Below are 144,179 nucleotides of genomic sequence, written 5' to 3' on the forward strand. Positions count from 1 at the left end.
TGCTGGGAAACACAGGGATGGGAAACACCCCTTGACCAGGGTTATGGTGAAAGGCACACCCCTGGGCAGGGCTGGAATACCCAAAGCAAATGCGGGGGTTGGGGCACACAACAACTATAGCACAGAGAACCCGACTGAAGAAAAAGAATCATGGAATAATAGGGTTGGAAGGGGCCTACAAGGCCATCGAGTCCAACCCCCTGCTCAATGCAGGAATCCAAGTCAGAGCATCCCTGACAGATGGCTGTCCAGCCTTGTCTTAAATGCCTCCAGTCCAGTGTGGGAGAGCCCACCACCTCCCTAGGCAATTGGTTCCATTGTTGTATTGCTCTAACAATCAGGAAGTTTCTCCTGATGTTCAGCCAGAATCTGGCTTCCTGTAACATGAGCCCATGAACTTGAGCATACTCTGGGAGAGAGCGGAGGACAGGAAGTCCTGGCGTGCTATGGTCCATGGGGTCACAAAGAGTTGGACACGACTTAACGACTGAACAACAACAACATGAGCCCATTATTCCGTGTCCTGCACTCTGGGATGATCGAGAAGAGATCCTGGCCTTCCTCTCTGTGACAACCTTTGAAGTTCTTGAAGAGCGCTATCATCTCTCCCCTCAATCTTCTCAAGGCGAAACATGCCCAGTTCTTTCAGTCTCTCCTCATAGGGCTTTGTTTCCAGTCCCCTGATCATCTTTGTTGCCCTCCTCTGAACCCTCTCCAGTTTGTCTGCATCCTTCTTCAAGTGTGGTGCCCAGAACTGGACACAGTACTCCAGATGAGGCCTAACCAGTGCTGAGTAGAGGGGAACTAGTACTTCCCGGGATTTGGAAGCTATGGTTCTATTAATGCAGCCCAAAAGAGCTTTTGCCTTTTTTTTGCAGCCACATCACACTGTTGGCTCATATTCAGGTTGTGATCGACAACAATTCCAAGATCCTTCTCGCTTGTAGTGTTGTTGAGCCACGTATCCCCCAACTTGTAACTATGCATTTGGTTTCTTTTTCCTAGGTGCAGAACTTGGCATTTATCCCTATTAAATGCCATTCTCTTGTTTTCTGCCCAGCGCTCCAGTCTATCCAGATCACTCTGAATTTTGTTTCTCTCTTCCAAAGTATTAGCAATCCTGCCCAATTTTGTGTCATCTTCAAATTTGATCAGCATTCCCTGCACCTCCTTCTCCAAGTCATTAATAAAAATGTTGAAGAGCACTGGGCCCAGGACTGAGCCCTGCGGTACCCCACTCGTTACCTCTCCCCAGTTTGAGAAGGTCCCATTGATAAGCACTCTTTGAGTCCGATTCTGTAGCCAACTGTGGATCCACATGATCGTTGTTTCATCTAGCCCACTTCGAGCTAGTTTGCTCATCGGGATATCATGGGGCACTTTGTCGAAAGCTTTGCTGAAGTCGAGGTATATGATGCCTACAGCATTCCCACAGTCCACAAGGGAGGTTACTTGATCAAAAAATGAGATCAGATTCTTCTGGCAGGATTTGTTCTTGACAAATCCATGTTGGCTTCAAGTAATCACTGCATTGTTTTCAAGGTGCTTACAGATGGATTGCTTTATCATCTGCTCCAGAATTTTCCCAGGCATTGATGTCAGACTGACTGGTCTGTAGTTCCCAGGTTCCTCCTTTTTGCCCTTTTTGAAGATAGGGACCACATTAGCCCTCCTCCAGTCATCTGGCACTTCACCCGTCCTCCATGATTTCTCAAAGAGAATAGACAGAGGCTCTGAGAGTTCTTCTGCCAGTTCCTTTATTACTCTAGGATGCAATTCATCTGGCCCTGGAGATTTGAACTCATTCAAAGTAACTAGGCATTCCTTGACCATATGCCTATTGATCTCAAGCTGCAATCCTGCCCCTTCAGCCTGTACTTCGCCTTTGCCAGGGGGTCATAGACCCTCTTGGGAGAAGACTGAACCAAAGTAGGAATTGAGCACCTCTGCCTTTTCTTTGTCATCTGTTATCATTTTGCCATCCTTATTTAATAGGTGAACCACCATTTCTTTCCTCTGTCTTTTACTATGCACGTAGCTGAAGAAAGACTTTTTCTTGCTTTTTGCATCCCTCGCTAACCTCAGCTCGTTCTCAGCTTTAGCCTTCCTGACGTCATCCCTGCAATTCTGTGCTACCTGCCTGTACTCTTCCTTTGTTACTTGGCCTTCTTTCCACTTCCTATATGTGTCCTTTTTTGTTTTCAGGTCATCTCGAAACTTTTTGTGAAGCCACATTGGCTTCTTCTGTTGTCTTCCACCTTTTCTTCTTGGAATTGTTTGTAATTGTGCCTTGAGGATTTCCTTTTTTATAAACTCCCACCCATCTTTCTCATTAGCGTAGCTTGCCATGGGACCTTACTGATCATTGTTCTGAGTTTATTAAAATCAGCTTTCCTAAAATTCAGGGTTTGACCCATTTGACCACACCCAGCTTTTGCTTCCCTTAGAACCAAGAACTCAAGCATAACATTTCACAAGCTTTTCCCCAGAGTACCTGTAACTACTACTTTATCCACTAAGTCATCTCTGTTGGTTAGGATCAAGTCAAGGATAGCCGATCCTCTAGTTCCTCCCTCTACTTTCGGTAGGAGGAAGTTACCCATCACACAAGTCAGGAATTTCCTGGAGGGGCCACATTTTGCAGAATTTGTCTCCCAACAAATATCGGGGAAATTGATGTCCCCCATTACTACTATATCATGCTTCCTTGAAACATTGGCAATTTGCTTTTCAAAAGTTTCATCCTCGTCTTCTCCTTGATTGGGTGGCTGGTAGTAGACTCCGACCACCAGGTTCCTTTTATTCTTTGCTCCATTTATTTTAACACAGATGCTCTCGATGGGGCTACCAAGCTCATCCTCCTGTATTTCTGTGCAGAGATATGTATTTTTCACATGCAGTGCAACCCCACCTCCCTTTCTGTTCCTCCTGTTCTTTATGAACAAGTTATATCCTTCAATTGCTGTATTCCAGTCATGAGAGTCATCCCACCAAGTCTCAGTTACACCTATCAAGTCATAATTTCCCTCCTGTATTAAGAGTTCAAGTTCGTTCTGTTTGTTTCCCATACTCTGGGCATTAGTATATAGACATCGAGGACCATGTGCTTCATAGTCTGGCTTTCTTCCTAGATGTGTCTGAAGCCTATTATTGGGCGCTATTAGAGCTGTTCTCTCCGTTGCGGTGCATGAGCCATCGTCCATTGTTACCCCCAACTTTACATCTCCCTTCCCCATAGGATTCAGTTTAAAGCCCTCCTGATGAAGTTCTTCATGCTATGGCCAAACACATTCTTCCCGCCTTTGTGAGGTGCAACCCGTCCCTTGCCAACAGCCCATCTTCCAGGAAGTATAGCCCGTGAATACAAATCCCAGAATACAAATCTCTCACATCGGCAGCACCTTCGTAGTCAGTCATTCACCTGGAGTATTTTTCTTTCCCTTTCTATCCCTCTTCTAACTACCGGAAGGATGGATGAGAAAACTATTGGGCCCCAAAGTTCTTGAGTTTCCGTCCCAAAGCTTCCAAGTCTGACGTGATTTCTTCGTAGCTCCACTTGGCAGTATCATTTGTTCCCACATGTATGAGAAGAAAGGGATACTTGTCAGTGGGCTTTATGAGTGCAAGAATCTGACTGAAAGTAGTCTCAGGAAATCCGCAAAAAGCTCCAGGGTGGCTGCAGGATGGCCACATCACGTGCCCTGAATGACCTCCAAATAGAGCCAGCTCTCAGGAAATAGACCGTGGAGACACCCCCCAAGATTCCTAATATACCTGGATGTAAAGATACCTGATGGCAGCCACCATAAATGACTTATCGGTGTGACTTGCATTCAGTATTAAAATGCATCCCAGGGACTATTTCCTTCTAAACAGCTTAGTCTCTTCTTATCTATTACACTATAGTTCTCAAGGGATGGAGGGGTTTGTAGTCCTAAACATTTGGAGAGCACCAGGTTGGGGAAGGCTGGCATAAGGAGGGCAAGTTCTCATTTACACAGTCCCCTATAAATATACCAGCATTTCCAAATGGGAATGCATCTTTTGATCTGTATGAGAATACACCAATTACTACTGCAGGATGAGAGTAACTATGCCCCATGGGAAGGGGTTAGCCACCTCAGGGATATTCTAGGCTGACTGTTTGTTGTTTTAAATGGAAGTCTCTGTCTTGTTTATTTCTGGAGAATGTAATGAAAAGCATGGAAGCTGTGGTCTACACAGTTCTCACTAAGAATTAAACCTGCTCCTGTTTTCTGACGAGTAAAAAGGCGCTAGGATAACTAACAAGCTATAAGCACTTAGTTTGATTTTTAATTGCATTTTATTTTATTAATATTTAATACAATTAAATAACTTTAGACAGACTAGACTACCTATTTAAGTTCTGGCTGTCCTACATGATTTCTCTGTCTCACACACACACATACACACTGTGCACCGCTATTTCCCTCAGCACAAGCTCTCTGGCTGTGGGCCTGGCTGGATGGCGCTGCATCCTGCCACAGAAGTAGCTGGAGAAAGTGTTTCCACAAATAGATGATATTGCTCCTGGTGCCGTTTGGGTCCAGGCCAGTTTACACTGCAGGCAAACTTGTGACCGACAATCCATTCTGACTGAGATCTAACGAGAAAAGCCGGTAGTGCATCACAGCCGCTGTGGAGGGCACTCGTCAGCCGGCTGGAATCTAATAACTCAGGCTGAAGAAAGGCGAGATTTCAATTACACTGAAAATTAGACTATAACTAGCAGATCAGAACACATGAACAGAACAAATGCGAGAACAATTTATTTTACTTGCTGTAGCTCTCAATCACATGGTAAAGGGTACAGGCTCCAACTGTTGGCCAAGCTAGACATGAGATGGGAGATCTCCCGTAGTTTTAAAGCGTTAACAGCAACCATGGGGGTGGGTGAGATTCGGATTGGGACAGTGGCACTGGGGGAAGGGGGGGCTCTCCCTGCTCCCCTGCCATTATTTCAGTTAAAATCCCCCCCCCCCAGCACCTGCTGCTATTTGCTTCATAGGCCAAAACATGTCGGTACCCCCCATGACACCCGAATTCCCCACCCCACCCCCGTGGGTCCTATTATCCCTTTACAAAGGTTGTCAGTTCTATTCATGGATTTCTCACATCACGTCTAGTTCGGCTTATTGTTCAATAAGTTCTAGCAACTTGTAAATGAGTATTTTTGCAGCATACGAAGTCTGTTGTATGGAGATGGTAAGCAAGCCAGTCTGGTTGTGTTGCTTCTACAGATTTATTTTACATTCATGCAAATCACTTCGTAGCCTTGCACTCTGAACCCCTTTTGTGTGACTCTGTGTGTGTGTGTGTGTGTGTGTGTGCGCGCGCATGTGTGTGGCTTTCAACAAGAGATTACTGGTTTTCCCTCATTGTTCTTTCAATCCATGGAATAAAGTTAGAAACTCGAACATAAACACCAGGCTTCATGGGCTGGGCACAGCCAAGGCCCCAAGAGGTGACTCCATGGAGGATATATTGTCCTTGTTCTGCGCAAACCAGAGGACCTCCACTGTCACCCTACAAAAGAGAAAGAAGGGAAATGAACAAAATAATATAATAGATATGAACATAACCATATAAGAAAGATAAACTTACATATGATTCCTAAAGACGTCTCACTAGATGAATTTTATTGTCTGACAATCTGTACAAGCTATTATCAGACACAGGTCTTGGTGAGGGCCATATTGGACGTAATGTTAAATGCATCTTTGCATTTACCATTCAGGTTTTTTAAAATGCAAAAGGAATCATGGGGGGAGGCAGGGCAGGATGATAATTAAAGGGATCAGAGCAGGCATGGAGGGGGGGATTTAACACTTTCCTCCCCTGCTGCAGTCCTGAGGAAAACTCCTTCTCCAAACGTAGTATTTGTATTGGAGGAAATCCCCCATTGGTGCCAGTAACACCCATACATCAGTTACTTCATGTAGAAAGCCAAACATGCCTTCATTAATCTCTCTTACCTGACAACTGTCAGAGCTACCATCAATATTACCAGCACAGAGTTCGCCAGTTCTGACTCTTCCATTCAGAAATTCAGGCCGATTACACACTTTATTTTCAATTACAGGGAAGCCAGTCTCTTTAAGAAGGCCATCTCCACCAGTTCCTTTGCAAGCAAGGGGGAAAAAATGTAAATGGAATGAACAGCACCCAAACGATATAAACTTCATGATCCGGGAAGGAGGGTGGGAGCAGATTCCCTTCCTGGTGTTCTCCTTGTTTTATCCTTTATATAAAGTTACTTACTGCCACAGAACTCTTTGTAAAGACGTTTTATATCTCCATGCCATGAGATGAGATGAATGGTATTCTAGCTTGCTCTAGTGACTTGAGATGTAATGGTAAATAAGTGCTATGTATGATGCTGAGCAGTGCAATTCTTGTAATGGTGCAACAGCAAACTCATCCTGTGCCGAGCCTTGCAGCTTTTTGAATGAAGCCACATTCAGCCACTTATGTGGTCCCATAAATGCACTGCTGGCTTGGCATCTGTCACCAAGAGGAACAGAGGTAAACTGGGGGTCCCACTTTGTGGCTTTGCACATAGTCCAAGGTTACATTGCTAAAGCAAAGATCTCAGCCTGGTCTGTCGCTGAATGAGAAACTTTATGGGGGCAGGGGGAGTTCTGAGCTGCCCAAAGAGTGGGATATAAGCATGAGCATTGACAGCAACTATTCCTCCTGTTGATTTCTTGAGTCCAGCACTGGCTCCATTGGGGGATAACTTGTACTCCTTTAATGAGGAAATCTGAGGACCCTACACCAGCGCTTCTGCTCTGAGGCGCAGACACCCACACTGCAGTACACAGCCCCACGGTGCAGATGGATGCAAGACAGATGCACAGTATAGCGCAGATTGCCAGAACTGGTGCACCCATCACACGCATCTACCTAATCGAGTGGTAGCCTACGTGTGAAGTTGCATGGTCATTTTCTTTTGCTGGACAAGGCAAGTTTATGTGTTGGCAATCCATGTAAGATGAGATCCTTAGAAAGGTCACGCACACACAGGAGTTCTAGCTGACCCCAGAGTCTGGCAAATGTCAAAAATTAAGCTTGTCAAACTTGCGATGGGCTATGCAACCTCCAATACATACTGAAATCTTCTTACGTCCTTGTTGCACTAACTGGACATCTGCCTCAACCTTGACTGATGGAAACAAATTGTTCATGTGAATCCATCCTTCAGTGAAGTTTGCCCAGAATCCTGAGCAAAACACCTTAAAACCTTGTTACAGTAGCACTGTGTACCTCACCTTCCACAGCTATAAGAGAAGGCACATCCCATTAAAATAAAGGAGACAGCTACGTCCACAATCAGGGGATCCTTTAGCACAGATATTTTTCTCATTATGAGTAGCATCATGTCAAGAAAAAAATATTACTGAACTACTTTGCATTCTTAAATGCACAGAATTAACTCACCTTGTGTTTCACCCCATCCAGTGACATAGCATTCTGCTCCACCTGCTACCATGGAACTGACGGGAGGCAAGCATGCTGGAATTACTTCATTGGTGATCAGTACAGGGCTGAAAGAAACATTTCCAAGAAGTTTGACTTCGAGCCAATCTACATTGGCGTTGCCCCCTGGTATTGTAACATCTGGCTCATGCACATGGCACATGACATTGTCCGGTCGCTATTTCTCCCTCAATATTCTGTTGTTTCCCCAACTACTTTTAGGACAGTTTTTCTGGTGCTTGCAGTTTCTATGTGCTACGAAGACATGCATGTTCCAACCTAGCAGTTTTATAACTCTTACCCTTAGGAGTGTATTTTAAGCTTTTCCCCAATTTAACCCCCTGCTCATGGCTTTCTCCTCCTCCCCCCACCCTCCTCCTTTACGTCCCTGCTCTTTTATTACACTGATTTTTAACAGGGTTTGTGGGCAGAAATAAACAAAACACACAAAAACATTTGGAGTGAGAGGCCAGCAACAGAAAGAGCAGGACGAGGGGCCATTTTGCTGGACAGCACTAGGTGAGAGCAAATGAGAAAGGAAGAGAACATGGCGGGGTGGGTGGGAGTTTCTCACCAGATGACATGCCAGAGGCATGAACAGAGGATGAGAAGGAGGCTGAGGTAGCTTGAACGCGGACCAAAGAGGAAGAAGACAGCGAGGAAGTGGTATTAGTCCACCCTCCTGGCAACTGCTCAGGCAAGGAAGAGGACAGCAGTGGCAGTGGCAAGATGACCTCTGAATTTTCTCCCCCCACCCACGTCCTTCTTCTCCTCCATGATTTTTGGATGTGGCTACTCTTGACTGTGGACGTATGGAGGAGCTGAGTTGTGAATTACCATGCTATTTATTTTTAAACCTCCATGGCTGTTCACTATCGAAGGTGAGCATGCAGTTAGCGGAGTTTAAAAGGCAACAACAACAGGAAACTGAAACTGCCTTTTCCCCTGCAATGGCAGCAGTATGCTAAGGCTTGTGTCATGTTGTTACTCATGTTACAATTTCTTTCCAACTTTTCCTTGAACTTCCCAACTTCTCCTATCATGCTATAAACATGGTGGCCACTGCACTGTATGTCCCCCCCCCCCCCAGCAACAATGGCAATTTGAAAAAATACCAGCATGGTGGTGCCTCATGCCGAATCTACACATAGCAATTATACTGTTATCATACCGTTATCATAACTATTGGTACACATGACACCAATGGGCACCAATAGTTATGATAACAGTATGATAATGGTATAACTGCTATGTGTAGATTCAGCCTCAGACACAAAACGGTCTCTAGTGGAGATCCTCCCTTTCGCTTTTTCTTCATTTTAGTTGCTCTGGTTGTTCACTGCCGGCCCATAAAACTTCAGGCATCATTGTTTTTAAGTGAGGCATTCCTAGAAGTCTAATGTTCCCTAATGCATCTATCTTTATGAAATGCTTGACTACTCTGAGATAAGCAAAAGCGCTGACAGCTGGAAGCAATAAAGTGATGTCCAGTTTAAATGTATTCTCCTTAATCCTTACTTGTGTCTCTTGCAGCCTGATCTTGAGCATATTTTCTTCGAACTAAGTCCTATTTCTGAGAAAACAGTATAATAAGATCAGGCTGTTGTGGCGAAGCCAGACGTAATGTTTATAGAGAAATGGGGCTGGTTTAGAAGTACCTGTACTGTTCAAAGTAAACATAACTTTTCCTCTACCAGCTCAAGCTCTGAAAAAATGGCTGTGCAAGTCATAGGTGACTCTAGTTGTGGAGGCACCTGTGACTTCAACACACCTCCCTCCCTCCCTCAAGTAATTTTGCAACCATTTCTTTAAGATAAGGTGAAGGATGAACAAAGTCCAGACGTGCACTAGCACTTTATCCTGGAACTTCAGTGTCTGGCTCACTCGCGTGGCACTTGATGCACTCCCCAACCAGTTGCCCTGATGCACTTTCTCCCTCATTATTTTGTTTTCCCATGAACTACTTTTATGACAATTGGGGGCGGGGGGTGATTACAGTTTCTGTGCATTGCCAGGTCATGTGTGTTCCAATCTAGCAATATTATAACTGCAACTGGTGGGAGTGGCTTTCAAGCTGTAGCACCTGTTTAACAACATTTTCCTCCTCCTCTTCCCCTGCTGTCTCCTTGAATGAGTTTTGATTGGATTTGCAGGCAGGAAATCCATGTTGTTGTTTTTGAAGGCTATTTTTCACTGTGCAGTTACGGAGTTGTGCAGCTCTGAATAACCACACAATTTAGTTTTAAGCCTGCATTTCGACACAGCTGCAAAGGTGAGCATGCAGTTACTTGCCTTTTTTTAAAAAAAGCAATCTGAAATCTCAGCATGGCCTCCTACAACTGCAGCACTAAACTGTGGCTTGTGGCATGTTGTTGTGCTATAAACATGAATGATAAAACACACATGACCCCCCAAATTTCTCCCGCTTGTCCCAGAATTACAACACCATGCACTGGTGTGTGACACATAATTGCATTATAAACAGAGTGGATACTGCACTGTATTCAGTAGCGTGTGCCCACAAAGCAGCAATTGCATTAAAAAATATACCAGCACAGCAGTGCCTGACAAATGAAAGGGGCTCCAGTGTAGATCCTACTAAAGACAACATAGAACATTTTAGGAACTTATCTAATGCTTTTAGACAGTCAGTCCAAGACAGGATCGTATCATGGGTAAAGAACTCTGTAATTATTGTTTAAATGTTAAGCACACAACTATCATTTCTGTTCTTCCTCCCCACCCCTGCCACACATTTCCCCCCCTTCTGCAGCTTTAAAACTGTTTCCACATTCCTGATATCTTAGAGCAACTCCACGACACCCCAGAAAACCTGTTTTCCAACACTGTAAAGAAAAAGAAAAAAGAACACTCTGAGCACGTGCAATTTTGCATTTTAAATTCACTTAAAACTTGTCACTATCATGACTACTGGGATGAAATGGAGCATGTTTCTGCTGCCCTGATGCTAAACATATGTACTTGGTAATAACCAGCATTTTGTTGTGAGAAAGGATTATATCTATTTAAAGTAACAATGATAGAATGAGCATCTGTAACCATGTACATGCCTGCCCAGCTGCCACCTGACTATAAGATGTTTTTTAAAATAAGAAAGGATGCTGTGGTGAGCCCAGCAAGCTCACACACTGGCACAAGGCCTGTTTGCCCCTGCTGCCATCACCTGCTGCTCTCTGGGTGGTCATTTGAGCCCCCCTCCCAGGCTGCAGTGCCCTGGACTTTGTCCCCAAAGTCTGGCCCTTGCTGCACCACCATAGGAAGCTGTTCCAATAAGGTAACTTCTCCTTGCAGCTATGATGATTTCAACTACACTAACACAATACCTTTGTAAAAAGAAGCGCGGCACTGTGATCAAACTTTGTGATCAAAGCCATAACCGCTTTGGGAGCCAGTTCACACAAACATTGCGCCACCATGGAAGAGAGCAAAACCAAGCTCCAGTTTTCAAAAGCTAACACATCACAATAACATATGAGCTGAGTGGTAAAGGCACTGCTGAAGATGAAAACTATGAAGCCAAGGATACCTGCTCAGTCTCAGCAAGGCGATGTCTGCCCCATTTGGTTCTTTGAACATTCGCTCAACGTTTCGGTGTTGTGCGGATTGCTCTAAGGCCATCTCTGTGTGTAACCCAACTGCCACTCTGTAAGCAGAAGGCCTTGATGACCTGCAAGAGGAAGATTTACTGTGAGAGAACCTCTCCAGATAACCAGGACTCAGATCTCTCCACGGTGGGTGACCAGGGCAGACTCCTCTAGAAAGGTCTATTAGAGACTAGGACCCAAATGGAGGCTTTTGTCGTGCCATCGCCCTGCCTCACTCATGGAATTTTACAGGGTTGTCTTCCACTTGTAACCCTCCCATCCCATGTTTTTCCACCACTTCTTCCATCTTTTTTCTTCCTACAGAAAACCCATTAGGGAAGAAAAGGCAGGACTGCTGCACAGTGCCTTCCAGTTGGTAGGTCTAGGGGTTCTCCGTCTGTAAGCACCCAAGGGGCTTGAGCCACACACGTGAATCCGCCATTTTGAACCTAACCCGCTGTGGCCAAGATGGCAGCAACTATTTGGGAGCATAGGAGCAGCTGCAAAAGAGGAATGTTCAGAGGAAGTTGTGCCTACTGTTAGAAAGGCTTACCGTTCTAAGCAGTGAGTTGCTGTCACAACCCACTGTGGATTTATCAGTGTGCCTCCGCAGAAGTGCATATTGAAACTGAAAGAGAGGGGGAAAGCAGTATATTAGTTTCATGACACAACACAGAAGTCTTTCTGCCTGGTGAACATGTATTCTCTATCCCACTGCAATCTTATTAATATGATTGCAACGAATGCTGTTCAGGCAGTTGCCTTTGAAACCGTTTAAATGCTGAAGCAGTTTTAGAGAGAGCCTGAAGCTTTTCATTACAAGCCATGAAGGTTGATGTCATAATAAGAGTGTGTGTCTTTAAGGTTCCACAAAACTCTCTGTTGTTTGGTTACAACAGACTAACACAGCTGCCCCTCTGGAAATATTTACTTTCCCCCAGGCACAAATACATGCTATATCTCACACAGACTTCCCCCACCTGGTCCCGGGCCGATCTACATTGCGCCCATCATCGCAACAAATTTGGTGTCCTGTTGGTTTAAATGCTCTTGCATTAAAATGTGATTATCCACACTCAGCCATTTCCCTCATTGTGGTGCTTCATCGAATGTGCGAGCTCGGTTCACACTCGAGCGCTGTGCTGTTTTCCTGCTCTTAAAGATGGCGGCTCTCATTGGAGGATCAGAAACTCTTCCTGCTTCTGCTGATTCCACGCCCACCGCGCGGCAGTGGCGCAGGAGAGGATTGTAATTTTCCACATGTTTTCCTGGCCTTGGGGAAAATGATCAGCTTGTCCCTTGCCACTGCTGCCACTGCAGCAGGTGGGCATGGAGGGAAGAAGGAGGTACCTATCCTCTTCTCCACCCCCACCTGCTGGAGGCCAGGGCAAGCGACTGGGGGGTGTCTGCCAATGCTCTTTTACCCATGCCAGCCCTCGACAGCTGGCATGAGGAAGAGGGGCAGTGGCGGCGGCACCCAGCGCTCGCGTTTGGGGGGGGCTGCTGGCATCTTGGAAAATTCGAAGCTTCATGTTGGCCCCGTCAGTAGTTGGATGGGCGACCGCCTGGGAATCAGGCTTCCTGCATTGAGCAGGGGGTTGTTCTATCCCTTCAAATGAGACTAAGTTTTATCCCCTTCTATCCGCCACTTCGGCTGTTTTTTTAAAAATTAAGGCATTATTTTCGAAGAATCGCGGCTTCTCCGCAATGTTTTTTTTTCTAATTCAGGCATGATCTTTAAAGATTCAAAGATTCAAAGACGTGAAGCTTCACATCTTCGAAACTTTGAATCTTCAAAGATCATGCCTGAATTAGAAAAAAAAAATAGATCGTGAAGCTTCATATCTTTGAATCTTCAAAGACCCTGCCTGAATTAGAAAAAAAAAACATTGTGGAGAAGCCATGATTCTTCAAAGATAATGCCTTAATTAAAAAACAAACAAACAGCCAAATTGGCGGATAGAAGGGGATAAAACTTAGTCTCATTTGAAAGGATAGAACAACCCCCTGCTCAGTGCAGGAAGCCTGATTCCCAGGTGGTTGCCCATCCAACTACTGACCGGGACCGACCCTGCTTAGCTTCCAAGATCAGACAAGCACGCGCACATCCAGCCCTTTGCTTGTTGCTGAGGAAACATTGAGTTCTGAGGAAGCTATGCGATCAGTAGCCAGAAGTCGACACGGGGCCATTGAGAGCTGTGATTGGACAGGAGGGAAATACAAACACCGCCATATATGGACAGGCAGGGGGGGGGGACTATGATCAGATATGGTAGCAAAGGCGGAAAATCAGAGCACATTAAGGGGAAATACTGGGATATCAGATTACTGAAAGCGGTAGCATGGAAGTGGGAAATTCCGGTTCCAATTCGAGGTGGGTACTGTGCAGTGTGAAAGACGGGTGGTGAAACCTCATTGGAAGCAAAAAAACCCATAAGTGTAGATCAGCCCACCTTCCAGATTCAACTCCCATCATTGACCACACTGGCTGGGAATGATGAGAGTTGCAGTCCAGCACATCTGGATGGCACCAGCTTGGGAAGGCTGATTTATTACACTCCCCCCCCACACACACACATACACACAACACTTGAGAGATACCTTGTTACCTAAAGGAATGTAGCTTTTAATACCTTGTTCGGAGACTGATCTGCCAGGGCCAAGAATGGGGATTTGAAACACACCCGCCAACAATCCTTCCAAAACACCGGTTTTGTTTATGCTTGGCTTTTCCACACTCATATTCAGGAGCAGCTGAAGAATGAATGGAAGAGAGACCGAAGTGTGAGGTATAATGGAATGTGGCAGGAATTATAAAGGATTATAAATATCTCAAGAACAGGAGTAATTGAAATCTTTTAAACTCTGAAAATCATTCTTCTCCTCAAATTCTCTGTTGAGCACTCCCAAGCTCCATTTCCTACACCAGCCCCATAAAAGCTAGTTGCATGTGCACATGTGTGTAGCCTCTGTCACCTCTGTCTGACTTTGGAAGAGTCTGGCTTGACTGGAGGCAATTCACTTGAACAACTCTGGAGCAGTGGTGTAGGGATGCAACACTGCCACTTTTTTATTAGCAGGGATGATGACATCACTCAGCATTCCCTGTCTGTCCTGCTCTGGAATGTTACTCAGTCTGTGGTAGAGCAGTGCTGGGTGTTCAGCCAGCCGGAGGTCAGAAGAGAACATGAGAATGGTCAAGGGAAGCCAGGTCGCTGCCATGGAGTTTGGAATGTGAAGGTGTTGCAGAAATCAGAGTCAGAGAGACCACGGAGTGAAGGAAAAAGAGATTCTTCTTTATTTAACGTGTGGGCTTAAGGCTGGAATCATTTTCAAAGAGCCAGAAGCCCCGATTTACATTAGCACATTGTTTTTATAGATATTGTGACACATAGGAAACGGCTCCTCCTCTCCCTCCCATATGGGGTTGCAGTCCTCAACATTTTTTCTCCTAGCACCATTGTTTATAATACAAGAACTGGGTTATATAGGGTAGCTATGATAAGGAGAGAACAGAAGAGAACAGCAGAGAACAAGATATACAATTGTATGACCTTTGACAAGATAAGGAATTCCTGTGTCTCATCAGCTTACAACAATATATTCAAGGGAGAAAGAGCTCAGCAAAAACATGAAGCATGAGACTGCATGAGGCTACTTAGTCTGACCCCCGATATGGCTGCTACAAAGGTGAGGATGTGTCAATAGCATGTTGCCAAATAATGGCAAGATTAGAAGTCGGAAAGACAACAGTGCCAGAAGGTCAACAGGGAGCAGGCAATAAATAGCGGCGTGAGCAGTTCAGATCGTAAATCAGGAGTCAGTCATGAGCAAGAAGTCAGGGAATCTGGCAAACAAAGACCAGAGCAAGATACAGGTTTTGCCTCCAGCAAGGATGAAGAGTTACTGGAAGGCTTTTTAAACTTGGAGGCTTTTGACCCAACATAGCCGACATCTGCAACCTATCAAGGCCATTCAGATGCCCTCCTCCTGAGGAGACCTTGATTGTAACTGGGAGCCGTGTCTGAATGGAGGAAGCTATGCTAGCCTCTTCAGACAGCATCTCTCCTGTAGGCTAGGCAGATGTTTCTCCTCCTGCTCTCTGAGTCCGAGCTCTCTTGTGAAACCTGAGATGGTCCTGCCTGTTCACCGGTAGTAGCTGCAATCCTCACAGTAGCTAGAGGGAAATGAATTTTCCCAACAACAATATATTGTTCCCTGTTGTAATGCAAACTATTTTGGGGTGCTTTGGTCTTGAATGGGCAATTAAGACCCATTAGTTTTACAAAGGACCTGAATTGGCTCTGAAGGCAGAAGTAGACATGATAAGGAAGACAGAATTGCCACCAAAACTGGCAATCTCATTGATTGAACTTGATGTCAAGTTCTTCATCCTCTTCCCATACTGCGTAGCCATAGAAGGGCACGATGTGAAGTCATCACAGCATATTCCCATAATGTAGAGTAGAGAAGAGGAAATGTATGATATCCTGATATCCTGTGGCGTGTTTCCATAGCTACACATTATGGGGAGAGGAGAGGAAAATCAAAATGAAGCTGGCGTTTTCAGTATGAATCCTGTTTGTCATCATTCCTGGTTCCAGCCTTATGCTTGAAATTGAAACTTTAAACCACTGAAAGTGAAATATAACAAAACTCATAAGTCGGGATGATGGGAACCACCAACCCAGGGACTGCATGCAGCCTCTAGCACCTCTGGATCTATCCCATGGCCTCCCCTCTCCAGTCCTGCCCCACCTGGCAATTAGTCTTAGGAAAAAAGCTCCCATTTGCAGAAATAGGACTTCTTTTCGCTAAGCAATGGGGGAGGGGCAATTTTGGTGGGGAGGAAAGGGGAGCCATAAGTTGCGTGATTTGTGCAAACTCAGCTGTAATTTGCACAGAATGCTCAGAAATTTGTGCAAATTGCAGAACCTTCCCCCAAATGAGCAAAATTCCTGGAAAATCCACAAATTGGCCGGACTCTCTGCAGAACAAGTCAGTCACCACAACAGGAACCAAAACAAAGTCCGGGGATTTCTGCAACATCCCTAGGCCCATTACCAGCTCTCATCCTGTCCACAATAGTTTTGGTCCCACCCACCACTTACTCTGGCTCCGCCCACCCCTGGTATGCGACTCCTGAGAGATTTCCCCCAAGGGAATGTTGCCCCCAAACTAAAAATGGGTCCCCACTTCTATGATACATTTTTACAAGCATACTTACGGCACTGTGGGATGTCACAGTATTCCCAGGCTGTATTTGAGTCTGTGGTATAGCACCAGGGGCCATTAATATCACCATCAGGATTTCTGCAATACTACAGAAAAACAGAAATAAAAACAATATTAATAACAGAACTAAACAATCCACCACTGATGATGATGATTTTCAAAATGCAGCCAAAAGTGAAATCTGTGTTCTATACAACTTGCGAGAACATCATTTTGCAAACTATATAGAAGTGTGGCATCAGCTGTCCAGCACTGACCCCCTGGTGCAGACAATAATGTCGGCTTCCTAGGAGGCATGGTTTGCACATCGGGAGTGTGATCCAAGAAGGCATGCTCTCCCCTCCCTCCCTCCCTCCCTCCCTCCCTCCCTCCCAAATCCCCCCTTCTCTTGGGGATTCCCCTTAGCCACAGTTCAGTGTTGCATATACACCAGCACTAACCATTGTTAACTCTTAACTTGTCCCCCTTTTAACCAGGTAGTGCAAACTCTCTGCAATACCTGGTTTCGAACTTTTTTTAATGTGTGTGTTTTCTAATACACATTTAGAGCAATAAATGCAACTTTATCAACATTTAACAAAGAAGGGGGATATAAAATGGGAGGGACTGGGGGAAAGGAAAGGATGAAAGGGAAGAAAAAATATAGGAAGTTCAAGGTGGTGGGGACACCATTGTAGGGTTTGTAATATCCTACTTGAGAGCGGCTGTAACCCTTCTCTGATATTGTCTGTTTCTCTGCATTCCTTAGCAAACTCTACCCGATTCCTATGTACCATACTACTTACATTTCTTTCCAGTCCTGAACGTGGGTGAGTCTGTGGTGTGAAGGAATCGTGCCTATGAGGTGTCTGCAAACGCCACTCTTGGCAAGTCTTGCCACTTACTGTTACAGTAATCTTTCCACGATAGCCCTCACCATTTCCCAGCCTACAGTCTTTAAAGGGAGAGCAAAGATGGGTGAGGTGTTATACACAGGGTAGATCCACGCTACAGAACTAATCCAGCAGTCATTCCCTTTGCCGAGGAACGCCTGGGCATTGTCGTTGCGCGTGTGCGTATCTGTGTGTTGCAGAGGGGCCAGGGCTGGCTCTGTTGGAGGTAAAGGGCCTAACACATGCATCCCCAGCTGCTGATGCAAAGATGCAAAACTTGCACATAGCATCTAGTTGTGCAAATGTGTCTCCATCTAGGTAGAGATGGAAACGCCTGGTGCCCCTGGCTGGTCTTGGGAGAATCTTCCGACTGGTAGGCAAAAGCCATCTTCCTAAAAACAGGAAGTTCCCAGCTGGGCCTCTCTATGCACATATATGAAAATATATATCTTTCCCAATGCTGAGAAACAGTGTTGTTTAAAAGAAAATATTAAATTCAAAGAGCTTCATATGATGTCACAGGTAATTATAACTACCATTTCCCCATGGCCTTTTTTGAGGGGAGGAGTTTCATTGTAATGGGTTTTTTAAACATGATTTTTAGGCTGGCTTTAAGGGTAGATCCCTTATAGGGATGTGTCAGGAAAAATAAGCCTGTTCTGACTTCTAAGTAAGATTACAACCTTAGAAAGCTTTACAGTGCAAACTGTAACCCTATATACAACCATTCAAAAGTAATTATAGTTCAATTAGACTTACTCCTAGGCAGGACATCATTAGCTGTAGGCTCACCTGAGCATGGGCCCTTTTTTTAGTTTGTATGATAAATACATGACATTTGGAGACCTGGGAGCCCCCATGGACCTGATTGAAACTGCCCAGTTTCAGGCAGTTAGGTCCAGTGGCTTTTGTGCTAGTCACAGGTACAATTTGCCATTTTCAAGAAAATGTGTCCAAGCAATAATTTTTTGTGCTTCCAAAGTGTATAGAATTTGGTGACCTCGCAACCCTTATGGAGCTGACTGATGAGCCTGCCAAAGTTCAGACAGTTAGGTTCAGAGGCTTTTGTGCTAGCCATGCGTAAAGTTTCCTTTTCTCAAATACTAAAACAAAAAGTAAAAACTGTCAAGCCGCACAGGGGATTAGAGATCCCAATCAGTTTAACATGACCATTAGGAGGTCACTATCTGTACTCTCTGCTGTAGGTTTGTTTTTGGTTTTTTTGAGGTGCAAAAAACCTCTCTCCCCCTACTTTTCTTTTCTGCTCTTCCATGCCCACTGTTGGGAGCTTGCCTGCAATGAAATTTTGAAGAGGGAGAAGGAAGGGAAGAAAGAGCTCCATGTGGAATACTGGTATTTCACACAGCATCTGATTTTACTGCCCCAAACTGGAACCTTTGGATTCTGCAGAAGTTTAGTAGCTTTGGTACAGCAAAGGATCCAATCAGCCTTCACAAACTTCTTTTCCCCCTCCACTTTAATTTCTCCTAAATAGCTGTAGGACTCAAATTATTCCAAAAGGAGGGTTAGGACTATGTGGCATCATGATCAAGGAACTGCTGGGAGTTTTAAATAGGTTCTACAGTTTTAAAAAATCTAGAAAAAGCCATCAGCCACCTCACTGCATAAAGTTCATTTAAGTATGTGCAATTCTTACAAACCCTCCACAGCCTCCTAAGTTCTTCTGAAGTAGTACCGCTCTGAAAGGAGCCACCTGGCTTAGGAAATTCTCTGTATGCTCCACCCCCTGCATTTCCAATCACCTTTGTCCTTTTCCTTGTCTCTCCCCTATCCTGTTCTCTCTCTCTCATTCTCTCATTTATTCCACCCAGAGCATACCTTGGGGAATTCTTAAAGAGAATTCTCTTTGGTGGGCGAGAGAAGTTCTGAACTGTATTTGACTTTATACAACCAGACAAGAGGGTTGGTTTTTCTCCTCCTCACTCAAGCCTTTGAGAAAAGTGGGTTCACATGGTCGCAGGGAAACAAATCTGGGGCTGTTTTGTCTGCCAGTTGCCATTATCCAGCAACAGGAAGGGCTGCAGCTCAGTGGCAGAGCACCTGCTTGGCATGCGGAAGGTCCCAGGCTCAATCTCCAGCATCTCCAGGTAGGGCGAGGGAAGAATCCTGCCTGGAACCCTGGAGAGCCGCTGCTGCCAGTCGGTGTCAACAATACTGCGCTAGATGGGCCCAGGGTCTGACTCAGTACAAGGCAGCTTCCTATGTTCCTATGAACAGAAAGCTTTAATTAAAAAATAGGAGTTTGGGGTTTGTTTTTTAAGTGGAGGGGAGATATATATAGCTAATTTATGCAATCCTATGTATGCCTACTGAGAAGTCCCATTATGTTTAATGAGGCTTACCCTCAGGAAAGTGTGCATAGGATTCCAGCACAAATTTCTTTTGCAGGGAGGTTTGCACCTTGATGTTCTGCATGTTTACTCAGAAATAAGTCCTGAGTTGTGAGCATGGTACCGCAGGCTTAATACAGTGCCTACCCAATTCTGTCCAATGAATTGACTACCCTTTCAGCTCAGTCCTATGCATATTTTGTCATTTGTGGGTCTGGGGTTTTTTTTTTTGCATGAACTCTAGCTTCAGTGGTGAGGAAAAGGCACTTAGTACATGCTGAGAGTTTCTCCATAACTTAGCCCTAGTTTTGAAAACAGACTCATTGGCTGAATCCTGGTGAAATCTTGGCACAAATGAAGTTATGGGGAGGAAGATACAATGAGGGCTTGTGCATAACAAGGAGGAAGTAGACAGGAGTTGCACAAAACAAGACATCTATTTTTATTAGGGGTGTATGGATTCCCCACCGTCCGTTCCGGTGGGGAATCCGCGGGGGGGGGGGGAGGCGATCTGCTCCTCTCCCCCGGAATCCTCGTGGAGAGGCTCCACTCTGTGAGGATGCCACAGAGCCAAGGGCCGCCCCATTCCTCCGTCCACCTGCCCCGGATACCCCCCGGCTCCAGAACTTACGTAAATACTTTTGTAATTCCTGCTGAAAAATCCTTTCTGTGCATCCTCGGTCTCCATAAAAGTAAAGCCCTTGGCGGGGATTCCCCGCGTAACTTCCAGTCACCTGACCTCACCTCACCTGACCTCACCGGAGCTGTCCTGACCTCACCTCACCTGACCTCACCACTTCTGACCTGACCTCACCTGACCTCACCTGACCTCCACAGACAATAAACAGAAAAGATGGAGGATTTCCGTGGATGACTCAGCCCAGTGAAAGAAAGCCTCCGGAAAATGCCTCGTAAAAAGGGTAAAGCCGTTTGCGGTCTTTCTTCCTCCGTTTCTGATTTACATTTTTATTTTTGTAATTATTTTTGAAAAAAAAAACTGGGTCCGCATGAGCTCCAGTCTCAGTCGACCTGGCCACCCTGTTCCGAGGAGGATTCCGTGGACCGGATTTGTCAGAATTCAAGCCCATTTAAAATCCGGGCAGAATTCTCTGACATCCCTAATTTTTATGAAGAGTTGCTGGAGGATGAGGAGGGATCGTTGCATGGAGGGGAATAGAATTGGTAGGGGGAGAATGTAAGTGCTCAATGGTGAAAGAAAAGCATTCTGTGTATGCTCAGAGGCAGTCTATGTTTAAGAATATAAGAAGAGCTGTGCTGCATCAGACCAAGGTCCATCTAGTCCAGCATTCTGTTCACAGTGGCCAACCAGATGCCTATAGGAAACCCACAAGAAGGACATGAGTGCAATAGCACCTTCCTACCCATGTTCCCCTGCTGCTAGCAATGGTGAAATGTAAATATATTGTAGTTATTCTAAATTTGGATGCATGTATATCCTTCAGAAACTTTGCAGGTTTCTTGCCTGGGGGACACCTCTAATGACCTGTGCATTTTCATACAAGTTGACCCAAAAACTATTAGTGAAGGGCTGAAGGGAAGGGAAAGCAAATCACTCTCTCCTCCAAATTGGAGAACTCCCTTTCCACATGAACTGCTGCACCTATCCTTCTGAAGCTTTGCTGGTTTCTCACTTAGGGACAACTCTAGGCTCTAATTTTCAGAACAGTGGTCCACAAAGAAAATAGGGAGATAAGTAAGAATGTCCTCTTTTGGAGACCTCAAAATGTCAAGGCCACCCTTGCACAAAATCCCTTGTGGCTAGCATTCTGAAATGTGGCAGACATGATCTCCTTTGGTGGGGCAATGAATCCTGAAATTTTTATCTAATTCTTCCAGGTAATAAAAATGTTATTGGCAGTTCCCTTTAAAAGAAAAACAAAATCTAAACTCTGCACCTATTTTTTCTGACATTGGGCAGGTGTAATCCCCTTCTAGGGGGGTTGTTGTTGTTGTTCAGTCGTTCAGTCATGTCCGTCTCTTCATGACCCCATGGACCATAGCACGCCAGGCCTTCCTGTCCTGCACTCTCTCCCGGAGCGTGCTCAAGTCCATATTCATTGCATCAGTGATGCTATCTAGCCATCTCATCCTCTGCCGTCCCCTTCTCCTTTTGCCTTCAGTCTTTCATCAGGGTCTTTTCCAGAGAGTTTTCTCTTCGCATTAGGTGGCCAAAATATTTGAGCTTCAGCTTCAGTATCTGTCCTTCCAATGAGCACTCAGGGTTGATTTCCTTTAGGATGGACTGATTTGACCTCCTTGCAGTCCAGGGGACTCGTAAGAGTCTTCTCCAGCACCACGCAGTTCGAAAGCATCAATTCTTCGGCGCTCAGCCTTCCTTATAGTCCAGCTCTCACAGCCATACATTACTACTGGGAAATCTGGGGGGGGGGGGTACTATGCCTTAAATTATCATCCAATTCTGACCAAGAGAAAAAAGTTACAGTTTTTTTCTGATTCCCCATGGTAGTCAACAGGAAGCATAAAGACTCATTTTTCCAAACCTTGACTCAGGTTTGGTGCTGAGCTGAAGTCGTCCGACTACAAATTCGCCCAAGCAGAAGTGGGAAGTTTTCCAAAACACTGAACTGGGGTCTGAGTTGAAGTGGGGTGGGGGGTCAGTGCATACTTCTTATGTATGTATGTATGTATGTAATCTATACACACATGCAACCACACCACATGTATGCATACACACACACACACACACACACACACACCCTATATCTATATTAGAGGTACACTTAGACTCATGTGTGTGTGTGTGTGTGTGTGTATATATATATGCACTTTTATGTTATGGGCCTCTGCCCATTTTGGGGGGCAGAGGCCCATAACACAAGATCTTTTAAGAACCTAGCTAGGAACACCCCTGCTCCTAGGTTAGTGTGTACAGGATTGTGGCTTAAAGCTGCAGTCGTATATACACTCACCTGGAACTAAGTGTCATTGCACGGGGCTTACTTCTCAGTAGACATGTATAGGACTGCACTGACAGTTTGTTAGAAAGTAATAAGACTTGCACCGAAAAATTAAGGATAGACAAGTAGAAAGATTGGACAAAGAGTAGGAAGGAAGTCTGGAGTCAAGAAATAAAGTGGGAGATCATCTGTGTTGAAGTGACAATTAAGGACCCAAAGATGGTGTTTGGGCACAAGTGCCAGAATGCTCAACCCTTCGCAGCCAGCTGACTTGCAGCTCCTAAAAAACAAGCCAAACTCAGCACAGAAAAAAAATGTAATTTTCCAATTCTGAGGTTAGAGTGCTCTATTATTTGCTTCTCTGACCTTATAGAAATCAATATACAATAAATATGGTATAGAATGTAATAGAGAAAAGGATTCCCTTAGCTGCAGCATGCTGTTCAAAAACTTCAAACCTAGGGGCACATGTAGGACATTCAGGACAAATAAAAGGATGTACTTCTTCACACAGCGCATAATTAAACTATGGAATTCACTTCCACAAGATGTAGTGATGGCCACCAATTTGGATGGCTTTAAAAGGGGATTGGACACATTCATGGAGGAGAAGACTACCAAGGCTACTAGTCCTGATGGCTCTATTCCACCTCCTGTATCAGAGGCAGTATGCTTATGTACACCAGTTGATGCGGAACATGGGTGGGAAGCTGCTTTTGCACTCATGTCCTGCTTGTGGGTTTCCCATGGGCAGCTGGTTAGGCAATGTGTGAACAGAATGCTCGACTAGATAGACCCTTGGTCTGATCCACCATGGCTCTTCTTATGTTCTTATTTATCTGTTACATTCTACAGTAATTAAATATATTTATTCATTTGCTTCTGCATTGAATACTATAGCACTTCTGCACAAGTGTTACTTTTTGCTGGCTACCTGTTCTGGGGGGAGACGTCATACCAAGGTTTGGTGCCAATGTGGGCTGAGGTTGTTGTTGTTGCACTGTATTGGCACACTTTCGCAGATCGCAGTACTCCCATCTTGTACTGGGATCAGTAGTGTAACACCAGGGGCCATTATCATCATTATCCGGGTTTCTGCAGTAGTTTCTCCTCAGGTCCCTGTAAATGTAGATACAGAATGTCATGTTATATAGTCTTGGAGATTTCCCATGTTTTGAGGCTATTTGTGGGGAATTTGTTTGCTTGGGTTTTTAAAATGTTTTTCAACCTGCTGAATCCAAAGCTGTTTGTACCTAAGAAATACACTTAAGCTTTGACCCTTCGGTGGCAACCTAGATGGCTGATGCCAACTCCTGGTCAGCATAAGCCTGCCCTTGCAGCCACATTGTTTAACCAATTTTGATGAAATGTTGAGGGCAATCTAATATTAGGCCTAATGTTGTATCCCAAACATTTTTTAGAAGCCCAAGTTGCAAAATTAAAGAATGATGGCCAACTTAAATTCATTTGAGACAACAATGAGAGATCTATAAAAAATATGTTTTAATTCCCCATGTTCACCGTAGAGCATTAAATGATGCATAATTGTTGTATAAACTAGCCTTCTATAACACTGATGCTGAGAAAATGGAAATTTAAAAAACACTACATGTTAATTTAAACAAATACATGTATCCTTTTCTCCTCAGAACAGCCACAAAATGCTTGGAACTTCAGAAATAGCATCTGATATTAACATAGAACAAAGTATTAATGCTCTATGACCTCCACTTTTTTATTTGCTTTTTGTAACTGCTCTTACAATTAGCATGTTAACTATTTCTGTTGAAAATCTAGTACAGGCAAAATAAGAGGATTCCATGATGAGTTTTCAGGAACAAAAGTCTAATACTGGTGTTTTTTCCCCTGAAGTTTTGATAGACTCTAAATGGGCAAACCTTCATGGATCACTACCATATTGTGGCAACGAGGCTTGCGTAACTCAGTGAAGCCATAAGCTATGCCATGCAGGGCCACCCAAGACAGACACGTCATGGCAGAGAGTTCTGACAAAATGTGGTCCACTGGAGAAGGAAATGGCAACCCACTCCAGTATTCCTGCCAAGAAAACCCCATGGAACATATCACAAGGCTAAAAGATATGACGCCGGAAGATGAGCCCCTCAGGTCAGAAGGTGTCCAATATACTACTGGGGAAGAGCAGAGGGTATTTCGAAGTAGCGCCAGAAAGAGTGAAGCGGCTGGGCCAAAGCCGAAAGGACACTCAGCTGTGGATGTGTCTGGTGGTGAAAAGAAAATCTGATGCTGTAAAGAACAATATTGTTTAGGAACCTGGAATGTAAGATCAATGAATCAAGGTAAGCTAGAGGTGGTCAAACATGAGATGGCAAGGTTGAACATCGACATCTTGGGAATCAGTGAACTAAAATGGACAGGCATGGGCTAATTTAATTCAGGTGACCATTATATCTACAACTGTGGGCAAGAATCCCTTAGAAGAAATGGAGTAGCACTCATAGTCAACAAAAGGGTGGGAAAAGCAGTACTGGGGTACAATCTCAAAAACGACAGAATGATCTCAGTACGAATCCAAGGCAAACCATTCAACATCACAGTAATTCAAGTCTATGCCCCAACCACTGAGGCCGAAGAAGCTGAGGTTGATCGGTTCTATGAAGTCCTACAACACCTTCTAGAACTAATACCAAAAAAAATGTCCTTTTCATCATAGGGGATTGGAATGCCAAAGTAGGAAGTCAAGAAATAACTGGGATAACAGGCAAGCATGGCCTTGGTGTACAAAATGAAGCAGGACAAAGGCTAATAGAGTTTTGCCAAGAGAAGACGCTGATCATAGCAAACACTCTTTTCCAACAGCACAAGAGGCGACTCTACACATGGACATCACCAGATGGTCAATATCGAAATCAGATTGATTATGTCCTTCGCAGCCAAAAATGGAGAAGCTCTATACAGTCAGTAAAAACAAGACCTGGAGCTGACTGTGGCTCAGATCATGAGCTGCTTCTTGCCAAATTTCGGCTGAAATTGAAGAAGGTAGGGAAAACCACTAAACCATTCAGGTATGACCTAAATCATATCCCTTATGAATATACAGTGGAGGTGAGGAATAGATTTAAGGGATTAGACCTGATAGAGTGCCTGAGGAACTATGGACGGAGGTCCGTAACATTGTTCAGGAGGCAGCAACTCAATCCATCCCAAAGAAAAAGAAATGCAAGAAAGCAAAGTGGCTGTCTGATGAGGCTTTGCAAATAGCTGAGGAAAGAAGGGAAGCGAAAAGCAAGGGAGAAAGGGGAAGATATATCCAACTGAATGCAGAGTTCCAGAGAATAGCAAGGAGAGACAAGAAGGCCTTCTTAAATGAACAATGCAAAGAAATCAAGGAAAACAATAGAATGGGAAAGACTAGAGATCTTTTCAAGGAAATTGGAGATATCAAGGGAACGTTTTGTACAAAGACGGGCATGATAAAGGACAAAGAAGGCAGGGACCTAACAGAAGCAGATGAGATTAAGAAGAGGTGGAAAGAATATACAGAAAAACTATACAGGAAAGATCTGAATGTCCCTGATAGCCATGATAGAGCAGTCACTGAACTTGAGCCGGACATCCTAGAGAGTGAAGTCAAGTGGGCCTTAGGAAGCATTAGTAACAAAAAAGCTAGCGGAGATGACAGTCTTCCAGCTGAGCTATTTAAAATCCTAAAAGATGATGCTGTTAAAGTGCTGCACTCAATATGCCAACACATTTGGAACACTCAACAGTGGCCACAAGACTGGAAAAGGTCAGTTTACATTCCAGTTCCAAAGAAGGGCAATGCCAAAGAGTGCTCAAACCACCGTACAATTGTGCTCATTTCACATGCCAGCAAGATTATGCTCAAAATCCTACAAGCTAGGCTTCAGCAGCATGTGAACCGAGAACTACCAGAAGTACAAGTGGGGTTTCGAAGAGGCAGAGGAACTAGAGATCAAATCGTCAACATTCGCTGGATCATGGAGAAAGCAAGAGAATTCCAGAAAAATGTCTATTACTGCTTCATTGACTATGCTAAAGCCTTTGATTGTGTGGATCACAACAAACTGTGGCAAATTCTGAAAGAGATGGGAGTACCAGACCACCTTACCTGTCTCCTGAGAAACCTGTATGAGGGTCAAGAAGCAACAGTAAGAACCAGTCATGGAACAACCAATTGGTTCAAAATTGGGAAAGGAGTATGACAAGGCTGCATATTGTCGCCCTGCTTATTTAACTTATATGCAGAATACATCATGAGAAATGCCGGGTTGGAGGAATCACAGGTCGGGATTAAGATTGCCGGGAGAATTATCAACAACCTCAGATACGCAGACGAGACCACCCTAATGGCAGAAAGCGAAGAGGATCTAAAGAGCCTCTTGTTGAGGGTGAAAGAGGAGAGTGCAAAAGCTGGTTTGAAACTCAACATTAAAAAAACAAAGGTCATGGCATCTGGCCCCATCACTTCCTGGCATATAGAAGGAGAAGAAATGGAAGCGGTGACAGATTTTATTTTCTTGGGCTCCAACATCACCGCAGATGGTGACTGTAGCCATGAAATTAAAAGACGCTTGCTCCTTGGGAGGAAAGCTATGGCAAACCTAGACAGCATAGTAAGAAGCAGAGACATCACCTTGCCGACAAAGGTCCGTATAATCAAAGCTATGGTTTTCCCAGTAGCAACATATGGCTGTGAGAGCTGGACTATAAGGAAGGCCGAGCGCCGAAAAATTGATGCCTTCGAACTGTGGTGCTGGAGAAGACTCTTACGAGTCCCCTGGACTGCAAGGAGGTCAAATCAGTCCATCCTAAAGGAAATCTACCCTGACTGCTCATTGGAGGACAGATACTGAAGCTGAAGCTCAAATATTTTGGCCACCTAATGCGAAGAGAAAACTCCCTGGAAAAGACCCTGATGCTGGGAAAGACTGAAGGCAAAAGGAGAAGGGGATGGCAGAGGATGAGATGGCTAGATAGCATCACCGATGCAATGAATATGAACCTGAGCACACTCCAGGAGACAGCGGAGGACAGGAAGGCCTGGCGTGCTATGGCCCATGGGGTCACGAAGAGTCAGACACGACTTAACGACTGAACAACAAATGGGCAAAAGGGAAAAAAACTAGAATGGGTGCATAAAAAAATGGATGCATACAGGTGAAAACTGCAATTTAAGGAAACATCTTTCAGCTGCGATATTTTAGCCATTTCCTAGCTGAACATTATTTTCATGAAGTTGAGAGGAATAGTCTTGATTTTATTTGACTAGAATGTTCTGGCATCACCATCTGCTTAAGCAGCTGCGGAAGATAACGCAAGGATTCTGCATCAGCATCAGCTGGAGCTTGAATGACAGTGAATTCTCCCTCACGAAGGAGTGTAGCCCTTGCGTTCAGAAATCGTGCTGCCTTCAGAAGCCAGGCTGTCTACCCTCTTGATTTTCAACTGTACGGCTGTTGAGAATAACATCTCACATCATGGCATTCAGTATTGTTTCATGTGCGTAATGGCCTTGGCTGGAGGACCACTTTCATTGCCAGAGACAATGAGAACTCTTAAAGCTCCTGTTTTCAGCGTCCTTTGCTTTATCAGCATTAACTGCCACCACACTAGGGACAGCATTCCTTTATTAAGAGTTGCCTGCAAAAGCAGATCTTTTTGTAATAATTCAACAATGGTGTTGCATCATTTGTCGCCCTGTTTCCTAGCACCAGTCGCTCTGTTGTGGTGTTCACTGCTTCCACACCATATCTTTGCTATATTCACCATTGAAAGTATTAATTTCAGAAGAAACTGGATGTGAGAGCACCAATAATGAACGCTCAACAAGACCTAGTCACTGAGAATTTTGTTTTTGTGCCTTAGAATTACCAGCTCCATTTGATATCCTTTGTCCAGGTTTGGCTATCTCTTATGCCTCAAAAGAAAGTGAAAAATGCCAATGAGCCTCTCGGCAAGCCTTCCCCAGCTCGGTGTTCCCCAGACGTTTTGGACTGCATCAGCCCCAGTCAGCATGGCCAATGGTCCGGAACGCTGGGAGTTGTCGTCTGAAACATCTGGGGGACACCAGGTTGGGGAAGGCTGCTCTAGGCCACCCTGAGGTCACGACTAGATGTAATGGTGGATACGTGGATGACACTGAAAACAGCAGCTCCCTGGCCCATCTTGTTCTCTCCCTTTCCCAGGTACTGTTTAGTAATAAAACCCATGACGCACTGTCATCTACACTGCAGGTTTCCCCACCCCCACTGGAGAACAGCCAAAAGGTGGGAACCTCACCAAGAAAATCTCATTTAACCTGAAACCATTCTAAGTTATTTATTAGTCCCATCAAAAATGACTGTACACTTTTTCTGATCGAGTTTGAGGAAAACGTACGCATTTGGGAATGCAGATGGGGTTTTAGTGTGACGATGGGGCATCATAGAGCTCCATGCTTGGCATTTCTTTCCTGAGATGGTCAGTGATACGGTACCCCGGTAATCTTTGCCAATGCCCTGATAACAGTCTTCAGCCAATGTAGTTTGCACAGGAATAACAGGAGCTGCAGCTATATCAGAACAAAACAATGACAACAACAACACCACACAGTTGCATAAATAAGCAATGTATTCTGTCTTTCCAAATGTAGTATGACCAGTCTTGGGCTTTCTTCACATGGAGCTTTTATCCTGTGATTGAGATTGCTCCTTCATGGAAGTTTGCAGGCTCCGTGACCTTCCAGGGCATCTCCTGCACTAAATGCCCTTTGTTCCGTTTTTAAATAGATTGCAGATTATGAGCTATCAAATTACCCTATTGTGTTCCGCTTGAGTTCCCTCCATGAAAAGAGGAAAAGCAGCAAGAAGATGAGCAAGATCAATTAAAGATAATGGAAGACTCTGATATGGGGAGAAAGAGGGGGAAAGGGGAGGGGGGAAAGGAAGCAAGTGAAAAAGGGAGTCATTGTGATCTTGCATTTAAAACTGAAGCAGAAAGCCTCATTTTAAATGCAGGATTTTAGGCTGGTGTAGAGAGCCCTTGGTAAGGCCCCAATTCTGTAGAATTATGTAACTGTAGCACTGCAACTACTGAGAAATGTTCAGGAACAAGGTAAAGTGAGAAGAGATGGTGTAGACATATCTTAAGAGCATCTGGACCTTTCCTCAATGACTGATAGCCTTACATTGCTGATTGTAGATGGATGGCTTTCTGCAGCAATATATTACTCAGACTGACAGCCCAATCCTAATTTATTTCCTGTTCATTTGCTTTACAGTAGAGCTCAAAGCAGATACCCTAAGCTCGTTTACTCAGAAGAAAGTTCCTCTCAATTCAGTGGGATCCTTTCCTGGTAAGTATGCCTTGAATTGCAGTCTTAGGAACAGAACATATTTTATTTTATTTACATTTCTAACTCAGTACAAATGAAAGATACAACAGATAAAATCAATATAGTAAAATATGCACTGAAAACACAGTACATTTCAAGTCTTTGGGAAGGCTCTGAAGACCCACCTGTTTTTATTGGTTTTCTCATAATCTGTGGGCTGCAGGTTTTATTGGTGTAATTTGTTTTTATAGTATTTTATTGTATATTTCTTGCTTATTTGCATATTTTTGTGTTTTTTATCCTGCACACTGCCTTGAGAGCATTTTACCCTTAAAGATGTTCTAAAAATAAATTTAAATAAATAAAAAGCAAAGTAAATAAATACATGAACAGGTTGAATTCACTCCACACCTGCTTAGCCCCACTTGTAAGAATTGCGCCCAGGGATCATAACCAGATCTGTCACTTTTTACTTTTTTTTTTTGCAAGGCAAACCTTGTTCCCTGTTTGGTTTTGAAACTCAGAATGGTTTGTTCTGTCTACATCTATCATAGATGCACAAATGCAACTTTTCTTACCAGTAGCTATTGCTGTGTCATCATCACAGCTAGGAATATTGCAGTATTCCCATCGCTTATTGGTATTGGTGGTGTAGCACCAAGGACTGGACTCTCCATCAGGATTTCTACAATAATTTTCTTCTAAACTTCTGAAACAGAATGTCCATAGAAACTGATTTTGGTTTTAAAGAGAACCAGAGAGATGGACATCTTAATGTAATGTTATATTCGTCTTAAAGATTGAGATAAAAGAATGAAACCTGGTCCCAATCTACACGGACCAACCTGGTCCCAATATACATGGACAGCCCCATACCCCACGCTCAGAAGAGGAACACGGAGCGCCCAAAATGGGGCATTCTGGGGGGCATTCCAGGGCGGGGAAGGCGGAAATGCCAGTACAACGCATCCTATCTGTTGTCTGGCAGCCTCCTCCCCCGCTCCACCTTCCTGCATCTAGACAGCTGAAATCAGCTGTCTAGCCACAAATGCAGGGCAGGAGACACACAGAGGGAACAATCCTCTCCATGCTTCTCCTGCCCTGCATTGGATTGGCGGTCACCTATCACCACAGGATTGTGCCCTTAGTGTGTCTTTTTTCCTTAAACGCCGCTCCCAAGCAGTTCTGCTGCAGTGTGCCCCATCCCCACAGATTAAATCCTGGGCATGTCTCTGTGACCTGGTTGTGATGTGGTCAAGGGGCGGGGCCACCCCCCCCCATTCCCTCTTTTTCCCCATTTGCAGTAAGGCACTTTTGGACACAGGCTTCCTTTCCCACTTCCCACTACTTTGTGCTGTTTCATCCTTCAACTATATTGCAGTAGTGCTGTTTTCCCATTCACAATATGAAGCCTAGCACAATAGCTGCTTTACCCATTCACAGTATACAGCCCGTTTTTCCCATTCATAATGGCACGGTAGCACTGTTTCAACCATTCAGAATAGCACAGTAGCCACTTTACCCACTCACAGTATGCAGCTTCTTTTTTCCCATTCATAACAGCGCAGTATTTATTTATTTATTTATTTATTTATTGCATTTATACCCCGCCTTTCTCCCTCTCACAAGGAACTCAAGGCGGCTTACATTATCCTCCTCCTCACCGTTGTATCCTCACAACAACAACCCTGTGAGGTAGGTTGGGCTGAGAGTCTGTGACTGGCCCAAAGTCACCCAGTGAGCTTCCATGGCCAAGTGGGGACTAGAACCCGGATCTCCCGGCTCCCAGTCCGTCACTCTCACCACTACACTACACTGGCTCTACACTGGCACTACACTACTGGCAGTAGAGTTGCTTCAGTCATTCACAATAGCATGGTAGCTGCTTTACCCATTCAAATTATGTAGCCTGTTTGTCCCATTCACAATGTCGCAGTATCTTTTAATCTTTCACAATATCCCAAAGGTGGATGACGGGAGAGGTGTGGGGTAAGGTACATGGGTTTAGTTCCACTAAACTTCCCTGAACATGGGAGCATGGACAGGAGTGGGGAACAAGCCCCTTTCATTCGCTGAGCAGCACTGACGCATTGATGACAGTCAGTTCTACTCAATGGACTCAGCCCACCCAACCCCAAAGCATCGTGGTTTTAAGTGCTGCGTGACACATGAAAGTAGATTCTTTGGTAGCGTATACTCCACTTTTCTTGCTTTGCGTGCCCCTGATGGACCAAAAGCTATTTCATGAAAATCCAGATATAACATGAAAATGCTTCTCATACCATTTCCATGTAGATCATCCCCCAGATATAACATATGTGGCAAGTACTACAATAATGGAATGTTGGGAAGGAGCAGGACAGACAGGGAAGACAGTTAAGAGGTGGCTGGAAGGAGGGGGGAGGGTTAAGCCTGATTGGGTGAAGAGGGTGCTGAGTTGGCTGGCAGGACTGGGAAGGAACTGGATTTGAAGAGTACTGTGGGCAGTGAAGAACTGGATGTGGAGAGAATGACATGGGACAGAATGGCTGTGAGGAGGAGCAGGTAGATTGGGAGGCTTGCAGCTAAGGAACAAGACAGAGAAAGACACAGATCACCAGCTGTCTTAAAGAACAAGACACAGATCTTCAATGACAAGAAAAGCCAGAAAGTGAACTGTTATGATAGTTAAAGAGTTATTAGAGATTATAGGGATATTAGAGTACTTTCAGTTTTGTGGTTTATGTTCATAAAAATTGTAATTCTCTTAACATTTATAAACATTGCTGAAGTTTACCAGTGTCTGCTGGAATTTGTTCAATACCTATCTCAGATTGTTCTATAAAGAACCATCACACATGAAAGCGCTTCTCATACCGTTTCCATGTAGATTGGCCCCTGGTGCAAATTCCAAAATCAGTTATTGAGGCATTGTGTTGAAAGATGCCAAATATGTTACAGTCTCCCTAGAAGACACAGTCTGAATATCACCAACCCCTAGAACTGATTTTAAGGAGGCCAAGGAACATGTAAAACACACTGCAATATCTCCCTTGAGCAATGAGAGAAAGAATGAAAGCCAAGACTGCATCAACAGCATAATTTTCTGACTGAAGTGTGAAACCTGTTCTACTCACCTGGTTTGCCTCACATTTCCAGGAGGGGAAGATGCAAAATAGATTGCAGTATGATATCTGAAGCAAGGCCTCTCAGATGTTGTGTACTACTATTTAGCTCACATCCTTCAGTAACACAACTACAAGGCCCAAGCGATAATGGATTCATTTAACATACTTGCACGGGTAGTTTTCTGGAGTTCTCGCGTGTTTGTGAGGCACTTGGGCTGCCCAGGATTGGCATTTTTCTCCTGATACTGTGACAGCAACGGTCCCTCGATAGTCTTCTCCTTTTCCCACAAGACACTGGTGCCCTGGGGTGGAGGCTGGTGGGGGTGTAGCTATATCAGAGAAGAGAAGGTGAATGAAATCAGCATCTTCAGAATACCTAAGAGGAACTGACCCAGCTAAAAACGGACTTGAGTGGAACATTAATTTCTCTCCATATAAGTGAGGTTGCCAAAAAGCTACTGCAAGCTTTATGAGATAAAAAGACATCCCCCCAAGCATCCTCACTTCTTTAACATTGAATTATTTCCCTCAAAGAAACAAAATGTATTACAATATCATCACAGGTAGCTTGCAATTGATAATTCAAATAAAACTTACTGCACCGTGGAATGTTACAAAATTCCCAGCGTTTAGTGGGGCTGGTGGTGAAACACCAAGGACGAGGCTCGCCGTCAGGATTACGGCAATAATTTGAAATCAGATTCTTTTCTGGAAAACTGAATAACAAATGAGAAAGCTGAAAATTCTGCCAATTGACTGTTGATGGTTATTTTTATTTATTATTACATTATTCATTATTACATTATTACATTATTTTCTGCCAACCTAGCAGTTCGAAAGCAAGAAACTGCAAGTAGATAAATAGGTACCGCCTCGGCGGGAAAGGTAACAGCGTTCCGTGCACCTCGGTGTTCAGTCATGCCGGCCACATGACCATGGAAGCGTCTTCGGACAGCGCTGGCTCTTCGGCTTAGAAACGGGGATGAGCACCGCACCCTAGAGTCGGACACGACTGGCTGGGGACACCTTTACCTTTATTCATTATTACATCTATTCCTCTTGCAAGGAACCCAAGGTGGCTTACATGGTCCTCTTCATCTCCATTTTATCCTCACAACAACACTGTGAGGTAGGCAAAGCTGGGCATCAGTGACTGGCCCAAAGTCACCCACAGAGCTTCATGGCCCGAGTGGGGACTAGAGCCTGGATCCCCCCAGTCCCAGTCCAGCACTCTAAGCGTTACACCACCCACACTGGCATTGGTTAAGCTCTCTTATACCACCCTCAACCTGGTGCCCTCCAGACTGTAGCTCCCACCATTCCGAGCCACCATGACCATTGACCATGCTGGCTGGGAGTGCTCGAGTTGCAGTCCAACCCATCTGGAGGACACAAGGTGGGGGAAGGCTGTTATACCACATCAGACTATTTGTCCATCTAGCCCAGTATTGACAGCTGACTGACAGTGACTCTCAGGCTCTCAGGCAGAGATCTTTCACCTCACCTGCATCCTTGACTCAGGACTTTACACATGCAAAGCATGTGCTGTACCAGCAAACTAGAAACCACAGTGCCAAAGTACAAATATCTGTGACATGTCAAAGCCTGTTGTTTTCATACACATGGTGCCTCCACCCCACACACGTGTATATGCCCAAGAGTCTTACACACCTTCCATTCCTCTTAGGGAGGCCTGTGCAGAAGAACTTTCTGGAGACTTGGGTACCCACCACTGAAAATACAGACTTATTAAAAACTCATTTCTATCTACAATTTTCAAATAATCCATCCCAACCGCACCCCTTGACAGTCCATGAGTTTAACTGATGAATGCATGATTTGTGACTTACTTTGAAGGGATGTATCCATGAGAGTGAGGTTCTTGAGAAGCCCAAGGCTGGCACTGAAGCCCAGTTTCTGTTTGGGAAACTTTGCCTTGATAGTTTTCCCCACTGCAATACATGCACTGTTCTGTAAGTGTAAATATCTTTAAGTCATGCAGATTTGTCTTATTAGACATATTTCTCTTGTCCTAAGGTACTAGGGATGATGGATCTGCCCTCCTTCTGCTCTCCCCTTGTTGTACACTATAGTATGAATCAGTGATTAAGTTTCGAGTCTTATAGTATAAGGGTGTTATAGCCATGCCCACAGGGAAATTTAGAGCTCAGGTTATATCAGGACTATTTCCTTGGATATGTCTAAGCTAAGCTAAACTGTTCATACTGATATCTTCATATTGCCTTCCTGAATATGCATCCAGGGTCTTAAGCACAACTACATACATGTTTATATGGGCACACGTAAAACCTTTGGGCTTTTTCTTTTTAAACTTATTTTAACCATGGTGAGGCAGCACCACGTGCGGTCACCGTTCTGAATATGCAACCCTCACTCAGGGGTTGTCATGTCATGCAAACCTGGTGAGTATGGGTTAGGTGAGGGTTTAACAACCCTCACCTAACCCATGGCCTGTTTTACGGTTATATGAGGGTTGTTTAGGGATATGCCAGGTTAAGTTACACATGCAACCTGGCACCTGCAGGCACCATGGCTCATCATGGGTTAAATAACCCACTGTGGACTGTCCTGTCATGCAAACAGTTCCTTTCTCCCGCTGCCCTGTTCCTGAAAAAAAACCGCCTCTACAAAGCTGCTGTTTGCATTTTCAGGGAAGCTTCCACTGGCATCAATGCAGGCTTCCCTTGAAATGCAAATAGCTGCTTTTGGAGATGACATTTTTGTCGGAACTGTGGCAGGGAGAGAAAAAGTTACACTTCCCCCCTTCACACCCCTCGTGGTCCACAGGCTTCTTCACAGCTGCTAACAAAAAGCATGTTTGCCTGAATTGATCCTTACTTGGGGAACTTACCAATTAATACAAAACACTGAATGCCTTCATCATTAAAAAGATTTATACCTATGTATAGTACATCTAAAATTGCCTTGCAAAAAAATAAAATTCTGGTGTGTGCATCCTCACCTTCACATTCTGCAATGCTGCAATAATCAAATCTGGTTGCAGGATCTGTTGTGTAGCACCAGGGGCCTTTCTCATCATTATCAGGATTCCGACAGTAGTTTTCTTCTAATGAAGCATTAGGGTGAGTTGTAGGTGAGTAACTAGTAAAAACAAAGATAACAAGTATTGTTACAGAGGCCACACATTTTTATTTATTTATTTATTAAATGTATTAATTGCCCATCTGGCTGGTCACCCAGCCACTCTGGGCGATGTACAACAGAAGAACAATTTTAAACAATAAAATACTACTTTAAAAACATATTTCTAAAAATACCCTAACCCACCCCAAATGCCTGCCTGAACAACCATGTTTTTAATGCATGGCAGAAGCTCATTAAAGAGGGGACATGGCGGAGTTCCCTAGGGAGGGAGTTCTACAGAGTGGGGGCCACCACAGAGAAGGCCCTCTCCCTCATCCTCACCAGCCTAGCTGTCCTGGCTGATGGGACAGAGAGAAGGCCATCCGAGGCTGATCTTGTTGAGCGGCTTGTCTGGTGTTGCTGGAGGCGCCCCTTGAGGTAGGCTGGGCTGGAACCATATAGGGTTTTAAAGGTCAAAACCAACACCTCGAATTTGCCCCGGAAAACAAGTGGTAACCAGTGCAACTCCTTCAGCACTGGTGTGATGTGATCTCGCCAGCGGCTGCCTTTAATCAGGCGAGCCATTGCGTTCTGTACCAGCTGCAGCTTCTGAACCATCTTCAAGGGTAACCCCATATACAGCACATTACAGTAGTCTAAACAAGAGGAGACCAGGGCATGTACTACCGATGGGAGCAGATGGTCGGGAAGGTAGGGGCGCAGCCACTGTATCAGATGGAGTTGGTACAGCGCTGTCTGGCTCACAGCTGACACCTGAGCCTCCATGGACAGCTAGGAGTCTAAAATGACCCCCAGGCTGCGGACCTGGTCTTTCAAGGGTAGCCGTACCCCATTCAACACCAGATCAACATCCCCCAATCACCTCTTGTCTCCCACCAAAAGTAACTCGGTCTTGTCAGGTCCTTTTCCCAGGACTTGAATGGCTTTGGACTAAGGCTCTCTTCACACCTGGCATTTTATCCCACTCAAACCAATCCTTTTGATTCTGGATCCTTTCTGGGATTTAGACTGGCCTGGTATGCAGGCATCTTTCATAGCGCTTCTCTACGCTCTATACTTTTTCATGGCTGCATGGAAAAATCAGGACAGAAGGCTGATCCTTGGCTCCTGTAACATGATTGATGGCTCTGCCTGTCCCTTCACTCCTCTGCAGCAAGAGGGCAGCGGGAGGGAAGTTGGAAGCTCTTTGAGCAACTTTAAAGGTGGAGGGAATCAAAGGAGCAAATATTTGCGTAGCCTATCGCATGAAAAACAGGGACGCAAATGGCGTAGTGGATGCCATTTGTGGCCATAAAGCTGGTAGATTAACCTAAATGCAGCCGTAAATGGCTGCATTTAGGCTAATCTACCAGCTTTACAGCTGCAAATGGCACCCACTACGCCATTTGCATCCGGAGACTTAGCACAGCGATACGGCACGGCAATGGCTGCCAGCCGTATCGACATTCGCCAGTGATGTGGAGCTGGCTTGGACAGATTCCAGGGGGAGGGACAGATCGCCTCCCCCTGCGGGCGGATTCCCCCCCAGAACGACAGGTAGGGAATCCGCCCATCCCTAGTGTGAAGAAGCCCTAAGTAAATACATTTTTTTAAAAAAACCAATCTAGCTAAAGATAGGCATAATCAAGTCCTATGTGAAACAGCACAGCTAATTCTTCTGTTGCTTTCAATGGAACTGGGGGGACCAAACTAGATGTGATGTTTGGGAGCCATGTTCAGATTGCCTTAACTTCAGAGCTGCCATACGGGGGTGTGTGTGTGTGAGTGCAAATTGGATTGGTGAAGCAGTCCTATGGGAGGGGAGTTTCCCCAAGGTATTTCCCCAATCAGAATGCCCATCCTGAAGCTGCTATTCATCCTTCTGAAGCAAGAAGGCAGGGAGATCAAGGCCAACTTGTCAGGTATGGCTCAGGCCTATGCCCTCTACAGCAATCAGGGGGCTGTCCCAGCCTGTATTGAGCAGAGCACACGTGAAAGGCCACATTCTGGATTTTCTTTTCTGCACTGGACAGCGTTCTGGTGATGTAATACACATGGGTCACCTCCCAGTAGGATTCCTCTAGCAATACAGTAAGGCTCAGATGCTTCATAAGGCAATACAGGACCAGGACAACGTGGAGCATCTTTGCTGGTCCCAGGCACTCGATCCTCCCAATCTGGATTTGGGGCTGAAAGACCCAGGAAAAGTGTGGGTGCATGGAGGGGAAGTTGTCAGCAAGCATAACTTGTGACATTGCACAACATCATGACTGATCATGGGCCATGTCAGATAAGGCATCAGCCTTGGCTTCCAATTTCCTGGCTTTGTGGAGTTTGGACCAATGTGAGATAGACTTATCATCTGCTCTTTTAAACCGGCAGGTTTTTTGATGATTGAATTATATATGATTTCTGCTCTGAAATTTGAAACAGCAGTTTAATGACCATTTGCATTGAAATCAACATGCATGGCTACATCCAACTCAGGGAGGTTGGTAGATTGAGTCCAGGAACAGGCAGTCTGCACACCCAACCGTGTGGCTTCCATACTCATTCCCTGTGCATGTGCAAGTCCCACACCCTGTCTGTATATTCTATGTTTTCTGTTCATACGGAGGAAAACATAATGCTTCTGTGTGACTCCTATGCCAGGGATGTTCAACCTCTTTCAGTCTGAAGCTCTTGGGGGCCAGTGTCCAGTGGTGTTCAGAGGCAAAGGCAAATGGGCCAGGGCCAAAATACCATCATGCTTTAGGTTAAAGCTCCAACTGTCAGTGACTAAGCCTTGGAAGAGGCATGTCAGACCTTTAGGATGTGTGTGTGTGTGTGTGTGTGTGTGTGTGTATATAAACCAGGAAGCCACCAAATGACTGGCAGTCAGGGGGAATGGGTGGGGCCAGAGGAAGGGGCATGGGCATCTGGAGAGCCCCAGAAGGCTAGACTGGGGCCCCAGGCAACCGAGATTTGGCCTGGTGGTCCGAGGTGTGACACCCCTTCCCTCTTCTACATGGTACAGTTTTCCACTGGACGAGTTTCTTGTTGAGACATTGAATGAGGTGGGTGTGCAGGAACCTAATGTAAGGAATACAGGCCTTAGGTTAGCCACTCAGAGTATCTCTACATGAGGCACGGATTGTGCACTCATGCTTGTTCACTCACGCTAGTTCATGAGTCCTTTTTCTCGACGTCATCAACCTCCGAGGCCTCTCCCACTATTTTCAAGAGGGAATCTGCCATTTTATAAAACCCTAAAAATGCTGTAATAAATTGAAATTGCTCAATAAAACATCGCCATCTGCTGGCGGTATAAATGAAGCATATGGGAAGAAAACCAGCAAAAACGGGGGGGGGGGGTGCGGGGAGCACATATATTGTGACAGCTGTCACACCCACGAAGACTCTGGAAGACAAAGTCTCGGTAATGCCGCGGAATTTTTGCTAAATGTGGAGATGCCCTCAGCCTCAGTCTCTCATCTGAAAAATCAGATTAATTATACTGACCTAGCTATAGGCTCGTTGTAACCATTACAGGATAACATAAGTCAGGGCTGAGCAGACTTCAGGCTTGCTGCTCTATTGTGTTTTTTTTTTTTACTATGCTGAGGTGTAGAGATAAGCCATTAGGAGAACACTGGCCATGGCAGAGGTGTGTTTGTGTTCCCTGAACCCCTTGCTCTCGTTAAAGTCCAAAACCCTTGGGGATCTACTGCAAACCACCCGGATACCTACCAGTAGCTCCCAAACTACATTCTGATTCTGCCCACTCCTGAGGTATATGAAGCACTTTGACCAATTTAGTTGTTTAATCTAAATGCTAGATATCCTTGTAGGTTCCCTTGAATAATGCTGGAGCCCTTTGGGGCTCAGCGTAGGTGTGTGGTGGCTTCTTAATGTACCTGAAAGCTAGCTGGAGATCTCTCTTCAGTGTTCGAATGGGAGTGGCCACTGGAAATGGGGAGATCTTGTGGTATGTATGTGTGTGAAAAAGTAACAAGAGAAACTGCATTTTGAGACAGAGGCAGAGAGAGCCGAGAGCTAGCTGAAAAGTTGAACGCATCTTGGCATGTAGCTACCTGCATCTCTCTGGAGATCTAATATGGGGCAGTGGTTTTGCTGTTTGAAGGAGAGCTTAAGCTGCTGCCTCCACCTATGCTCTAGTGGTGTCACTGCAAATAGATCAAATATTACAAAAATGGGGTTAAGTCCCTCGTGATTGCTCCTCCCAAAGGAAGTCTCACCCTGGTAAGCGCTGCCCCTGAAACCTTGCACTGCTTGGGAAGTGAGGAGCATGTCACATCACTATTATATGACATCATCCCATTGCGACTTTCTCACTCCCATTCAGCTGAAGCAGGCAGCGAAAGTTGCAGTATGACTATGTCATACATTTGTCGGAGTCGATATTATCAGGGGAAAGGAGATGTGGGGCTCCTGCTTTCAGTGACAGCCACACATGCCTGCCATAATGTCTAGCTCTGCTCTGAATCAGCCGCTTTTGCCATATATGTGTCAGTGAGTTTGGAATGTGCACAGCTAAAAAGAGTGTTAATTCATATGGCAAATATTTTCATGGGCAATACAAAACAGACACCAATTAAACGGTGAGAAATAAATAGCTGCTCACCCATCCTATTTCAATGGCAAGTTCATAATTCAGCTTTGATTGTTTCCCCTTTAACAGCTATGAATTATTGTCCCTCAGTGTTTGCCAGTAAAACAATGTTCCTTCTGATCAATCCTTTTGTCGCCTATTACTGCCAGGAAGTACATAAATGCTATCTTGTCCGGTCACCTGGCTCTTGACTGGAATTGCAGTGAAATAAAATGCATGCATCCTTAAATATATGTTTTGTGGCAGACAAACAAAACAGTTGCAAAATTAGATGAAGAACAGAGAGAAACAGCAAAAGAAATATCTGTTTAAAAATACTGATTAGTGCATAATTTTGATAATGTATGAAGTGCAATTCGTTTATACATATTTAGCATGGATAGCTTGGAAAGGAGTAGTGTTAGAGTAAGAGCCACTTCATACTTTAGGCAGTACTGCAAGTACACTGGTATTTAACTCCTGCTTATTGCAGTATGTGAGAAGTGGTGGCGCGTTATGTTCCAGTAACCTCACAGCTCCCCAGTATGGTCCCCTGCGTGACATATCTCCCTTTCACACTCTATCGGCACCATCTAACAAAAGTTAGGAACTAAAGCTGCCATCCTATTCACACTTTCCTGGGAATACGTTCTACTGAATTCAGTGGGACCTACTCCCGACTTGGGCTTTCATCAATGAGGCATGCAACCCAACCCCGTGCATGTTTACTCAGAAGTAAGTACCACAGAAGTCAACGGGGCTACTAACTCCCAAGCAAGTAAGCAGAGAATTGTGGCCTAATGTTTGCTGAATTGTGCTCTGCACGTTTCCCACAGCAAATTCAGCTCAAACATCCACAGACTTGCAGGGCTGCCTAAAATGGGAAGCAGTTCTGCTCAGATGGGAAAAGGTCATACTTGGGTTTATGAGGGCTCTCGTCTGCCCAACGCTGGCATGATACACCTGTCCGAGTTTTAGATTCAGTTCCTCTGTAGTCCTGTCCATTTTCTCTCTTGCATTCAAGTAGAAAAACTGAAAGAAAATATATGTATTTATTATTACTACCTAACATCACCACACAGACACATAAGAAATTAACTGAATTATATGTGCACCCTGCCTGGGTTCCTTCCACCTTTTTCCCAGCCTCCACCTCTGAAACAGAGAAACAAACCCTTCAAGAAACACCTGCTTTCATTTTGGGACAGCTTTACCCACTGTCCCGCAAGCTTCAGCCCTTTTACTCTCTCTGGGTTCCAGAGAAACTCAGTATGCTCAGTTGGTTCTCTCAGCCCACTACAGGAGAAGTAACCAGGAAATCAATACAATAAAGGTAGCGTAAAATCAAACAATACGTGGGAATTTGGATTTTCAAAAACAAATAAAGATTTATTTAAAACATGAAAAGTTATAAGTTATTATTATTAATCAATGCTTGTTCCTAACTTCCCTACCTACTCTACCTTCTAAACTCCCACAAATAAAACACACTACCTACGTGTTGCTTCTTTAAGCCCTAAGGCCCTATCTGACTTCTAACTGTCAGTTCATTCCTTATATAACTTCAGAATCCTCACACAGACTCACCTTTCACTTACTCTCTGGTATACGAGTAACCCTATCTTACATGGGTTAAATTTAAGAATGAAAACACATACATTGCTATAATAGGCATATGTTACACACCCCAGCCCAAAGCCCTGACTGTGTTTTACTGCTCCAGCATATGTGGCCTTCCCATTCACTTAAATGGAAGGCGCAGCTCTGTGGGCGCAAAGAACCATGAAGCTGCCCGCTCCGCTGACATGAGGAGGAAGCCTATGGTTGCGGGGGAGTTCCGGTGTGCATCAGGATTTTTTTTTTTTTTTAATGAAGCAGGGTACTTCAAATATTCATAAATAGAAATTTATATGTTTTGAAGATCAGGGAAGTGGGAGTTTGGGAGAGAGTGCTGCCTCACTCCTAGAATTTTCCGGAGGGCCCAGACGTCATCATCTTCCAACTGTAACCCTCCCATAACCAAGCAGTATCAACAAATGTCAGAAGATATACAGGTCCTATTTATCAACTTGGTTTTAAAAAATGTAGTCAAACAGACTAGTTACACTGTGTTGTGTGCATGCAAACGGGAATTTGTATGCATGCAACTATCAAAGGCTGCTGGTCATGACGGCGATATGCTGCTACTTCCAGTATCAGAGACAGTATGCCTATGTATACAGGTGCTGGGAAACAGGAGCAGGGGGTGCTATTGCACTCATGTTCTACTCATGTTCCCACAGGCAGCTAGTTGGCCACAGTGTGAACAGCATGCTAGAGTAGATGGGCCCTTGGTCTGATACACCATGGCTCTTACGTTCTTGTGATTTTCCACCAGGTTCCAGGAACATAATATCATACAGTGTCCCCTGCTTACATATTCCTCCTCATACATGTCCACTAGAGAGACATGTACTTTGCCAGACAAAAACTGATAACTGTTTTCTTTAGCTGTCTTCACATACTGTCTTTCTCTACTCTCAGCGCTGTACTAGAGAATGAGAAATACATGCAGTGCAATCCAAGTGAAGTTGCACAGACCCCCTTCCAAGTGTATGCTGAATAGCTATAAAGAAAGGCTAGTTCACTTACCAGACTTGCTGGTTCCAGCTATACTTATGCACATAGAATGGAATGGTAATGGAAATGTGAACTGAGCTATAAACAGATACAGCCATAGTGATTCCCATGGTCATAGCAGCTAAGGTAAATGACACTATGATTATGGACATTGGAGACAGCCCAGTTATCACTTCAGGATTTCTATGCAACAGCAAACACCGTTGAGGGCAGGATGGACAGATCATGGGCAAAATGTAACATACTGGGCAGCATCCAATGCAGCGTGAGCAGATGTCCACTTGCACAATGGAACGCCCATGTTCCCTCCCCACTTGCGGCCCTCGTATCCCTTGAAAAGCGCTACGAAGTGTATCCCAGGGGGAAGGACAAATTTGTTCTGTGGACAGATGTGTGTGAACCAGAAACACCATCGCCATGTTGAGTTTTCCCCTCTTTCTCATAACATGTAGCAATGCTTCCCCCTTGTCATGACATCCTGACAATCTGCATTTCCCCATCCTCCACGTCGCTGGCTACTGCTTGCTGAAGTGGTGGAATGCACAATGTCATGATATCATGATATGGGTAGGTGGGGTGTGTTACTAAGCATTACAAAAGGGGAGAATAAGAACATTCATTCATTCATTCATTCATTCATTCATTCATTCCTTTTATTCATTTCTATACCGCCCTCTACCCGAAGGTCTCAACAGGGTGGGGGTGGGGGAACTGAACAGGGGGGACACCATTTTCACCAGCAGCCCTCTCAACTGTGTGAGAATATCCAGAGAAATTGGCAAGCGTCCGTTGATGGTCTTGTAGTATGGAAAAAAGAAAACTGAAAGCTAGGACCTTCCTTCTATATTAATAAAAGAAGGGGTGTGTGTGTGTGTGTGTGTGTGTTCTTGTCTTTGCCATAGCACCAAGACTGAATTTCCCATGAAATGTAGATACCTGGAACTTGGCATGCACACTAAGGGAGCCTAGGAGTATGCATTAATTAATTTTTGCCGGCAGTAATATCTTCAGTCACTAGAGGCAGACTTCCTTAACCAGCGTATAGGGCTGAATCTACACATAGCAGTTATATCGTTATCATACCGTTATCATAACTATTGGTACATATGGCACCAATGGGCACCAGTAGTTTTGATAACAACTTGAGCACGCTCCGGGAGAGAGCGCAGGACAGGAAGGCCTGGCGTGCTATGGTCCATGGGGTCACGAAGAGTCGGACATGACTGAACAACAAAGTTTTGATAACAGTATGATAACGGTGTAACTGCTATGTATAGATTCAGCCTAGCTTCGCAGTCAGTACAGTTTGAAGCCACAGGAGATTAGTAGGGCAAGGGACAGAGTTATACATCTGCCCCTCCCCACTGCTGTGGGGCAGTGCCCCCCTGCCCAGGTAATGGAGTGGAGAGACCCTTCAAAGGGCTACAGGGGAGCACCATGGGATGGACTAGGCCTAGCAGTGCCAGCAGGTGTGGCTTCATACAAAAGGGGCAGGCATATGTGTCCGACTCTGACAGCTGTGTAACTTTGCTTTAAGGTCTCGCTGTATTTCAACCTATATGAAGTCATGTCCATTTGATAATTGTAAATAACTGCATGACCAAGGGGGAAAATTCACATGAGTATATGGGAAAGGTTACCTGCATCTACTGCAGTTTTGGAGAAAAGATAAAACTGGATAAACCACTTCTGCAAGAGTCTGTAGCATGCAAATGGGGTGCAACTGAATTACCAAATTACTGGTTATCATTTATTATATGCCAACAGTGTGCTGGGTCTTAATTGGCACTTTTCTGAATCTGATTCAACAGAAGTCAGTTCTGTATTAAAAGGTGAATGCAAAATTATGCTAACAAAATTATTGATTATACTAACAAAAGCTAGTTACTCTAGGAAAAGGGTTAAATATACCAAATGTATAAGAAAGGTACCCCACAAAAGTGCACTTTTGGCTGTTTTCAATTAAGCACATTATGATGCCAGCGCAAAACACTGTGCATGAGATGCAAACTGTAGCAAAACGGTGGAGAAGTGTAAGAACAAGGATTTATGTTTTATGTGAGAAGAATGCTGCACAAACATTGGCAATGTCTTTGCACTGCACATTCCAAAAAACTACAGAGCCAAATAAAGCCCTTCAAGATGTTCCTGTTCCATAATCCAGCACGCACACTTAAGGATAGGCAAATCATTGCATGCGTATAGCAGGGCTTTTATTCATTATGGGTATGTATAGACAATATTGCATTGAAGGCTGTATTTGAAGATCTTCTAAGTTTGAGTCCTAGCACAAAAGGGAAAGTCATTGCCAAACATTCTCCTAGGTAGGCTGACCATACATACCGTTTTAAACAGGACTGTACCGTTTTTTTAATATTTCCCGACCGTCCTGTCGTTTTAATATAAATGTCAATTTTGTCCTGTTTTTAATTTTTTGTAAAAAACTGAATGCGTTTATCATAAGGCTCTATGCTAATCAAACTACTAGTGTGCCGAAAGAGGAAGTTCCATTTCCTTTATACAGTCAGGGCCAGGCTTCTTGAGCTAGTGACGATCAGACACCGCCCCCTTGTTTGTCTGCAGTGGTGGGGAATTCAAGAGGTGGACACTAAGCCCCATTCAGCATGTGGGAGCCAGGGGGGTGAGTCTTACTGTTATTTCTACCATCATTCCACCATCATTACTTTTTCATGAATACGGAATATTACATAACCCCGTCCCATTTCTGTCATTCCAATATCCCGTTTTTGTCTCAAGGAAATATGGTCAGCCTATCCTAGGGGGTATCTCTATGAGCAATTTACTCTGAGTTGGCTGCGTTTGGAGGTCATTAGGTATACATGATGTCATGGCCATCCAGCAGCCACCCCAGAGCTTATCAGAGAAAACCTGGATTTCCTGAGACTGCTTGAAGTCTGATTCTTTTCCTTAAGTCAGGTTCTCCGCGGTATAGTTGGTGTGTGCCCCAACCCTTGTATTTAGCTTGGGTATGCTAGCCCTGCCCAGGGGTGTGCCTTTCACCGTGACCCTGGTTAAGGGGTGTTTCCCATCCCTGTGTTTCCCAGCACAAATCAATTAGTGTCTACTCAGAAGTAACTCCCACTATGGTCAATGAGGTTTGTCCCCCTGAATGCGCACACCACAGATCCCCCTCAATTGAAATAGCACATTTTAAAGCACTAATTCCCTAAAGGCAGTAAAGTGCTTTCCCCAACCTGCAATTCTCCATTGTTTTGTTTATTGCCTTCAGAAGTAACTAATTCAGACCTTCGTTCCTGATCAGCATCGGGTTAGAAAGGGGGCTGCTTCCCCCTCCCTTGTGTTTCCCAGCACAAACCAATTAGTGTCTACTCAGAAGTAACTCCCATTGTGGTCAATGAGGCTTGTTGCCGAAATGCTCACTGAGATTCCCATGAATCAAAATAATGCATTTAGAGAGCTTTGATGTCAAAGCTTTGACTGATCACTGCAGGGCAGCTAGAACACTGTGTTCCAGAAAGGATTGTTTATTTAAGGAAGGGGGGATGGAGAAGGAGATTTTTCCGCCCCCCCATGTTTCCCAACACAAACCAATTAGTGTCTACTCAGAAGTAACTCCCATTGTGGTCAATGAGGCTTGTCCCCTGAATGTGGGGGAGCCTCTCTTTTTCTCAAAGGAGAAAGAGGGGAGAGCCTGGAGGGGGGGGTCTCTCTTATAGGTTGAGCAGCCCCTGCCAGTCAGATGATATTCACTCCAACCCCCTCACCCTACCCGGAAGAATGTTCTGTGAAGCAACTTTTACTGGTGGTATACACTCGCTCATGGAGCCCTGCCCAGAGCAAAGCCAGCTCCTTGAAAAATCCAGGTAAGCCACGATTGGCTTCTTCTTCTGCATCCTTCCATTGTTGTAGAGAAACCCCCCAACATATGACATCTGCTCTCTTGCTGGCCATTCCGTCCCCACCCACACCTGGGAAACCCCAGCTCAGTATTTGGGGGCAGCCTTCAAAGGTGTATGAAATGTCAAGGTCTCAGTTTACAAGATCAGACTTTGAATTGACAAAACCAACGTGAATATACTTGTTCAGTGAATTTTCGACCGTTGAACTATCACTATAGGTGATATTATGTATTAAGATACTTTTTTTACCACAGCCTTCCCCAACTTGGTGTCCTCCAGATGTGCTAGACTGGCTGGCTGGGGCATGCTTGGAGTTGTAGTCCAACACAACTGGAGGGCAGCAGGCTGTTTTACTCTGTTCTAGTTCAGAGATGGCCAGACTCTGTATTCTCAGAAACCACTATATTGTCGAGACCTAGTCAGGGCCTGGAACATCCTGAACCATCTGGCCCGACAATGAAGTTAACTTCACCTAGCCATTAGGGATGGCGCATGTGCCACTCACATGCTATGAGGCAAATCTGCTCCCTGAAAGATCCCCTCAAGAGGCACACTGGCAGCTGTGAAAAACAGGCCATCTCATTGTGCCTTTCCTTACAAGTGAAAATGTGGGCCAAACGAGATATGACTTGGGAAATATGCAATTATGCTTTCCTGTGTTATTGTCTCTGAGGCTCTCCCCTGGTTGCCATTTTCTGTCTGCAAATGCTGCCCTGCCCCAGTCCGTGCGAGATGGAGGTTGAAATTGGTGTTCTAAGGCAGTTTTCAAAAACATATATTCCCCCTGTATTTCGTGAGCCAGGCTAGTGAACACTTGCCATGGTCTTCCTGTTAGTGGTGTTATAGAAATTTCAGTTGTAATATGTCTGTTATCCCATAATTTTATAAGCTAGGCTATGTCTATTCTACCTCAGTGTGAAATTGTCATGCCAAACAAAGACACAGTGCCTTATCAGAGACTCAGGAATACCAAGGATGTATTTACGCTAGAGTACAAGACTACCTCTCTGCGCATGCCTAGATATGTGAAAGGCGCTGCCTGCTTTCTGCTTCCTTCTCAGCTAGACAAAGAGATTAGTACAGCGCAAGCGTAAGACAGCCCCCAAAGGTCTTGCCTATATAAACTTTTGGATCACATTACTTGATTGTGACCTTTGTTGGAGCGTTGGCCCCAAGGGTTGCCTTATTCAGCAGAATAAAATCATGTTGGACCAGATCTCTGCCTCCTCTCGTTCTTGGTAAACAAATGGGAAAGTCTACCAGGGAAAGAACATAATTTTTGTAACAGTGGCAATGCCAAGAAATCCACTCTGTCCTCATCAGACCATCTATTTGCCCTGTGAGCATGTGCAAAATGCCCACTCCAAGAGCTCCATTCTTCCTCAATCCCAGAGAATGGTTCAGGCATAAAAACAGGGTGCCCAGTCCTGCCTCCTTTTGTTCCTGAGATTACTTGCTGTTTGTCACTCCCCTCATTGCTGCTCTCATCAGTCATTTCTTCCACGGCCGGCTAAGCTCAAATCCAACACTCTGCCACCCACGTTGTGTAGCTTTTTTGCCTTCTCTAGCAGCTCAGCCAGGCAGGTTATTTTTCAGAAAAGACAGTGATCCAGTTTAGGAACACAGTTGATGCTTTATACATTCTTCTGGAACACAAACTAAGCCTCCCTTCTTGAAACTCCACCCATACACATGCACAGGCCTCCTTACTTCCAAAACCCTCTCTGGCCTTCTGGGCCCACCCCTCTAAAGACAGTTCTCCCACTAGGGCTGTTCCCCAAGCTGTTATTTGCCCCATGATGCAAAGCATACAGCTATCATATGAGCACATGTATATTTTAGGATTTTCATTTAGAAAATTACGTGAGGGAAAAGGTTAAAAAAAAACCCTCTCGGCACTGCAGCCCCAACTGAATCCCACCCCCACCCCGCATAGATACACACTAGGGAAGCTACTCTTTGAAACCCACAGGACATCTTTTTCACAGATCTCCCATATCATGCCTACGTCAGTCCTGTGAGAACTATTATTATTATTATTATTATTATTTGATTAACACTTGTTTAGAGCCACTGGGAGCCACTTGATGAAACTTTGGGGTCTAGAGTCATCTCCTGAGCTTCCAGTGGTCCATCCCAGGCCTAACTCAAGCCACTTTCAGTTATTATAGGCTACTCAATTCTTCCAAACATCATTCCAGATGATATGAAATAGCTTTTAAACCCTATTAACAGCTATATTTTCATTCCCTTAATTGACCACTATTTTGTCTTAAAACAAAGAACTCGGTGATGCAGCAGTCTAATATGATAAAATATGCCATTACAAAGACTTTTGCTGTTGTTCAGTCATTAAGTTGTGTCCATGACCCCATGGACCATAGCACACCAGGCCTTCCTGTCCTCCACTCTCTCCCAGAGTGAGCTCAAGCTCAAGTTCATATTCATTGCATCAGTGATGATATCTAGCCATCTCATCCTCTGCCGTCCCTTCTCCTTTTGCCTTCAATCTTTCCCAGCACCACGGTCTTTTCCAGTAACTTTTCTCTTCACATTAGGTGGCCAAAAGATTTGAGCTTCAGTTTCAGTATCTGTCCTTCCAATGAGCAGTCAGGGTAGATTTCCTTTAGGACGGACTGATTTGACGTCCTTGCAGTCCAGGGGACTCGTAAGAGTCTTCTCCAGCACCACAGTTCGAAAGCATCAATTCTTCGGCGCTCAGCCTTCCTTATAGTCCAGCTCTCACAGCCATACATTACTACTGGGAAAACCATAGCTTTGATTAGACGGACCTTTGTCGGCAAGGTGATGTCTCTGCTTCTTACTATGCTGTCTGGGTTTGCCATAGCTTTCCCCCCAAGGAGCAAGCGTCTTTTAATTTCATGGCTACAGTCACCGTCTACGGTAATCTTGGAGCCCAAGAAAATAAAGTCTGTCACTGCTTCCATTTCTGCCCCTTCTATATGCCAGGAAGTGATGGGGCCAGATGCCATGATCTTCGTTTTTTTAATGTTGAGTTTCAAACCAGCTTTTGCACTCTCCACTTTCACCCTCAACAAGAGGCTCTTTAGATCCTCTTCGCTTTCTGCCATTAGGGTGGTATCGTCTGCGTATCTGAGGTTGTTGATAATTCTTCCAGCAATCTTAATTCAAACCTGTGATTGGCGTTTCTCATGATGTACTCTTCATATAAGTTAAATAAGCAGGGCGACAATATACAGCCTTGCCGTACTCCTTTCCCGATTTTGAACCAATCGGTTGTTCCATGTCTAGTTCTTACAGTTGCTTCTTGACCCTCATACAGGTTTCACAGGAGACAGGTAAGGTGATCTGGTACTCCCATCTCTTTCAGAATTTGCCACAGTTTGTGGTGATCCACACAATCAAAGGCTTTAGCGTAGTCAATGAAGCAGAAATAGACATTTTCCTGGAATTCTCTTGCTTTCTCCATGATCCAGCAAATGTTGGCGATTTGATCTCTAGTTCCTCTGCCTCTTCGAAACCCCACTTGTACTTCCGGTAGTTCTCGGTTCGCATACTGCTGAAGCCTAGCTTGTAGGATTTTGAGCATAACCTTGCTGGCATATGAAATGAGCGCAATTGTACGGTAGTTTGAACACTCTTTGGCATTGCCCTTCTTTGGATGTAAATTGACCTTTTCCAGTCTTGTGGCCACTGTTGAGTGTTCCAAATGTGTTGGCATATTGAGTGAGCACTTTAACAGTATCATCTTTTAGGATTTTAAATAGCTCAGCTGGAAGACTGTAATCTCCGCTAGCTTTGTTGTTACTAATGCTTCCTAAGGCCCACTTGACTTCACTATCTAGGATGTCCGGCTCAAGTTCAGTGACCGCACTATCATGGCTCTCAGGGACATTCAGATCTTTCCTGTCTAGTTCTTCTGTGTATTCTTTCCACCTCTTCTTAATCTCATCTGCTTCTGTTAGGTCCCTGCCTTCTTTGTCCTTTATCATGCCCATCTTTGTACAAAACGTTCCCTTGAGATCTCTGATTTTCTTGAAAAGATCTCTAGTCTTTCCCATTCTGTTGTTTTCCTCGATTTCTTTGCATTGTTCATTTAAGAAGGCCTTCTTGTGTCTCCTTGCTATTCTCTGGAACTCTGCATTCAGTTGGATATATCTTCCCCTTTCTCCCTTGCTTTTCGCTTGCCTTCTTTCCTCAGCTACTTGTAAAGCCTCATCAGACAGCCACTTGGCTTTCTTGCATTGCTTTTTCTTTGGGATGGATTGAGTTGCTGCCTCCTGAACAATGTTACGGACCTCCGTCCATAGTTCCTCAGGCACTCTGTCTATCAGGTCTAATCCCTCAAATCTATTCCTCACCTCCACTGTATATTCATAAGGGATATGATTTAGGTCATACCTGAATGGTTTAGTGGTTTTCCCTATGTTCTTCAATTTCAGCCGAAATTTTGCAAGAAGCAGCTCATGATCTGAGCCACAGTCAGCTCCAGGTCTTGTTTTTACTGACTGTATAGAGCTTCTCCATCTTTGGCTGCAAAGGACATAATCAATCTGATTTCGATATTGACCGTCTGGTGATGTCCATGTGTAGAGTCGCCTCTTGTGCTGTTGGAAAAGAGTGTTTGCTATGATCAGCGTCTTCTCTTGGCAAAACTCTATTAGCCTTTGTCCTGCTTCATTTTGTACACCAAGGCCATGCTTGCCTGTTATCCCCGTTATCTCTTGACTTCCTGCTTTGGCATTCCAATCCCCTATGATGAAAAGGACATCTTTTTTTGGTGTTAGTTCTAGAAGGTGTTGTAGGTCTTCATAGAACCGATCAACCTCAGCTTCTTTGGCCTCAGTGGTTGGAGCATAGACTTGAATTACTGTGATGTTGAATGGTTTACCGTTGAGATAAACACATGATTTTTTATCGTTGTTTTATGTTTAGCTGGTCTAGTATTCACACAGAAAATGGCAAAAAGTTAAAATACACATAATGTTACAGACATGGTTTCCCCTTGAGTGCAGGATTTTTGTTTCACACATATCCAGCACAGATATGCCAATCCACACTGAGAGCTGGTGCGGGTCTGGGTGTGGGGGCTTTAACCCTTTGCCTCCCACTGTGGTCCTGATTGGATTGGGGCCCCACACCTGCAATTCACAGGCAGTAAAAAGCTCTCATTTGCTTCAACAGGATCTGTTTTCTCCATGCAGATTGCACATGTGAGGGCCCTCAATACAGATCAGGACTGCATTGTGGAACAAAGGATTAAAGCCCTCCTAACCACAGGGCATTTGCGAAACAAATTTTGTGCTCTAAACCATGTTTGGCCTTCAGAGATTGAGCTGTGAAACAGACAATCTACAGTTCAAATCTGCCATGAACTAACTAGGGGTAGTATCCAATATTAGTCCTATGTAGAGTAGACGTATTGAAATAAATGAGACATAAGTTACTCACAACTACCTTAAGAGCCGTTCATTTCAATAGGTCTTTTCTAACATTGGATACTCCCCTAGGTATGCAGAAGCAAACCATGATTTCAGCCTCACTTTTCCCACCTAGCACAGCCCTAAAACCAGAAGTAAACCCATGTGCGGAAAAATGTGACAGGGTGGGGGTGGCATTTGCAGGGGTATGCAGATTAAGTACTTCCCTCACACACCCACCTACACCAAATATCCCTTGTAAGTGCCCTGCCCCCCTGTATTTCCATTATCTCAGCAAATGTGAGTTTGAGCACACCCAGCAGTTGAGATCTTCAGCAAAGTTAAAAGAGTATAACACTAAAATGCTGGGAAAATAAAAAGGGTTTCACCTGACACCTGAAAGAATACAACATAGGTGCCAAGCAGCTTCCTTATATATACAAATGCTAAATACTATTCTACTAAAATGTAAGGAGCCAGGTCACGCGGGGTGGGGTGGGGAGGGAGGCATAGAATTGCTACACGGAGCTTTGCTGTTTTTCATTCCCCACCGTGACAAATAACATATTTTACTAAATTACCTTGGAACCCTTGGGTAGTATCCTTTTGTGCCTGTGCCCTCACAGGACCCACTGCTCACACAATAGGGCTTTGGCACTTCTAAAAATAACCTAAAACGAGCAGAAAAGCTTGCTTCTGGAATGGGGCAGGTCAGTGGAGCTCACAGAAGGGAACTCTGCTGACCTGTCTCAATCCAGAAACAAGCATTTGTAGCAGCATAACGGAACCAGCAGAGGTAGAACGGCCCTGTCAGATTCTGTCCCTTTTGTCCTCAGGTCAATGTTCCTTTGACAAAAATACCTATCACATATTTCAAATTGCCCCATCTAGCAACCATACCAGTTTTCATGAATACATTATATTGCCTAAGGAACTACAGATAAATATTCATGTCTATACACTTACTTCTTTTTTCAAAAAGAATTACATCTGCCCTTCTGAACACAACTGCTGTTTTGGAGTTGACAGCCAATGTAATGCACTTTTGTTCTTTGATGGCAAATATAAAAGACCTGTTGAAATGGCAAGATGTGAGAGGGACATTAATTTTCTCTAAATATTTATTTTATTATTTTGTATGTATTTTATTTATAAATTTATTTACACGTTGCTTGTTGGGACATAACCCACACAAGGAGACTTACAATATAATAATATACATAACATACTTTAAATACAAAAAGGATTAAAAAATTATATTAAAACTACCATATACCAGATAAACTATAATTTAAACAAAACACAGTGACCTGGTTTGCACATAACAACAACACAGGGTTGAATGAATCCATGCATTGTTGCCTTACCCAGAGTTAACCCATGATTTGGCTGCCAGATGATCAAGCACACTGCTGGTTGTTTGGTCATTTCCTGGGTTGTTTGGTTCCTGCCTCCTTCACCTGCTCCCTTCCTGTATTTCAACTTCCCTCACAGCACTGTGGTACTGATATGTTGAGTGGCTGGGTTGGTGTTTTTCACCACTCTTGCCTGCATCTTCTGTAGCCTGGCAAAACAACCTATGAACAACCCACAGTTCTGGGTTTGCCTGTAACGACAACTCATTGTTTAAACAACCCAAAGTTCACAACCCAACAACAAAACATGGGTTCTCTTCATGGGTTGTTCATGGTTAACAACGCATAGTTAATTCATAGTTCCCGGTTTGCACATAACAACAATCTACAATTCAACAACCCACAGTATGGGGTGGCGTTATGTGCAAGCCAGGTCTATGGGTAAAATCCAATGTCACACAATGGGACTTTTCTTTCCTTTCCTCCCCTCTTTAAGATCCCATGCCTTCCATTCCCCAGCGTTTTGGATCAGTCTTTGAGGCCACATGGGGGGCTGCAGGGAGATTTTGGGTGTCATAAAAGGGCAGCAAATTGTTAGTTATTTACTTTGTTACTATTGTATTTCTACTGCCATGGATGGGAAGAGGTGCTTATAAAATTTTCTATCTCATGTACCAAAATAATTTGGCTGGCTTTAGGTACTATGCACCTTGACTTGGGTGGGACGGAACCATTTGCTGTTCTCCCTCAGGCAGAAAAATGACTTGGGCCAGCCCTGATTGAAAGGCATTTGTAATAGATTTCAAAAAGGCAGATGTTGTTATTATTTTGAAACTTAATATAAGAGTTAGGACTGCAGCCTTACAGTTGTATCCAATGTTGGTCCTGCTTAGAGTAGACCCACTGAAATGAATGGGACTTAAATTAGTAATTACTAAGGTAAGTCCCATTCATTTCAGTGGGTCTACTATAAGTAGAACTAGCATTGGCTATAACCCAGTATGTCTAGGAAACATTTGAGAGCATCACTGAACATTAGGACATTTGGGCATTCTTTATAAGATGCAGCATTGTCCCAGTTACCTGCAAGTAAATGTTGATTCAGCTTCACATTTCTTAGCACATTCTTCTTTATTGAGAGTTCTATAGAGGTGTTTTGGAAGACCAATTATCCAAGCTCCATTTGTCCGTACATAGTTATCCAGGATATCTCCTTGAACTAAAAGAAAGTGAAGAGATGAAACTAAGAAGTGAAAACACTGTAGCCAATAAAAACATAAGTTTCTCTGTAGCACTGGCTGATTACATTCCTTATTCAGATTGAGCTGGGGTTATGTATCATAGCACATACGATGTGTAGAACTCAACATGAATGGTAATTGTAGGGCAATGTCCTACATACTCCAGAGAGAGTGGGCATAAAATCACATAGGACAGAATCCAACGGGGCACTTACGCCTCCGCTGATTCTCTTGTGCAAGTGGTGGGTTGTTGTTGTTGTTGTTGTTCCACCTTTCTTCCATGATGGGGCTCAGAGTGATATACATGGGATTCTTTAGTAGTCTTCCATCCAGGCAGTGACCAGACCTAAACCTACTTAAGTTCAGCAAAGTTGTTGAATAATGTACCTTCAAATCATCCCCCGAGACACCCTTATCAGTTCTTGATGATAATGGATTTCAGGTTCTGAACTGATAATGATGTTGTGATTGGAATGTGGTGACTGGAATCTATTTATACAACAGTGGGAAAGTCCAACCGATGAACCTTTGCACATATGAAATCTCTAATAATAACATATGTGGCAAAGAATATGCAAACTCTACTGCTGGTGAGCTGAGAAGCTGAGTTCCTTTCTTACTGGGGAGCCATGATTTGTGGGAGTGTGCAGGCTGGCAGCGAAGGGAGGAAAGGCTGGCAAGGAGTGGCTACACAGCCACAACATCTACGCGTTCCCAGGGAACGGACTGCTGAGCCAATCGGCACTCTGATGGGCTTGATGGGGGTGGGGGCAAAGGGGCAGATCCACCGGTGTGAGTTCTGTCTCCTTTGTTCTCACTCCAGTTCAACCTGAGGCCCCTAAAAGCAGGCCTGCAGGACTGGCAAAGACGGTGCAGATTTTTTGCCTTCCCCATTGCAAGATTAATTCCATTGCAAGATTAATTCCAAGTTGACCTGGCCTATCAGTAAATGCTTTGTGGCTGCTTCATTTTATAACATTTGTCATAACTGTGTAGGAGCGATTGGCACTGGGTTGGATCCACTGGTGAGGGAGAGAAGGATTGGGCTCCCCACTCCCTAGCAGTGGGGATTCCTGTAAGGGATCTCAGGGACGTGGCACCAAGACCAGACCAGTGTGTGAGCTGTGAACTTGCCATGTCCGGGGTGGTGGAAAGGGATGCACATTAGCAGCCCATGCCATGGTGTGCCCCTGGCCCTGCAATCCACCAACAGTGCTCCTGGCATGTGGGCCAGGAAGGGGAAATTGGACAGCAGGCAAGCTGGCTGATGGCAGGACCCATGCCCTATGTCATTGCCAAGCCTACTGAAGTGAAAGTCAATAAAGCTGTGGCCAGTTTATTATCCGAGCTATGTCTCTGTGTTAATTTGTTCTCTTCCCTTTGCCAATGGGACTCAATTAAGTGCTGCCCACACAATTCATGTTTGGAGGAGTGGCCACCTGCCTCCTAGTGGAGTGTGGGAAGAAGAAGCCTCTCATGGTTAAGATGGTGGCTGCTGAGTTTCTGTAGTTGCAGTATCTGGGCCTCAGCTATGTTATATCCAAAAACAAATAGTGTGAGTTGTCTTCTTAAGGAGCTGTTGTCCTTTGGTGGAAGCTACAAAACACTTCTGAAACTATTACAGCAACACGGAACAAGGGTAGCTTGTCACCCTTTCTAGTTTTAACTATAACACCAATATAACACTAACCAAAGAATGATCTGATGGAACATGAAGCAGCCGCCCTATGGCAAAAGCTAAGCATATCTGGCCCTGTAAGTTCCCTGGATCGGAGACTGTCTGAAGAAACATAAGAAAGCTGCCCTGAGCTGTTTGGAGGAAGATGGGGGGGGGGAGTATAAGAAAAACACAAGAACCAAATAAAAAATGCAGCATAGCACAATAAATGTTTCACAGGAGAGACTAATGCATATTCTTACCTAGATCATTGAGAATTAGTATATAGCTCACAATTTGAAAACCCACATGCCTGACGTTCAGCAAGTCTCAGTAAAAAAATAAATAAATCCAACTTTACATTTAATCTGCCCAAAGAATTCCTTAGCCAACCTTTTCAGCACCATAGTTTTTGGGATTGTACAGCATTTCAAAAACCAGAAGAAGAAATTATATATTGTATAATATAAAAGCTTATAGTATAAGCTTTTATAAATCAAGACCTAGTTATCCAACCTTTAACAAATATGGACCCCACACTTCAGGCTTGTACTTGGGCTCAACCTATTTCAAGTCTAGAGGATAAATCCAGCATAGTGGTTTGGAGATTACAAGCTATTTCTGAAACCTTTTTTTTTTTTTACAATCTCAGTTGCTTTAAAAAGTAATGTAAAGACAACCTTACCTGCATAGAGAAATAAAAGTAACACAAAGATATCTTTGCAAGACCCCATTTTGGGACAGCCAGCTTGTGTGCTGAAAGCACTGTGTCTCAGTGGACAAAGTTTTATTGACTCAGCTTAGAGTTAGACAAGCATCAAGCAAACAAGATAGCCAAATTGAGTTAAACATTCTCTCGGTAAGTTGGGCCTCTATTTTCTGGTGCAAATGTTCAAACATTACCTTGAATTCAGGATCTTACAAAATAACATTTAAATGTCTGATTACGTATTGGGGAAAGGTGGAACACCTTCCTGATTTATGTAAGACAATCTTTGCTCTGAAATTCTTACCTTCCTTTAGTTAATCAAACCATTATGGAATGTTTCTGGATTTCAAAAACATACAGATCTTCGCCTCTCTATGAATTCAATGGCTAAATGCACAATTCAGTTCGGGCCTATTCTCACAAACATTTTGACATGTGGCAGCCATGGGAAAAGCCTAGCCCAGGTTGACTTCCAAATGCTTCAGACTTTTAACAGCCACATGTACGCATCTGAAAATTACATGCTGAATTCAGCTTTTGGGATGCAACCATCAATCACCTTAGTGTGGGTCAACAGTGTTGCACCAAAAGCCAAATTCAGCACGTGGTGGCAGATGCACACACCTCACCATAGGCTAAAATGGCTGGAAGATAGGAGCAGAAAGGGCTTTCACGCTGTGGTCACAGGTTTAAGCTCTTGAATTTGGTTCTATTCACATAATACATTTCTTGCACAGGCAACAAAGAGTCCCAATCATGCCCAAATATGTGCTCATGTGGAAACATGATGTGAATGAGACAATCATGAATATTTGCCAGTTATGTGGGGCTATTGGAATGAAAGAGGTACAAATGACATGAATTGAAATTCTAATGCCATCCAAACCTCAACTTTCCAAATCCCTCCCTGGTATTTCACTACATGCCCTAGAAAAGATTATTTATGCATTATTTTCAGTCACACTGCCAAAGATCTTGGCATGTTATATATTCATAATTTCATTTTATAAGTGGATGCTTCCGCAATTGTTCTTGAAATCAAAAACACATTCACATGACACCTTTGATCTAAACGTGTACTGAAGTCTTCTCAGTAATCAAATGCTGGGTCTATACATTCCACAGTAAAGTTGCACTCAGTATGCAAGTTACCAGCCTGGCACTAAATTGATAAATTGTATTGAAAGCATTTGTAACATTGAAGCTGTAAGAGAATAATGCATTGTTATTTGTTTTTGATTGTTTTTGATCGGCCTCCTTGGTGCTTGCATCTTATGTGTCATCATGCTCATTTTCACCTGGAGTTGTTAAGACGCTGACAGCTTTCCACATTGAAGGATGCTTTCATTTGTAAACAGGAAGGAGTTTTCTTTTTTTGCTTATTATCTATCTTGTCTAAATCTCATCCCCCTTCTGGAACAATGTTGATCTAGTCATGTTTGTCCTCTTCTGTTTGATATCCTCAGAGGCTTGCCTAAAGGATGATGTTTATCTGAGATAAATCAGGGGTACTTTAGTTAGCACAATGGTTAAAATATAATTAGCTGCAGGGCACCTTTTAAGTTAGCACTTTCCTGTTGGTTTGTTTACTGTAAGATGAAAATACTCAAGGGACCATAACTAGCTACTAAATGGGACCTCCAGTTGGCTCAGGCCATTATATACATTATTCCATTAATCTCTGATATCCCTAAATGCCAAGATGACAACCACAAAATCAAGTCCAAAGTGCATGTGTTTCAAGGGCACCATCCCCAGAAGTAGAAAGGTAGCAAGGACAGAGGCACAAGGAACTAGACACATGCCAAACTTGGAAAAGTCCAATGAGCACAGGGAACCATATGCAAATATGGGTACAAAAGTGCTGGGACAGTCTTGGGTGAGTCCAGGGGTCATTTTGGAAACTCAACATTTAGTTTTTGAATTGCATCACAGCTTGAAAAACGGAGCAACGAAGAAGCTGTAGGGTGGCCGGTTATGCCTCACCAAAAAAGAGGGCAAAATAGGACACAAAAATGCATAACTTTTGCATATACTGATTTATACATACGATGCACATTTAAAAATAATTGCTATATTTAAGTAGAAATACAATACATCTCACCATGGTAAGGAAGACTGTGACCAGGCGATCTCTGTGCCTGCCTGCTCAGTCTGCTGTCCAGGTGCTCAGCTCACTGCTGATGGGCTGCTCTCCCTTCTTATAGTTCTTTATCTTTAGACCTGACTTGGACAGGGCAGCCCCTCAAATAGGGGGCATTTTTGAATAGAGGGCTGTCAAGAGCACTATCCTCTTTAAAGTAGGACATGTGGGTGCCCTAGTTGCATTCCTATACCTACACACTTGGGGGTAAGCTCCATTGGACTCAGTGGGACTTCCTTCTGAACAGACATGTACATGGTTGCACTGTAATAATCATGTTGTGCTTTTTTTGGTATTTGTTTAAAATATTTTCATGCTGCCTTTCGAGGCGAAGCTGGTTTACTGATCAAATGCTGAATATAAACAACAATTAACAGGAACAGCAGCATAAAACATTTGAAATAAAAACAGGAAAAACCTCCAGTATATAAAATAAACATGGGCATCCCATTCATTAGGTGAAGAAATGTCTGCCTAAAATTCAGAGCTCCTCATGAGAAAGGGCTACTCATGAGTAAAGCTCTTCTTGTGCATAATTTCCCAGGGCATCTCTGTGGATCTGCAGCCGAGCCCTGAGTGGGTGGGGACCCTAAAAGCTCAAGCTTTAAAGCCCTCAGTTTTGGACAAATGGTTGCTGGAACAATGTCTGTTCTCCAGTTCCCAGACTTCGGTCTAGCATCCCATTGCTAATTAGTTCCCTTTTTGGACCTTGTGTGCTCTGAGGACCTTCAGACCTCACCTTTGCCAGCTCCTTGCTCCATATCAGGGCTCCTTCACACTGAGCTTTTATCCTGAGATTGCTCCTTCACGGAAGTTTGCAGACTCTTTACATGATACCGTGATCATTCCTGTGCTAAATTCCCTTTGTTCCATTTTTAAATACATCGCAGATAATGAGCTATCAAATTATCCTGTTGTGTGTTCCACTTCAGTTTCCTCCGTGAAAAGAGTAAAAGTGGCAAGAAGAGGAGCGAGATCAATTAAAGATAATGGAACAAGAAGAAGAAGGAGAAAGAAGGAGAAGGCAGGGAAGGGGGTGCGGGGAAAGGAAGCACATGAAAAAGGTAGTTGTTGTGATCCTGCATTTAAAACGGAAGCAGAAAGCCCAGCTTTAAATGCAGGATTTTAGGCTGGTATAGAGATGCCCTCAGTGTGCTATATGAAACATTCAGTCAGCATCAGGTGCCGCACTGCTTAAAGCAGCACAACATTGGTACTAATTAAAACAGAACATGGCATGGAGTGTGAACTGCACAAGTTTTTCATAGTTGCCCGATCCTGCCCAAGTTAATCACTTTAAAATCTAATTTATAAGCACCATAAAAGCCAGTGTAGTGTAATAGAAAGAGTGGCGGACTGTTGTCCTGCTGGCAGGCAAAGATGTTTTTTATTCAGGTAGGTCTTTGGCATATAAGCTGGTTGGCTGCTGAAGCAGGTTTTAATTGGTTTATTTCTTTTATTGTTGTGTTTTTAATTGTGTTTTTAATATATTTGTATGTATGTTATGTTTTAATCTGGATTTTATTATTATCTGTCTTGACTGCTGTTTTTTTGGTGGAAAGGCAAGATGGAAATTAAATAAATAAATGACTGCAGTTACCAGAGTACAAATTCCCGCTCAACCATGAAGCTTACTGGGTGACCTTGGGTCGCTCCATTTTTTAAGGGAATGGGTGAATACAAGAGCTATTCACCTTAGTCTACCTCATAGAGTTGATGTCAAAATAAAGTATGGTGGGGACAACAGCATGTATGCCACCCTGAGCTCCATGGAAGAAGTGTGGCATAAAAATATTCAATAAAATATTCAATATTCAATAAATTAAAAAGCAAATAATTTTCTATGGTAAAGTTAAGCTTGAAGTCAGTGGGATTTAAATGTGCTTAATTTTGCTCAGAATTTCAGGTACAATTCAGGCAAATATTGACTGGTACAGCTATATCCTCCATGGTAGGAACTGGTGTTCAAAACTAATAGTCAGGTAGCAGATATATGAGATAAAGAAACTGGTGAGACTGAGGGAGACTCAAAACTGTAGTAGAAGAATTCAAAGCAGAAACTACCAGTAAGGCATCAAAGAGGTGGAACAGGAAAATTCAGAGTGAACAGCACAAATGTGCATTGAGGAGGTGGAGACAAGTCAGACAACAAAGAGAAAAAGTGAAACTGTATTACTAACGAGTGACGGCCTTGAGAGTTACTTCAGTAACTGCATTCCTGTGATAAAGGGCTTCTTCACATGGAGCTTTTATCCTGCTATTGAGACTGCTCACTCACAGAAGTTTGCGGGCCCTTTAGATGACATGGTTAACTTCCAGGGTGCCTCCTGCACTAAATGACCTTTATTCAGTTTTTAAATAGATCAGAGAAAATTGGCCATCTGTACACCTTCAGTTTATTGCACGCTCATAATTGCCAACTCACTGAATTGTGCGGTTCCCTTACATGACGTCGTCATCAGCCAGTCATCATCCCACCACTTCCACCCACCTATCCCATGTTTCCCTCAAACGGAAAAAATGTGGTGTTTTTCCAAATATGCACAAATGGAGCACCATGACCTCCCCATATATTTCTCCCCTAGCGCAAATGAACCACTGTATGTTGGCAGCTGTGTGTGGTTGTTTTGGGTTGTTGGGGGTGTGGTCATGATGGTGAAGGTGGTGACAATGGGCTGTGGGGTGTGTTGCCTTCCCGTGCCTACGCCATTTTGGGTCCTTGCCATTTTCAGCCTGCTGCGTTCTGAACAAGTCAGCAGAGTGGCGTTCCAACCTGCTGGGATGCCCCCCTGCTGTATATTCCCAGCGAGTAAATGGCAGAGATTGTCAGAAACACTGAACGGGGAGGCGGGGTGCCCAGGGAGATCAGTGGGAGGGCTGCCTGCATATCTATCCCCTTCCACCAGTAATGTGCAAGGGGAGGGAAAAGGGCAGGAACCAGGAAGGAATTATCACTACACCCTGAGCGTATGTAATGCTTCTTCGTGGAATGGTGGTGATGCCTCTGAGCGGCATCACCACCCCTGCGAGAAGGAAAGAAATGGAAAATAACGTGATGGGGACAGCCATCTAAAGAGAATGACCCAATCCTGCAATGATACCAATGATGGGGAAAGAACTGGCATTGATGTGGAATTCTCTGCCCGTGTAATGGAGCCCAATGAGGTATCAAATTACCCTGCTTGTGTTCCGCTTGAGTTCCCTCCGTGAAAAAGGAAAAGCCACAAGAAGAGGAGCTAGATCAATGAAACATATGGAAGACTCAGATAAGGGGGAGAAGGAAGGAGAAAGGGGAGGGGGGAAAGGAAGCATGTGTAAAGGGAGTCCATTGTGATCTTGCATTTAAAACAGAAGCAGAAAGCCTTGTTTTAAATGCAGGGTTTTATTTTAGGCTGGTGTGGAGATGCTCAAAGACTGGAAAGCCAGAAGGACTTATATGTACATCTACTCATGAATCACACACGTTGTTGAGAATCCTCGGTGGGGGTTTGGGCAACTCACGTCTGGCCCATGGGAACAGAGAATAACTTCTTACATCTGGTGGATGCAGCCCTCAGTGGTAGCCTTCTTCAACTTCAATCAAGAATAGCATGTAATTTGGCAGCAGTTTATAAGTCGTCTCCCATTTTCCATGTGGGAACTGGGGGGTATGAACTGGGAAGGCATTATGGGGATAATAGTGGAAGTCATAGAACTTGTCATTATGTGTCTTAAATTTGAAGATTAACATTGCAATTGTACTTACTAGTCTCTCTCTCCGTGTGACTTATCAGTCACTTCAACGTAGACTAATTTTGCAAAGTCTTAAGTCCTATTATGGCCCTGTTTATTTATAATTGCATCATACTTAATACATTTTTGGAGGGTCAAGTGAAGGCTGATTTGAAGGGTCTTATGTAACTGTTAATGTATCTATGCTTTGTAGAATGGAAAATTCATTAAATGGTTCATTTTCATTTATAAACTTGGCTTTTGAGTACTTACTCAAAAGGATAGCTCTGTGGTTCTGGGAGTTATGTTGCTGGGCCACTTCATTCTCTCCCTTTTGTACTGTATTTATTTATTTATTTATTTATTTATTTATTACAAATTTGCGACTTGCTCATATATATTACTAGGCTGTGTCGCTGGTGCATTGAATCTTGCAAATGGGGCCCATCTACATTGGGAATTTGCTGTGGTGTTACTGTGCCTCACACACTAGCATGACAATAACATAATCCCCATTCCGCATCAATCATGGGTTTTCTTGCCATAAAACCCACATTTTTTCAAAGTCTTTTTGTGAGGAATTTTCTGCTTACCATGACTTGCCTGCATTCTGGGACTCAGTGTGTCATAAGTTTGTGGTGCTACTCTGGGGTGGCGGGGAGTAGGAATGGCTTCAGCGCTGTGAGGAGGAGTGGGATGTTGTGTCAGCTAAGGGTGAACCCAACAGGAATGGAAGGATTTAACCCTTCCTGTCCGCTATACCCTCTGCTGACCATGGGAGGGGAGGGGTTGTGTGTTTGCTAATGATCACCCCCTCCAATATGCTTAATGAATGTTCTCTCCTTTGTCTTTTTTCTTTGCCTCAAGGAACAACTAGCTGGCATGGACAACTGCTTAGAAGTAAATCACATTCTCTTCAGTGAGGCTTACTCCTGAGAAAGTCAGCACATTGCTGAATTTTTTTTTTTTTAATCTCCCCTTCTGTGGAGGTATACATATTTTTATAAAATTAATGACCTCAAGAAACAACCAGCTGAAAACAGCTTAGATAAACATGTCTACTCAGAAGTAAATCACACTGACTTCAATTGCACTTATTCAGCAAGGGAGAGGTGGGGGGTTGGGAATTTCTTTGGCTTTTGTTTTAAATTTCTACTTATCTGCTGCAGCGGACTTGCGCATAAGTTTAATGACTTTTTTTTAAAGCACCTGCAGTTGAAGAGGAAGGAGAGAAAAGATCCCTTTGCTTTTTCTTGCGTCTCCTAATTCACCCTTGCCCCGCATGCGCACACACAGATAGACACGCCGCCCTGAGAGATTTGGCCGGATGATGCCGGGACTGGGCGCGAGCCCTAGGCTGGGTGGCAGAGGTCAGTAGTGGCAACCAGGAGCTGCGCGGCACATCCCGTTGATTGTGGATGGGTGCCATTTCTAAGGTGTGCTGTGGCGCTTCAGGGCTTGGAATGGGCTGGGTCAACCTTGGCAGGTTGGAGGGAGGGAGAGGGAAGGAAAGAAAGAAATAATGCGTTTTCTCCTGACGTTTGCCTAGCAACAGCAGTTTTTCCCAAGATGTATGCCTCATTAGCTGGCAATATATGCCATGGGAGGAGCAAGTCGGAAATGATGAAAATCTAGTTTTAAACAGAATCACCTCAGAAAGTGTCTCCACATAGATGGGGCCACGGTCTGGGCATTCTGTCTATGAAAAACCTGCATTCTACCCTTGGGAGACTGTTAATTTGCCTCATGGCAACTTGTGTGTGCGTGCACACGCACAAGTAAATAAAGAATTTATTTTTGATAAGCGATGTTGGTTTCTTCCTCCTCTCCCCAGTTCAAGTTGTGTCATAAATGATTACCTTGGCTGATCCAAGGACTCAGAAGAGAGCCATTCCAATCTGCAATGCAAAGTATATAATCAAGAGAAAATGAAAGTGTTTAACTTTTCATTTGTCTTGAGTTCGGCCGCTTACAGCTGAAATAGCACCATTAACCGCTTGATGATCTATACATTTTAGAACGGGGTGGGGCAACATGTGGCCCTCCAGATGTTTTGACCTACAACTCCCATCAGCCCTAGCCAGCATAGCTAATGTGAGGGATGTACTGTAGGTCAAAACATCTGGAGGACCAGCAGTTTTCAGTTTTCACTTTTGTTGTCTACTCAAGGTTTGATTGCTGGCCAATCTTGCTGTTTTCCCTTAATACCTCATTCAACAGTATGCAGTAGAAAGAAATGCTACCCAACTCAAATGAAGATGCTAAAAGAACATGGAAGGAAATTAATGTTTGAGTTCTACTTTGTTATTAAATGCTCAACATTTTGGGTCCTCCTCAGTTATACAATAATATGGAAGGTCAACAGAAAGATTCTTTAAATTACGGCTGTGTGTGATTAATAATATGTGAGCTAATAATTTATGAGTAATATTTGCATCATATCCGCCAGGGTTCTCAAATGACAGCTTGCATTTGTTATTGCAGGGCATATAACAAGAATTTACATGTGGTATGTTCTTACAGTCTTCTCACCAAAACCAGAGAATCTAAGCAGGATGAGGTGGGGTGCAATAGAAACACACCTGTTCCTGGAGTAAAGAAAAAGAATATTTTCACATTCAAAGCCCATATAACTCAGAAAAGGTTAGATTAGAATATAACTCCCGGTCTTTTAGTTTTATATGTGCAGAGAGTATTTTCTATGGAGGCAAACTCAGTCATGAGATTTCCCCCACCTGCAGTCTGAACTAGTATGGTCCAGGAACAAATTTCACCACCTCATCCACTGTTTATATGAACTATGCCTCAATTTGATCTCATAGGTATGGAAAGAATGGAACAACAACAACAGTAAAGTCACATGATCTTGAGGTTTTACTTTAATTTGTATGACTGCTGACCCCCTCCCCCATTTTTTACCAACACGCAAAGATGAAAGTAGATGGAACTAGATGCAGCAGGAGTGTGTCATCCACCCTTCGCAGCATCTGCTGCATGACAACAAAGCTTCATAATAAAAGGAAAATGGTGTTCGGAGTCTACTACCAGCCACTCAATCAAGGAGAAGATGAGGATGAAACTTTTGAAAAGCAAATTGCCAGTGTTTCAAGGAAGCAAGATGTAGTAGTACTGGGGGACTTCAATTTCCCTGATATTTGTTGGGAGACATATTCTGCAAAACATGGCCCATCCAAGAAATTCCTGACTTGTGTTGCTGATAACTTCCTCCTGCAGAAAGTGGAGAAAGGAACTAGAGGATCGGCTATCCTTGACTTGATCCTAACCAACAGAGATGACTTACTGGATAAAGTAGCGGTTACAGGAACTCTGGGGGAAAGCGACCATGTTATACTTGAGTTCTTGGTTCTAAGGGAAGCAAAAGCTGAGTGTAGCCAAATGCGTACCCTGGATTTTAGGAAAGCTGATTTTAATAAACGCAGAACAATGATAAGTAAAGTCACATGGCAAGCGATTCTAATGAGAAAAGGAGTCCAAGCTGGGTAGGAGCGCTCCAGTCTATCAAGATCACTTTGAATTTTGTTTCTGTCTTCCAGGGTATTAGTTATCCCACCCAATTTTGTGTCATCTGCAGATCTGATAAGCATTCCCTGCACCTCCTCATCCAAGTCATTAATAAAATGTTGGAGCACTGGGCTCAGGACTGAACATCAGGAAAAACTTCCTGACTGTGTTTGTTAGAGCAATACGACAATGGAACCAATTCCCTAGGGAGGTAATGGGCTCTCCCACACTGGAGGCATTCAAGATGAGGCTGGACAGTCATCTGTCAGGGTTGCTTTGACTTAGATTCCTGCATTGAGCAGGGGGTTGGACTCGATGGTCTTGCAGGCACCTTCCAGCCCTACTATTCTGTGATTCCATGATTCATGTCCCTTCATGGGAAGACCAGCTCTAATGTGTATCTCAAGGCCAGCTCTAATGTGTATCTTATTGCTGCATATAAATGACTGCATCCCAGATAAGTGTTAACCGCATTTCATTAGTGGTCCACACCAATTTTGTAGCCATATAATTTGTACCTTTTTTCCAGGTAGCATGGGCAGATATCTAGCAAGAGACAAGCCAAGGTCCCCAACTTACTGGGGACAGGATCCCCTGCCCCATAGGGGATCTTGGGGGTGGACCTTAAGGCTCCAGTCCAGCTCAGCAGCAGGCATACCTGCCACAAACCTAGGTTGCATGAGGGACCTACATGAGCGATTCATGCAAGGGTGGGGCCCCAAATCCTGCCAACCCTCTATGTTAACCCAGCAAGCAGGCTGGGGTGGAGTACATGGGCTGCCCAATAACTGGATCCCTGACCTATCCTGCACCAAAACATTCTGAGCTGTAACCAATACAGTTGTGGCCATTTATAACCCATTCCTGGTGAATGCACCATCCTTCGTTTGGCATCCCTGGGCCCAATAGGCACTGCGGATGCAAATAGACATATTCAAAATATTAAAGATTTCTTTCTACAGGGATACAAGTATTGGGCAGGAATGGTAACAGACCCCAGGCAATCGCTTCTCTTAGAATTCTCAAGCCAACATGCATTGCTGTTCCCAATGGACAGATTTGCTTTAAAGAACTGCCTAATAATAAATAGGGCTGTGCACAGCAAAAAAAAGAATCAGTTTTGAACCTGCTTCAGACATGGGACTGTTTCAGCTCCGAGCTTTGGACTGACATGCGCTTTGATTCAGATCCATAGCCAAAACTTGCTTTGGTTCATTTTCTGAAGCATTGGACGTTTCCCCACTGATTATAATGAGAAAAATCAACTCATGCCTGCAATCTTATTAATGTTTTGTCAGAATTTGATTAAATTTGCAGGCATACTAGCCCCTTTTGAAGGGATGAGTCCTGTCAAGTTTCAGACAAATAGGTGCCGGAGGGGTTGTGAAGGGGAGTCTTTAAGGTTTGGGGCGGTTAGAAAAGGGATTCCATTTTTTGTGGACAATTTTCTGTGCCATTTATCAAGTATATTGTGCAATTGTTTGACTTGTACACAGTGGGTAAAGTAGTGCTTGATGCAAAGTATAAAACCCTCTGTACTTGGGAAGCCCCCAGAACAGAGAAGGAGGTGTCCTTCTTGCTCTGTTTTTCAGAGTTGAGAAGGCCAGCTTATTGCTGTGGCTTGATGTTAGCAGTGGGAGAGAGCAGAGGAGGTGGGAGACCAGTTCTCTCCCCGCCCCCCAGCTCTGCTCCCTGGAGTCGTTACATCCTATTATAAGTTGCCACCAGAGACTACCAAGGAGAAAGTGCTATGGGAGTCTCATCAGGGTATGGGGACTTGGTGAAACTTCACATACCTGGCTGGGGGAGTCGGTGTCAGCCACCGCTGACCAGGATGAGTAGGACACCAAAGTGGGGGCTTTGGGAAGCCCTGAGCTCCACTGATGCCTCTGTTGCCAGTTACCAGAAATAATGAAAATAATGGACCAGCTTCATTCTGATCAGTTCCTTCAATGTTACTCCCCAAAGCACTGAGATATCATTTCGGCATCAAGTTAAAACATGACTTTCACCAAAGCCTTTGAGGGCTAATTAGATTCCCTAAGTTTGCACACTGATTTAGGGTGCAATCCTATGGCCGATAGTCAGCGGCTAGACGGCCATAGGATATGTCAGTTTCCGGGAATCAACCTTGGAGCCCGCACTCCGAGGTCAGTTCCTGGAGAATGGACCTTCCCTGCTTCCCTGCTGCCCCGTGGAATGGCCCCGTGCTCCACGGTTGGAAGAGGAGCATGGAGCAGCAAAAACAGGGCATTCCCGGAGGTGTTCCAGGGTGGGGGAGGCGAAAATCCAGCATGACACATCCAATGTGTCATCCGGCAGCCGCTTACTCCGCTCCGCCTTCCTGTGGCTAGACAGCCGAAATTGGCTGTTTAGCTGCAACTGCAGGGCAGATGAAGTGTGGAGGGGATGATCCCCTCTGCGCTCCTCCTGCCCTGCATTGAATAGGCAGTCACCTCTGAGTTTGGAGGCAACCACCAATCCTGGTAGCATTGCTCCCTTATTGTTTTAGATTTTAAATTGGTATTAGCTAGCTTAATGATTTAATATGTTTTAGCTCCCCTTCATGGATCACTGCCTTGTTGTGGCGAAGAGGCTTGCGTAACTCAGTGAAGCCATAAGCAATGCCATGCAGGGCCACCCAAGACGGACAGGTCATGGTGGAGAGTTCTGACAAAATGTGGTCCACTGGAGAAGGAAATGGCAACCCACTCAAGTATTCTTGCCAAGAAAACCCCATGGAACGTATCACAAGGCGAAAAGATATGACGCCGGAAGATGAGCCCCTCAGGTCGGAAGGGGTCCAATATACTACTGGGGAAGAGCAGAGTGTATTTCCAAGTAGCACCAGAAAGAGTGAAGCGGCTGGGCCAAAGCCGAAAGGACACTCAGCTGTGGATGTGTCTGGTGGTGAAAAGAAAGTCCGATGCTGTAAAGAACAATATTGTTTAGGAACCTGGAATGTCAGATCAATGAATCAAGGTCAGCTGGAGGTGGTCAAACATGAGATGGCAAGATTGAACATCGACATCTTGGGAATCAGTGAACTAAAATGGACAGGCATGAGCGAATTTAATTCAGGTGACCATTATATCTACAACTGTGGGCAAGAATCCCTTAGAAGAAATGGAGTAGCACTCATAGTCAAGAAAAGGGTGGGAAAAGCAGTACTGGGGTACAATCTCAAAAACGACAGAATGATCTCAGTACAAATCCAAAGCAAACCATTCAACATCACAGTAATTCAAGTTTATGCCCCAACCACTGAGGCCGAAGAAGCTGAGGTTGATCGGTTCTATGAAGACCTACAACAGAACTAACACCAAAAAAAGATGTCCTCTTCATCATAGGGGATTGGAATGCTAAAGCAGGAAGTCAAGAAAGCACAGGGATAACAGGCAAGCATGGCCTTGGTGTACAAAATGAAGCAGGACAAAGACTAATAGAGTTTTGCCAAGAGAACACGCTGATCATAGCAAACACTCTTTTCCAACAGCACAAGAGGCGACTCTACACATGGACATCACCAGATGGTCAATATCGAAATCAGATTGATTATGTCCTTTGCAGCCAAAGATGGAGAAGCTCCATACAGTCAGACCTGGAGCTGACTGTGGCTCAGATCATGAGCTGCTTCTTGCAAAATTTCAGGTGAAATTGAAGAACGAAGGGAAAACTGCTAAACCATTCAGGTATGACCTAAATCATATCCCTTCTGAATATACAGTGGAGGTGACAAATAGATTGAAGGGATTAGACCTGATAGAGTACCTGAGGAACTATGGACAGAGGTCCGTAACATTGTTCAGGAGGCAGCAACTCAATCCATCCCAAAGAAAAATAAATGCAAGAAAGCCAAGTGGCTGTCTGATGAGGCTTTACAAGTAGCTGAGGAAAGAAGGCAAGCGAAAAGCAAGGGAGAAAGGGGAAGATATATCCAACTGAATGCAGAGTTCCAGAGAATAGCAAGGAGACACAAGAAGGCCTTCTTAAATGAACAATGCAAAGAAATCAAGGAAAACAACAGAATGGGAAAGACTAGAGATCTCTTCAAGAAAATCGGAGATCTCAAGGGAACGTTTTGTGCAAAGACAGGCATGATAAAGAAGGCAGGGACCTAACAGAAGCAGATGAGATTAAGAAGAGGTGGAAAGAATACACAGAAGAACTATACAGGAAAGATCTGAATGTCCCTGATAGCCATGGCAGTGCGGTCACTGAACTTGAGCCGGACATCCTAGAGAGTGAAGTCAAGTGGGCCTTAGGAAGCATTACTAACAACAAAGCTAGCGGAGATGACAGTCTTCCAGCTGAACTATTTAAAATCCTAAAAGATGATGCTGTTAAAGTGCTGCACTCAATATGCCAACAAATTTGGAACACTCAACAGTGGCCACAAGACTGGAAAAAGTATGTTTACATTCCAATTCCAAAGAAGGGCAATGCCAAAGAGTGCTCAAACTACTGCACAATTGCACTCAGTTCACATGCCAGCAAGGTGATGCTCAAAATCCTACAAGCTAGGTTTCAGCAGTATGCGAACTGAGAACTACCAGAAGTACAAGCTGGGTTTCAGAGAGGCAGAGGAACTAGAGATCAAATCGCCAACATTTGCTGGATCATGGAGAAAGCAAGAGAATTCCAGAAAAATGTCTATTTCTGCTTGATTGACTATGCTAAAGCCTTTGATTGTGTGGATCACAACAAACTGTGGCAAATTCTGAAAGAGATGGGAGTACCAGACCACCTTACCTGTCTCCTGAGAAACCTGTACGAGGGCCAAGAAGCAACAGTAAGAACCAGTCATTTTGAACGACCGATTGGTTCAAAATTGGGAAAGGAGTATGACAAGGCTGCATATTGTCACCCTGCTTATTTAACTTATATGCAGAGTACATCATGAGAAAAGCCGGGTTGGATGAATCACAGGTCAGAATTAAGATTGCCGGGAGAATTATCAACAACCTCAGATACGCAGACGATACCACCCTAATGGCAGAAAGCGAAGAGGATCTAAAGAGCCTCTTGTTGAGGGTGAAAGAGGAGAGTGCAAAAGCTGGTTTGAAACTCAACATTAAGAAAACTAAGATCATGACATCTGGCCCCATCACTTCCTGGCGTATAGAAGGGGAAGAAATGGAAGCAGTGACAGACTTTATTTTCTTGGGCTCCAAGATCACTGCAGACGGTGACTGTAGCCATGAAATTAAAAGACGCTTGCTCCTTGGGAGGAAAGCTATGGCAAACCTAGACAGCATAGTAAGAAGCAGAGACATCACCTTGCTGACAAAGGTCCATCTAATCAAAACTATGGTTTTCCCAGTAGTAATGTATGGCTGTGAGAGCTGGACTATAAGGAAGGCTGAGCGCCGAAGAATTGATGCTTTCAAACTGTGGTGCTGGAGAAGACTCGTATGAGTCCCCTGGACTGCAAGGAGGTCAAATCAGTCCATCCTAAAGGAAATCAACCCTGAGTGGTCATTGGAAGGACAGATAATGAAGCTGAAGCTCCAATATTTTGGCCACCTAATGCGAAGAGAAAACTCTCTGGAAAAGACCGTGATGCAGGGAAAGACTGAAGGCAAAAGGAGAAGGGGACGGCAGAGGATGAGATGGCTAGATAGCATCACTGATGCAATGAATATGGACTTGAGCACACTGCGGGAGAGAGCGGAGGACAGGATGGCCTGGCGTGCTATGGTCCATGGGGTCACGAAGAGTCGGACACGACTGAATGACTGAACAACAAAAGCACCCCAAACTAGAAGGGGGTTGCTCAAGCAGTAAGCCAAACCCAGAGCTACAGCTGCAGTGGGGGAGATTACTGTTCCTAGAGTCTCTGTCTGAGATACCATGGCCTTTGGCTCACCACACCAGGCTTTTTATTCCACCAGGGCTTCTGCTTCTGGTTTATATGCAGATTAAAGATCAGCTCCTTACACGTGCTGCAAGAGCGCTGCAGCTTCAGGGCGGACAGCGAGACAGCTAGCCACGAATCAGTGGGTCTCCCGACAGATCCAAGTATTTATCTCTCTCTGCAAAGCGGTGCAGGGCTTTGTTGCTGTCAGTTGTTTACATGGGGGGGTCACCGTCTTCTTCTTTTGCCCCCACCAGCTCCACGCTTGCTTTGAGCCTCTCTGAGCCTGGCCAAGAAAACTCTCCTCCCAGCCCAGGTCAACAGGCAGACATGCTGGAGAGGTAGGCAGGGAAAAAAGGGCAGTTGTGGTTTTCCTGTTCCGACCCAATGGCTTCTTCCCAGTATAGTGGAACTGCATAATTACACATGGCCATTAAAGCGGATTTACATTTAAATAATGTATTATCTCTGATCTTTTAAAACGCAGGGTAAGAGTTCAAAAAACTGTGCCCTGGAGGTTGACGACATTGTGAAAAGGGCCCACAGACTTCCCTGAGTGACCCAGCACGAGTGCACAGTAAAAACCTCGTGTGAAGGACCTCTTCACAGGCAAACCCTCCTTCATCTCTCTTCTTCGTTGCCTAAACTCACCAATGCTTTGGAAGTGGTTTGTCAAAGCACCACTTCTGCTTGAGCCCTAGTGGTAGGGATGTCAGAGAAATCCACAACAGAGTGTGGATCCAAACGAGTTCGGATTTCTGTGAATCTAAGCCACAGACTCCACAGTGGATTGACTTTTTCCGAGTCACATGGATTCTGCAGATTTGTGCACCATTTTTTTTTTTTTTACTTTCCAGGAACTGTATGCAAATTAAGTCATACAAAAATACAAATGCCAATGTACACCAGTTACTGTGGAACATGGGCAGGAGAGTGCTGTTGCACTCATGTCCTGCTTGTGGGTTTCCCGTGGGCAGCTGGTTGGCCGCTGTATGAACAAAATGCTGGACTAGAATGGATCCTTGATCTGATCCAGCAGGACTCTTCTTAAGTTCTTAACCCGTTGCTCACAAACTGTTTTGTATTCCAGCTGGCAGGCAGCACATACAGGGCAACTGGGAACTGCATTCTGCCATAGACATCTGTCAGCTGCGGAGCGGGGCTGGGGGTTTGCAAAGGCCATTTTTGGGGTGGGCATTTGCTGTGGTATTACCTAGGATAACTTGACATTTATATTTAATTTAAATGAGTTGGAGACATTGGGAACCAGAAACTAATAGAAACTTCTACAGCTGTGTTTTTTTTATTTCTTTAAAGATGACTTTAGCAACTCTGTGCTAGGATAGCTTATTCAGAGCATTGAGTAAAGAGCTGCTGCTAAGCAAGTCATCCATTTTCAATGTACAATTAAATGTTCCACTTTTTTCAAATACACATCTGATGGGTGTCCTTCACTTTGTGAACTTAAAACCATCTCCCATTATTTCTAAAAATAGCTGGCAATTATTCCGCTAATAAAGAATGCTAAGCTTAAGAGGCTTCTTTGTAGAAGGTGTGGAAATATGAAGAGAAACTCTCTGCACAGGGAAATTGCCCATGCAGAGTGCAAGACAGATTGCTATTCCTCTTGCAGGAGTCCAGCTGTAATGCTCGTGAGGGCCTTTTTATGTATCCCCCCCCCCCTCGAACATTATGACTTTTATTAAAGAGTACGGTCTGTGTTTCTTTCCTTATCCATCCCATGGGGGCAGGGGATGAGACAGGTTAACTTTTCATACCTTTAGGCCGACAAGCTGCAGTCACATTTACTGTCTTTGCAGATACTGTTAGGAATATTGATGCAATATTGGTTCCAGAGACAGAGTTGGGTAAGCAACAGTAACTGCTTTTTATGGACTCATTTCTGTCAGAAAACTTGTTGCCTTTAGCTTCATGCTCCTAAAACTATTCTGGTGCCCAATATCAAGCTTCTAGTCCTTAGGTTTTGAGCACTTCACCTTTGCCTCTGAATACCCTTCCTTCTTTGCCTCTCTTTACACCCCTTGTATCGCCCTCTGTTCTGCTCATCTGCTGTCAACCTCTTTCCCCACCAATCTCTAGGCCTTCTGCCCTGCTTCTCCCTACATTTGGAACAGCTTTTGTTCAGCCCTTTCCCTCTAGGGGTGTACGGAACTCACCTCCGAGTCCACCGGGAGGGGGGTCCGTGGGGGGGAGGCGATCCGTTCCTCCCCCCCAGAATCCTCCCTGGCTGCTCCATGGCAAGTCAGTGGAGCTGCCGGCTGGGTCCGTCCACTGCTGCCCTGCCTGTCTTGGTTGCCGTGGTCTGTGGGACTGATGGCCCTTGGGATTTTGTTGGGGAAAGTGGCCATAACAAAGCAGGCTATTGAAGAAAGGGACGCTCTAATTTCACAAAGAAACTCATGCACCTGCTTAGGTATAATAGTAGGATTACTTTCAGAAATTTGCTTCTGTAAAGGTGTGCAAAATAGCTAATGTATAAAATAAAATTAAGAGGGTGAGCAACAACAAACACTGAAGAAATTGAAGTAGAAATGGTGATTAACTTCTTCCCCACCCTAAAGAGCCTAATTCTGAAAGGTATATCTTTCCCTAAGACCGAAAGATATACCCCAGATCTGCAGAGTAACTGGCTTTCTAGTATGTTCCAAAACTTTTGGCCACTCCTCTGGAGAGGTAATGATATCAGAATGCTCGCACACATATGAATGCAAACTCTACAAGGGAAACAAAATAAGCAGAAAAATCATCGTAAAAGCTGTCAGGGAAATTCCGGAATAAAATACCCCAAATACCTCTATACAAAAGGAACTCAAAGGGCATCGTGTGCCGTGGGAGTATTCCAGGTGATACAATGCCAGAACAAAGCAGTAGTGTGGATCCCTCCCAGACCACATTTTTCATTAGCCCTAGGGGCCAATTTACACATGTCTGTGTGTGCTATAGGGGCCCCTAATCCAGATTGTGACTGCAGCATAAGTGAAGTTAATCATCCCCCCAACACCCATTGCTGCAGCCCTGTTGAAAATCCCACCTCCAAGCTGCTGTTCCTTCTATGGAAGGAAGCTGCTATTGGTGCCAGTTTATTTATTCAGTGTATTTCTATCCTGCCTTTCTTCCAGTGAGCTCAAGGCAGGGTATATTGTCCCCCTCCATTATAATCGTGCAGCAGCCCTGTGAGTTAGGTTAAGCAGAGAGACAGTGAATGACCCACCGTCACCTAGCAAGCTTCCTGGCTGAGTCTGGATTTGCACCTGAGTCACCCCGGTCTGACACTCTAACCTCTACACCACACAAGTCCAATAGCAGCTTCTGTCTTAGGGCAAATAGCACTCTCAGGGAGAGCAGTTTCATTGGGACACAACCTCGCTGCATCAGGATCCTGTGTGGTTGCTGTTTAACAAAATATGCACACAACTGCAAAGAAGGATTTAATGTACAGTGTAGCTGGCCCTTAGTCTCAAGGATAGCCTGATCTGAAAAAGCACACATTTCTGCTTAAATCAAACTTTGCTCCACAATTAAGGCTATTCTTTTCCACCTCATGTCACCACAGCTGTTTCAACAGACGTTGTGGAAAACCTAAACAACAGAATTCCAGCACATACGTGTAACCTTTTGCCAAACGTTGCCAGGAAATCATCAGTCACCAGGTTCTCCGTTGGATGTCGGTTGGATGCCATTCTCATGCCAGATGGAGAGGGAAGATCCAGTTGTGTCATCATGACTAGCCCTAAAAGCACCTTTCCAAAATGTAAAGACACATGAAGTAAACCTGGTATTTTTCTATGGACTTTGGAAATATGAACGTATTTTCTGCTGTTGAAATCCAAGATTAAGGAACTTTGCAGGTGCTATCAGTACTTTGCTTCATTTATGCCATTTTTGAGAAGCAACAATATGTACCCTCACTTGTTTCCGGCTTCTCTTCTTCTGTGTACCAGTAAGTTGGTTGGTGCAGTGCTAGGGACCACTTAGAGCACAAGTCCGTGCATGTGTTAGCACATTCTTCCCCTCAGTAATGAGCGTGACTGGGCATTCATCTCTTTCCAGAGCCCTTTATGGTGGCCTGCAGGAGAAGCTAATTCTTCTTGAAAACTCCAGTCGAATGGCCTTGAGATACCATCTGAGCATCTTCCTGCTGGGTGGGAGGAATACTGTCGCTTGTCAGTTCCACCCACTCAGCATGGGATGCTCAGCCTCTCGCTGCGGACAGAGCGAGGGCCAAGCTAGACGCGAGGTCAGATGAGCCTTTGCATGGAATGCGCAGGTTTTAAAGAAGGCAAGCAGCATCCACTGGGCGGCCAGAGAGGTGGGGGCTGATAGTCATTGGGATCACAGCAGGTGCAGAGGGGGAACGAACCCTCTGCTCCCTTGCTGCAGCTCTGAGGAAGATGCTACTTGCTTTGGGCAGGAATCCCCCACTAGTGCCAGTGCAGGATTTCCTCCCAGAGCAAACTGCAGCTTCCGAGGAGGAATTTCTTCAGGACCACGGCAGAGGGGGGAGGGATCAATTGCCCCTCCACATCTGTGGTGATCCCAGTAACTATCAGCCCACACCCAGGACATGCTATTTGCATTTTACCTGCACATCATACGCAAGGAGAGTTTAATCTCGCATCTTGTTTGGCCCTGAGCTTCTGTTTACTGCTCAGAGGAGGAGAGTATTTTTCCCCACCCAGCAGCCGGACCGGAGTTGGAAAGCAGCTGAACTGACAGTGGCGTAACATCTGCCAGAAGAAAAGTAGCTGGCGAAGTATTACTCTGTTTCTGAGAAAGGCTCCAGTGTGCTCGTCTTACGAATAGAATGGAAGAAGAAAAAATAATAGGTTGTTGTTGAAATTAAGGATAGACTTTCTCACAATAAGTTGTGAGAAATTAAGGATAGACTTTAGTATGTGTGTGTGGGGGGACACGAGTGGGCTTGTATAGTGCCTTTGTGATTATCTTTACTTTCAAGACAATGCACAGGCTGAGTAGGTATTCCAAGGCCATAGCAGCAAGCACAGATGTGCTAGTCTCAAAGCAACACCAGCCGAACCATTTCTTATAGCAGCTCTTTGTCGGAACTAGGCAAAAATTCCCATCTCCTATTGCAGATGGATATGACCTCCAGTCAGGTTCTGTGCATTCCAGGTACGTTCCCAGGAAGCTGAAGACTAATGCTGTCATTTTCCAGGTGTGGCTAGCTGCCCATTAGTCGGTGTTGATTACCCCCATCAGCTTGCAGACTCAGCTATGAGGCAGCAGTTTCAGCACTTTTCCTGGCAGGATTCCTTTGCCCTGTTCCAGCAAACACAATCTTTGCTATCAAAGCTAAAGTAACATATTAGTGAGAATGTACTTCATTTTTATTTCTTGTCCATCAGATTTTGTTCTGCATTTCCCCCCGAATAAATGTTTTCAGCTGTGTACGAGTACCTTGTTTTGCACTGGGTTATTCAGTATTCTTGCCTACAAGCACATACACCTGAACCAAATTAGTTCTATACTAAACCTATGCTATTTTTTTAGAAGGTAACAGTGAGATAGGAAAGCCCTTTATTAAATAAGATTGTGAAGACTTCATGTATGCTTCAGATTTCAGGTGTGCTTGTGTAATTAACCAGGATTCCTAATATACCTGAATGTAAAGATAGCTGATGGCAACTGCCATAAATGATTTGTTGGTGTGATTCACATTCAAGTGTTAAAATGCATCCCAGGACTGAGTGAAAACTATGTTGGATCAGAGGGATCTGGCTAAGAGGGACTATTTCCTGCTTCACAGCTTAGTCTGTTCTTATCCACTACATTATAGTTCTCAAGGGATGGAAGGGTTTGTAGTCCTAAACATTTGGAGAGCACCAGGTTGGGGAAGGCTGGCATAAGGAGTAAACCTAGGGCAAGTTCTCATGCGCACACTGTCATCCCTATAAATATACCAGCATTCCCAAACCATGGGAATGCATCTTTTGATTTGTATGAGAATACACCAACTGCTACTGTAGGATGAGAGTAACTATGTCTCCTGGGAAGAGGTTCTAGCCACCTCAGGGATATTCTAGGCTGACTGTTTGGTTTTGTGTTGTTTTAAATGAAATCTCTTATCTCTTTTATTTCTGGAGAATGTAAAAGCATGGAAGCTGTGGTCTACACAGCTCTCACTAAGAATTAAACCTGCTCCTGTTTTCTGATGAGTAAAAAGGCTTTAGGATAACTAACAAGCTATTGTCAGGCTTCCCGATCTCCCCCCCCCCCCCCCGCCCAGCACACACGCTCAGGCAATCTGACACCGGACACCCAAATCAGTGTGATTTCTTTATTGCAGGAAATCCCACCGCAAAAGCTTAATGGTTATACTCTTCAGAAATCATATAGCTTTAAGTCATTTGCTATAGGCTCTATGTAATTCAAGAACAGTCCAAAACTGAACACTACTACCTGTCAGGGTGGACACTGAGCCCATAGAATCCCAGAGTAGTTCTGATTCTGAGGAAGAGCAGTCACTCCTGGGAGAGGAGCACACTCCTCTTTCCCAGGGCCAACAGCTGACAGAGATTCCTCCCACCAGCATTCCTAGCTTAGATAGCAGTCCAGGGAGTGACAGAGCGCGGATAGCAGACTTGGTGGACGCGTGACGCCAAATGGAGCGGCGCCAAATGGAGGGCGCGGAAAGGAGGCGTAGTGCCCGGTTGGTGCACAAACAACGGCTGCACCCAGAGGATGCAAGGGAAAAGGGGAGGGACTCTCCCTAGTCCTTAAGTTCAGGGGTCTGCCAGTAATTCCCTTTCAAACGGGAACCAACTGTTCCAACTTAGGGCATAGGTACTGTGCTGCTCAGATCTAGTTGCAAACAGTAGAGTTGTTAAGTTGTAAAAGAAGAATAAAGCTTTGAAAGGAATTCCTTTGTCTGTGTCTGGACTTAGCTACTGGATTAGACTGAGAGAGGCCTCCAAGGAGCCCTTGACACTACCGTGATCGAGATCCTCATCAGTGTGGTTTCCCCGTTGTCATTCTCCATGGTTCTGAACACAAGAGATGGGGCTCTGGATTCCTGGGCACTTAATGCAGGCAATCCTTTCACAGGGTTCCAGCCCCAGACATGGAAAGGGAATGATTCCTGGAATGAACCCATCAGGCAATCAAGGGATAACTTCTTGAAGGGCCTAAACAAACCACACCCATAGAGAGTCCAACTTTGAATCTTTTGTTGATAACTCCAGGCTACATGGTCAAGGTTTATCAAGATCAAAGGAAGCATAAACCCAGACATGCAAGGAGTTCCATGCCACCGCTTTCACGCTGGTAACTCCACACTTTACAAATGTTGGCAATTCTGTTCATGGATTTCTCACATCACATCCAGTTTGGCTTATTGGTCAATAAGCTCTAGCAACTTGTAAATGAGTGTTTGTCCAGCGTACAAAGCCTGTTGTATGGAGATTGAAAGCAAGACAATCTGGTCGTGTTGCTTCTTGTATGCCCCGGCCGTGGGCTGCTAAGGTTTGGAGGTGCTGAGAGAATGATAAGCCAGACCCAGGTTTGTTTACAAGGAGACTTTATTGAGTACTTACAGCATACAGGCATACCCAATGGTTGGATCAGACAGCTTCTCTGAACCCAGAGCCAAGGGGTACAATGGGTCTTACATGTCAGCAGTGAGGCAGCATGACAGCAGCAAGTGTTAATTACTGTTCATCTGCAACTTTCCCAGCATAGCCTAACAGTGCTTGTTCAGAAGGAAAACAATCAGAACTTTCCCAGCACAGTCACCTGTAACTCAGCATAAACATAGCCTCACTTCTCAGGCACATCCTAGGCCCTGATAAGATGCTAGCCTTCATTAGCATGGAATGTGCTGAGGCCACACTATCAACCTTTGACTCATCTCACATGCTCAGAGGCCCACTAGCAAGGAAACTGCACTTATAATGAACCTAAGCCAAGCATTATGGATCTCTAGGCCCCTCTAAAACTACAGGTGACTTGGTTACACTCCTGGGGCCATTACATTTCTACAGATTTATTTTACATTCATGCAAATCATTTCATAGCATTGCACTCTGGATCCCTTTTGTGTGACTTGTGTGTGTGGCTTTCAACAAAAGATTACTGGTTTTCCCTCATTATTCTTTCAATCCATGGAATAAAGTTAGAAACTCGAACATAAACACCAGGCTTCATGGGCTGGCCACAGCCAAGTCTCCAAGAGTTGACTCCATGAAGGATATATTGTCCTTGTTCTGCACAAATCAGAGGCCCTCCACCGAAACCCTACAAAAGATAAGAAGGGAAATGAACAAAGAAATATAGAAGATATTAATATAACTATATAAGCAAGTTAAACTTCCTAAACAAGTCTCACTAGATAAATTTTATTGCCTAACAATCTGTACAAGAGATTATCAGACCCAGGACTTGCTGAGAACCAGATTAGACGTGATGTTAAATGCATCTTTGCACTTAACATGCAGGTTTTGAAAATGCAAATAGAAGTGTGTGTGTGTGTGTGTGTGATAATTAAAGGGATCAGAGCAGGCATGGAGGGGGATTTAACACTTTCCTCCCCTGCTGCAGTCCTGAGGAAAACTCCTCCAAAATAACATACTATTTACATTGGGAAGAAATCTTCCATTGAAGCCAGTAACAGCAATTATTTCAGGTAGAAAGCCAAACATGCCTTCATTAATCTCTCTTACCTCACAAGCATCAGCACCACCAGCAATATTACCAGCACAGAGTTCTCTGGTTCTGACTCTGCCATTCAGAAATTCGGGCTGATTGCACACTTTATTTTCAATTACAGGAAAGCCAAACTCTTGAAGAAAGCCCTCTCCACCAATTCCTTTGCAAACAAGGTGGAAAAAAATGTAAATGAAATGAACAGCTCCTGAACAATATAAATTTCCTGGTCTGAGGTTACTGTTAAAGCAAAGCAGGTCTCAGCCTGATCTGTGCCTGAATGAGAAACTTTATGGGGGCAGGGGGAGTTCTGAGCTGCCCAAAGAGTGGGATATAAGCATGAGCATTGACAGCAACTATTCCTCCTGTTGATTTCCTGAGTCCAGCACTGAATCCGTTGTGGGATAACTTGTACTCCTTTAATGAGGAAATCTGAGGACCCTACACCAGCTTCTGCTCTGAGGCGCAGACACCCACGCTGCAGTACACAGCCCTACGGTGCAGATGGATGCAAGACGGATGCACTGTATAGCGCAGATTGCCAGAACTGGTGCACCCATCACACGCATCTACCAAATCGAGCGGTAGCCTACGCATGAAGTCGCATGGCCATTTTCTTTTGCTGGACAAGGCGAGTTTATGTGTTGGCAATCCATGTAAGATGAGATCCTTAGAAAGGTCACGCACACACAGGAGTTCTAGCTGACCCCAAAGTCTGGCAAATGTCAAAAATTAAGCTTGTCAAACTTGCGATGGGCTATGCAACCTCCAATACATACTGAAATCTTCTTACGTCCTTGTTGCACTAACCTGGATATCTGCCTCAACCATGACTGTGATGGAAACCAATTGCTCATGTGAATCCACCCTTCAGTGAACTTTGCCCAGAATCCTGAGCAAAACACCTTAAAATCTTGTTGCAGTAGCACTCTGTACCTCACCTTCCACAGCTATAAGAGAAGGCACATCCCATTAAAATAAAGGAGACAGCTACGTCCACAGTCGGGATCCTTTAGCACAGATATTTTTCTCATTATGAGTAGCATCATGTCAAGAAAAAATATTACTTAACCACTTTGCATTCTTAGCTGCACAGAATTAACTCACCCCATCCAGTGACATAGCATTCTGCTCCGCCTGCTACCATGGAACTGACTGGAGGCAAGCATGCTGGAATTACTTCATTGGTGATCAGTACAGGGCTGAAAGAAACATTTCGAAGAAGTTTGACTTTGAGCCAATTCACACTGGTGTTTCCCCCTGGTTTTATAACATCTGGCTCATGCACACGGCACATAATATTGTCTGGTCGCTATTTCTCCCTCAATATTCTGCTGTTTCTCAGGCCCCATCTACACATCCAATGTGATTCTGCTTAAAACCGCATTTTCAGCAAATCGAATTTGCTCCTTCAGTGGCACATGCAGCCAATTAAGGCAGCATATACAAAATAAAAAGAACCGCTTTTGCGTGGGAGACTGCAGAAATGGCATTAGTTCCGGCATATATGGGTGGAGTCTCATGACATCAAGAAGCCATTAAACTTAAGTACAGGTCCTCCAGAGTGGATAAGTCGAGATTGAAAACAACAGGCATCAACAAGTTTCCTTCTTTAAAGTCATTAAACTTAAGTGCAGATCCGCTGCTGTGGATAAGCAAAGACTGAAAACAAAAGGCAAAGCAGTCCCCAATTCCCCACACCTCTCTCCCCTCCCGTGCTGAGTAAGTGCAATTGAAGTCAATGTGATTTACTTCTGAGTAGACAATCTTATCTGGTGTTTTCAGCTTGTTCCATTGAGCAGAGCCATGTGAAATGTGTGTGTGTGTGTTATTCTCTCCTCTGTATTTCTCTGCCTCAAGGAAAACTGAGCTGAAAATGCACCTATAAACATTGCAGCTGTCTCTATTTTGTGATCAGTGGGGCGGCAGTTGAGGAGGGGGGAGAGAGAAGATCTCTTTGCCTTTTCCTACAGTCTCCTAATTCTCCCTCCACCCCAGACACACCGCCCTGAGAGTTTTGGCTGGATGATGCTGGGACTGGCGGTCACTTCCCAATGCGGGGCTAATTTCTTGGCGAGCCCTAGGTTGGGCAGCAGGGCTCAGTAGCGGCAATATTTTTTAAATCTCCCCAGTGTTTGGGATAACATGTTTTTTAAATCTCCGCTCATTCGCTGCTTCACACATCTGGAGCTGTGAATTGGGAGGAGAGAATACAGAGAGAATCAGGAAGAGAGTGGGAGGAAAAGCAGGATTGCAGGAATAACTTCTCTCCATCTGGGGACATCCCTTTTTTAAAATATCCATTAAGTCTTTACAGGTTATGCAATGGTGTGTGATTTTTTTTTTTAAAGGCATCCCCAAAGCAACATGCTGACTTTCCCAGGAGTAAGCCTCAATGAAAAGAATGTGATTTACTTCTGAGCAGTTATCCATGCCAGCTAATTGTTCCTTGAGGCAAAGAAATCAGACAAAGGAGAGAACTTGTCTCATTCATTAAGTTTATTCAAAGGAGTGATCATCTGGATGGGATTGCACCCATGAAGGAGCAGGTTCATACCTTGGGGGTCCTCCAGGAACCATCTTTGTCACTTGAGGCTCAGGTGGCCTCAGTGGCATGGAATGCCTTCGGTTGGTGGCCCAGCTATGCCCCTAACTGGACAGGGATAACCTGGCTTCAGTTACCTATGCTCTGGTAATCTCCAAGTTAGATTACTGCAATGCACTCTATGTGGGGCTGCCTTTGAAGGTGGTTCAGAAGTAGGGATGTACGAAACACTTACCTGGTTCCGCGCTGAGGCATCTGCGGTGGGGGGGAGGCACTCCGTCCCTCCCCCCGGAATCCTCCCCGGCTGGCTCCGCTCCGTGGCACGTCCACGGAGCTGCCAGCCGGGGCCAGCTGCAGCCGGAGTTCTGGCCACGGCTGGGCTGCTGCAGCTGCAAATGGCGGCCATCGTAGCACCCACCATTTGCGTCCTTCCAGGCTGCCGTGATAGGCTACGTAAGTATTTACGTAGCCTATCACGGTAAAGGCAGCTATGCAAACGGCGGCCGCTATGCCATTTGCGTGGCTACCTTTACCGTGATAGACTACGTAAATACTTATGTAGCCTATTACGGCAAAGAGTAGGGGCACAAACGGTGTAGTGGCCGCTGTTTGCGCCCCTGCTCTTTGCTGTGATAGGCTACGTAAATACTTACATAGCCTATCACGGCAGCCTGGAAGGATGCAAATGGCGGCCGCTATGACAGCCACCATTTGTGGCTGTAGCAGCCGGCCGAGAGACCAGCTGCTGCTGCCGCCGCCTCCACCCCAGGTAAGCTTCGTCCCGGGGGGATTCCGCGGGGTGGCGGGGGTGGGAGGCTGTTTCGCCACGGGTTTCAGGGGGCTGAATGCCAGTGCATTCGTCCTCACTGAAATCCATGGCGGAATTCTCTGCCATCCCTATTCAGAAGTTGCAGCTTGTGCAAAATGCAGCAGCTAGATTGATAACAGGGACCAAAAGGTCTGAACACATAAGACCTACTCTGGCCTGCTTGCATTGGCTGCCCGTATGTTTCCAAGCCCAATTCAAGATGCTGGTTTTAACCTATAAAGCCTTACACGGCTTGGGACCACAATACCTGATGGAGCACCTCTCCCAACACAAACCTACCCGTACACTATGCTCAACATCTAAGGCCCGCCTCTGGCTGCCTACTCTAACGGAAGCTCGGAAGACAGCAACAAGGGAGAGGGCCTTCTCGGTGGTGGGCCCCCAATTGTGGAATGATCTCCCTGATGAGGCCTGCCCGGTGCCAACATTGTTATCTTTTTGGCACCAAGTTAAAACCTTTCTTTTCTCCCAGGCACTTGGCAACATATGATGAGTTTTAATCAATCCTAGATTGTCTTATGTTTACAGTTGCTTGCTTGAGGTTGCTTGCTTGAAGTTGTTTTAGATATATGTTCTCTTGTACGTATTATCTGTTTGTGTGTTTTTTATGTAAATGGCTTTTAATCTCTGTATTCTGTATTTTAATGTTTTTAATCTTTGTAAACCGCCCAGAGAGTTTTGGCTATTGGGTGGTATAGGAATGTAATAAATAAATAAATAAATAATCATGTGGAGGTATCCATTAACAAACACACCAGCCCACTGACCCCCCCCCCCATGAGCAGTGGAGGGTGAAGCTGACAGGAAGGGTTAACTTTTTCCATTCCTTAGCTGATGTCCTTGCAATGCTGAAGCCACTCCTACTCCCCCTGGGAACAGCACCGCAAGCTTACAACACAGAATCCCGAAATGCAGGCAAGTCGTGGTAAGTGGAAAGTCCATCACAAAAGGACTTTGCAAAAACTTGGATTTTACAGTAAGAAAACTCGCAGTTGATGCAGAGTGGAGGGAATATCATGTATGAATGCCTGTGAAGTGCAGTAGAACCAGAGTAAATCCCCTATATAGATGGGGCCTCAAACTACTTTTAGGACAGTTTTTCTGGTGCTTGCAGTTTCCATGCAATACAAATATGTGTTTTCCAACCTAGCAGTATTATAACTCTTACCCATAGGAGTGGATTTTAAGCTTTCCCACACCTTCTCCCCCTGCCCCCGCTCATGTCTTTCTCCTCCTCCCCTCCCTCCTCCTTTAGTTCCCTGCTCTTTATCAAACTGATTTTAACAGGATTTGTAGGCAGAAAAAAAAACACTTGGAGTGAGAGGCCAGCAACAGAAAGAGCAGGATGAGGGGCCATTTTGCTGGACAGCACTAGGTGAGAGCAAATGAGAAAGGAAGAGAGAGCATGGTGGCGGCGGTGGGGGGGGGGAGTCCCTCACCAGATGATATGCCAGAGGTGTGAACAGAGGATGAGAAGGAGCTAAATGTCCATCTAGCTTAGGGATGGTGTGGGCGCCCAACTGGGCCCAGGAACCTGCTGAATCCCCCCCATCCACACCTCTGAACCTGGCTCAGCAAACCCCCACCCCTGCCCCCTGTGCCAAGCGAGAGGCTGGGGCTTACGGCAGCTGTCCAGTCTTCATGCGAGCCCCAATTTAGCACAAGATGGGGGCTCAATATTTTTCGTAGATCTACTGTTGCACACAACGATGGCCATAAAGGGTCATTGCAACCATGTTAGAGGCCTCTAATATGGTTGAAATGGCCCTTCACGGCCACCATTGTTCGCTACAGTAGATCTATGAAAAATACACAGCCATGGTCTTGTGCTAAAATGGGGCTTGCATGGAGACCAGGTTGTCAGCCCCCAAAATGGATGCCCCGCACTGCTGCCGAGCCCCTCCGCCAGCCCCACTGGCTCGCCCGACGTTGCTGACTGGGTCAGGTAAATAGCAGGGGTTTGGCAGGCAAAGCATGGGGTGGGTGTGGGGGGCTCCGGCCATCCCTAGACTAGCTAAAATACAGAGTGGGAGGTGTGGCAGAGGCAAGGAGCACCTCCGCCACACCTCCCACTCTGTAGTGGATACTCGTAAGTCTCCGAGTTAGGAAGCTTACGAATATCAAGAGCACAGCAGATAGGATTCCGCCCTAAATTCCCTTTAAACATGGCACCATCGCTATCATGACTACTGGAATGAAATGGAGCTTGCTTCTGCTGCCCTGATGGTAAATGCATGTCCTTGGCAACAACCAGCATTTTGTTGTAGGAAAGGATTATATCTATTTAAAGTAACAATTATAAAATGAGCACCTGTAACCATGTACATGCTTGCTGAGCTCCCCGACTGTAAAATGATTTTTAAAATAAGAAAGAAAGGATGCTGTGGCGAGCCTGGCATGACCACACACTGGCACAAGGCCTGTTTGCCCCGCTGCCATCACCTGCTGTTCTCTGGGTGGTCATTTGAGCCCCCCTCCCGGGCTGCAGAGCCCTGAACTTAGGCCCCAAGGTCCGGCCCTTGCTGCATCACCACAGGAAGCTGTTCCAACAGGCAACCGCTCCCTGCAGCTACAGTGATTTCAACTACACTAATGCAATACACTTTTAAAAAGAAGCATGGCGCTGTGATCAAACTTTGTGATCAAAGCCACAACCACTTTGGGAGCCAGTTCACGCAAACATTGCGCCACCATGGAAGACAGCCAAACCAAGCTAGTTTTCAAAAGCTAACACACCACAATAACATGAGCTGAGTGGTAAAGGCACTGCTGAAGATAAATAAACTATGAAACCAAGGATACCTGCTCAGTTTCAGCAAGGCAATGTCTGCCCCATTTGGTTCTTTGAACATTCGCTCAACGTTTCGGTGTTGTGCGGATTGCTCTGAAGCTGTCTCTGAGTGTAACCCAACCGCCACTCTGTAAGCAAAAGGCCTTGATGACCTGCAAGAGGAAGATTTACTGCGTGAGAACCTCTCCAGATAACCAGGACTCAGATCTCTTCACGGTGGATGACCAGGGCAGAATCCTCTAGAAAGGTCTATTAGAGACTAGGACCCAAATGGAGGCTTTTGTCGTGCCATCGCCCTGCCTCACTCATGGAATTTTACAGGGTTGTCTTCCACTTGTAACCCTCCCATCCCATGTTTTTCCACCACTTCTTCCATCTGTTTTCTTCCTGCAGAAAACCCATTAGGGAAGAAAAGGCAGGACTGCTGGCACAGTGCCTTCCAGTTGGTAGCTCTAGGGGTTCTCCATCTGTAAGCACCCGAGGGGCTTGAGCCACACACGTGAATCTGCCATTTTGAACCTAACCCGCTGTGGCCAAGTTGGCAGCAACTATTTGGGAGCATAGGAGCAGCTGCAAAAGACGAATGTTCAGAGGAAGTCGTGACTACTGTTAGAAAGGCTTACCGTTCTAAGCAGTGAGTTGCTGTCACAACCCACTGTGGATTTATCAGTGTGCCTCCGCAGAAGTGCATATTGAAACTGAAAGAGAGGGGGAAAGCAGTATATTAGTTTCATGACACAACACAGAAGTCTTTCTGCCTGGTGAACATGTATTCTCTATCCCACTGCAATCTTATTAACATGATTGCAATGAATGCTGTTCAGGCAGTTGCCTCTGAAACCGTTTAAATGCTGAAGCAGTTTTAGAGAGAGCCCAAAGCTTTTCATTACAAGCCATGAAGGTTGATGTCATAATAAGAGTGTGTGTGTCTTTCTTTAAGGTGCCACAAAACTCTCTGTTGTTTGGTTACAACAGACTAACACAGCTACCCCTCTGGAAATGGTTACTTCCCCCAGGCACAAATATATGCTATATCTCATACAGACTTCCCCCACCTGGTGCCTTCCAGATGGATTGGACTGCAACTCCCATCATTGACCTACACTATCTGGGAATGATAAGAGTTGTAGTCCAGCTTGGGAAGGCTGATTTATTACACTCACCACCACCACCATCACACACAACACATGAGAGACACGGGGCATTTCTACACCAGCCTAAAAACCTGCATTTAAAACGGGGCTTTCTGCTTCCATTTTAAGTGCAGGATCACCACTGACTCCCTTTACATGTGCTTCCTCCCTCCACCCCCCATATCTGAGTCTTCCATTATCTTTCATTGATCTTGCTTCTCTTCTTGCCACTTTAACTCTTTTCACGGAGGAAACTGAAGCAGAACACAATGGGATAATTCGATAGCTCATCATCTGCAATCTATTTAAAAATGGAACAAAGGGCATTTAGTGCAGAGACACCCTGAAGGGTCACAGCATCATGTAAAGAGCCTGCAAACGTCCGTGAAGGAGTGATCTCAATTGCAGGATAAAAGCTCGTGTGAAGGAGCCCACATTGTTACCTAATGGAATGTAGCTTTTAATACCTTGTTCGGAGACTGATCTGCCAGGGCCAAGAATGGGGATCTGAAACACAGCCGCCAACAACCCTTCCAGAACACAGTCTTGGTGTATGCTTGGCTTTTCCACAGGTGTTTTGTATGCTTGGCCTTTCTTCACGAGCAGCTAAAGAATGAATGGAAGAGACACATAAGTGAGGTATAGTAGAATGTGTCAGGAAGGATTATAAATATCTCAAGAATAGGGATGTTAGAGAATTCCGCCACGGACTGCAATGAGTCTGTGGCGGAACGGAGCACTCCCCCCACCACCACCCTGCGAAACTTTCCTGGGACATACCCTACCTGGTGTTGGCCAGTCTGGTCCATCTGCTGCCCCGGTCTGTGGCCACAAATGGCTGCCCCGGTCTGTGGACACCATTTGCCTCCCTACTTTAGCTGTGATAGGCTATGTAAGTATTTACGTAGCCTATCACGGCAAAGAGCAGGGATGCAAATGGCGGCCACTACACCATTTGTGTCCTTGTGTTAGCCGTGATAGGCTACGTATATATTTACGTAGCCCATCACGAAAAGAGTATAAATATATACGTAGCCTATCACGGCTAATGCAGGGACACAAATGGTGCCCGCTACACTGGACGCCATTTGCGGCCGCAGCCCAGCAGTGGATGGAAGTCCATCCATTTACATGCATCAATATAGTGAAATCAGTCAAGTGAAATAAACCTAACTGCTGTAAAGGAAACTCAGTAAGAATGATGTGTACACACTTCCCACTGTGTAGCGCAATCCTGCATATTTATTTCAAACTAAGTCCCACTTGAGGCTTATGCCTTGGTTAATGTGAATATGATTGTAGCCTTAGTCTTTGAAGCAGGGAAAGATATGGACAAGGGATGGTATTTTACATACATCTCTATTATTCAGTTAGATAGCTCTAGTCGATGTTGACAAAGTATTGACTGGCAACTGTAATGGACATACCAAGGTATGGTAGAATCATGTCACTCTTGAAACTGATACAATAAACAGATATTTTGTATACTGACCAGACAATGTCAATAGGGTTTTATGCTTAAACGCAGCCTAAAAATAATTTAAAATAAATAAAATAAAATAAAATGTATTCTTGCAGTGTGTGAATATGGCAATTACTGGTGTTTATAAACATTGTCCATTTAACTACCATTAACAAAAACAGGTCAGTGATAAAAGCTTCACATAAGCAAGTTGACAGTACCAATTTATCACACAGAGAGCTCATTGATGTGATCAGATGAATTGGCTCTGAAGGCAGAACTAGACATGATCAGGAAGACAGAATTGTCCCCCAAACTGGCAATCCCATGTCAAGCTCTTCATTCTCTTACATAAACAAGGTACATCCACGCTAAAGAACTGATTCAACAGTCATTCCCTTTGCCCAGGAAAGCCTGGGCACTGTAGCTGCGTGTGTCTTGTGCTGCGGATGGGCTGGGGGCTGGGGCTAGCTTTCGGCAACTCTGTTGGAGCTAAAGGGCCCAACACATACAGGGATTTTTGTATATTGTCACCAGGGTTTTACCCTTAAAGATATCCTAGAAATAATGTGAAAAAAATATATTCAACTGAATGCAGAGTTCCAGAGAATGGCAAGGAGAGACAAGAAGGCCTTCTTAAATGAACAATGTAAAGAAATCGAGGAAAACAACAGAATGGGAAAGACTAGAGATCTCTTCAAGAAAATTGGAGATCTCAAGGGAACGTTTTGTGCAAAGACGGTCATGATAAAGGACAAAGAAGGCAGGGACCTAACAGAAGCAGATGAGATTAAGAAGAGGTGGCAAGAATACACAGAAGAACTATACAGGAAAGATCTTAATGTTCCTGATAGCCATGATAGTGCGGTCACTGAACTTGAGCCGGACATCCTAGAGAGTGAAATCACGTGGGCCTTAGGAAGCATTAGTAACAACAAAGCTAGCGGAGATGACAGCATTCCAGCTGAGCTATTTAAAATCCTAAAAGATGATGCTGTTAAAGTGCTGCACTCAATATGCCAACAAATCTGGAACACTCAACAGTGGCCACAAGACTGGAAAAGGTCAGTTTACATTCCAATTCCAAAGAAGGGCAACGCCAAAGGGTGCTCAAACTACCGCACAATTGCGCTCATTTCACATGCCAGCAAGGTGATGCTCAAAATCATACCAGCTAGGCTTCAGCAGTATGCGAACTGAGAACTACCGGAAGTACAAGCTGGGTTTCGAAGAGGCAGAGGAACTAGAGATCAAATCGCCAACGTTCGCTGGATCATGGAGAAAGCAAGAGAATTCCAGAAAAACGTCTATTTCTGCTTCATTGACTACGCTAAAGCCTTTGATTGTGTGGATCACAACAAACTGTGGCAAATTCTTAAAGTGATGGGAGTACCAGACCACCTTACCTGTCTCCTGAGAAACCTGTACGAGGGTCAAGAAGCAACAGTAAGAACCAGACATGGAACAACCGATTGGTTCAAAATTGGGAAAGGAGTACGACAAGGCTGCATATTGTCACCCTGCTTATTTAACTTATATGCAGAGTACATCATGAGAAACGCTGGGCTGGATGAATCACAGGTCGGAATTAAGATTGCCGGGAGAATTATCAACAACCTCCGATACGCAGACGATACCACCCTAATGGCAGAAAGCGAAGAGGATCTAAAGAGCCTCTTGTTGAGGGTGAAAGAGGAGAGTGCAAAAGCTAGTTTGAAACTCAACATTAAAAAAACGAAGATCATGGCATCTGGCCTCATCACTTCCTGGCACATAGAAGGGGAAGAAATGGAAGCAGTGACAGATTTTACTTTCTTGGGCTCCAAGATCACCGCAGACGGTGACTGTAGCCATGAAATTAAAAGACGCTTGCTCCTTGGGAGGAAAGCTATGGCAAACCTAGACAGCATAGTAAGAAGCAGAGACATTACCTTGCCGACAAAGGTCCGTCTAATCAAAGCTATGGTTTTCCCAGTAGTAATGTATGGCTGTGAGAGCTGGACTATAAGGAAGGCTGAGCGCCGAAGAATTGATGCTTTCGAACTGTGGTGCTGGAGAAGACTCTTACGAGTCCCCTGGACTGCAAGGAGGTCAAATCAGTCCATCCTAAAGGAAATCAACCCTGAGTGCTCATTGGAAGGACAGATACTGAAGCTGAAGCGCAAATATTTTGGCCACCTAATGCGAAGAGAAAACTCTCTGGAAAAGACCCTGATGCTGGGAAAGACTGAGGGCAAAAGGAGAAGGGGACGGCAGAGGATGAGATGGCTAGATAGCATCACCGATGCAATGAATATGAACTTGAGCACACTCTGGGAGAGAGCGCAGGACAGGAAGGCCTGGCGTGCTATGGTCCATGGGGTCACGAAGAGTCGGACATGACTGAACGACTGAACAACAACAAATACGTAAATCAGGTTGAATTCACTTTACACCTGCTTAGCCCAGAGATCATAACCAGAGCTGTCTGGGAAATGACCTTGGAGTGCAGGTTCTGAGGTCGGTTCCCGAAAAAGAAAAAATCCTATGGCCATCTAGCCGCTGTCTAGAGGCCATGGGATTGCACCCTAAGTGTGTTATAGCCATGCCCACTGGGAAATTTAGAGCTCAGGTTATATTAGGACTATTTCCTTGAATATGTCTCAACTAAGCTAATCTGTTCATACTGCCTTCTTGAATTTGTAATTTATGCTATGCGTCCAGCGTCTTCAGTACAGCTACAAATGCACAATTTCTTTGCATTATCTTTTCTTTTTTTAGCACGTGTGGCCACCGTTTTGAATATGCAACCCCCACTTGGGGGTTGTTGTGTCATGGAAACCCGGTGACGGTGGGTTAGGCAAGTGTTAAACAACCGTCACATAACCCACGGTCTGTTTTAGGGTTATATGAGGGTTGTTTAGGATTATGCCAGGTTGCACATGCAACCTGGCACCCACAGGCACCACAGCTCATTGTGGGTTAAGTAACCCATGGTGGGCTGTCCTGTCATGCGATCAGCTCCTTTCTCCCACTGCCCTGTTCCTGAAAAAAGTCACCTCTCCAAAGCGGCTGTTTGCATTTTAAGGGAAGCTTCCCCTGGCATCAACGGAGGCTTCCCTTGAAATGCAAATAGCTGGTTTTGGAGAGGAAAATTTGTTGGAACTCTGACAGGGCGAGAAAGAGTTACACTTCCCCCCACACCCACACCCCTCATGGTCCACAGGCTTCTTCACAGCTGCTAACAAAAAACACACTTTTCTGGTTTGACCTGTACTTGGGGAACTTACCAAATAATACAAAATACTGAAAATTGCCCAACAATGTTTAACCCTGTATCTTACACTAGTGAGATTTACTCAGAAGAATAAAGTTGCTTTTTTAAAAGGTGCTACTACAATATTTGCTATAATGGTCTTGCAAATAGTCTGGTAGTGCAGGTGAGGCAAACAGAATTCTTCATCATTAAAAAGAATTATACCTGTGTATAGTACATCTAGAATTGCCTTGCAAAAAAATAAAATTCTGGTGTGTGCGTCCTCACCTTCACATTCTGCGATGCTGCAATAATCAAATCTGGTTGCAGGATCTGTTGTGTAGCACCAGGGGCCTTTCTCATCATTATCAGGATTCCGACAGTAGTTTTCCTGTAATGAAGCACTAGGGTGAGTTGTAGGTGAGTAACTAGTAAAAACAAAGATAACAAGTATTGCAGGGAACCACACATTTTTTCCAGGGACTTTGGGACTAAGTATATACATCACAATTATTTTGTATCTCAATCCAGCTAAAGGTCAATAACTGAGTCCTATGTGAAACAGCACAGCTAATTCTTCTGTTGCTTTCAATAGAACTGGGGACCAAATTACACATGATGTTTGGGAGCCATGTTCAGATTGCCTTAACTTCAGAGCTGCCATACGGGTGTGTGTGAGTGCAAATTGGATTGGTGAAGCAGTCCTATGGGAGGGGAGTTTCCCCAAGGTATTTCCCCTATCAGAATGTCCTTCCTGAAGCTGCTATTCATCCTTTTGAGGCAGGAAGGCAGGTAGATCAAGGCCAACTTGTCAGGTATGGCTCAGGCGTATGACCTCTACAGCAATCAGGGGGCTGTCACAGCCTGTATTGAGCAGAGCACACGTGAAAGGCCACATTCTAGATTTTCTTTTCTGAACCGGACAGGGTTCTTGTGATGTAATACATATGGGTCACCTCCCTGTAGGGTTCCTCTAGCAATACAGTAAGGCTCAGATGCTTCATAAGGCAATACAGGACCAGGACAACGTGGAGCATCTTTGCTGGTCCCAGGCACTCGATCCTCCCAATCTGGATTTGGGACTGAAAGACCCAGGAAAAGTGCGGGTGCATGGAGGGGAAGTTGTCAGCAGGCACAACTTGTGACATTGCACAACATCATGACTGATCATGGGCCATGTCAGATAAGGCATCAGCCTTGGCTTCCAATTTCCTGGCTTTGTAGAGTTTGGACCAATGTGAGATAGACTTATCATCTGCTCTTTTAAACCGGCAAGTTTTTTTATTGAATTATATATGATTTCTGCTCTGAAATTTGAAACAGCAGTTTAATGACCATTTGCACTGAAATCAACATGCATGGCTATGTCCAACTCAGGGAGGTTGGTAGGCTGAGTCCAGGAACAGGCAGTCTGCACACCCAACCGTGTGGCTTCCATGCTGATTCCCTGTGCATGTGCAAGTCCCACACCCTGTCTGTATATTCTACATATTGTGTTCATACAGAGGAAAGCATAATGCTTCTGTGTGACTCCTATGCCAGGGATGTTCAACCTCTTTCAGCCCGAAGCTCTTGTGGGCCAGTGTCCAGTGGTGTTCAGAGGCAAAGGCGAATGGGCCAGGGCCAAAATACCAGCATGCTTCAGCTTAAAGCTCTAATTGCGAGTGACTAAGCCTTGGTAGTGGCATGAGAGGCTTTTAGCATGGAGGAGGGGTGGAGGACAAACCAGGAAGCCACCAAATGACTGGCACACAGGGGGAATGGGTGGGGCCAGGGCAAGGGGCGTGGGCATCTGGAGAGCCCCACATGGCTACACTGGGGCCCAGGCAACTGAGATTTGGCCTGGTGGTCTGAGGTGTGATATCCCTTCTGCCCACTCCCGAGATATATGAAGCGCTTTGACCACTTTAGATGTTTCATATAAATGCTATATATCGTTGGAGGTAAACCTTGAATAATTTTGGAGCCCATTGGGGACTGAACAAAGGAAAGTTAAAAGCTGCTCACCCATTCTATTTCAATGGAAAGTTCGTAATTCAGCTTTGATTGCTTCCCCTTTAACAGCTATAAATTATTGTCCCTCAGTGTTTCCCAGGAAAACACTGTATCTTCTGATTAATCCTTTTGTCGTCTATTACTGCCAATGCAGTCAGGAAGTACATAAATGCTATCTTGTCAAGTCACCTGGCTCCTGACTGGAATCGCAGCGAAATAAGAGCCGCTTCATGCTTTACACTGTACTGCAAGTACACTGGTATTTAACTCCTGCTTATTGCAGTATGTGAGAAGTGGTTGCGCGTATGTTCCATATGCTCACAGCTCCCCAGTATGGTCCCCTGCGTGACATATCTCCCCTTCACACTCTATTGGCACCATCTAGCAAAAGTTAGGAACTAAAGCTGCCATCCTATTCACACTTCCCCGGGAATACATGCTCCTGAATTCAGAGGGACCTACTCCTGGCTTGGGCTTTCATCAATGAGGCATGCAACCCAACCCCGTGCATGTTTACTCAGAAGTAAGTACCACAGTATTCAACGGGGCTACTAACTCCCAAGCAAGTAAGCAGAGAATGGTGGCCTAATGTTTGCTGAATTGTGCTCTACGTGTTTCCCACAGCAAATTCAGCTCAAACATCCACAGACTTGCAGGGCTGCCTAAAATGGGAAGCAGTTCTGCGCAGATGGGAAAAGGTCATACTTGGGTTTATGAGGGCTCTCATCTGCCCAACGCTGGCATGATACACCTGTCCGAGTTTTCGATTCAGTTCCTCTGTAGTCCTGTCCATTTCCTCTCTTGCATTCACGTAGAAAAACTGGAAGAAAATATATGCATTTATTATTATTACATAATAATAACATCACCACACACACACATATACATGAGAAATTAACTGAATTATATATGTACCCCAACCACAAACCCTGACTGTGCTTAACATAGGGGTGTACGGATTCCCCACCTGAACGGATGAATCCACACAGGGGGGAGGCAATCCATTCCCCCCCCCAGAATCCCCGAGGATGCCGCAGAGCCGAGGGCCGCCCCGTTCCGCCATCCGCCTGCCCCAGATTCCCCCCCCCATTTTTTCTGGCTCTGGAACGTACGTAAATACTTCGTAATTCCTGCTGAAAAATCCTTTCCGCGTGCCCTCGGTCTCTGTAAGAGTAAAGCCCTTGTGGGGATTCCCCATGTAACTTCTGGTCACCTGATCTCACCTCACCTGATCTCACCTGACCTCGCCTCACCGGAGTTGTCCTGACCTCACCTCAGCTGACCTCACCTGAGCGGTTCTGACCTCACCTCAGCTGACCTGACCTCACCTCACCTCACCTGACCTCCACAGACAATAAACAGAAAAGATGAAGGATTTCCGTGGACGGCTCAGCCGCAGCGAAGGAAAGCCTCCGGAAAATGCCTCATAAAAAGGGTAAAGCTGCTCACGGTCTTTCTTCCTCCATTTCCCATTTACATTTTTATTTCTGTAATTATTTTCCAAAAATCCGCCCTTTGGTGGAGAAAAAAAAATTGGATCCGCGTGAGCTCCGGTCCGGGTCAGCCTGGCCGCCCCGTTCCGAGGAGGATTCCACAGACCACATTTGTCACAATTTGAGCCCATTTAAAATCTGGGCAGAATTCTCTGACATCCCTAGTTCAACTGCTCCAGTATATGTGGCCTCCCGTTCACTAAATGGAAGCGCAGCTCCGTGTGCACAAAGGACCATGCAGCTGCCCGCTCCACTGACATGAAGAGGAAGCCCATGCTTGTGAGGGAGTTCCTATGTCATCAGCTTTGCTTTTCTTTTTTTAATGACGCAGGCTACTATAAATGTCCCGAAATATAAATGTGTATGTATCTTTTAAGGGGAAACAAAACGTTAGCCAGAAGGTCAATGATTAGGGCTCTCCCGTGCACGTTTTCTTAAAAAACGAATTAGCAGCCCCAAGAGGCTGTTTTGAAGATCAGGGAAGCAGCACTTTGGGGAGGGTGTTGCCTCTTTCAGAGAATTTTCCGGATGGCCCAGATATCATCGTCTTCCAGCTGCAACCCTCCCATAACCAAGCAGTATCATCCAATGTCGGAAGACATACAGGTTCTATTTTTCTACTTGGTTTTAAAACACCTAGTCAAACAGACTAGTTACACTGTGTTGTGTGCATGCAAATGGAGATTTGTATGCATGCAACTATCAAAGGCTGCTAGTCATGATGTTGATGTGCTGCTGCTTCCAGTATCGCAGACAGTACGCCTATGTATATCAGTTGCTGGGGAACATGAGCAGGAGGGTGCTACTGCACTCATGTCCTACTGTTGTTCCCCCAGGCAGCTGGTTGGCCATGGTGTGAATAGCATACCAGGGTAGATGGACCCTTGGTCTGATACACCACGGCTCTTATGTTCTTGGGATTTTCCACCAGCTTCCAGGAACGTAATATCACGCAGTGTCCCCGGCTTACATACTCCGCTTCATACATGCTTACTGGAGACATGTACTATGCCTGACAAAAACTGATAACTGTTTCCTTTAGCTGTCTTCATAGAGTGTCTTTCTCTACTCTCAGTGCTGTACCTAGAGAATGAGAAGCCGAGTTCCCGTCTTACTGGACAGCTGTGATTTGTGGTGGCGCGTAGGCCAGCAGCGAAGGGAGAAAAGCTTGGTGAGCAGCGGTTGCACAACTGCAATGTCTGCGCCTTCCCAGGGAGAGGACTGCTGAGTCAACTGGCGCTCCAATGGGCCTGATGGACGTGGGGCCAAAGGGGTGGACCCACCAGAGTGAGATCTCTCTCCTTTGTTCTCACTCCAGCTCAACCTGAGGCCCCTAAAAGCAGGCCTCCCATGATGAGGCTGCAGGATGGCAGTTGCTGACTTCCCCACCCACCTACCCACTTCGGGTAGTAAGATGTCTTGCAGCGGCAGAAGCAGTCACCACTTAATGGGGCTGGGAAGGAATTTCACCTGCATACCAATTGGCAAAGACAGTGCAGGGTTTTTGCCTTTCCCACTGCAAGATTAATTCCATTGGGAATAAAATGATCTGGACTATCAGTAACTTGCTTCATTTATAACATTTGTTACAACCGTGTAGGCATGATAGGCATTGGGCTGGATCCATTGGTGGGGGGGAGCGGGACTGGGCTCCCTGCTCCCCCACAGTGGGGATTCCCATAAGGGATCTCAGGGTTGTGGCACCAAGACCAGCCCTCCAGGTGTAAGAGACCTACACAACTGCACCAGACCAGTGAATTACAAAATGTATAGTGATTAGTGGTACATTTATGCCAATTGATTGCACAAAACAACGATTATAAACAGTCCATCCAAATTTCAAAACAGCTACATCGTTTCTGCTTGTCAGTCTACAGAACCCTGGTGTGTTTCTGTTTTGACTCTATAAGGTTTTCGTCAGGTACTCCTGTAGATCTAACGACCCTGTTCAGACACACATTGGGGCAGGGTGGTTAGGCTAACCATGGTGCAGGGTGGTTAATGCTAACCACTGTGAAAGCCCCTGCCGCACGTGCAGCTAACCATGGCCTGCAGCTCAGTTAGCCTAACCACTCTCTAACTGCCCTCCTTCCTGCAGTCCTCCCACTGCTCCCTCACGCATCCCAGAAGCCTCAGTGGCTCACACATCCATTATAGCAGCAGTGCTGTTGATGGCTGTTGATGGAAATTGCGCAAAACCTGCCATATCGCTAAAATGCAAAATCGCCATATATTGCTAAAACACGCATTATCCCCATAGAGCACTAAAATGGGCATTTGCACATGTGTGCAAAATCTCCATACGAATATAAGGATTTTGTGCATATGTGTGTTTTACCACTATGTGGGGCTAATACGTGATTTAGCGATACATGGTGATTTTTGTGCAAATTTTCAACATTTTTATTTATTTTTTGCTTATTTTTGTAATGGAATCAGAAAAAAGGATGAAAATGACTGCCATCAGCAGCATCACTCCCATAATGACTATTTTCAGCCATTCTTGCCCCGGAGCTCTATGGAAGCTCTCCGTTAAACACAGGGCCTGTTCAGACATTACACTATGCCATGCTTAGCGCTGCGAAACAACTTGCAGCAGTTAGTTAGTGAGCGTGGTTTGCCCATGGTTAATAAACTACCATGGTTGGGTTTGAACCCCATTCTGATATCACACTAAGCCACCATAGTTAACTCAGAACTCCTAACCATCATGGCTTAGCGTGACATCTGAACAGGCTCACTATATTCTGTAACAAACTGCAGTAACTAATAACGCTGAAGAAGAAGAATTTCACTTCCTGAGCGGACAAATTCTTTCAGCAGTATAGTGGTCAACGAAGACCAAATAGCCTCCTTAGTTGTGGTTAAGAGTGAGGTAATCCCTCAGATTTTTTCAGCTCACCCTTCCCAGACCATGTAGATACTCTCAAGACCGGTCACCAAACAGTCACCAGGGTTGTCACCTGGGACCAGTCACCCAGGGCACAATCTACTGTCTAGTTGGTGACAGGTCCAACTGTGACATCTGTGTAACTTTGCTTTCTGGCTCACTGTATCAAACTAAAGGGTATTTCAACCCAGATGAAGTCATGTCCATTTCCCAGCTGTAAATAGTGGCGTGACAAAGGGAAAAAAGTTCACATGGGAATATGGGAAAGGTTCCCTACATTTACTGCAGTTGCAGATGAAGTATCAAATAGATTAAATATCAGATAATAGATTAAACCCTTCTGCAAGAATCTGTCTGTAGCATGTTAACGGGCTGAAAGTGAATGACCAAATCATTGGTTATCATTTATTACATGCCAACAATCAAATGTGCTGGATCTTAATTGGCACTTTTCTGAATTTGATTCAACAGAATTTAGTTCTGTATTAAAAGGTGAATATGAAGATATACTAAGAAAATTATTGATTATGCTAACAACAGCTAGTTACTCTAGGAAAAGAGTTAAATATACCAAATGTATAAGAAAGGTACCCCATAAAAGTGCACTTTTGGCTGTTTTCAAATAAGCACATTATGATGCCAGCACAAAACAATGTGCATGAAATGCAACTGTAGCAAATCACATCTACTTTTAGTATGTGTGAGAACAAGGATTTATGTTTCATGTGAGAGAAAGGCAACACAAACATTGGTAATGTCTTTGCATTGCACATTCCAAAAACCTAAAGAGCCAAATAAAGCCCTTCAAAAACGTTCCTGTTCCATAATCCAGCATGCACACTTAGAGATGGGCAAATGATCGCATTCACGTAGCAGGGCTTTTATTCATTATGGGTATGCATAGGCAATATTGCATCGAAGGCTGTGTTGGAAGCGCTTCTAAGTTTGAGTTCGAATACAAATGGGAAAATAATTGCCAAACATCCTCCTACAGAAGACATCTGCTCTCTGGCTGGCCATTCCTTCCCCACCCACCTGCAGGAAACCCCAGCTCACTATTTGGGGGCAGCCTTCAAAGGTGCATGAAATGTCAGGGTCTCAGTTTACATGATCAGACTCTGAATTGACATGAATATGTCAATGTGAATACACTTGTTCAGTGAATTTTCGACCGTTGAACTATCACTGTAGGTGACATTGTGTATTAAGACACTTTGTTTTGCCACAGCCTTCCCCAACTTGGTGCCCTCCAGATGTGCTAGACTGGCTGGCTGGAGCATGCTTGGAGTTGTAGGCCAACACAACTGGAGGGAAGCAGGCTGTTTTGCTCTGTTCCAGTTCAGAGGTGGCCAGACTCTGTATTCTCAGAAACCACTATATTGTCCATACCTAGTCAGGGCCTGGAACAACCTGAACCATCTGGCCCGACAATGAAGCTTACCTCACCTAGCCATCAGGGATGGAGCATATGCAATCACATGCTACGAGGCAAATCTGCTCCCTGAAAGATCCCCTCAAGAGGCACACTGGCAGCTGTGAAAAACACAGGCAGTCTCATTGCACCTTTGCTTACAAGTGAAAATGTGGGCCAAACGAGATATGACTCGGGAGATATGCAATCAGGCTCTCCTGTCTTGTTGTCTCTGAGGCACTCCCCTAGTTGCCATTCTCTATCTGCAAATGCTGCCCTGCCCCAGTCCTCATGAGATGGAGGTTGAAATTGTTCTAAGGCTGTTTTCAAAAACATATATTCCCCCTGTATTTGTGAGGCAGGCTAGTAAACACTTGCCATGGTCTTCTTGTTAGTAGCAGGGTCGTTTCGGTTTATGCCAGGTTACACATGCAACCTGGCACCCACGGGCACCACGGCTCATCGTGGGTTAAGTAACCCATGGTGGGCTGTCCTGTCATGTGATCAGCTCCTTTCTCTCACTGCCCTGCTCCTGAAAAATGTCACCTCCCCAAAGTGGCTGTTTGCATTTTAAGGGAAGCTTCCCCTGGCATCAATGGAGGCTTCCCTTGAAATGCTAATAGCTGGTTTTGGAGAGGAAATTTTTGTCGGAAATGTGGCAGAGCGAGAAAGAGTTACACTTCCCCCCACACCCACACCCCTCATGGTCCACAGGCTTCTTCAAAACTGCTAACAAAAAACACGTTTTTCTGGTTTGACCCTTACTTACCAAATGATACAAAATACTGAAAATTGCCCAACAATGTTTAACCCTGTAACACAAGTGAGATCTACTCAGAAGAATAAAGTTTCTTTTTAACAAGGTGCTACTACAATATTTGCTATAATGGTTTTGCAAATAGTCTGGTAGTGCAGGTGAGGCAAATGGAATTCTTCATCATTGAATTATACCTGTTTATAGTACATCTAGAATTGCCTTGCAAAAAAATAAAATTCTGGTGTGTACATCCTCACCTTCACATTCTGCGATGCTGCAATAATCAAATCTGGTTGCAGGATCTGTTGTGTAGCACCAGGGGCCTTTCTCATCATTATCAGGATTCCGACAGTAGTTTTCTTGTAATGAAGCACCAGGGTGAGTTGTAGGTGAGTAACTAGTAAAAACAAAGATAACAAGTATTGCAGGGAACCACAAATTTTCCCCAGGGTCTTTGGGACTAAGTATATACATCACAATTATTTTGTATCTTAAACCAGCTAAAGGAAGTCATAACTGAGTCCTGTGTGAAACAGCACAGCTAATTCTTCTGTTGCTTTCAATGGAACCGGGGACCAAATTAGATGTGATGTTTGGGAGCCATGTTCAGATTGCCTTAACTTCAGAGCTGCCATATGGGCGTGTGTGCATACAAATTGGATTGGTGAAGCAGTCCTATGGGAGGGGAGTTTCCCCAAGGTATTTCCCCAATCAGAATGCCCTTGCTGAAGCTGCTATTCATCCTTTTGAAGCAAGAACGCAGGTAGATCAAGGCCAACTTGTCAGGTATGGCTCAGGCCTATGCCCTCTACAGCAGTCAGGGGGCTGTCCTAGCCTGTATTGAGCAGAGCACACGTGAAAGGCCACATTCCGGATTTTCTTTTCTGCACTGGACAGCGTTCTGGTGATGTAATACACACGGTCACCTCCCGGTAGGATTCCTCTAGCAATACAGTAAGGCTCAGATGCTTCATAAGGCAATACAGGACCAGGACAACGTGGAGCATCTTTGCTGGTCCCAGGCACTCGATCCTCCCAATCTGGATTTGGGACTGAAAGACCCAGGAAAAGTGTGGGTGCATGGAAGGTAAGTTGTCAGCAAGCACAACTTGTGACATTGCACATCATCATGACTGATCGTGGGGCATGTCAGATAAGGCATCAGCCTTGGCTTCCAATTTCCTGGCTTTGTGGAGTTTGGACCAATGTGAGATAGACTTATCATCTGCTCTTTTAAACCGGCAAGTTTTTTGATGATTGAATTATATATGATTTCTGCTCTGAAATTTAAAACAGCAGTTTAATGACCATTTGCACTGAAATCAACATGCATGGCTATGTCCAACTTGGGGAGGTTGGTAGGCTGAGTTCAGGAACAGGCAGTCTGCACACCCAACCGCATGGCTTCCATTCTCATTCCCTGTGGATGTGCAAGTCCCACACCCTGTCTGTATATTCTACATATTGTGTTCATACAGAGGAAAGCGTAATGCTTCTGTGTGACTCCTATGCCAGGGATGTTGAACCTCTTTCAGCCCGAAGCTCTTGTGGGCCAGTGTCCAGTGGTGTTCAGAGGCAAAGGCGAATGGGCCGGGGTCAAAATACCAGCATGCTTTAGCTTAAAGCTCTAATTGCGAGTGACCAAGCCAGACTTTTAGCATGGAGGAGGGGGGGTGGACAAACCAGGAAACCATCAAATGACTGGCAGACAGGGGGAATGGGTGGGGCCAGGGCAAGGGGCGTGGGCATCTGGAGAGCCCCACATGGCTAGACTGGGGCCCAGGCAACCGAGATTTGGCCTGGTGGTCTGAGGTGTGATATCCCTTCCCTCTTCTACATGGTACAGTTTTCCACTCTACTCGTTTCTTGTTGACACATGGAATGAGGTGGGTGTGCAGGAACTCCCATACAGGCCTTTGGTTAGCCACTCTCCGAGTGTCTCTACACGAGGCATGGATCGTGCGCTCGTGATCATTCACTCACGGAAGGTCATGGGTCCTTTTTCTTGATGTCAACAACCTCCAATTAGGGATGGATAGACCCATCTCCATCCAGGATGCAAGGCAGCTTGATGAGCTTCCCCCACAGCTCGTGCAGTCCGGACCCACTCGGTGAGCTTACCTGCTTCCGTTCCCTTCCCTCCTGGCGAGGCGCGCAAGCTGCCTCTCCTCTCTGCACCAAGGACTCTGGCAGTCAAGCCTTTGTGCTTTATGCACACAAGGGCTTGGCTGCCGTGTCCTTGGCGCAGTCAGCCCCCAGCACTCTTGGCCTGGCCTCCTCCCGAGGAGTGCTGCCGAGGGCCTTCAACACACATCGGCTGTTAAGGAAACCCTTGACCGCTGGTAGAGGCAGGATGGGTCCTGGCTTGGCCATTCCTCAGCGCTCTCGTCCTGGCCTCCTCCCAAGAGTGCTGGGTGCCAATGCACTCCCAGGCACTCGCTGAGCTTTTTATAAAACCCTGAACATGCTGTAATAAATTGAAATTGCGCAATAAAACAGCATCATCTGCTGGCGGTATGAATTAAGCATATGGGAATAAAACTGGCAAAAAGCGGAGGTGGGGGGAGCACATATATTGTGCCAGCCATTAAATGCGCAAAGACTCTGGAAGGCAAAGCCTCGGTAATGCCGCAGCATTTTTGCTAAATGTGGACATGCCCTCAGCCTCAGTCTCTCATCTGCAAAATCAGATCAATATCTTATAGGCTCATGGTAAGAATGACAAGGTAACATAAATCAAGGCTCGGCAGACTTCAGGCTTGCTGGCTCTATTGTGTTTTTTTACTACAATGCTGAGGTGTAGAGTTAAGCCATTAGCAGAAGGCTGGCCATGGCAGAGGTGTGGTTGTGTTCCCTGAACCCTTGCTCTCATTACAGTCCTACTGCAAACCACCCAGATACCTACCAGTAGCTCCCAATCTACATTCTGCCCACTCCCGAGGTATATGAAGCGCTTTGACCACTTTAGATGTTTCATATAAACACTATATATCCTTGTAGGTTTGCCTTGGGTAATGTTGGAGCCCTTTGGGGACCGAACAAAGGAAAGTTAAATAGCTGCTCACCCATCTGATTTCAATGGCAAGTTCGTAATTCAGCATTGATTGCTCCCCCTGTAACAGCTATAAATTATTGTCCCTCAGTGTTTCCCAGGAAAACACTGTACCTTCTGATTAATCCTTTTGTCACCTATTACTGCCAATGCAGTCAGGAAGTACATAAATGCTATCTTGTCCTGGCTCCTGACTGGAATTGCAGTCAAATAAGAGCCACTTCATGCTTTACGCAGTACTGCAGGTATTTAACTCCTGCTTATTGCAGTATGTGAGAAGTAGTGGCGCATATGTTTCATATGCTCACAGCTCCCCAGTATGGTCCCCTGCGTGATACATCTCCTCTTCATACTCTATTGGCACCATCTAGCAAAAGTTAGGAAATAAAGCTGCCATCCTATTCACACTTTCCTGGGAATTCGTTCTACTGAATTCAGTGGGACCTACTCTTGGCTTGGGCTTTCATCAATGAGGCATGCAACACAACCCCATGAATGTTTACACAGAAGTAAGTGGCACAGAATTCAGTGGGGCTACTAACTCCCAAGTAAGTAAGCAGAGAATGGTGGCCTAATGTTTGCTGAATTGTGCTCTACACGTTTCCCACAGCAAATTCAGCTCAAACATCCACGCAGTTGCAGGGCTGCCTAAAATGGGAAGCAGTTCTGCTCAGATGGGAAAAGGTCATACTTGGGTTTATGATGGCTCTCGTCTGCCCAACGCTGGCATGATACACCCCTCCGAGTTTTCGATTCAGTTCCTCTGTAGTCCCGTCCGTTTCCCCTCTTGCATTCATGTAGAAAGCCTGGAAGAAAATATATGCATGTATTACAATTACATAATAATAACATCACCACACACACACATACACACAAGAAATTAACTGAATTATATATGTACCCCAAACCCTGACTGCGCTTAACTGCTCCAGCATATGTGGCCTCCCGTTCACTTAAATGGAAGCGCAGCTCCGTGTGCACAAAGGACCATGCAGCTGCCCGCTCCACTGACATGAAGAGGAAGCCTATGCTTGTGAGGGAGTTCCTATGTCATCAGCTTTTATTTTCTTTTTTTAACGAAGCAGGGTACTATAAATGTCCCGAAATATAAATGTGTATGTATCTTTTAAGGTGAAACAAAATGTTAGCCAGAAGGTCAGCAGACGGAGATTTGTATGTATGCAACTATCAAAGGCTGCTAGTCATGATGGCGATATGCCGCTACTTCCAGTATCAGAGATAGTACCTATGTATATCAGTTGCTGGGGGACATGAGCAGGAGGGTGCTATTGCACTCATAGAATCATAGAATAGTAGAGTTGGAAGGGGCCTACAAGCCATCGAGTCCACCCCCCTGCTCAATGCAGGAATCCAAGTCAGAGCATCCCCGACAGATGGCTGTCCAGCCTCATCTTCAATGCCTCCAGTGTGGGAGAGCCCACCACCTCCCTGGGTAATTGGTTCCGTCGTCGTATTGCTCTAACAGTCAGGATGTTTTTCCTGATGTTCAGACAGAATCTAGCTTCCTGTAACTTGAGCCCATTATTCCGTGTCCTGCACTCTGAAGAGATCCTGGCCTTCCTCTCAGTGACAACCTTTCAAGTACTTGAAGAGCGCTATCATCGTCTTCTCTTCTCAAGGCTAAACATGCCCAGTTCTTTCAGTCTCTCTTCATAGGGCTTTTTTCCAGTCCCCTGATCATCTTTCTTGCCCTCCTCAGAACCATGTCCAGTTTGTCTGCATCCCTCTTAAAATGTGGTGCCCAGAACTGGACACAGTACTCCAGATGAGGCCTAACCAGTACTGAGTAGAGAGGAACTAGTACTTCCCAGGACTTGGAAGCTATGCTTCTATGAATGCAGCCCAAAAGAGCATTTGCCTTTTTTGCAGCCACATCACATTGTTGGCTCATATTCAGGTTGTGATCGACAGCATTTCCAAGATCCTTCTCGCTTGTAGTGCTGTTGAGCAACGTATCCCCCATCTTGTAAATGTGCATTTGGTTTCTTTTTCCTAGGTGCAGAACTTGGCATTTATCCCTGTTAAATGTCATTCTGTTGTTTTCTGCCCAGTGCTCCAGTCTATCAAGATCACTTTGAATTTTGTTTCTGTCTTCCAGGGTATTAGCTATCCCACCCAATTTTGTGTCATCTGCAAATTTGATCAGCATTCCCTGCACCTCCTCCTCCAAGTCATTAATAAAAATGTTAAAGAGCACTGGGCCCAGGACTGAGCCCTGCGGTACCCCACTCGTTACCTCTCCCGAGTTTGAGAAGATCCCATTGATAAGCACTCTTTGAGTCCGATTCTGTAGCCAACTGTGGATCCATCGGATCGTTGTTTCATCTAGCCCACTTTGAGCTAGTTTGCTCATCAGGATATCATGGGGCACTTTGTCGAAAGCTTTGCTGAAGTCGAGGTATATGATGTCTACAGCATTCCCACAGTCCACAAGGGAGGTTACTTGATCAAAAAATGAGATCAGATTTGTCTGGCAGGACTTGTTCTTGACAAATCCATGTTGGCTTTGAGAAATCACTGCATTGTTTTCAAGGTGCTTCCAGATGGATTGCTTTATCATCTGCTCCAGAATTTTCCCAGGGATTGATGTCAGACTGACTGGTCTGTAGTTCCCAGGTTCCTCCTTTTTGCCCCTTCTGAAGATAGGGACCACATTAGCCCTCCTCCAGTCATCTGGCACTTCCCCTGTCCTCCATGATTTCTCAAAGAGAATAGACTGTGGCTCTGATAGTTCTTCTGCCAATTCCTTTATTACCCTAGGATGCAGTTCATCTGGCCCTGGAGATTTGAACTCATTCAAAGTAATTAGGTGTTCCTTGACCATATGCCTCTCGATGTCAAGCTGCAATCCTGCCCCTTCAGCCTGTACTTCGCCTTTATCAGGGGGCTCATAGACCCTCTTTTGGGAGAAGACTGAGCCAAAGTAGGAATTGAACACCTCTGCCTTTGAACAACCCCACCTCCCTTTGTGTTCCTCCTGTTCTTTTTGAACAAGTTATATCCTTCAGTGCTGTATTCCAGTCATCCCACCAAGTCTCATGTATACCTGTCAAGTCATAATTTCCCTCTTGTATTAAGAGTTCAAGTTCGTTCTTTTTGTTTCCCATACTCGGGGCATTAGTATATAGACATTGAAGACCATGTGCTTCATGTCCTACTCTTGTTCCCCCAGGCAGCTGGTTGGCCATGGTGTGAATAGCATACCAGGGTAGATGGACCCTTGGTCTGATACACCACGGCTCTTAAGTTCTTGGGATTTTCCACCAGCTTCCAGGAACATAATATCATGCAGTGTCCCCGGCTTACAAACTCCGCTTCATACATGCTTACTAGAGACATGTACTATGCCTGACAAAAACTGATAACTGTTTCCTTTAGCTGTCTTCATAGAGTGTCTTTCTCTACTCTCAGTGTTGTACCTAGAGAATGAGAAGCCGAGTTCCCGTCTTACTGGACAGCTGTGATTTGTGGTGGCGTGTAGGCCAGCAGCGAAGGGAGAAAAGCTTGGTGAGCAGCGGTTGCACAACTGCAATGTCTGCGCCTTCCCAGGGAGAGGACTGCTGAGTCAACTGGCACTCCAATGGGCCTGATGGACGTGGGGCCAAAGGGGTGGACCCACCAGAGTGAGATCTCTCTCCTTTGTTCTCACTCCAGCTCAACCTGAGGCCCCTAAAAGCAGGCCTCCCATGATGAGGCTGCAGGATGGCAGTTGCTGACTTCCCCACCCACCCACTTTGGGTAGTAAGATGTCTTGCAGTGGCAGAAGCAGTCACCACTTAATGGGGCTGGGAAGGAATTTCACCTGCATACCAATTGGCAAAGACAGTGCAGGGTTTTTGCCTTCCCCACTGCAAGATTAATTCCATTGGGAATAAAATGATCTGGACTATCAGTAACTTGCTTCATTTATAACGTTTGTTACAACCGTGTAGGCGTGATAGGCACTGGGCTGGATCCATTGGTGGGGGGGAGCGGGACTGGGCTCCCTGCTCCCCCACAGTAGGGATTCCCATAAGGGATCTCGGGGATGTGGCACCAAGACCAGCCCTCCAGGTGTAAGAGACCTACACAACTGCACCAGACCAGTGAATTACAAAATGTATAGTGATTAGTGGTACATTTATGCCAACTGATTGCACAAAACAACGATTATAAACAGTCCGTCCAAATTTCAGAACAGCTACATCGTTTCTGCTTGTCAGTCTACAGAACCCTGTTGTGTTTCTGTTTTGACTCTATAAGGTCTTCGTCAGGTACTCCTATAGATCTAACGACCCTGTTCAGACACACATTGGGGCAGGGTGGTTAGGCTAACCATGGTGCAGGGTGGTTAATGCTAACCACTGTGAAAGCCCCTGCCGCACATGCAGCTAACCATGGCCCACAGCTTAGTTAGCCTAACCACTCTCTAACTGCCCTCCTTCCTGCAGTCCTCCCACTGCTCCCTCACGCATCCCAGCAGCCTCAGTGGCTCACACATCCATTATAGCAGCAGTGCTGCTGATGGCTGTTGATGGAAATTGCGCAAAACCTGCCATATCGCTAAAATGCGCATGTGCACAAAATCGCCATATATTACTAAAACATGCATTTTCCCCATAGAGCACTAAAGCGTGCATTTGCACATGTGTGCAAAATTGCCATACCAATATAAGGATTTTGTGCATATGTGTTTTCATGCTATGCAGGGATAATGTGTGATTTAGCGATACATGGTAATTTTTGCACAAAATTTCAACGTTTTTATTTATTTTTTGCTTATTTTTGTAATGGAATCAGAAAAAAGGAAGAAAATGACTGCCATCAGCAGCATCGCTCCTGTAATGACTGTTTTCAGCCATTCTTGCCCCGGAGCTCTATGGAAGCTCTCCGTTAAACACGGGGCCTGTTCAGACATTACACTAAGCCATGGTTAGCGCTGCAAAACAACTTGCAGCGGGTAGTTAGTGAGCGTGGTTTGTGCATGGTTAATAAACCACCATGGTTGGGTCTGAACCCCGTTCTGATATCACACTAAGCCACCATGGTTAGCTCAGAACTCCTCACCATCATGGCTTAGCATGACATCTGAATGGGCTCACCATGTTCAATAACAATTTGCAGTAACTGATAGGGATGTATGAATCCCTTACCTTGTTCTGGTGGCAGCGTCCGCTGGAGGGGGGGAGGTGCTCCATCTCTCCCCCCAGAATCCTCCCCGGCCGGCTCCGCTCTGCGGCAACTCCGTGGAGCCACCGGTCAGGGCCGCCCGCAGCCGGACATCCGGCCGCTGGGCTGCACAGGGACGCAAATGGTGGCCACTGTAGCCGCCGCCATTTCCGTCCGTGTCTTTAGCCGTGATAGGCTACTTAAATATATACGTAGCCTATCACAGCTAAAGACATGGATGTAAATGGCGGTGGCTACGCCATTTGCATCCCTGCCCTGAGCTGTGATAGGCTACATAGATACTTACGTAGCCTATCACGGCTTGCCAGGGATGCAAATGGTTGCCGCTGTAGCCGCTGCCATTTGCGGCTGCAGTCTGGCAGCGGCTGGAGCCGCCGCCACTGGCGCCGCTGCTGGCGCCGCCGCTGGCAGCGGAGCCGCAGCCAGGTAGGCTCCGTTTCGTGGGGCTTTCGCGGGGTGGTGGGGCGGGTTGCTCCGTTCCGCCTCGGATTCCGGGGGTCGAATTCACTGGAATTTGGCTTCCCTGGGATCCATGGCGAAATTCTCTAAAATCCCTAGTAACTGATAACGTTGAAGAAAAAGAATTTCACTTCCTGTAATTCTACTTCTAGTATGTGTGGAGTGTAAGAACAAGGATTTATGTTTCATGTGAGAGAAAGGCAACACAAACATTGGTAATGTCTTTGCATTGCACATTCCAAAAACCTAAAGAGCCAAATAAAGCCCTTCAAAGACATTCATGTTCCATAATCCAGCATGCGCACTTCGAGATAGGCAAATGATTGCATTCACATAGCAGGGCTTTTATTCATTATGGGTATGTATAGGCAATATTGCATCGAAGGCTGTGTTGGAAGCACTTCTAAGTTTGAGTCCGAGCACAAATGGGTAAATAATTGCCAAACATCCCCCTACAGAAGACATCTGCTCTCTTGCTGGCCATTCCTTCCCCATCCAACCCCAGGAAAACCCACCTCATTATTTGGGGGCAGCCTTCAAAGGTGCATGGAATGTCAAGGTCTCAGTTTACATGATCAGACTCTGAACTGACAAAGGCCACATGAATATACTCGTTCAGTGAATTTTTATTGTTCAACTATCATTGTAGGTAATATTATGTATTAAGAGACTTTGTTTTACCACAGCCTTCCCCACCTTGGTGCCCTCCAGATGTCTCATTGCTCCTTTCCTTACAAGTGGAAATGTGGGTCAAAGGAGATATGACTCCGGAGATATGCATCCAGGCTCTCCTGTCTTGTTGTCTCTGAGGCTCTCCCCTGGTTGCCATTTTCTGTCTGCAAATGCTGCCCTGCCCCAGTCCTCATGAGATAGAGGTTGAAATTGGTGTTCTAAGGCAGTTTTCAAAAACATATATTCCCCCTGTATTTCGTGAGCCAGGCTCGTAAACACTTGCCATGGTCTTCCTGTTAGTAGCAATACCAAGAAATCCACTCTGTCCTCATCAGACCATCTGTTCGCCCTGCGCGCATGTTCAACATGCCCACTCCAGAAGCTCCATTCTTCCTCAACCCCGGAGAATGGTTCAGGCATAAAAACAGGGTGCCCATTCCTGCCTCCTTTTGTTCCTGAGATTACTTGCTGTGTATCACTCTCCTCATTGCTGTTCTCATTAGCCATTTTCTGCACTTCCTGCTAAATGGATTAGCAGCTAACTGTGATTTGTAAGTATGATTGCAACCTTAGAAAGCTTTACAATCCTACACACGATACGTAAGTATGATCGCAAACTACAATCCTACACACAACCACTCAAAAGTAAATCCCAATGAGTTCAATGAGGCTTACTCCTAGGTAAGTGTGTACAGGATTGTGGCTTAAACTGCAGTCGTATATAAACTTACCTGGGACTAAGTGTCATGCATGGAGCTTACTTCTCAGTAGACATGTATAGGACTGCACTGAAAGTTTGTCAGAAAGTAATAAGACTTGCACCGAAAAATTAAGGATAGACAAGTAGAAAGATTGGACAAAGATTAGGAAGAAAGGCTGGACTGGAGTCAAGAAATAAAGTGGGAGATCATATCTGTCAAAGTGATCATTAAGGCCAAAAAGATGGGCTTTGGGCATAAGTTCCAGAATGTTCAACCCTTCACAGCCAGCTGACTTGCAGTATTGAAGGAGCTCCTAAAATACAAGCCAAACTCAAGTATGGAAAAAATGTAACCTTCCGATTCTGAGATTAGAGTGCTCTATTACTTGCTTCTCTAACCTTATGCACAGGACCTATGGAAATCAATATACAATAAATATTATATAGCATGTAATAGAGAAAAGGATTAACTTGGCTGCAGCATGCTGTTCAAAAACTTCAAGCCTAGGGGCACATTCAGGGGATTCAGGACAGATAAAAGGAAGTACTTCTTCACAAAGCGCATAATTAAGCTATGGAATTCACTCTCACAAGATGTAGTGACGGCCACCAATTTGGATGGCGTTAAAAGGAGATTGGACAAATTCATGGAGGAGAAGGCTACCAATGGCTACTACTCCTGATGGCCATATGCTACCTCCACTATCAGAGGCAGTATGCAGTACATCAGTTTCTGGGGAACATGGGTAGGAGGGTGCTGTTGCACACATGTTCTGCTTCTGGGTTCCCCGTTGGCAGCTGGTTGGCCACTGTATGAACAGAATGCTGGACTAGATGCACCCTTGGTTTGATCCAGCAGGGCTCTTCTGATATTCTTATTAGGGCTGTGCAGGGACCCCTGATTTGCCTCGAAGCTCCCTGACTCACTTCGGGCTACTGGGGGCGGGGGAGGCTGACCTGCTTCAGCCTCCAGAACTGAAGTGGGATTCAGTTGGCTGAATCCTGCTTCAGCAGCTTGCCGTGCCCCCGCCACGCAAGCCCCCAGCAACTTACCTGGGCCCTCGGGATGCACACTGGCAGCCATCTTCCTGTTCTAAGGAGTTGTCACCGCTTCCACCGCCAGCTCCTGGGCCCTTGGGACGTGTGCTCGCCATTTTTAAAATTGCGACTCCCTGTATTTCCAGTAATAGCTCCTGTGCAAATGGCGTCTCCCTGGAACAGGAAGAAGGCTGCTGGCGCGCATCCTGAGGGAGCTGGGGGTTGGGTGGTGGCGGAAATGAAGCTGGGCTTCTGGATTGCTCCGAAGTGCCGTCGAAGCACTTCAGAGTGACCCGACCCACTTCGTGCCACTTCGTGCCCCCCACCTCGCCTCAGAAGTGGTCCAAAGCGCCCCACTTCAGCTCAGAACTCCAACTTCAGGCTGAAGTGGTGCACAGCCCCAACTCTTATTTCTCTGTTACATTGTACAGTAATTACGTATGTTTATTCAGCTGCTTCTGCATTGAATACTATAGCACCTCTGCATAAGCATTACTTTTTGCTAGTTACCTGTCCCAGGGGGAGAGAAGTTTTGTGCCCATGTGGGCTGAGCTTGTTGCACTGCATTGGCACACTTTCGCAGATCGCAGTACTCCCATCTTGTAACACCAGGGGCCGTCATCATCATTATCCAGGTTTCTGCAGTAGTTTCTCCTCAGGTCCCTATAAATGGAGATACAGAATGTCATGTTATATAGTTTCAGAGATTTATGTTTTGAGCCTATTTGAGGGGAATTTGTTTGCTTAAGGGGTTGTAAAATGTTTTTCAACCTGCTGAATCCAAAGCTGTCTGTACCTAAGCAATACACTTAAGCATTGACCCTTAGCTGGCAGCCTAGAGAGCTGATACCAACTCCTGAGCAGCATAAACTTTCCCTTGGAGCCACAGTTTAACCAATTTTGATGAAATTTTGAGGGCAAGCTAATATTAGGCCTAATGTTATATGCCAAAAGTTTTTTAGAAGCCGAAGTTGTAAAATTAAAGAATGATGGCCAATTTAAATTTATTTGGGGCAACGATGAGAAACCTATACAAGATACGTTATTCCCCGTGTTCATTGTAGAGCATTAACTAATGCATAGTTTGGTGTAAAAACTAGTCCTCTATGATACTGATGCTGAGAAAATGGAAATTTAAAAAGCACTATATCAATTTAAACAAATATATGCATCATTTTCTACTCAAAACAACCATAAAATGTTTAGAACTTCAGAAACAGCATCTGATATTAACAAAGAACAAAGTATTAACTCTCTATGACCTCCACTTTTTAATTTGCTTTTTGTATCTGCTCTTATAATTGGCATGTTAACTGTTTCTGTTGAAAATCTAGTACAGGCAAAATAAGAAGATTCCATGATGGATTTTCAGGAACAAAAGTTTAATACTGCTGTATTTTCCCCTGAAGTTTTGATAGAACCTAAATAGGCAAAAGGGAAAAAAACTAGAGTGAGTGTGTAGGTTTCACCTTTTTCACACAGGTGAAAACTGCAATATAAGGAAACATCTTTCAACTGCAGTATTTTAGCTGTTTCCTAGCTGAACATTATTTCATGAAGTTGGGAGAAATAGTCTTGATTTTATTATGACTAGAATGTTCTGGCATCATCATCTGCTTAAACAGTTGCGGTAGATAACTCAAGGATTCTGCATCAGCATCAGCTGGAGCTTGAATGACAGTGAATTCTCTCTCACGAAGGAGTGTAGCCATTGCATTCAGAAATCGTGCTGCCTTTAGAAGCCAGGCAGTCTACCCTCTTGATTTTCAACTGTACGGCTGTCGAGAATAACATCTCACATCATGGCATTCAGTATTGTTTCATGTGCGTAATGGCCTTGACTGGAGGACCACTTTCATTGCCAAAGACAATGAGAATCTTAAAGCTTCTGTTTCCAGCATCCTTTGCTTTATCCGCATTAACTGCCACCACACCAGGGACAGCATTCCTTTATTAAGAGTTGCCTGCAAAAGCAGATCTTTTTGTAGTAATTCAACAATGGTGTTGCATCGTTTGTCGCCCTGTTTCCTAGCACCAGTCGCTCTGTTGCGGTGTTCACTGCTTCCATACCATATCTTTGCTATATTCACCATTGAAAGTATTACTTTCAGAAGAAACTGGATGTGAGAGCACCAATAATGAACGCTCAACAAGACCTATTCACTGAGAATTTTGTTTTTGTGCCTTAGAATTACCAGCTCCATTTGATATCCTTTGTCCAGGTTTGGCCATCTCTTATGCCTCAAAAGAAAGTGAAAAATGCCAATGAGCCTCTCGGCAAGCCTTCCCCAGCTCGGTGCTCCCCAGACGTTTTGGACTGCATCAGCCCCAGTCAGCATGGCCAATAGTCAGGAATGCTGGGAGTTGTCGTCTGAAACATCTGGGGGACACCAGGTTGGGGAAGGCTGCTCTAGGCCACCCTGAGGTCATGACTAGATGTAATGGTGGATACATGGATGTCACTGAAAACAGCAGCTCCCTGGCCCATCTTGTTCTCTCCCTTTCCCAGGTACTGTGTAGTAATAAAACCCATGACGCACTGTCATCTACACTGCAGGTTTCCCCACCCCCACTGGAGAACAGCCAAAAGGTGGGAACCTCACCAAGAAAATCTCATTTAACCCGAAACCAATCTAAATTATTTATTAGTCCCATCAAAAATGACTGTACACTTTTTCTGATCAAGTTTGAGGCAAACGTACGTATTTGGGAATGCAGATGGGGTTTTAGTGTGATGATGGGGTGTCATAGAGCTCCATGCTTGGCAAGTCTTTCCTGAGATGGTCAGTGCTATGGTACCCCGGTAATCTCTGCCAGTGCCCCAATAACAGTCTTCGACCAATGTAGTTTGCACAGGAATAACAGGAGCTGCAGCTATATCAGAATAGAACAAAAACACCACAAATGCATAAACAAGCAGCTTATTCTTTCTTTTCAAATCTACTATGACCAGTCGTGTTAATGCCCTGAATATGTACAGTTATGTAGCTGTAGCACTGCAAGTACTGAGAAATGTTCAGGAACAAGGTAAAGTGAAAAGAGATGGTGTAGACATATCTTAGAGCTGGACTATAAGGAAGGCTGAGCGCCGAAGAATTGATACTTTCGAACTGTGGTGCTGGAGAAGACTCTTACGAGTCCCCTGGACTGCAAGGAGGTCAAAGCAGTCCATCCTAAAGGAAATCAACCCTGACTGCTCATTGGAAGGACAGATTCTGAAGCTGAAGCTCAAATATTTTGGCCACCTAATGCGAAGAGAAAACTCTCTGGAAAAGACCCTGATGCTGGGAAAGACTGAAGGCAAAAGGAGAAGGGGACGGCAGAGGATGAGATGGCTAGATAGCATCACTGATGCAATGAATATGGACTTGAGCACGCTCCGGGAGAGAGCGCAGGACAGGAAGGCCTGGCGTGCTATGGTCCATGGGGTCACGAAGAGTCGGATACGACTGAATGACTGAACAGACATATCTTGAATTACAGTCTTAGGAACAGAACATATTTATTTTATTTACATTTCTAACACAGTCTGTTCCTCGAGCAGACAGGAACAAATGAAAGATACAACAGATAATGTATTATATTGATTTTATTTGTTGAAAACACAATACATCGCAAATTTTCGGGAAGGCTCTGAAGACCCACCTGTTTTCACTGGCTTTCCCATAAACTGTGGGCTGCAGGTTTTTTGGTGTAATTTGTTTTTATAGTATTTTATTGTATATTTATTGTCTATTTGCATATTTTAATGGTTTTTTTTATCCTGCACACCACCCTGGGAGCATCTTAAAGATATCCTAAAAATAATTTTAATTAAAAAAAAAACAAAGAAAATAAATACATAAAACAGGTTGAATTCATTCCACACCTGCTTCGCCCCACTTCCCCGTGATTTTTTTTTTCTAATTCAGGCATGCTCTTCAAAGATTCAAAAATTCAAAGATTTTAAAATTTGAAGATTTGAAGCTTCAAATCTTTGAATTTTTGAATCTTCGAAGAGCATGCCTGAATTAGAAAAAAAAATCACGGAGAAGCCACAATTCTTAGAAGATAATGCCTTAATTTTTTTTTTAATGGCCGAAGCAGGGGATAGAAGGGGGTAAAACTTAGTTTCATTTGAAGGGATAGAACAACCCCCTACTCAATGCAGGAAGCCTGATTCCCAGGCAGTCGCCCATCCAACTACTGACTGGGGCCGACCCTGCTTAGCTTCCAAGATCAGACAAGTGCATGGCCGTACACACATCCAGCCCTTTGCTTGTTGCTGAGGAAACATTGAGTGCTGAGGAAGCTATGTGATCAGTAGCCAGAAGACAACATGGGGCCATCGAGAGCTGTGATTGGACAGGAGGGAAATACAAACACCACCATAGATGGACAGGCAAGGGAGGGGACTACGACCAGATACGGTAGCGAAGGCAGAAAATCAGAGCACATTAAGGGGAAATACCAGGATATCAGGGTATTGAAAGCGGGAGCACCGAAGCAGGAAATTCTGGTTCCAATTCGAGGTGGGTACCGCGTAGTATGAAAGACGGGCAGTGAAACCTCATTGGAAGCGAAAAACCCCTGTAGATCGGCCCTGAGATATGGGGAGAAGGAGGGGGAAAGGAAGCACATGGAAAAGGGAGTTGTTGTGATCCTGCATTTAAAATGGAAGCAGAAAGCCCTGTTTTAAATGCAGGATTTTAGGCTGGTGTAGAGATGCTCTAAGTTAAAAATGGGGGGATGTAATGTATGTAAAAGTACTGTAATTCATTCACTGCCACCAGATGGCAGTGGTACTGCCTGTATATATATTTGCCTACTGGGAGGAGTAAAGGTCATTGTTAGCTCACCCTGCAAGCTGGTGTGTGTGTCTTCTTTACCCTGATCTGCCCAAGGCATAACAGCAGCATGATAAATATTCTTCATTTTTTCTTACACGAGAATAAAGAATAGGGATTGGGTTGTGCTTCTGCTGAGTATATCCTCCAAATTCCAAACCCCTTCTGGCAGAGCTTCTTTCTGCTTTCTGGGGCTTAGTCTCACAGGTCTTATGGTTGTGGCCTGCTGGTGGTCTTCTCCACTACTCAGGAAGGATTCCTCCATTAAAGCCTGGCCTCACACCACTCCTAATCTTGCCCTATGGCAACTGCCACAGAAAATTACTCTCTAGTGGCACCTTGCCTGGAAATCTTAGGTGGCATTCATTCCTTGAACTCTTTCTGTGGTGGGCCTGGAATCTTTTCTATGACAAAAACAAGACACCTGCTCTGCCACAGAATCCCTCCTTAAAGCCTTTCCTGTTCCTTCTCTCATTACAACAAATGCCCCATGTACATGGCACCACTTTCACCCACCACCCCGTTGCAACTGCGCAGCATTGCAGCTTCGAATTAGCTTCTGGTGGTATACACTCGCGACTTACTGCGCGCTCCCCTAACAGACTCTGCCGTGCCCTTTTTTTTGCCATTATACTTTAATATGCAGCTGTGCAGTCCTGTGAGGGTGCAACACTGCAGTGGCTGTTTTGTATTTTAGGGGTTCTGTTGTGTCTTTCCGTCCCTCCTTAGGTAAAAAGTAGGTGTTCTGTGTCCCTCCATTTCTATGCCATCTGTTTGTCAGTTCCCCAGCCTGAGACTCTTGCGATGGTACATGTGAGCAGTAAGTGCCTACCCATCACTCTGAAATGGTGGCCAGAGAGAAGTTGTTCCTCCCCTAAGACCCCCCGGTCCTTGGGCACTGAGTCCAAAACAACCACTGCGAAGATACGAAGCCGCAAAAATGTGTGGAAGTGTGATTAAATAAATGAAAATGCCTCTCTGTGCCTCTGTAACTGCGTAGCTATGAAGGGACAAGGGGAGTAAAGGGGCATCACAGAGTGACGCAAGCACTATGCACGCCTACAACACGCCCACCGCAAAATGCGAAGTCAGTTTGGGAAAGGGACAGATGGCTCGCAACCATGGGAAACCTGCAGCAAATGAAAAACATTGCAGCAAAACGCCTCCTTGGAAATCCGCATTTTCTGGGAGAAAACTACGGATGGCTGTGAAGCGGCAACTGTGTCATCTATCCTGAGGGACCTCCAACTTGCAGCCGCCCCAGAGTAAAAGGCTCATGTAGATGGGGCCAAACTCTGTAACTAGGGTTACTTGGCCTGGGCCAATCATAAGCTGGCCTGACCAATCTTATTTCTATTGCTGCCCATACATAAAGAAAGGTTTTATCTAACCTTAACTGGTTTAAGGCTCTTTTACAGTTGGGCTGTGGGCCTAGCAAATAAGCAGGCCCCTCCCTTCTAGCCGCCCAAGGATACATTTTCCAGCCCACTTAAGCTTCAAATTAGCATCTATTCTGTTTTATACACAGCTATGTAAAATATTTACTTGATCATTGCTGGGAAGAGGTCCCATTATGTCACTATTATATGTTGAGATTCAGTGTCATCTTACACTCTGATATACAATTTCCTCTTTTTATGAAAACCTTAAACAAAATATCAAGAATTCTGGTGAGCAATGTGGCAGGGACAGGGCAGGAGCCAATGGTACGCACAGGAACTGAGGCAGGGGGTCCTTTGCTTTGTGGGGGCCTGGGGCAAATTGCCCCAGACCCCCTTCTCCCCAGATAGCCCTGCAGTTTTTCAGCGTTACACAAGGTTGTATGGCTTGTGTAGGGTTGCAAAACATAGCATGTAACAGGCCCTGCTACTTCCAGGCCTTTCCCTAGCAATGCCTATGGAAAGGGGCCTACAGCAAGCTACCTCTTATTTGCTGCTCTGTTTTCAGGGGCATTCCTGCTCCAGTTCTAGGGTCCCAATGAAGGCATGTGGCTCTCCAAAGATGATTCTCATGGAGTTGTAGGCCTATATTCTTTATTATATTCAGCACACACACAAAATGGCTCCTGCTGCAAGCAATCCTCTCTGAGCTCCAACACTCCCGCCCCAGATACAAGAAGCAGGGCCTCTGTTAGAGTGGTACAACTAGTCTTAAAAGGACAGTATCACTGTATACTACAGTCTCCCAGGCTGCAGAGTCTTCTTCAGTCTTCTTCCCTTGCTACAACACAGCAGAACTATCTTATGTTTAATTTTGTTTTTTAGCTCCTGTCTTTTGGTGACCTTTACTTTAAAATATCCATTATTTTTACCTTTAAAATGATAAAGAAAAGTTATTTAAAAAAATGTGTCCAGCTGACTTCCTACAGCGTATTACTTTGTTTTATTATTATTTATATAGTGCTTACAGTGTTTAGAATATTTGAAGTACAAAGTGCTTGGTAACGTTGCCTCAAAGTAAAGCTGTGTTTCACTGATCTTTACCTAGCGCCAATTACATCAAAGTGGAAACTGAAAAAGAAACATACTTTAAAGCTAATTGAAAGGGAGATCATTTTTGTAGTTAGTACCCAAACAACCTGTAGAAGCTTGAGAAAAAGGTTATAGACCCTTGCCTTTTGCCACCCTCACTCACTGCAGACAGTACATTAAAAAAAAAAAAAAAAACACCTCAGCTCAGCTTGGCACCCCCTTCAGCTGAGCGCCCTGGGTGACCCCGCAGCTTGCCCACCCCTAAGGCTGGCCCTGTTTAGCACCATAGCTTTTCGGATTGCACGGCATTTGAAAAATTAAAAGTCATTACAGTATAAGCTTTTATAAATCAAGACCTAGTTATCCAACCTTTAACATATATGGACACTACACTTCAAGCTTGTACTTGGGCTCAGCCTATTTCAAGCCTAGAGGATAAATCCAGCATAATATTGGTTTGAACATTACAAGCTATTTCTGAAGCCTTTTTCGACAATCTCAGTTTCTTTAAAAAGTAATGTAACAGCAACCTTACCTGTGTAGAGAAATAAAAGTAACCAAAAAGTATCTTTGCAAGATCCCATTTTGGGATGGACAGCTTGTGTGCTGAAAGCTCTGTGTCTTGGTGGACGAGGTTTTATGGACTGAATTTAGAATTAGACAAGCATCAAGCAAACAAGATAACCAAATTGAGTTAAACATTCTTGTAAATTGGGCCTCTATTCTCTGTAATTGTTCAAACATTACCTTGGATTCAAGACCTTACAAAATAACTGATTACAAAATGTTTGATTACATGTTGGGGAAAAGTGGAACACCTTCCCAATATTTAAGATAGTTTTTGCTCAGAAACACTTACCTTCCATTAGTTAATCAAAGCATCATGGAATGTTTCTGGATTACAAAAGTAAACAAACCTTTGCCTCTCTATGAATTCAATGGCTAAATGGATGCACAATTCAGTTAGGGCCTATTCTCACAAACATTTCGACATGTGGCAGCCATGGGAAAAGCCTAGCCCAAGTTTACATTTAGATGCTTCAGGCTATGATCAGCCAGTGAATGCATCTGAAAATTACATGCTGAATTCAGCTTTTGCGATGCAACCACCAAGCTACCTTAGTGTGGGTCAACAGTGGTGCACCAAAGGACAAATTCAGCATGTGGTGGCAAATGCATATACCTCACCATAGGCTAAAGTGGCTGGAGGTCAGCAGCAGAAAGGGGTTTCACACTGTAGCCACATGTTGAAACTCTTGAATTTGGTTCTATTCACATAATACAGTTCTTGCACAGGCAACAAAGAGTCCCAACCATGCCCAAATATATGCTTATGTGGAAACATGAATGTTTGCCAAATATATGGTACAAAAGAGGTACAAATGACATGAACTGAAATTCTAATAATGTCCAAAACTCAATCTCCCAAATTCCTCCCTGTTATTTCACTACATGCCTTAGAAAAGCTTATGTATGCGTTACTTTCAGTCACACTGCCAAAGATCTCCTTCATTTGTTAGGTATGACAGAAGTACACAATAAAACACAGCTGAGGATATTCTAGGAAGATTGAGGAAAATGGAGTTCTAAGAAAATCTGAAAATTTCTACAAAATTCTAGAGACCCAGATCATTTTCAGAGGGTTGTGAAAACTGAATCCACATACAGACTACCTGAAACATCTTACTTCAAACATTGTTTTTCCCTTTGGTGCTTAGGAAGAAAAACAGCAAAATGAACATTGTGTCACCATGAGTTTGACTAATCTCACAATGTCTGATATGCTTTATAGTACAATGATATCACTCCTACGCCCATCATTTGTCGAATGGAGACTGGTGTGTGTGTTTTTAACTCATGGGAAAATGTTTAACAACACATTAGCACACTGCTGGCCATGGAGATCAGTGTTGCCAGCTTTACAAGTGAACATGAACTATTTTTACTATTTATCTCAGCTGTTGAGCAGCTGAAACAAATTCAGGCACAGGACAGATACATGGGCCTGAATGGATGTTTTCAGGAAGGGAGTCTGAGAAACTGAGGCAAATAGTCATGCCAAAATATGAAGTTCTCAACCTTATGGACAAATTGAAAGTAAATAAATCACCAGGCCCAGATGGTATCCATCCTAAAGTTCTTAAAGAACTCAAATATGAAATTGCTGAACTTTTAACAACAATGCGTAACGTCTCCCTAAGATCAGCCTCTGTATCAGAGGACCAGAAATGTAACACCAATTTTTAAAAAGGAATCTAGGAGAGATCCAGGAAATTACAGGTGGGTTAGCTTAATGTCTGTTCCAGGTAAACTTCCACAAGATGTAGTGATGGCCACCAATTTGGATGGCTTTAAAAGGGGATTGTGCAAATTCATGGAGGATAAGGCTACTAATCCTGATGGCTATATGCTACCTCCAGTATCAGAGGCAATATGCCTATCTACACCAGTTGCTGAGGGACATGGGCGGGAGGGTGCTGTTGCCCTCATGTCCTGCTTGTGGGTTTCCTGTGGGCAGCTGGTTGGCCACTGTGTGAACAGAATGCTGGACCAGAAGAACCTTGGTCTGATTCAGGATGGCTCTTATGTTCTTAGCTAAGTAGGTGGCCCAGAGATAGGCAACCAGGTGCCCTCCAGGTTTAACATCTGTCAGCCCCAGCCAGCACTGCCAATGGTCAGGAAATATGGGAGTTATAGTCCAAAATAGCTAGAGGGCACCAGATTGCCTATCCCTGAGAAGGCCCATGACAGCCTCCAACCGAGCTCTGTCTGTGCCCCATCAAGCCTAATGTCCCAGGTGACCAAGAAATTTGTTTCTAAATGTGGTCCTGCTTATTATGCTCCAACTAAGTCCAAGGGTGGGGACAGTAGGAAACTAGCCATAGAACAAAGTTTCCATTGTGGCCATATCTACTGCAATTTATTAACATGTTTTATTATTTTGCTGCTAAACCATTTTTCCTTTGGGGTAACAGATTTAAGGCCAGACTGAGTGTGAAAGGAGGAACTTGTTAACTGTACAAATATTTAAAGACATGCATGTTTTTTAATTTACTTGTTATATTTGTATGTATTCCCACCCTTCCTCCTAACAACTCACAGCAGTGCACATGGGGTTCCCCAGCATTCTGCACAGCTCTTGGTCATGCACAGACAGACCCACTCATAGAATCATAGAATAGTAGGGTTGGAACCCCCTGCTCAATGCAGAAATCCAAGTCAGAGCATCCCTGACAAATGACTGTCCAGCCTCGTCTTGAATGCCTCCAGTGTGGGAGAGCCCACTAACTCCCTAGGGAATTGGTTCCATTGTCATATTGCTCTAACAGTCAGGAAGTTTCTCCTGATGTTCAGCCAGAATCTGGCTTCCTGTAACTTGAGCCCATTATTCCGTGTCCTGCACTCTGGGGTGATCGAGAAGAGATGCTGGCCTCCATCTCTGTGACAACTTTTCAAGTACTTGAAGAGCGCTATCATTTCTTCCATCAGTCTTCGCTATTCAAGGCTAAACATGCCCAGTTCTTTCAGTCTCTCCTTGCTTGTAGGGCTTTGTTTCCAGTCTGCTGATCATCTTCAGTACCCTCCTCTGAAATCTCTCCAGTTTGCATCCTTCTTAAAGTGTGGTGCCCAGAACTGAACACAGTAATCAAGAAGAGGCCTAACCAGTGCTGAGTAGAGAGGAACTAGTACTTCCCGGGATTTGGAAGCTATACTTCTATTAATGCAGCCCAAAATAGCATTTGCCTTTTTTGCAGCCACATCACATTGTTGGCTCATATTCAGCTTATGATCTACAACAATTCTAAGGTCCTTCTTGCTTGTAGTGTTGTTGAGCCAAGTATCCCCCATCTTGTAACTGTGCATTTGGTTTCTTTTTCCTAGGTGCAGAACTTAGCATTTATCCCTATTAAATTTCATTCTGTTGTTTTCTGCCCAGCACTCCAGCCTATCAAAATCACTTTTGAATTCTGTTTCTGTCTTCCAGGGTATTAACTATCCCGCCCAATTTTGTGTCATCTGCAAATCTGATCAGCATTCCCTGCACCTCCTCATCCAAGTCATTAATAAAAATGTTGAAGAGCATTGGGCGCAGGACTGAGCCCTGCGGTACCCCACTCGTTACCGCTCCCTAGTTTGAGAAGATCCCATTGATAAGCACTCTTATCAATCACATTGATAAGCACTCCAATTCTGTAGCCAACTCTGTAGCCACTCAAATTTACATATGCCATGGTGTTCTCTGGAATACACACAAAGAACAAAGTGACTTCTCTTCCACCCTATCTCCTAGTTTTTGAGAGCTTGCTGTCTCTATTCCTGAATGGCTATTCTTTCTTATTGTATTTGCTTCATGTGCTACATCAAATGCATTTACACCAAGAAGAGGGGAGCACTGGGTGCCAATCTGAAATGCATGCAATGAAATCAGTAAAACTTAAGGTGCATGGATGTTTAGGATTGTAGCCTCATACCTGTGTACACATCTCTCTTCCCCCCACCCCCATTCCTGCTACATTTGCCAAAAAAGAAGTCATCTTGGGAAGAGGCTTTCAGTCATACGTCCATATACCTGCTAATAAAATTACCTTTGAACAATTTACATGTAAATCTCGCCTGCCATGAGACCTGTCATGGAAGACTTAGAAGACACACCAGTCAGGAAGCTGGAGCAGGGTGGGCAGAAGGTAGATCTCCAGATGTTTGAGATTTCAACTCCTAGTAGCCCCTGCCAACATGGCCAATGGTCAGGAATGTTGGGAGCTGAAGTCGAAAACATCTGGAGATCTACTTTCTGCCCACCTTTGAGCTAGACAAGAATTGTATTATTCTGTTCTTGTCTGAGAGAGGCATGAATGAAAAACAAACAGGAAACTTCTGACTCCACCCAGATACAACTAATTCCTGGCTCTGTCCATCCAGCATGGCCAATGGTCAGGAATGCTGGGAGCTATAGGGCTTTCCTACATGAGGCATTCATTGTGGACTCATCATTCCCTATTAACAATTGTTTATGGGGTTTTTTACACAATGTTGTGACCCTCCAGTTCTGCTTCTGTGTCTAACCAGCACTTTCAGTGAGGTTTTTTTGAGCAGGGAAATTACGACTTTTTTCTCCCTCCCTCATAATACTAGAACCCAGGGTCATCCCATGAAGCTGATTGGTGGGAGATTCAGAACAGATAAAAGGAAGCACTTCTTCACACAGTGCATAATTAAACTATGGAATTTACTTCCACAAGATGTAGTGATGGCCACCAATTTGGATGGCTTCAAAAGGGGGTTAAACGAATTCCTGGAGAAAGCTATCAAGGGCTACTAGTCCTGATGGCTCTGTGCTACCTCCAGTGTCAGAGAAAGTATGCCTACATGCCCCAGTTGCTGGGGAACATGGGCAGGACGGTGCTGTTGCAGTCATTTCCTCTTGCGGGTTTCCTGTCGACAGCTGGTTGGACGCTGTGTGAACAGAATGCTAGACTAGATGGACCCTTGGTCTGATTCAGCATAGCTCTTCTTATGTTCTTAACTGTGAAAGCAAAAGAAAGCACAATTTCCTCATGTGTATTTGTGCTATTCTGCTATACCACAGTGCGAGGAGCTGAGGAACCTCCTCACGAAGGTGAAAGAAGAAAGTGCAAACGCTGGGTTGCAGTTAAACCTCAAAAAAATCAAGATTATGGCAACCATAATGCTTTGCTGTTTAAAATCTGTATTTTAAACTCCTGCACTGCTGCTAGGTTTTATTGTGGTTGTATTGTTATATTGTGGTTTTAATGTTCTATATATTTTAAATTGTTTTATTGTGTGTTGTTTGGTTTTAATTTTTGTGAACCGCCCAGAGAGCTTCGGCTATTGGGCGGTATAGAAATGAAATGAATGAATGAATGAATGAATAAATAAATAAATAAACCAGCTTGATTGATAATCAAGCAAATAGAGGGAGAAAACGTGGAGGCAGTGACAGACTTTGTCTTTCTAGGCGCAAAGATTATTGCAGATGCTGACTGCAGCCAGGAAATCAGAAGACGTTTACTTCTTGGGAGGAGAGCAGTGACAAATCTTGATAAAATAGTAAAGAGCAGAGACATCACACTGACAACAAAGGTCAGCACAGTTAAAGCAATGGTATTCCCTGTAGTAACCTATGGCTGTGAGAGCTGGACCATAAGGAAGGCTGAGCGAAGGAAGATAGATGCTTTTGAACTGTGGTGCTGGAGGAAAATTCTGAGAGTGCCTTGGACTGCAAGAAGATCAGTCCATACTCCAGGAAATAAGGCCAGACTGCTCACTTGAGGGAAGGATATTAAAGGCAAAACTGAAGTACTTTGGCCACATCATGAGAAGACAGGATACCCTGGAGAAGATGCTGATGCCAGGGCAAGTGGAAGGCAAAAGGAAGAGGGGCTGACCGAGGGCAAGGTGGATGGATGATATTCTGGAGGTGACAGACTCGACCTTGGGGGAGCTGGGGGTGGCGACGGCCGACAGGAAGCTCTGGCGTGGGCTGGTCCATGAAGTCACGAAGAGTTGGAAGCGACTGACCGAATAAACAACAAAAGATACAGCAGATTAACAGCCTCGTGTACAAAGGTCATAGTTCAAAACATCTGGAGAGTTACTTTTGCCCACCCCAAGCTAGACAAGAACTGTACTGTTCTTGTTGGAGAGAGACTATAGGAAACAAACAGGAAACTCCTGACTCCACACAGATAGTTTGGAAGTTATAGTCCAAAACAACTGGATGGCACAAGGTTAGGACTAAACCATATCATGATACTATTCATATAAGACTCATGTGCTACTGAGTCCATTTCAGGATCCAGGTTTAAGCATGGGTGTGTGATTGGTGTATCAGAGTTCCATCATCAGTGAGCCGTGGGCATGAGGGAGCCCTGCTCCTCCTGGACCTGCTAAAGGGCGATATCCAAATTGGCCACAAGCTTCTTAGGAAACATAAGGAGAGAAACCCTAGAGCAACCTCCTTTGACCTGGTGCTCTCCAGATGTTTTGCTCCCATCATCCCTGACCACTGGCCAGGCTGCATGGGGCTGATGGGACTTGAAGTCCCAAACAACTGGGGGGCACCAGGTTGGCAAAGATTGCCTTAGAGTAGAGCTACAGACCAATCTAACCCCGTGGGCATCATTTGGTGGAGTTTTACAACAGAGGCCGTAAGGCTGAGGTCTTGATGGGGACCGTCCAGATGTTCTCTGCTTTTCCATCTTTTTTCAAAGCTGTCCCGGCGGTACTGGCAGCTCTTTGACGAGCCTGCCATCACAAGAGTGCTCAGGAGAGGGCAGCACATCGCAGCGAGCGTTCAGAACGAGGCGCCTTGCCTTCCTCCTCGCCACAGGGGAGCCGTCCGCTGAGATGGTACAGGTATTGGAGAGGTTCGCGGGAGGCGCCCGGTCGTTCCTGGGCGCTCCGTTCGCCAGCCGTCGCATCGCGCTCGCCCCTGCGACCTGATGCTGAAACTTAGCAGTCCGCTCTCCGGCCAGCTCCAGATCGAGCCGAAAGGAAGCGGAAGGGCGAGAAAAGAGCCCCAAAGTGGTCCCGCTCTCCCTGACAGACACGGAGGAAGGAGGCGGAGAATTGCGCAAGGCTGCTAGGAGCGGGAGAGACGCCGCTGCTTCCATTCCTACCCGGGCCGCTTGGGAACGCCATGAGCGACCCACCCCACTGTTCTCCAGGGTTCCCCCAAACGGAAGTCTATGGGTGTGACGGTGGCGCGTTGTTTTCCCAGCAGCTGTTCTGATTTGTTGTGCGAAACTGGATGACAACGAGCGCTAGTAAGGAAAAGAAAGGGGGGGAGGAGAAAAACCCAAACCAAATGTATTTTGATTACCTTCTTCTTGTAAAGCCCCGAGGTCGCTGTGAGCCAGTCTCCAACTCCGAAGAGGCTTTTGTGGACAATTTTCTGTGCCATTTATCAAGTATATTGTGCAATTGTTAATTCGGCTGTCTAGCCGCAAATGCAGGGCGGCTGAAGCATGGAAGGGACGATCCCTTCCATGATCGTCCCTTCGCTCCACCTGCCCTGCATTGAATAGGTGGTCACCTCCGAGTTTGGAGGTGGCCACCGATCCTGGTAGCGTTGCTCCCTTATTGTTTTAGATTTTAAATTGGTATTAGCTAGCTTGTTGTTGTTGTTCAGTCGTTCAGTCGTGTCCGACTCTTCGTGACCCCATGGACCATAGCATGCCAGGCCTTCCTGTCCTGCGCTCTCTCCCAGAGTGTGCTCGAGTTCATATTCATTGCATCGGTGATGCTATCTAGCCATCTCATCCTCTGCCGTCTCCTCCTCCCTTTTGCCTTCAGTCTTTCCCAGCATCAGGGTCTTTTCCAGAGAGTTTTCTCTTCGCATTAGGTGGCCAAAATATTTGAGCTTCAGCTTCAGTATCTGTCCTTCCAATGAGCACTCAGGGTTGATTTCCTTTAGGATGGACTGATTTGACCTCCTTGCACTCCAGGGGACTCGTAAGAGTCTTCTCCAGCACCACAGTTCGAAAGCATCAATTCTTTGGCACTCAGCCTTCCTTATAATCCAGCTCTCACAGCCATACATTACTACTGGGAAAACCATAGCTTTGATTAGACGGGCCTTTGTCGGCAAGGTGTTGTCTCTGCTTCTTACTATGCTGTCTAGGTTGGCCATAGCTTTCCTCCCAAGGAGCAAGCGTCTTTTAATTTCATGGCTACAGTCACCGTCTGCGGTGATCTTGGAGCCCAAGAAAGTAAAATCTGTCACTGCTTCCATTTCTTCCCCTTCTATATGCCAGGAAGTGATGGGGCCAGATGCCATGATCTTCGTTTTTTTAATGTTGAGTTTCAAACCAGCTTTTGCACTCTCCTCTTTCACCCTCAACAAGAGGCTCTTGAGATCGTCTTCACTTTCTGCCATTAGGGTGGTATCATCTGCATATCAGAGGTTGTTGATAATTCTCCCAGCAATCTTAATTCCGACCTCTGATTCATCCAACCCGGCATTTCTCATGATGTACTCTGCATATAAGTTAAATAAGCAGGGTGACAATATGCAGCCTTGTCGTACTCCTTTCCCAATTTTGAACCAATCGGTTGTTCCATGTCTGGTTCTTACTGTTGCTTCTTGACCCTCGTACAGGTTTCTCAGAAGACAGGTAAGGTGGTCTGGTACTCCCATCACTTTAAGAATTTGCCACAGTTTGTTGTGATCCACACAATCCAAGGCTTTAGCGTAGTCAATGAAGCAGAAATAGATGTTTTTCTGGAATTCTCTTGCTTTCTCCATGATGCAGCGAATGTTGGCGATTTGATCTCTAGTTCCTCTGCCTCTTCGAAACCCAGCTTGTACTTCCGGTAGTTCTCGGTTCGCATACTGCTGAAGCCTAGCTTGTAGGATTTTGACCATAACCTTGCTGGCATGTAAAATGAGCGCAATTGTGCAGTAGTTTGAACACTCTTTGGCGTTGCCCTTCTTTGGAATTGGAATGTAAACTGACCTTTTCTAGTCTTGCGGCCATTGTTGAGTGTTCCAAATTTGTTGGCATATTGAATGCAGCACTTTAACAGCATCATCTTTTAGGATTTTAAATAGCTCAGCTGGAAGACTGTCATCTCCACTAGCTTTGTTGTTAGTAATGCTTCCTAAGGCCCACTTGACTTCACTTTCTAGGATGTCCGGCTCAAGTTCAGTGACCGCACTATCATGGCTATCAGGGACATTCAGATCTTTCCTGTATAGTTCTTCTGTGTATTCTTTCCACCTCTTCTTAATTTCATCTGCTTCTGTTAGGTCCCTGCCTTCTTTGTCCTTTATCACTTTATCCTTTATCATGCACAAAATGTTCACTTGAGATCTCCGATTTTCTTGAAGAGATCTCTAGTCTTTCCCATTCTGTTGTTTTCCTCGATTTCTTTGCATTGTTCATTTAAGAAGGCCTTCTTGTCTCTCCTTGCTATTCTCTGGAACTCTGCATTCAGTTGGCTATATCTTCCCCTTTCTCCCTTGCTTTTCACTTCCCTTCTTTCGTGAGCTACTTGTAAAGCCTCATCAGACAGCCACTTTGCTTTCTTGCATTTCTTTTTCTTTGGGATGGATTTCGTTGCTGCCTCCTGAACAATGTTACGGACCTCCGTCCATAGTTCCTCAGGCACTCTGTCTATCAGGTCTAATCCCTGAACTCTATTCCTCACCTCCACTATGTATTCATAAGGGATATGATGTAGGTCATACCTGAATGGTTTAGTGGTTTCCCCTATGTTCTTCAATTTAAGCCGAAATTTTGCAACAAGAAGCTCATGATCTGAGCCACAGTCAGCTCCAGGTCTTGTTTTTACTGACTGTATAGAGCTTCTCCATCTTTGGCTGCAAAGGACATAATAAATCTGATTTCGATATTGACCATCTGGTGATGTCCATGTGTAGAGTCGTCTCTTGTGCTGTTGGAAAAGAGTGTTTGCTATGATCAGCGTGTTCTCTTGGCAAAACTCGATTAGCCTTTGTCCTGCTTCATTTTGTACACCAAGGCCATGCTTGCCTGTTATCCTGGTGATTTCTTGACTTCCTACTTTAGCATTCCAATCCCCTATGATGAAGAGGACATCTTTTTTTGGTGTTAGTTCTAGAAGGTGTTGTAGGTCTTCATAGAACCGATCAACCTCAGCTTAATGATTTAATATGTTTTAGCTATTTAAATTATTTATTGTTTTATACTGTTTAAATTGATTTTATCTGTACACTGCCCTGGGATTTTTAATGATATAGGGTGGGATACAAATGTTTTGAATAAAAAAATAAAATAAAAAAATATCGAAGTAAACAGGAGAGGCCTGATAAAGTCATGCCCTGGTTGGAAGCTAGAGCTGTCAGTCACAAAATTACACTTCTCCCACTCCCTGTATTTTCTTTTTGTGGAGAATGTGCCTGTGGGAGGCTCAAAATTGAAAGTAACCTCGCTCTGAAGTGGACCAAAGCTTCAGGAGCCATCCTTCTGGAGAAGCTTTGCAAGTGTGTAGGATGGCTTTGCGGTGGTTCCACTCATACCTGGATGACTGTTTCCAGAGTGCTGTGAAATTTCTGCTTAACCCTCACTGTCAGCTTCTAGAGGGCTTGTTTTATAATACATCTAACATAAGAAGGAAAGAAGTATCAGGAAAACATTGCCCAGATACATCACATGTATTTGCATATATCCCAGAAAAACAAACAAACAAACAGCAATTTCAGGCAAATCTTAACATTTAGAATGCTGAGTGGCAAGAGGATTTCTTGCAGGAATTTTCCTAATTTATTCAGAAAACTAGAAACCAAACCTAAACAGAATAATTGAATTTCACCTTTGATACATCTATGAAGCCCATGATACCCTATAAAGTAAGGAATCTTTAGAATGTCATGCCACTTTTTATCCAATACAGTTCTAGAACCTGAAATATTATTATCATGGCTTCTCCCCAAAGAATTCTGGGAATTGTAGTTTGGTGAAAGTCCTGAGAATTCTCTATTAGAACTATAGTTTCTTTGGGAGAAGAACTGACTGTTAAAGGAGCTGTAGATATGTCATAAGAGTTACTGCAATGCAGGCAGACAGAAGGCTCTTGAAGTTCCTAACTGCAGACTCTTCCATACGAAAGCCAGATTGGAGCACTAAAGTACGCAAACAGCAGGCTTGTAGAGCTGGCAGGAGACGCTTCAGAGAGGAGTGGTTTGGCTGGCGCCAGAGCACAAGGCAAAATTCAGCAGGATGGATGTGTGTGAGTGAAGGCAAAATAGAGCTCTCTCATGCCAAGAAAATGTTCCCTTACACAGATACATGTTACTGGCATAATTGTTTCATCACTGAGTCAAGAGAAAGTGTTATCAGTTAGGGGCATTGCTATGCCTGGACCCTGGCTCTGTTTCCCAGAACCCCAGATCTATTTCCCAGGGCCCTACGTGTCCATCGGCACCAATGGACGTTTTTTCTAAACTTAATTGCAAAGTGGGGAGAGGGGCAATTTTCACGTGTGTGTGTGTGTGTGTGTTGCAGCTGGGGAGGGGCATTGTGTGCATTTTCCCACACCATCTGCATGTGGGGTGCAAATTACTTGAATGTATTTTATTTGGGGTGATTTGGATGGGAAGCTAATTGGCTGACTTTGCTTTCTACGCAATTGAAATGAATCCTAGTAATTATTTCTAAATATGCATAGAGATATACACTGGCATATTCAAATTTTAATCGGCATTATGAGCTTCCCCAGTTTTCTCCTGATTGCTGGCAGAGCCAGGGGCATTTCAGAGTACTGCTGGTGCAGCGGGACGCATTGCATTGGTATCAGCACACACCAGCGGTTCATCAGCAGGCGCACATGAGACCTTAGCTGTGAATGACATGTCAGCAGGTGGTGCATCTGCTCCACTCGAGCAAAGCAACTTGTGCTCCAACTACTGTCTCCAGCAGCTACAGTTCTCCTCAGCAGCCCTTGAATGGATTTCTCCCTTCTCGGCCCTTCAGCAAAGTGTAGCCTGGGTAACAGAGTTCTGTCTAGTCCATTTCAGCAAACAGCGCAACACAGGCCAGGCCACTTCCTGCTACTTCCAGCAGCTACAGCACAGCACACGTTTCTACTGTGGCTTATTGCAGTTCCCAGGGTCCTTTGGGGTCTTATTATTGCTGTTTGACAGTATCAGGCCTTCACCCTTCTGAAGAACTGCAGAAACCTTGAAGGACACTCATACCACATGACTGGACTTCCAGAAGGTTCAGTTCAGCACAGGCGCTTCAGGAGGCAGCATCTCTTGGAGAGACTCCAAGACTGAGACAGGGCCTCAGCTCAGCCCAGCAGATGCCAGGCCTCACAGACGGAGCTCGGCCAAAGAGCATAAGTCAGCCAGGCACAATTAAGGACTGTGTGTGTGTGTATAATTGATGTGAGTACATTTGTGCACTTCCAGAGAGCTTTGTCAATAAGACATGAGATTCTTGTTATGCTGCAGTAGTGTCTGTCTCCTGTGCCCCCTGTCTCCTAACTTAGAGTCACCCTTCATAGTAAAGTGCCTGGCTTCTACAAGAGTCTCAACCAATTCCTGGTGGATTTAATCCCAAATGTTTTACCGCTAAAGCTGCACTTGATCTTCCTATTGCACCAATTGCTCCCAAGCCATTACAACAGATTTTCAGGTTAAGGGTAGCTATGCAGTTTTTGAGCTGCTGTTTTGTGAGGAGCCTGTGACAGGTTTAGGACCTATTATCCCTAGTATCCCATACAGAACTTCATAATATTTTGCAGGACTTCCATCTTGTGAAAGGATACATTCTAGTCACCACGATTATAATCAGAGGAGAGAGGGTTCTCAGCCCCTCAGATACACTTTTTGTGGGGAGGGAGTCTCTGTCCTCAACTACAGTTTGGGGAGGGAAGATAATCTCACCTATTCTTTGCATGGCTTCTTCATTTTACCTTCTCTTATTTTCCTATCCTTCCTTTTTTCCTTCCTGTCTCTTTTTTAATTTCTCTAATTATTCTCATTTACTCGTCCCTCTTTCATACTTCTATTTTGTTCCATTAGAAAAAAAATGGAAGGTGCCCACACATTGGGGACAGGAGGCTGCACTGGCTTGTGCAGTTGAAAAAAATGCTTAGAATAAACCCTGACCAAATGTATTTTGATTACCTTCTTGTGAAGCCCCAAGTCGCTGTGAGCAACTCTCTTCAACTCCAAAGAGGCTTTTGAGGCCCCTTAAAGACTAAAGGCTGCAATCCTACACACGCTTAACTCTGGAGTGAGCCCCATTGGACACCATGGTAATTACCTCTGAGTAAACTGGCATAGGATTGCACTGTACCATTAGGATACAATCCTGTCTATGCTCATTTGTGTGTGTGCATTGGATTGTGCTATTACTGTGGCATCAGGCTCCATGAACTAGAGCTTCACTGCATCGTATGATTGAAAGCTTGAAATGCCAGAGAAAATCCATGAGTCTTTAAGGTGCCACAAGATTTTTAGTTATGTTTGCTGCAATGGATTGGCATATCTGCCTCCCTTAACTCTGTTTCTGTAATGCTTATGGTATTTGTAAATTATGTGTCATACTTACTTTGGAACATACAAGCTGCCTCATAGCAAGTCCTAGCTTGGAATCTGCAGCAGCTCTGCAGGGTTTCAGACAGGAGTCTTTCCCAGCCCTATCTAGAGATGTTGGGGATTGAACTCGGGACCTCCTGAATGCAAACCAGGTGCTCTACCACTGAGCTATGGCCCTTCCCTAGGGTTTGCTTTGAACCAGCTTGAGTAAATGAGTGGTGAGAAATTTAGGATGGATGAGCTTATATCATTTATTGGATCAATTAGCAGTGTCTGTGCGGGAGCTTTCACAACCCCTATTCCAAGCTGTGCAGCCTGTTTCTATGCATGTATACTTGGAGGTGAGTTCAATACGACTTACTCTTTAGTAAGTGTGCATACTTGACTAATCCTGTCAATGCTTATTCAGAAGTAAGTCCCACCGACTGCAGTAGGACTCAGTCTTGAGTAAGTGGAAGTGTGAATACGATTGAGCACTTAGGGCAAAATCCTGTGCACAGGTCCTCTGTTGCTTGCGGAATCGGGACCTGTATATATTAAAACAAGTTGGCTAAGCAAGGAAATGTTGCTGGTTTTCAAGCTCAGGAGATTCTATTTGCCAGGGTTGGTCTTCAGCAACATTACATCCCATTTAAATGGAATATGTTTTTACATGTTCAGGGTAGGCTGTTAGTCAGCTGCCTGTAGTGCTCGGAGAACAAAGGAATGCCTGGGCTGTGCATTTGATTATTAAATGCTCATTTGGCCCTTCTCAGAAGTGATGGGTAGTTTAAGATGGTATGGGAACCACTGTGTGCTTGAGCCGGCCATGCAGTTCACCTCTGGGCCTGCAGTAGTCTGGCAACGAACAAGAGAATAGATCAAAACATTGGTCCGCCTTTGAGTGCTTGAAGTGCTTAATTTGCTCAGCAATCCTTACAACAATCCTGTCTGGTGGGCCATTGTTTTTATCTCCATATGGCAGACAAGGAGATGAGAGACGGTGGCTTTCCTAACCCAACTACTGGGTATCTAGAAGAGGCAAGATTTGTACCAGGTACCTCCTAATTCACAGATCATGCTTGGTAGCCACTCCATGTACACTACCTCTTATCATGCCAAACAGCAATTGCTGCAGTGCTTAGATTCTCAAACTGTGGTTCAGGAACACCTGGGGAGAATTGTATGTCATCTTGGAGCTGAGAAGAGATCACAGATGCTGGGCGGTGGTAGTTATGCTGGCTGGGCTCCCTCCCCCGCATGCCAGCATGCCTGCTAGCCACATTCCCAACCCCAGCGACCACATGTTTGGCATTACTGGGAAAGAGCCCTGTGGGTGTACTGTTGTATGCATGTTGCAATGCAGAACCTTGGCTGGGACTTTTTGATTAACACTGTGCCCACAGCAGCAGAAAGGGTGTGGCGAGTAGGCATATCTGTGTTGGGGGTTAACAGGCTAAATGCATGTTGAGGGTCATGGAAGCATCCCTGCTGAGACACCAGAGCAAAAAGTAAGTTTAATGCAGGGGTGGGGAACCTCATTCAGCCTAATTCAGTTTCGTAAAAGCTCTTGGGGGCCACATTGCAGTGGTGGGCGGGGCCAAACCCAAAAGGAGGCAGGGCCCAAATGCCAAAAATACCAGCATATGTTAACCTAAAGCTCTCACTGCCAGTAACTAAGCCTTAAGAGAGGCATTTCAACCTTTTAGAATTGGGCAGACATGCAAATGCTGGAAAACCACCAAATAATGGGTGGTCAGGGGAAAGGGGGTCTGGCCAGGAAAAGAACATGGCCATCTGGGGAATCCTAGAGGGCCAGATTTGGCCCACAGGTCTGAGGTTGCCCACCCTGATTTAATGAGCTCTATTTGGGGTGGTGCAGGGGTCTTTCTACAGGAGGCCGTCATTTAGATATTATAGAACTTTGTGCTAGACCTTCCTAGAAAGCAGCTCACTTTAAACCAGCCATCATATGGATTAAACATGTCTACTTAAAAATGTTTCTGGAACACACTAAAGTTAGACCAGGACTTCTTAATGGATTCCTGAAGACCAGGTCCAGTGAGAAAACATTATAGGAGTTCAGTGTGTTTAACTTGGAGAACAATTAAGACACTAAATGATAGCATCTTCAAGTTTGTGAAGGGCTATCACATATGGAGAAAATTTGTTATCTTTTGCTCCAGGGGGTAGGACTTAAACCAGCATGTTCAAATTACAAGAAAGGATGTTTTGTCTAAACATTAAGAAGAACATCCTGATGGTACAAGCTGTTCAACACTGGAACAGACTACCTGGGAAGGTGGCAGATTCCCCCTCATTAAAAGGTTTAAAAGCAGAGGCTGGAAGGCTACCTATCAGAGATGTCATAGCAGCAGATTTCCTGCATCAGCAGTGAGTTGGACTAGATGACTTTTGAAGTCCCTTCCAGCTCTATGATTCCAGTGACTATATAATTTGCAGTGATGACACCAGAAAAAAATAGGGAAAGGCAAACAAGGGGTGAAGTAGATTCTGAAAGGACAAACTCTCTCTCTTGCCTATTAAATCTTCTCAAACAGAAACATCTCTATATTGCACATTAACACTCTCGTCCTAAACATATTTTCTCAAAAGAAGGCTACAGTGGTTTCAATCTAAGTAAGTGCATTAAGGATTTGCAGCTTTACTTAAAATTCTGTTATTTAGTTGTACTCTCCAGGAGCCAATCTATATGGCCAATCTAATACAGAGGGAGAGCAAACCAGGGTCACTTGCGACAGATGATGCTTCACCAATCCACAGCCAACCAGCAGCTTCCCCCTTGAAAAACTGCATTTTCGGAATGCCCTTTTAGTCCCTATTTTTTTACTTTAAAAAGTAAAATAAAATCTCCCTCATCCATGATTTGATTATGGATGAGGGGGCTGACCTGGTGGTATTACTGAGACCTGGGTGGGGGAACTGGGAAGGGTCACTCTCTCCCAGCTGTGCCCTCCTGGGTACTCAGTGCAGCACCAACACCGACTCGAGGGTCAGGGAGGGGAGGTTGCCATGGTCTATAGGAATTCAATCTCCCTCTCTAGGCTTCCTGCTCATTCGAGTGCAGATCCTGAGTGTTTGTACCTTGTGCTGGGTACCTGGGACAGATTAGGGATTCTGTTGGTGTACCGCCCGCCCCGCTGCCCATCAGACTCCCTGCCTGAGCTGACGGAGGTGGTCTCGGACTTGGTGTTGAGGACCACTAGGATGATGGTCCTGGGGGATCTCAACTTCCATGCTGAGGCCGCTGTATCCAGGGCAGCTTAGGACTTCATGGCCGCTATGACAACCATGGGGCTGTCTCAACATGTCATCAGCCCAACGCATATAAAAGGAAACACGCTTGATCTGGTTTTTTCAACTGGGCAGGAGGATGGTGATCTGAAAGTGGAGGAATTAACATCTGTCCCTTTGTCATAGTCAGATCACTTCTTGCTGAGGTTTAGACTCCTGGCAGCCTTTCCCCTCTGCAAGGGTGGGGGACCTATTAAAATGGTCCGCCCCTGGAGGCTAATGGATTCCGATGGATTCCAGAGGGCTCTGGGTGATTTTCCTGCTGGTATGGCTGGTGCTCCTTTCGAAGCCCAGGTCGCTCTGTGGAATGCAGAGATGACTCAGGCGGTTGACATGATCATGCCCAAGTGCCCTCTCCCTCTGAGCAGAGCCCGGCCAGCTCCTTGGTATACACCTGAGCTGAGGGCAATGAAGCAAGACGGGAGATGGCTAGAACGCAGGTGGAGGAAAACTTGTGCTGAGTCTGAGAGAACAGAGGTAAGAGCTCACTATCAAGCCAACTCTGTGGCGGTGAGGGTGGCAAAGAGACAGTTCTTTTCCACCAGCATTGCATCTTCTCAGTGTCGTCCAGCGGAGATTTTCCGAGTGGTTCACGGCCTGTTACATTCTGGGCCAGGGAGAGAGATGGTGGAACCCTCAGTGGCATGCTGTGATAAGTTTGCATGGCACTTTGAAGATAAAGTCGCTCAGATTCGTCATGAACTGAACACCACGATTAATGCAGTTGCATTGGTAGAGGCGTTCAGGGCACCATCTGGTCCAGTTTTATTGGATAAGTTTCAGTTACTGAGGCCTGAGGTTGCAGGCAAGGTGCTTGGCCAAGTCCGATCGGCCACTTGTGTGCTTGACCCTTGCCCTTCATGACTTATTAAATCAAACAAGGAGGGGATATCTGGCTGGGTCCAGGAGGTTGTAAATTCCTCCTTGAGAGAGGGTGTGGTGCCTGCCACTTTAAAAGAGGTGGTAATTAGACCTCTCCTGAAAAAGCCTAACTTGAACCCAGAGGATGTTAACAATTATAGGCCAGTGGCCAACATCCCCTTCCTGGGCAAGGTGCTTGAGCAGGTGGTTGTAGGACAGCTCCAGGCACTCTTGAATGAAACGGATTATATAGATCCACTTCAATCGGAATTCAGGCCTGGTTTTGGAACGGAAACTGCCTTGGTCACCCTGTAGGATGACCTCTGCTGGGAGAGGGACAGGGGGAGTGCGACCCTGTTGATTCTCCTGGACTTCTCAGCAGCTTTCGATACCATCGACCATGGTATCCTTCTGGATAGGTTGTCTGGGTTGGGAGTTGGAGGCACTGCACTGCAGGGTTCTGCTCCTACTTGGATGGCCAATTCCAGAAGGTGGTGCTGGGGGATTATTGCTCTGTGCCATGGCAATTATGCCATGGGGTTCCACAGGGCTCTATTTTATCCCCTATGCTGTTTAACATCTACATGAAACTGCTGGGGGCGGTTATCCAGAGGTGTGGGCTGAGGTGCCATCAATATGCGGATGACACCCAGCTCTGCCTCTCTTTCTCATCAAACCCAGGTGAGGCAGTGGCTGTTCTGAATCAGTGCCTGGGCACAGTAATGGACTGGATGAGGGCCAATAAACTGAAACTCAATCCAGACAAGACAGAGGTACTGTTAGTGGGTGGTTCGTCTGCCCGGCTAGGTGATATTCAACCTGTTCTGGAGGGGGTTGCACTCCCCCTAAAGGATCAGGTTCGTAGTTTGGGGGTGCTCTTGGATCCAGAACTGTCACTTGAGGCACAGATAAACTCAGTGGCACAGAGTACTTTTTATCAGCTTAGGCTGGTATACCAACTATGCCCTTATCTGGACAGAGATAGCCTAGCTACAGTTATCCATGCTCTGATAACTTCTCGTCTGGATTGCTGCAATGCATTATACGTGGGGTTGCCTTTGAAAACGGTCCGGAAACTTCAGCTGGTCCAAAACAGAGCAGCAAGATTGTTAACAGGGACTGGCCAGCGAGCTCATATTATGCCAGTACTTTTTCAGCTGCACTGGCTGCCAGTCCATTTCTGGGCCCGATTCAAAGTGCTGGTATTAACATTTAAAGCTCTTAACAGCTTGGGGTCAGGTTACCTGAAGGATCGCCTCCTCCCATATGTGCCTGCCCAGACCTTAAGATCATCCTCAGCGGCCCTTCTCCGTGAGCCCCTGCCAAAGGAAGTGAGGCAGGTGGCTACTAGGAGGAGGGCTTTTTCTGCTGTGGCACCCTGGCTCTAGAACGAGCTCCCTAGTGAGGTTCGCCTACATTGTATTCCTTTCGGCGCCAGTTGAAGACCTTTTTATTTTCCCAGGCATTTTAGCATTTTAGCTTTCTAGACTTTTAGCTTTGCTGTTTTAAATCTGTATTTTAAACTCCTGCACTGCTGCTAGGTTTTATTGTGGTTGTATTGTTATATTGTGGTTTTAATGTTCTATATATTTTAAACTGATTTATTGTGTGCTGTTTGGTTTTAATTTTTGTGAACCGCCCAGAGAGCTTTGGCTATTGGGCAGTATAGAAATAAATAAATGATCGACTGACTGACTGACTGACTGAATAAATAAATCCTAGCTGTGCCTCTGTGACCTGGCAGTTACATGATCAAGCAGTGGGGCCAACCCTCCCCCTCCCCCCATTCACTCTTTTTCCCCATTGGCGGTAGGGTGCACAGTCTGCAGACTGTGTTTCCTATTCAGAATACCTCAGTTGCGCATTTTCGAGGAGTCAGGGTAGTGAAATAGTTGCTTTCGCCTGTCAGAGTAATTAGCCTGCCTTTCCCATTCATAAAAGTGCTACAGCAATGTTCCTAGCCTTCAGAATTGTGCAGTAGTAGCGTTTGCCAGTCAGAGTAACTAGCCTGCCTTTCCAATTCATAAAAGTGCTACAATGCTGTTCCTAGCCTTTACAGTTGCACAGTAGTAGCATTCTCCATTCACAGTTGTTGTTTTGTTCAGTCGTTAAGTCATGTCCGACTCTTCGTGACCCCATGGATCATAGCACGCCAGGTCTTCCTGTCCTCCGCTCTCTCCCGGAGTGTGCTCAAGTTCATATTCATTACATCGGTGATGCTATCTAGCCATCCCATCCTCTGCCGTCCCCTTCTCCTTTTGCCTTCAATCTTTCCCAGCATCAGAGTCTTTTCCAGGGAGTTTTCTCTTCGCATGAGGTGGGCAAAATATTTGAGCTTCAGCTTCAGTATCTGTCCTTCCAATGAGCAGTCAGGGTTGATTTCCTTTAGGGTTGACTGCTTTGACCTCCTTGCAGTCCAGGGGACTTGTAAGAGTCTTCTCCAGCACCACAGTTCGAAAGCATCCATTCTTCGGCGCTCAGCCTTCCTTGTAGTCCAGCTCTCTCAGCCATACGTTGCTACTGGGAAAACCATAGCTTTGATTATACGAACCTTTGCAAGGTGATGTCTCTGCTTCTTACTATGCTGTCTAGGTGTGCCATAGCTTTCCTCCCAAGGAGCAAGCGTCTTTTAATTTCATGGCTACAGTCACAATTTGCGGTGATCTTGGAGCCCAAGAAAATAAAATCTGTCACTGCTTCCATTTCTTCCCCTTCTATATGCCAGGAAGTGATGGGGCCAGATGCCATGATCTTCGTTTTTTTAATGTTGAGTTTCAAATCAGCTTTTGCACTCTCTACTTTCACCACCAACAAGAAGCCCTTTAGATTCTCTTTGCTTTCTCCCATTAGGGTGGTATCGTCTGTGTATCTGAGGTTGTTGAGAATTCTCCCAGCAATCTTAATTCCGACCTGTGATTCATCCAACCCGGCGTTTCTCATGATGTACTCTGCATATAAGTTAAATAAGCAGGGCGACAATATACAGCCTTGTCCTACTCCTCTCCCAATTTTGAACCAATCGGTTGTTCCATGTCTGGTTCTTACTGTTGCTTCTTGACCCTTGTACAGGTTTCTCAGGCGACAGGTAAGGTGGTCTGGTACTCCCATCTCTTTCAGAATTTGCCACAGTTTGTTGTGATCCACACAATCAAAGCGTAGTCAATGAAGCAGAAATAGACGTTTTTCTGGAATTCTCTTGCTTTCTCCATGATGCAGAGAATGTTGGCGATTTGATCTCTAGTTCCTCTGCCTCTTCGGAACCCAGCTTGTACTTCCGGTAGTTCTCGGTTCACATACTGCTGAAGCCTAGCTTGTAGGATTTTGAGCATAACCTTGCTGGCATGTGAAATGAGCGCAATTGTATGGTAGTTTGAGCACTCTTTGGCGTTGCCCTTCTTTGGAATTGGAATGTAAACTGACCTTTTCCAGTCTTGTGGCCACTGTTGAGTGTTCTAAATTTGTTGGCATATTGAGTGCAGTGCTTTAACAGCATCATCTTTTAGGATTTTAAATAGCTCAGCTGGAATACTGTCATCTCCGCTAGCTTTGTTGTTAGTAACGCTTCCTAAGACCCACTTGACTTCACTCTCCAGGATGTCCGGCTCAAGTTCAGTGACTGCACTGTCATGGCTCTCAGGGACATTAAGATCTTTCCTGTATAGTTCTTCTGTGTATTCTTGCCACCTCTTCTTAATCTCATCTGCTTCTGTTAGGTCCTTGCCTTCGTTGTCCTTTATCATGCCCGTCTTTGCACAAAATGTTCCCTTGTCCAGCCTAAAATCCTGCATTTAAAACGGGGCTTTCTGCTTCAGCTTTAAATGCAGGATCACCACTGACTCCCTTTACATACACTTCCTCCCCCCTCCCCCCGCCCCATCTGAGTCACTGGAAACTCACTGGAAAAGACCCTGATGCTGGGAAAGATTGAAGGAAAAAGGAGAAGGGGATGGCAGGGGATGAGAAGGCTAGATAGCATCACCGATGCAATGAATATGAACTTGAGCACGCTCCGGGAGAGAGCGGAGGACAGGAAGGCCTGGCGTGCTATGGTCCATGGGGTCACGAAGAGTCGGACACGACTTAACGATTCAACAACAAGAAATGCTCTGAGACAGAGAGATTGAGATTTGAGAGGGAGAAACTTAAAGCTGAGGAGATGTGGAGGGAAAAGCAGGGAGAACAGGAAAAGGAGACAGCAAAGATAGAGAACCTTAACGATCCTAAGACTACTCCCAGAGATTTTACTGCTTATGTGGCAGGGGAAAATCTTCAAGCATTCCTTTCAACATTTGAAAAAGCAGCACATTTGTGGGACATTCCTAAGGAAGAATATATGAAATATCTTCCCAGTCTGATAAAAGCTGAATTGGCTGAAGTATAACATAGTTTCTCCTTAGAAAAACCATTAACCTATGATGAGTACAAAGAAGCTATAAAAGATTAAATATAAAAGATTCAGACTAGGACCAGATTATTTCAGAAAACAATTTAGATCTTGTCATTTACAATCTGACAACTCCTATGTGGAGTTGGGTGCTAAACTCACTGACTTATTTGGTAAGTGGATGGCCAGTGCCAAAGCAGATACAAAGGAGGGCATAAGAGATTTGATGACTTTGGATAAGTTTTTGTTTCAACTCCCCTCAGAAATCAGGTTGTTAGTGAGAGACAAAGGCCCTCAGAATGTTCATGAGGCAGCAGAGTTTGCTGATTCATCAGCCCAGAACAGAGAGTGAGCGGCAGGCAGAATCACCTCCACTGGGGAAGGCTGGTATATAGGGTCGCATCTGATGCGAGGCACACTGTTATCATAATCCTTCATTCAAACCTTAAATTGCCTAGCAACGGTATCCAGAGCACCCCAAACTAGAAGGCAGGTTGCCTGGGCAGTAAGCTGAAGCCAGAACTACAGCTGCAGTGGGGGAGACAACTATTCCTAGAATCTTTGTTTGAGGTATTAAGGCCTTAACAGGCAACACTTCCTTCGTCTCTCATCTTTCTTGCCTAAACTCGCCAATGCTTTGGAAGTGGTTTGTCGATGCATCACTTCTGCTTGAACTGCAGAAATCTGCAACAGATGCAGATGAGTTTACATTATGACTCTGACCCCTAGATTCCGCAGTTGATCGGCTTTTTCTGAGTCACATGGATTTCGTGGATGTGCAGACCATTTTTTCTAGTTATCTAGGAATTGTGCACAAATTTAGTTGTACAAAAATATGAAGGAAAAACCACCTACCAACAATGTGCATTTTCCTCCATAGGCTAAAGTGTGAAAATGCAGATGGGGGGAGGGAACTGTGCATTTTTCAGGGTTTTTCACTTTGGGGGAAATTTTCATTAATGAGCATTAGCACTATTGTGCATTAGTTAAGAAGCATTAGCACTAATGCACATTAGTTAATGTGAATTAGCACACTTCCAAGTGCACATTAGCACTCATGCAAATTAATGCAAGTAGAAAGAAATTCTCCTATAAAACTGTCCTACAAAAATCTGATTCCATCAATGAGCAGATGACAGAACAAAAGACACTGACAATCCACGACACGCAGATGGAATAGATTTAACAAAATAGGTACATCCCTACCTAGCGGTGTCAGGAGGAAGCAATCTTGGTTTGCTG

At 44.9% G+C, this 144,179-nt stretch overlaps 2 protein-coding genes across 3 annotated transcripts; both read right to left on the reverse strand.

Moving 5' to 3' along the window:
- Window positions 1–4,293: 4,293 nt before the first annotated feature.
- On the reverse strand, window positions 4,294–57,552 carry LOC146359718 (plasminogen-like). Of its 2 annotated transcripts, none has more exons than XM_084827967.1 (19): window positions 57,461–57,552; window positions 54,961–55,096; window positions 53,489–53,595; window positions 41,538–41,652; window positions 35,908–36,047; window positions 34,775–34,895; window positions 33,522–33,640; window positions 33,091–33,253; window positions 30,396–30,526; window positions 28,884–29,055; window positions 23,461–23,621; window positions 17,126–17,274; window positions 16,333–16,426; window positions 13,739–13,859; window positions 11,659–11,733; window positions 11,048–11,188; window positions 7,462–7,568; window positions 5,997–6,142; window positions 4,294–5,547 (listed from the first exon to the last, which is right to left on the reverse strand). In XM_084827967.1, exons 1-19 carry the CDS (start codon window positions 57,507–57,509, stop codon window positions 5,383–5,385), a joined length of 2,412 nt encoding a protein of 803 aa, XP_084684093.1. In that variant the 5' UTR covers window positions 57,510–57,552; the 3' UTR covers window positions 4,294–5,382. The 2 variants fall into 2 exon arrangements, with proteins under 2 accessions (XP_084684093.1, XP_084684092.1); XM_084827966.1 differs by having other exon boundaries at window positions 23,437–23,621.
- A 22,713-nt stretch (window positions 57,553–80,265) lies between these two features.
- LOC146359719 (plasminogen-like) lies at window positions 80,266–104,313 on the reverse strand. Its single transcript, XM_084818672.1, has 10 exons — window positions 104,159–104,313; window positions 102,198–102,337; window positions 96,095–96,209; window positions 93,683–93,822; window positions 89,165–89,303; window positions 88,188–88,262; window positions 87,576–87,716; window positions 82,507–82,601; window positions 81,417–81,562; window positions 80,266–80,991 (listed from the first exon to the last, which is right to left on the reverse strand). The coding sequence occupies exons 1-10, from the start codon at window positions 104,311–104,313 to the stop codon at window positions 80,827–80,829; spliced, it is 1,311 nt and encodes a 436-aa protein (XP_084674798.1). The 3' UTR covers window positions 80,266–80,826.
- Between the last annotated feature and the right edge of the window lie 39,866 nt (window positions 104,314–144,179).

Source organism: Heloderma suspectum, chromosome 1, assembly GCF_057233095.1.
Source record: "Heloderma suspectum isolate Gila_16-S chromosome 1, 16-S_ref, whole genome shotgun sequence".
Classification (NCBI taxonomy): Eukaryota; Metazoa; Chordata; class Lepidosauria; order Squamata; family Helodermatidae; genus Heloderma; species Heloderma suspectum.

Coding starts and splice junctions, on each gene's coding strand:
- LOC146359718 (XM_084827966.1), bottom strand. CDS start 57,509: ATGGGGTCTTGCAAAGATATCTTTGTGTTACTTTTATTTCTCTATGCA. Junction 13,860..16,332: donor CTGTGACATCCCACAGTGCC/GTAAGTATGCTT, acceptor TTCATTCTTCAG/CTGCTCCTGAATATGAGTGT. Junction 11,189..11,658: donor GCAACTCACTGCTTAGAACG/GTAAGCCTTTCT, acceptor TTCCTCTTGCAG/GTCATCAAGGCCTTCTGCTT.
- LOC146359719 (XM_084818672.1), bottom strand. CDS start 104,313: ATGGCCAAGCCAGGACCCATCCTGCCTCTACCAGCGGTCAAGGGTTTC. Junction 96,210..102,197: donor CAGCATCGCAGAATGTGAAG/GTGAGGATGTAC, acceptor ATTTTCTTCCAG/TTTTTCTACGTGAATGCAAG. Junction 93,823..96,094: donor GAGAGCCCTCATAAACCCAA/GTATGACCTTTT, acceptor TGTTTTTACTAG/TTACTCACCTACAACTCACC.